Consider the following 110,463-nt stretch of genomic DNA (forward strand, 5'->3'; position numbering starts at 1 on the left):
ATTTTTAGCTGTTATTTCTGTGTGGAGTAGAGAGGAGTCCAAGGATCAACTTACTGCCTAAATTTATCCCCCGGAAACTGAATTCCAGTTTTATCACTTATGACTCAATCTTTTCAGCTGTGTATCTACATTTTATCAATCAAGTATTATTAGTAGCCTGCCTAAACAATGCTTCTAGCATCAAATAAAAATTATACATAAGACTCATTGAAAATGCCATGTTTTGGGGCACGTGGGTGGCTCAGTCGGTTAAGCATCTGACTTCAGCTCAGGTCATGAACTCTCGGTTCTTGAGTTCGAGCCCCACACCGGGCTCTGTGCTGACAGCTCAGAGCCTGGAGCCTGCTTCAGATTCTGTGTCTCCCTCTCTGTTCCTCCCCCGGTCACACACACACAGACACACACACACTCTCTCTCTCTCAAAAATAAATAAAGATTAAAAAAAATTTTTTTAAATGCCTTCTTTTGACACTCCCTCTAAAAGAAAAATTTCTGCAACTATTCACGTAAGTGTAATCTAGTGCTGTCAGTGCTAGATTTGTGGCAAAGTGGTAAGTTTTTTAAAGTTAATTTATGTATTGTGGGAGGAGGGGCAGAGAGAGGGAGAGACAGAGTCCCAAGCAGGCTCTTTGCTGTCAGCACAGAGCCCGACATGGGGTTGCAGTCTACAAACACTGAAAAAAATCAAGGCAGACGCTTAACCCAGTCACCCAAAGCGCCCAAAATGGCAAAGTTTTAAAGAATGGATTTGCCCTTGTAAAGTCCATAGTGAGGGAGATAGAAATTAATATAAGAATCTTAAGTATGTGAGGCACCTGGGTGGCTCAGTCAGTTAAGTGTCCCACTCTTTTTTTTTTTTTTTAACATTTTTTAAATTCATTTCTGAGAGAGAGGGCATGAAATAGGAGGGGCAGAGAGAGGAAGAAGGATCCAAAGGGGCTCTGCCCTGACAGCAGAGAGCCCAATGTGGGGCTTGAACTCATGAGGCATGAGATCATGACCTGAGCTGAAGTCAGAAGCTTAACTGGCTGAGCCACCCAGGCACTGAGCCATCTAGGTACCCTGTTTCTGACTTTTGATTTCAGCTCAGGTCATGATCTCTGCATTCCTGAGTTCAACCTCCATGTCAGGCTCTGCACTGACAGCAAGGAGCCTGCTTGGCATTCTGTCTCCCTTGCTCTCTGCCCTTCCCCCACTCTCTCTCTGTCTCAAGAATAAATAAATTTAAAAAAATCTTAAGTACACACATCATTTGTCAAAGAATCACTTATACCACTGACAAGTACTAGGAAGTTTAATAAATAAACTGCAGAAACCCATAGATAAATGGTTCCTCAGGAATGAGAAAGTATGTGACATAAAATCTTCACATTTCTAATTCTTTTTTTTTTTTTTTAATTTTTTTTTTCAACGTTTATTTGTTTTTGGGACAGAGAGAGACAGAGCATGAACGGGGGAGGGGCAGAGAGAGAGGGAGACACAGAATCAGAAACAGGCTCCAGGCTCTGAGCCATCAGCCCAGAGCCCGACGCGGGGCTCAAACTCACGGACCGCGAGATCGTGACCTGGCTGAAGTCGGACGCCCAACCGACTGCGCCACCCAGGCGCCCCTTCACATTTCTAATTCTTATCTAACTAAAGGGGCCATCATGCATCTAAGGAGACAAATTTTTTATTTGGCTTTCTATAGGCCCTTCTTAAGTGAAAAAAATATTGTCTATCCTAGAATTGTATTTGGTTTCAATTTATCAGAACTATACTTCATTAAGTTCTGCACATTTATTATACTTAACAATTACTTCAGTTTTAGAATTTTTTAAAGACACTATTGGGGACTCAGATATAGGTCTGTACACAAAGGCAGGGGAACCGTTTCTAATGCTTTATAATTATTAACCAGGGCATGTCCTTGGGACTTAGCTTTCATTCCATCAAGGGAGAACATCCGCATTTATTTATATTTTTATTTTTTAATGTTTATTTATTTTTGAGAGAGTGTGAGTGGGGGAGGGGCAAAGAGAGGGGGTGAGCAAGGTTCTACGCTGACAGCACTGAGCCCAATGTGAGGCTTGAACTCTTGAACCGCAAGATCATGACCTGAGCTGAAGTCAGATGCTCAACTAAGCCACCCAGGCACCCCTATTTCTAAACAAACAAACAAACAAACAAATAAATGTTTATTTATTTTGAGAGAGAAAGAGAGTATGGATGCCAGCAGGGGAGGGGCAGAGAGGGACAGAGAGAATCCCAAGCAGGCTTTGCGAAGTGAGCACAGAGCCCAAGGAGGGGGTTCAATCTCCAGAACCATGAGATCACAACTTGAGCTGAAAGCAAGAGTCCTAGGGCACCTGGGTGGCTCAGTTGGTTAAGCCTAGAACTTTGGCTCGGGTCATGATTTTGTGCTTCTTGAGTTTGAGCCCTGTGTTGGGCTCTCTGCTGACAGTTCAAGAGCCTGGAATCTGCTTCAGTTTCCAGTTTCTGTCTCCTTCTTTCTCTTATCTTCCCGGCTTGAGTGCTTGCGCCTTCTCTCAAAAAACAAACAAGCAAACAAAAACCAAAAGAGTCCCATGCTTAACCCACTCAGCTGCCCAAACACCCCCAAAATCCGTGTTTATACCTCAGCTCCTCATGTTATTGAATCCAAAAGATAAATTGTTAGATTTTTTTTTTACACTTTTTTTCTTAAACTTCTTATCTGTTTGGAACAGAGTCAGGTGACTAATGGTTAAATATAGTATTTCATTACTTTCTGTTTAGGGAGGATTTCACCTGCTTCCTAATTTTGACTATGAGTTTGACTCATTCTGGTTTCATTGCAGGGGACCCACTAGATAGCCTCACCCTCTGGAGCCTCAGGTGTGAATCGGCCACAAGGCCCCCTCAGCAAGCGTTGACGGATGATTCGATTCCTTCGTTCTTTTACTCATTCACTTTATCTTTATGATTAACAGCTGCATACCAAATGCAGGGCTGCGTTATGACTTTTGTATGCCCTACACACTTTTCTTTCATGGGCTCCTTCCTCCATACAGGCATTATTAAATCGTATTTTAGGACTGTGTTAGCAAAGGATGACTATAATCCAGGTCAGATTATTATATATTAATTATTATGCTTTTCTTCTGACTTTAAAATAAATTAAAATTAAAACATTTTCTCAGGCTCCTAATACTATTGTGGACCTCAACACTGCTTTAAGGTAAGTGGGCCCCGCTGAGCGCTCACATTGTTCCAGGAGTTGCAGTTGCGAACAATATACAATGCTGGAGCCTACATTCTAGCTGGTGAGAAACAGACATAAACAAAGTAAGTACATTTATCTTGCGAATCGGTTACAAGTGTTAAGAAAAAACAATAAACAGAACGTTATGGAGTGTTGAGAAGGGTGGCAATTTAAACAGAATGGACAGGACAAGCATCACTAGGCAAGCCTTGAAGGAAGATGTGAACAAAGCCTGGAACACGACAGGTATATACTTGGGGAAAAAATACCATTAAGGAGAAAGTCTCAGCCACAAAAACAATTCCTAAAAGCAACTCTCCCCAAAGCGTCGCTCCTCGAGTTACGTATTTCCGTAATCTATAAGCGAGGTCGCAGAAGGTCATTGGAAACAAGTGCCTGCCGCAGCAACCTCCATTTTGCTTTTGGGCAGAAGCCTAAGCTACGTCTGGGCCTCATCTGTATTCCTTTACCTCTCGTTAGTTTGCGGGTTCGCTTTTCTTCAGGTCCTCGTGAAGAGCAGAGAACCTTGTCGACGGAGGAGAGGAACATTGATAGTTAAAACAGGCAGGAGGAACTAGGGCGGCCCACTCTGCCCTCATTCAAAATGGCGGCGCGAGCCTCGCGCTTTGTCCGGTCGGGTGGCGCGCATGCTTAGCCAGCCTCTCCGGCTTGGCGTTCTGGAGGGGCGGGCCTACGGCGGGGGAGGTGGGGTGGGGGGGCTCGCGCCCTGCGGCCTGGCCTGAAGTCATATGCGCTGCTTCTGCTACCTGCAGCACCACCTTCATCCTTCCTTACCTATGGAGGGGGAGATGGAGCCTGTGACCGTAGCGACAGATAGCGGGGACCGGCCGGGGGCTCCAGCGGGCTCAGGCCTGTCGGCTTCCCAGCGTCGGGCCGAGCTGCGGCGGAGGAAGCTGCTTATGAACTCGGAACAGCGCATCAACCGGATCATGGGCTTTCACAGGCCCGGGAGTGGCGCAGGTGAGAACCTCCCATCTCCCTTCAGCTCCCGCCCACCTCTTTGAGTCTTGAGGATCGTTCTTGCTTTCCCTCCAACGCCCCGCTGATCTTCTTGACAAAGCTCTGCTCTCTGACCTCCCCTCTGTCCCTGCTTTTTAGGTGATGTCTCAAGTTCTCACTTCTTAATCTCTGGACGTTTCTAGTACCTGTCTTCAGTTTTCCGTAGGTTTCGCTCTCAGATTTTCCCTGTTCCCGCCCCAGGTTGTGAAACCTTGGCTCCTGAGCCCTATGGCATGGTGCCCTCTGCCCAGTTATGCTAGACAGCCCCTTGTTCCCCTTCTTTCCCCACGCCCTCCCCTCTTTTGAAGGGCGCACATTTTCCGCCCCGGTTACATTGCTCTCTTGTGCCCTTCAGGAAGAATACTTGGCTTTCTTTCCGTTGCAGATGCTTTCCCTTCTAGTGCCTTCCTTAGTATCTATCTTCCTTCTCTTGCTTTTCGCTGTTACTCTGTCGGCACAGGGGAGTTTGTGCTTACTGAACTGCCCCCCTAGTCCTTCCTACGTGGATCTAGGACCCTTACGGTCATATCGTAGTGTCTGTGTTCAGTGCCCTCAACACTGTCATCTGCAGGCTTTCTACAACAGGAGAATAAATTTGGAGCGACCATTCTTTGTACCCTAACAAGTGGGACGTGCCCACCAGAGGTCTTCTCTCTTAGTGTGCTGAGATTGATGTCAGGAACTGCATTTAACCCTAAAGAGAGTTCCTCATTTCTCCCCCAATGCATGTACAATGAGTTCCTAAAAAATTTTTTTCATGTGATTATTTATGGAACACTTAATATGAGCTAGTGTTCTCTAAGTTTCCATTCAGTGCCTGTAGTAATTGACGCTTCGTCACTGTTCGCAAGCTACTTAATCGCAAGCTACTTAAATCTGTGATTTCTGCGGGGCTTTAGATAGACAGCTCTGAACTTTTAGATAGTTCACAGGTTTGCAGCCGGAACTACTAGGAAAGGTAAGAAGCGCTTTTTCAAATTCATCTAGAACAGCAGATAGAAAACACATTTCTCCCTTTAATAATTAAAAGCAGGGTATTTATTCTTTCCCAAGACATGTATTTGTTATCCTTCTCGAGGTACATTCTGTATTTTGTTCTTTTGCTTTGAACATTCTGTCACTAAAGGCTTTATTTTGTATTTAAACCCGAAAAGCATCCTAAAACTGCTTAAGTACCTACTAATGGCTCCAGCACTACAGTGGGAGGATTATGTAAACAGTAGCTGTAGGATATGCCACACCCTATGCTGACAGGACTCTGGATTCAGAATTGTAATATTAAAATACAGGTTTTAAAGAGCTTTAATCATTTTATATTTTTAACCAGATAGGCTAGAGCAGGCAGTGCAGTCATACTTCTGGGATACATTATCCATGAAAACCTGGTCTTTTTGGCTTGCTCCATCCATGACCATCTTTCCCAATTTGTCTGCTAGTCTTCTACTCCCCAAATTTGGATTATGTCCTTTGCAGGAAAACTCTTCTGGAGTGATGTATTTTGAGCGTGTAGAGGAAGGAACTAGTTTATTTTTTCATGCGGAACCAGTATTTAGATTCAGAGACTGCAGAGTTCTACCAGTAGCAGCATATTTTTTAATCTTAACGTGAAAGGTGTTTGCCAGTATACACTACATAAGGCTTCTAAATTTCTCTTCTCAGAAGAAGAAGGTCAAACAAAATCAAAGCAGGACAGTGACAAACTGAACTCTCTCACCATCCCTTCAGTTTCAAAGCGAGTAGTGCTGGGCGATTCGGTTGGTACAGGAACTACTGACCAGCAAAGTGATGTGGCCGAGGTAAAGGGGACTCAGCTGGGAGACAGATTGGACTCTTTCATTAAACCACCTGAGTGCAGTAATGATGTAAACCTTGAGCTCCGGCAGCGGAACAGAGGGGACCTGACAGCAGACACTGTCCAGAGGGGTTCTCGCCATGGCCTCGAACAGTACCTCTCCAGATTTGAAGAAGCAATGAAGCTGCGGAAACAGCTGATTAGTGAGAAACCCAATCAAGAAGATGGAAATACAGCAGAAGAATTTGACTCTTTTCGAATATTTAGATTGGTGGGATGTGCTCTTCTTGCCTTTGGAGTCAGAGCTTTTGTTTGCAAGTACTTGGTAAGAAACATAATGGAAAATGCAAATTGGTTATGTGATGAGGACTATTAATCCGTGGGACTGATTGCCACTATTACTGTTTACCAGATTCATGTGGCTGTTTGGGGATATAGTATAAACTGCTGTTCACCTAGATATAGATGAAATGTCCTGGTTAAATACAGAGCCCAGTAATAATTGCTTAACTCTTTCTGTATTCTAGGCAGCATTCTAAGTGTTTTACATGTATTAATTCATTTAACCTCATCCTCCTGAACTAGGTATCATTGGACTCTGTGTTTTATAGATGAAGGAATGAAGCCTCAGGGGTTAAGTCATTTGCCCAAGGTCACATCGCTAAGTGACAGCTGGGCAGTTGCTTTCCAAAGCCAAAGGGTAAAGTATCTACATGTACTATAGATTAATTACCACTTTTCAAATAATTTGAAACCTTAAAATGCAGTTGTTGTGGTCCTGAACAGGAGCTTTAATTTAATATAATCCTGAACCACATAATTTTCCTGTCGTTCAGAAAGCACCTCAGCATTTTATAATGTGGTGGTATCATCATAATGGCAGTTCGTCTTTATTGTACCAGAACGTGCCGGGAGAATTGAAGAAAGCCATAGCTCATAGTTTAGTGTCTTGTTCTTCGAAGTATTTCCATTCACTAGACATTTAAAGAATATCTACCAGGTACCAGGTACATAAACAAATTTTTCAGATTATTAAAGTTTAGGTTACTCGGCAAAAACCTTTCTTAAAATCAGTTTTATGCATTTTTTCTTAAGTGAGAATCTGTTGTACAGACTTTTTTCTGATGTTAAATTGTCCTGGCTTTCAGCATTTAGTGAGATGTGTAGCTGCTTTCTCTTATTGAGAGGGCTCTGTGTTTTTATGATTTGAAAGTTAGGTCCTATTTTTATGCCTCATTTTTGTGTGAGGTTTTTTTGGTTTTCTGGGGTTTTTTTGCTATGAGATTTTCAGCTGCTATTTCTAAGTACTTCCATCTGGTGATGTTTGTTTGCTCGTTCACTCCATAATATTTTTACGTTTAGGAATAAATGTAAATTAATTATTGTTTTGATCTTTCTGATTATATTGTGTGAGAAGCAAGAAAACCATGCCATTTTATCTATAACAAGAATAGCTTGTCATTTGGATGCCAGAGATAGAGTTAATAAGTCAACTTCTTGCCCCAGAGTCTGGGAATGCATGTTATCTTTTGAGTACTGGGCCTTTATGTGTGCTTCGAAATTGTCAGTTAGTTACTTCTCGGTGAGAGAGATGTTACTGCATAATGTGTTACACATCTATCACCATTGAATACTCTAAATCATTTAAAGAGTAAATTTTTGTGAGAGAAGACATTTTGGGGGACATCAAAATAATGTGACTTGAGAAGCATGTTTTTTAATAAGGACTTAATTATAAGCTTAATTATAAACTTATTTGTAAACGTAATTATAAGTTTTATAATAAGGAAATCTAGTCCCTTTAGTTTTTTCACCCTTCTGCAAAAACAAGACTACTTTCAGCCACTAAAATTAAGTTGTTGGGGTTTTTTTTTTTTTTTTTTTACCATGTTTTTGCTTGGAATTTTACAGCTGCTGTTAGTTTAGTTTGATTTGTTGTGATTTGAATGATAATGTTGGAAATACATAACTTTATCTTCTGTCTTCACAGTCCATATTTGCTCCGTTTCTTACTTTACAACTTGCATACATGGGACTATACAAATACTTTCCTAAGGTAAATTAAAATTTTTTCTAAATTGGGGTGATGTGTTTAGACCGATTAATGATTAGATAATTCTAAGAGCTTAAAAAAAATTAGTCATACTCATGGTCTGAATCAGTGTTACTAAGAATGTCATTGTCCCACCAATGCTGGTCTTAAAACTTTCATTTCTATTTATAATGAGTTAAGTTCAGGAGGGAGTGATTAGAAACTTGTTAGCAATTTGAAATTGCCATAACATTTTTATCATATTTTACAAATATGTCGATCTACCATAGACTGGTGGAAAAACTTAACTACAGAATTTGAATAGTACTTGTCTGAGAAAGTATCGAGTTTAATTACTTAGTGAATGTAGTGATGCATTGTCTGTAATAAAGGAAATTAATTTTAAGAGGGGGCCATTTATCTTACTGTGCTCCTTTCTAGATGCTTAACAGCAGTGCTGTTTATCTTAATGTCAAGGGCTTGGTATTTTCAAGAAATATTTGGCCAAAACTGCATTACAGAATCATGTAGAGTGTTCGTGTTTACCTAGTTGGCTTACTTACAAATGTATACACAGTTTTATGAGACTTGAGTGGTGGAGAAAATAACCTCACTTATGTGATTGAGTTTTGTATGAGTTTTTTACTGAAAAACAGGTACTTAGTCATTTGCTTAGTTATTTGTTATTATTATTTGCATTTATTTTTTGAGAGAGAGAGAGAGAGACAGAACATGAGTGGGGGAGGGGAGGAGAGAGAGACACACACAGAATCCAAAGCAGACTCCAGGCTCTGAGCTGTCAGTACAGAGCCTGACTTGGGGCTGGAACTCAACAAAACGCGAGATCATGCCCTGAGCGGAAGTTGGTAGCTTAACCATCTGAGCCACCTAGGCACCCCCTCATGTGTATTTTGAATGGGGTTTGAAACATTTATATTTATGAAGAGTCAAATAGGCCATATATATAAAGTAAGAGAGAGAAGAAAGAAATGTAATTTTATTTTATTTTAAAATTTATTTAGTTTTTTTGATTATATAGATGTATATTTATGACCTCTCCCCCCCAAGAAAAGTAATTTTAATTAAAGTGTCTGTTTAGAAATTAATTCTTTAAACACTGATTATAGTTTTACAATAGCAAAGTTTGGAAACAACGAAAATGTCTACTAATAAATGACCTATTAGGGGCGCCTGGCTGGCTCTGTCAATAGAGTATATGACTCTTAATCTCTGGGCCGAGAGTTTGACCCTCATGTTGGGTGTGGCGTCTACTTAAAATAAAAATGTTCTTTTAAAAAAAAATTTTTTTTTTAATGTTTATTTCTGAGACAGAGACAGGACATGAGTGGGGGAGGGGCAGAGAGAGAGGGAGGCACAGAATCCCAAGCAGGCTCCAGGCTCTGAGTTGTCAGCACAGAGCCCGACGTGGGGCTTGAACTCACAAACTGTGAGATCATGACCTGAGCTGAAGTCGGTCGCTCAACCGACTGAGCCACCAAAGCACCCCAAAAATGTTTTAAATATTAAAAAAAATTAAAATGACTCACTAAATTATGGCATATCCATTCAGAATGATGAAGCTCTGATGTATAGATAATAGTAAGCTCGCCAAGAAATACTAAGAGAAGAAAACAAAATGCAGCATAGGATCTATAGTATATTGCTTTTTTTATAAAAAGGAGAATAATATATATTTGATTTTGCTTGTGTATGTGTGAAGAAACTGGAAGTTTTGTGATTTTTTTTTTTAAGATTTTAGTTTTAAGTAATCTCTATACCCAACATAGGGCTCAAATCTACAACCCTGATAACAAGATTCGCACAATCTGAGCCAGCCAGGAATCCCATAAACTCTGGAAAAATGTTACATGAAACGATTAACAGCAGTTATTTGTGATAGGAATGTGTGGGGGTTACTAGGTAAATGGGGGAGAGAAAAGGAAGGGAGATTACTGTATACTTTGTACTTTTCTCTCAACAAAACATTTTTTTATGGATGTGTCTTTTTTTTTTTTTAAGTGTATTTATTTTGAGAGAGAGAGAGAAAGAGAATCCCAAGCAGCTCCAAGCTGTCAGTGCAGAGCCCGACTCCAGGCTCAATCTCATAAACCATGAGATCCTGAAATCAAGAGTTGGACACTTAACCAACTGAGCCACCCAGGTGCCCCTGTAACTTTTCTTTTTAAGATAAAAAACAATTTTTTTAAGTAATCTCCACACCTACATGGGGCTTGAACTTAACCACCCTGAGATCTAGAGTCACATGCATTAGCAGCTGAGCCAGCCAGGTACCCCTTTGTTTCATTTTATTTTCTTTCCCTCTCTTCCTTCCTTCCTTCCTTCCTTCTTTCTTTCCTTCCTTCCTTCCTTCTTTCTTTCCTTCCTTCCTTCCTTCCTTCCTTCCTTCCTCCTTCCTTCCTTTCCTTTTCCTTCCTTCCTTTCCTTTTCCTTCCTTCCTTCCTTCCTTCCTTCCTTCCTTCCTTCCTTCCTTCCTTCCTTCCTTCCTTCTTTTTTTTACATGTTTATCACTTGTTTTTGAGAGAGAGAATGCATGTGAACAGAAGTGAGTGGGGGAAGGGCAGAGAGAGAGGGTGACAGAAAATCCCAAGCAAGCTCCATGCTGTCAGCGCAGAGCCTGTCACAGGGCCAAAGCCAGGAACCATGAGGTCATGATGTGAGCTAAAACCAAGAGCTTAACCAACTGAGCCACCCAGGCACTTTTTTTTTTTTTAGAGATTTTAAGTAACCTCTACACCCAGCATGGGGCTTGAATTTACAACCCCGAGATCCAGAATAACATGCTCTACCGACTGAGCCAGCCAGGTGCCCCTTGTAGGAACACTTAAGAAAAAATTCTTTTTTTAATGTTCATTTTTGAGAGAGACAGAGACAGAATGTGAGTGGTTTGGGGCAGAGAGAGAGGGAGACACAGAATCTGAAGCAGGTTCCGGGCTCTGAGCTGTCAGCACAGAGCCCAACGCCGGGCTTGAACTCACAAGCTGTGAGATCATGACCTGAGCCAAAGTCAGATGCTCAACTGACTGAGCCATCCAGGCGCCCCTGGAACAGTTTTTAAACAGACAGAAATGTTTAAAGAATTGTACAGTGAGCGCCCATTTCTACTTATTACCTAAATTCTACAAGTAACATTTTGTTATATTATCATGATTTATGCAATTTATCCATTTTCAGTACATCTTTTTTTTTCCTTGATGAGTTTCAAAGTATGTTGTAGATGTTGACATCAGTATGCTTTACCCCTACATGTTCTGGTCAGGTGTCATTAACTACAATTCAGTGGTTGTTTATGGTTATTCTTGTTTTCATTAAGGTAAAATTTTCACACAGTAAAATGCTCAAATCTTTAGTGAGTTTTGTCAGCCTGTGAGTCCCAAATCCTTTAAAGGTTTAGAACATGTCTTAGGAATTTCCACTGTGTCCCTTTTCAGTCAGCTTTCAGCCCCTTACACCCTGAGGGTCTGATTGTTTTTTTCCCACCATAGATTAGTTTTTGCCTATTTTAGTACTTCTTTCTTTCCTTTTTTTTTTTCAAGATTTCATTTATTAAAAAAATTTTTTGTCGTTTATTTATTTTGAGAGAGAGAGTGCGCACAAGTGGGGAAGGGGCAGAGAGAAGAGAGACACAGAATCCCAAGCAGGCTCTGCCTCATCAGTGCAGAGCCTGATGTGAGGCTCCAGCTTATGAAGTAGGAGATCATGACCTGCACTGAGATCAAGAGTCGGATGCTTAACCGACTGAGCCACCCAGGTGCCCCTAAGTATTTTTAAGTAATCTCTATACCCAGCGTGGGGCTCAAACTCAAAACCCCGAGATCAAGAGCCAGCCCTCTGCTCCTATTTTAGTATTTCATATATGTGGAATCATTCTTGTACATACTTTTTTGTGCAAGGCTTCTTTTATCCTGCATAATTTTGAGTTTCATCCATGTTTTTGAGTGTATCAGGCCATCCACACCCCCTTTTTTTTTCTTAGTAATATTCCATTGTATGACTGTATGCATTTGTTGATCTCATCTCCTCTTGATGGTCATCTTGCTTGTTTCCAATTTTTGGTTATTATGTCTAAAGCAGCTGACAATTTCTATGAATCCTTTTGTAGACATAGGCTCTATTTTCTTTTGGGTAACCTTTGCTTTTTATATTTAAAAAGTTTTTTAATCATGTGACTGGGTTTGTTGATAACCAAATTGATAAATAAAATTTCAGCCTTGGGTCGCCTGGGTAGCTCAGTCGGTTAAGCATCCGACTTCGGCTCATGTCATGATATCATGGTTTGTGAGTTGGAGCCCTGCATCGGGCTTTGTGCTGACAGTGCAGAGCCTGGAGTCTGCTTCAAATTCTATGTCTCCCTCTCTCTCTCTCTCTCTCTCTCTCAAAAATTAAGATTAAAAAAAAAAGATAATAGTACTCTTTAAAAAAAAAAATTCAGCCTTGAACCTGTCTAAAAATTAGATGAGAAAATTTTATCAGGGGATACATGTTCCATGATATCCTACTGCATGCGTAACAAGTGTGAATTCCTTTGCATGGCAGATAGGGCTCTACAGAATGTTGTGATGATTCTGTCACGAATAACTCTGTCCTTTAGTATGGCTGTCACTCTTCAGGCTTTTGTTGTCATGAGACTTACCTTACAATGAGATTTCTCCTCTCATTTTTGTTTTTTTTGTTTTTTTTTGTTTTTGAAGTGTTTATTTATTTTTGAGAGACAGAGAGAGACAGAGCGCAAGCAAGGGAGGGGCAGAGAGAGAGGGAGACACAGAATCCGAAACAGGCTCCAGGCTCTGAGCTGACAGCACAGAGCCTGACGCGGGGCTCGAACTCACGAGCCATGAGATCATGACCTGAGCTGAAGTCAGATGCTTAACCGACTGAGCCACCCAGGCGCCCCTCCTCTCATTTTTATCCAGCTAAATCTTGCTCATTCTTGAAGGCCTGTTGTCAATTTCCAATTCTACTTCCTTTTGAAATAAGATCTTCACTGTGCTTTCTTTATGCATATAACCGTGGACTAATTTCTATCTTCTTTGAGCCACTATGCTATACATTATCCATGCCATTCATTTAGCAGTTATTTATGTCCTGTGTAGTAATGTTTTTCCTGTTTTTGTCTTGCGCGGTTGTATATATCTTAAATTGTTATTTTTGCCTTGCCTCTCAGGCTTTTTTTTTCACTTTTGATAGCATGAATGGTGTCTTTCCCATTATTGCCTAGCGATTTGCTGCTTTACACATTATATGCTTAGTAAATGTTGGTTGATATATTACTGATTGATGTATTGAAACTTCAGTAATAGTTTTAAATCATTTCAGCAAAAATAGCAGCAGTGATCATGTATGTATAGAGCTTAAGTAGTCTTCTGAAAGCTGTAAGATTTATTGAAGTGTTTCTGTGTACAGGGTGAAAAGAAGATAAAGACAACAGTACTAACAGCTGCACTTCTGTTATCTGGAATTCCTGCTGAAGTGATAAATCGATCGATGGATACCTATAGTAAAATGGGAGAAGTTTTCACAGATCTCTGTGTCTACTTTTTCACTTTTATCTTTTGTCATGAACTCCTCAATTACTGGGGCTCTGAAGTACCATGAAGCTTGGAGAACACAGAAGGAGAAGCTTATAAAAAAGCAACTTCTCATCTATATTGCAGTGTCTCTAAAAGAGGCAAATCAGTTTACACCTTTATGTCATTCTTTTACTTTATAGGGTTGTAAAATCATTTGATTAGGAATGGAATGGCAGGTTCCCTGATTTAAAAGTGTTGAGTTTGTATTAATACTGATGTGAAGAATATACTACCATGGTCACTAATTGACTTTTCTTGTTTGATTAGAATCCCTAGTCTGTACCTTTCCCTAACTTCTAAGATTTGTAATTCCTCTTTTGGGAGCTGAGCTACTGCTTTTAGGAGAGCAGATGCACACGGTCTCAGCCAGCCCCAAAGGCTGCGACTTGTATTTGTGTTGTTCTGTCCTGAGAAATGGAGCTGTCTTAAAAAATAAAATGAAAGAAACTGAATTGTCTAATGTTAAGTCTGCACGTTTTAACTTATAAGAGCTGAATAAGGTAGCCAATTTTATCTTGTTGAGTATCTTAATTTTTACTTCAGCCTAAATATGGAGTAATAGATGAAGTGATTAACATTCATACATGTGAACTTAGAAGGTATTTATGAGGATATTTATTTTAATTTTTATTTATGAAAATTTTTTTATTACCAAACTCAGAATTGGAAATTTTCACTTTTGAGTTTTCATTTTCTACAACTAAGGCTTTAAAGCAAACTAGAACAGCATGATTAGTATATATAAAAATGAAATTTGAAAATTGACTGCGGTATGCAACCCACTATCATAGATACCCTTTTAACTAACTTGGTAACTGTCATATTTGGAAGGTTATAAAACATTAGATGTTAATTTTGCTTGTTATCACATTTCCTTAAAGATTTTTGTATGGTCTATTTGATTAATCCTTGTGAAAGGATATATATTAATTAAAAGCATATATATCTTTTTTTTAAAAAAAAAAGATTTATTTATTTAAGTAATCACTATATCCAGTGTGGGGCTTGAGCTCATGACTTCAAGATCAAGAGTTGCACACCCCTCTGACTCAGGCACCGCTAAAAAATACACCTTTTTTTTTTTTTCATTACTCCCAAAGTCTTCATTTTTTGTCATTTTACTTTGAACTAGAATAATAGAGAATAAGTATAGTAATTTAAATGTATCCCCTGACTTAGGATAAGATGATGAGCGCATGTTCTTCCTGATTCCATAATGAATGTAGAATCAAGAAGATTAAAAAGCATCCTCGGATTTGTCATCTTCCTCCCAATCCCTAGGAAGACACTAGTGGTCTTCAATTGTACGTGTTAACTTCTTTTGTGTATTTAAAAAAAAAAAAAAAAAAGCCCCATTCAGTCGGTTGACACATCCCAAGCTTTAATAATTATAGATCATTATCAAATTTATTTCAGAGGGAAGAGTTAGCTATAAGATGTCTGTGTCTGTTAGTGCCATTTTTTTTATTCAGCCAGTTGGCATCTCCCTTACTATTTGCTTAAGTTTGTCGAGTAGTGTCAAACAGAAATGGTAGTTTCTTAGTGTTGGGAATCATGAAGAATTTTTTACTTCAGAAATTTCAAGGACTTGAAATGTATATGAGTAAAAACTAGATGGAAAAGTGACATCTTCGACCGGATTAGTTGTATAAATGGATGTGTGTCACCACCATTGGTCCTAAAAACAATAAGAGGGTTATGAGACACTTAGAGCTGGTTAATTAGGTGTGCCTGGCTGGCTCAGTCAGAGGAACATGTGACTCATGGTCTTGGGGTTGTGAGTTCAAGCCCCATGTTGGGTATAGAGATTACTTAAAACTATTACTTACGATACTTAATGAACTTAGAATCAAAATCTGTTTGGGAAGCCCGGGCATTTTGTTAAAAGTGATGTATTGGAGTCATACTGGACTATAATTACTTCTTTTACCTGTCCTAATAGTTAAAAGAATTTTTTCTGGGACATAGAATTGCTTTGAACTTAATGTAAACATATTGTGAACTTAAAAAGGCCATCAGAATTGTCACATGATTATATTCTCTTAAAGGGGATTTAGAAATGCATTATCTTGAAAAGAGCTCTGGGCTGGGTATCAGATGCATGGGTTCTGGTTCCAGTTTAGATTCCAAAAAGATTAGTGACCTAGGATTAAGTTTGTTTCCTGAGTCTCTGTTTTCTCACTTAAAATCAAGAAATTCAAGTATATGATTTAAAAAATCTGTTCCAGCTGTAACATTAACTTCTGCATGGCCTCATCCAGTTTCATGGCTTCAAATACCCCATTATTAAATGCTTATGACCCCTATCTCTCAGACAACCTCTATTTCTCCCTTGAACTCTACACTCCTGTATCCCCTAATGTGGCCATTACCTCCTGGATGTCTAGTAGGCATCTCCAACAACATGTTACTGTAGCAGATCCACTGATTTCCTCTCCTTCCCCTGCCAAATCTGCTTCCATGCCTTTCTTGTTTCTATAAGTTCACCACGACCCACAGTACTGTTCAAAACCCGAGAGTCCTCTTTTTTGTTAATTTTTATTTTGAGAGAGGAGGGGAGGAGAGAATCCCAAGCAGGTTCCATGTTCATGCAGAGCCCATCATGGGACTCCATCCAAGTGTGAGATCATGACCTGAGCCGGTATCAAGAGTTGGACACTTAACCGACTGAGCCACCTAGGCACCTCCTGAAAGTCCTCTTTATGCCTTCCTTTCCCTCACAGTTCACGTCCACTTTATCAGTTAGTGTTTGGAGAACTGCCTCAAATAAATCCAGGATCTGACCCCTTCTCAGGGTTTCCATGTTTAAGTCACTAGTGGTTTTCTGTTTTTCCTAGACTGAAACCCACACTTGTTACCCACATACAAGCAATGTAGAGTGGCTGGAATACCTGCTGAAACCAAGAGTCGGATGCTTAATGGACTGAGCCACCCAGGTGCACCTAAATATGCGAGTTTAAAGTTTACAGTTCGGGGGTGCTTGGGTGGCTCAGTCGGTCGTGTCTGCTTCTGATCTCACAGTTCATGACTTGGAGCCCCACATCAAGCTCTCTGCTGTCAATGTGGAGCCTGCTTCAGATCCTCTGTCTTCCTCTCTCTGCCCTTCCCCGTGTGTGCTCTCTCTTAAAAATAAATTAAAATAAGGGTGGCTGGGTGGCTCAGTCGGTTAAGCACCTGACTCTTGATTTTGGCTCAAGTCATAATCTCAGGTTCGTGGGACTGAGTCCCCCGTTGGGCTCTGCACTGGCAGTGTGGAGGCTGCTTGGGATTCTCTGTCTCTCTCTGCTCCTCCTGCACTGGCACTGTCTCTGTCTCTCTCAAAATAAATAAACTTTAAAATAAAATAAAAAATAAGGTTTACAGTTCAATGAGTTTTGACAAATGTATACATCCATGCGTCAACAGCCACAGTCACAATCTAGAATTTTTCTGTCATCCTTAGGTATAAGAAAGTAGAAAAGTAAAGAGGCATGTAAACTATAAGAGCCTCTCTCCAACTTTAGCATTACAGCTTTCTGCTAAAACAGTGCTTATGCTAGGTGAGTCATTCTCAACCTTGAGCGTGCTTCAGAATCACTAAAGAAGCTCAAAAATGCACAAGAAGCACTCCAGACCAATTAAATCAGAATTTAGGTATGGTATTCATGCATCCATGTATTTTTTTTTTTTTTTTTAAGATTTTATTTTTAAGTAATCTCTATGCCCAATATGGGCTCCAACTCACAACCTGGAGATCAAGAGCCACATGCTCCACCCAGTGAGCCAGCCAGGTGCCCCATTCATGTATTTTTTTTAAAACTTCCAAGCTCAGGCGATACATTGAGAACCACTATAATCTTACAAATAGATTTTTAGCTCTCATCCTCTTCTCCACCAACTTAACTCCTCAGTCTTCACATCTTACTTCAAAGGTCACATCTTCAGGGATCTCTTTTTGAACCCCTCTCCTTTGCTGTAATCTCTTTCTTATATCTACTTGTGGTTTTAGTTATGTCTGTATCCACTATATTGTAAGCTCCTCGGATCTAAGACATACAGCACGCATAACAATACATACAAATGAATGTATAAATGAATCTGTGAATGGAGATGTTTGTACCATCACTTAGCGCAGGTTAAGGGGGACGGCAGTACAAGTCCTGGGACCACTCGGGGATGCCTATGGCGTCTCGGTGGCCCTTGCAGGAAAGACCCTCCCAGGGCCTGCAAAGCCAAGGAGCCTTCCTTCACCTCACGAACTTTCCGAGGCTTGCAGGGAAAACCCGGCAAAGGACGCGTCTTGCGGCGCGGCCGGCGTTGTGCGGCCTCCAGCCGAAAGGAGTCGCTGTGGAGAGATAGCAGCTTCCGGCCCGCTTTTCCCTTCTCTCGGCCACCGGCGCCAGCACGTCCTGTTTTCGTTGGCTGCTTTCGGATGGCTGCCACCGCTGGAGCTGCTGCTCTCTCTTAGTGCTGCTCCTCGCTCGGCTAGCTGAGGGCGGTGCGGCCTCTTCTTTTGTCCGGTTACCCTGCGCATTGTCCCGAAGGGCGCCGCTTTTCCCGCGGCCGGCAGCATGGGCCGGGAGTCACGGTGAGGCGGCGCGCTGAGAGGGCGAGCGGGCGGGCGGTTTCCTTGAAGTGGGGGAAAGAGGCGGGAGTTGAGGTGCCAGCGGGGCCAGGCCTGACCCCGGGCGGCCCCACGTGCGGCCAGCGCTGACCTCGGCCACTAGAGGGGCTGGGGGACCCCGGCCGAGGGAGTGGCTGTATTTGGGGCGGTGACGGCCACGGGGTTCCCAGCACTGCCTTCGCCGGTTCCAGCCCCTGGAGTGGGACCACCCCTCCAGGGCGTCAGTGATTGGGCACCACATCCCGCCATTTCCATGGAGCCCACCGTGATCGCTCTGGCAGTAGTGATCCCAGTTGAATTTCTTGCAGTTCGCATTTGCCACGTTTGCTTGGCGCCTGTTGCTGCCTATTTTAGTTCTTTGTGTGGTATTTTCCCAAGTCTGTTGAAAGGAGCGTGGAGACCAATATTTTTACATCACCTACAACATTGTACATGACTAGGCTTTTAGTGGGCTACAGTAATTGTTGCATGGAGATTTGTTTTGCAGATAGATTTCATATTTCTTTGTTACGTGTTTTTCTGTCCTTTTAAAGCTGTGCATTGGGAGGTCTTACTAGAATTAGGATATCTCTTCAAAACTTTAGATTGTTACCTGGTTTGGGACCTTGAGGTTTTTATCTCAGCGATGAGTATTTATTTGCTTTGTATTTAGCAGTTACTAAAAGATCCTTTTTATCTGGGATATAAATAATATATAGTTTATTTTTTGTTAAAATTGTTTAATGTTTATTCATTTTTTGAGAGAGAGACAGAGTGCAAGTGGGGGAGGGGCCTAGAGGGAGGGAGACACAGAACTCAAAGCAGGCTCCAGGCTCTGAACTGTCAGCACAGAGCCCAACTGCGTGGCTGGAACTCATGAACTGTGAGATGATGACCTGAACTGAAGTTGGAGGCTTAACTGACTGAGCCACCCAGTTGACCCTTAATAGTTTATTGACATATAATTAACATTCAGGGAAATAGACAAAGCTTAAGGGTAGAGCTTGCTGAAATTTAGCAAATCCATAAACTGTGGAAACATCACCCGAATAAAGATAAAGAATATTTCTACATCTGCACAAAATTCCTGGGGCGTCGTTTAAATCTTCTTGAAGGCATTGGCTGTTCATTTAGCTACCCAGAGCAGAAACCTGCAAGTGTACTTATTTGATTCATTTTTCTCTCTTAACTGTTTCAACCCAATACGATTCTATATCCTCTCTCCATTCCTGCTCTCTATGACTTAATTCAGGCCTAATTATTTAGTGCTCAGACTGCTACACTTGCCTCAAATTGATTATTTTCCTGTGATCTTGCCCTTCTAATAGATTCCTCACACTGCAGCCAGAGTGACACTTCTTAAATAAAGATTATGTCATTCCTCTCTTTTTGTCTGTTTTGGTTCTTTCAAGATGAAGTCACACTCTTCAGCCCGCCTTCAGGGCCCTTCACAATTAAGTCTCTTCCAGCCCTTTAGCCTTCTTCCCTGGCTTGTTTTCTAGGTTAGTTTAGGGACTGATGAAAGGTTCAGAGATGGGAAGATCAAGGTGTTAGAGAAATAAGTGAAGAGCCCAGTTTGCCTGCATATGTAGGTGTCATGAAAGGTTGAAGAAAAGTGGTAGGAGGTAGGTTCTGAAATGGAGTTGGGTCCAGAATGTGGGTGGATTGTAGATTTAGTTTCGAAGTTAAGATTTTAATTGAGAGCCTTTGAAGATTTTAAGTAAGAAATGAGTGTGTATGTTTATAATGTGGTCAGAATTCTGCTTTATGAAGATTACCTTAGCAGCAATGAGTAAAACAGATTTAAGGGAAAAGAGGGTGGAAGCAAGAAGTTTTCTAAAGGTCTTCTAAAATGCCCTAACTACATAACTTTGATATGGAGTCATGACAGAACTCTGAGGAGGTGATAAAATTGAAAAGAATCACAGAGGTGAAATTGGTGATATTTGGTGTTTTATTGGTTGTGTAGAATGAGATATTGAAGATAATTGTACTTTGAGCCTACTGCCTGAAAGTTGGGATGACAAATGGTTTGGGGAGGGAAAGGCAGTAAGTTTGAGCTTCTAGTGGCACCTGGGTGGCTCAGTCAGTTAAGCGTCCAACTTCAGCTCAGGTCATGATGATCTCATGGTCTGTGGGTTCGAGCCCTGCATCGGGTTCTGTGCTGACAGCTCAGAGCCTGGAGCCTACTTACGATTTTGTGTCTCCCTCTCTCTCTGAGCATCCCTTGCTCATGCTGTCTATCTGTCTGTCTCTCTCAAAAATAAATAAACATTGAAAAATAAGCCTGGGTTTCTACACATTTAATTTCACGTGCTTAAAGGATAATGAGGTATACTTATTCCCTAGCCATCTTAGCCACGTTTATCACTTTAAGTAGCCTTTGTACACTAATGACTCCCTTGGTGAACCCTGGACTCATATTTTCAACTACCTCCTGTACATCTCCATGTGAATGCCTAATATCCTGATTTCCCACTCTCCCCCCACATCTACTCCTCCTCAAGCTTCCTATCTTAGTACGCAGCAACTTTGTCTTTCTGCTTGGTCCACGCAAGTATCTCAGCAACACTCATGACTTCTCCCTTGCTGTCCCACTTGACATTGAATTAGTCCTTAAATACAATCAGCTCTAGCTCCACGATATCTACATTTTGACCCTTCCTATGGCAACTCTGAACCTGACATTCTGATCCGTGCCATTACTCTCTTACTTGGGTGATTGCTATAGCATTCTACCTGTTTTCCTTGCTTCTGCACTTGGCTTCTTTCAGTTTGTTCTCCCCTCAGCAGCCAAATTTTTTTTTTTTTAAGTTTATTTATTTTGAGAGGGCATGCACATATGCATTCGTTGGGGAGGGGCAGAGAGAGAGGGAGAGAGCATCCTAAGCAGTCTCCGTGCTATTGGTGCAGAGCCTGATGTGGGGCTCTAACCCAGGAATCATGAAGTCATGACCTGAGCTGAAATCAAGAGTCGGATGCTTAGCCAACTGAGCCACCCAGGTACCTCCAGACTAATGCTTTAAAAACTGAGGTAATGTTGCTCCTGTGCTTAAAATTTTCCAGTAACATCAACTTACTCAGATCTATAAGGCTCAACAAATCTGTGCAGGTTTGGCTGTGCTATGGTATCTCTGACCTCATTTCATGGTACTCTTTCTTGGTCATTCAGCCCTAGCCACATCTGCCTTCCTTGCTGTTCCTTGGACACACCAGTCAAGCTTTGTCTTCAGGGTCTTTGCACTTGTGGTGCCTGAAAAGTTTCTCCCCGATATATCTACACGGTTCTTTTTACTTTTCTCAAACTTCTGAAATGTCTCTTAGCACATTTTTTTCTAGTCACCTAGTGTAAAATAGCAAACCTCCTACCTCCTATCCTCTCTTTCATCTACTCTAATCTGTTTTTCTCCATAGCACCACGTGATAGTGATGTATTGTTTATTTTTTTCTTTAGTTAACTGGTCATCTTTTTTTTTTTTTTTTTTTTTTTACCAGAATGCAAGTTGCTTGGGACCCAGAGGCAGGAGTTTGATCTGTTCTTTTTACTGTCCTTGTTTCCCTTTTAAGATAGTTTTTTTTCTCTCTCTACGTGGACTATAAATGAGGGAATCATTACTTCCCTCTGATTTTAAGAATTGTAGGGGTTCCTGGCTGGCTCAGTGAGAAGAGCATGTGACTCTTGATCTCCGGGTTGTGATTTCAAGCCCCGTGTTGGTTGTGGAGATTACTTAAATAAATAAACTTAAAAAAAAAAGAGTTTATGTGTACAAAGTCCTTTCATTGTTGGCGCGCCTGGGTGGCTCAGTCGGTTGAGCGTCCGACTTCGGCTCACGTCATGATCTCGCGGTCTGTGAGTTCGAGCCCCACGTCGGGCTCTTTGCTGACAGCTTGGAGCCTGGAACCGGCTTCGGATTCTGTGTCTCCCTCTCTCTCTGCCCCTCCCCCACTCATGCTCTGTCTCTCTCTCTCTGTCAAAAATAAATAAACATTAAAAAAATTAAAAAAAAAACAAAGTCCTTTCATTGTTTAATTTGTGTGCTGAGATATTTTGGGAAAATGTGATTAAATAAAATATCATACAAGCTAACTGCGTTTCCTAAACTTAATTTTGACCTTACTTTCTAGCCATTATCGGAAGCGGTCAGCATCAAGGGGGCGCTCTGGAAGTCGATCTAGAAGTCGCTCACCTGACAAAAGAAGTAAACGTGGAGATGACAGGCGGTCTAGAAGCAGAGATAGAGATAGAAGGAGAGAGAGGTCTCGTAGCAGGGATAAAAGAAGATCTCGGTCAAGAGACCGGAAGCGCCTGAGGTAAGAATTTAAAGATTCATGATAAATTGGTCTCTGTCAGCTAAATTCAGCTTCTTCAAAAGTGTGACTTGGACTGGATTTTAGTGGCCCCTTTGTAGGCACTCTGTTTTAACTCCAGCTTGTTTGATTAGGTCAAGAAGTGATTTGCCTGGAACAAAGACTTTTAAACAGTATTTTAAGTTTGGAAACATTTGGCTCTATTTCCTGTAATCCAAAGAGAACCAAATAAATAAAAATTAAGAAAGGGTGGGCAGTGCCCAGCTGGGATTAGTGGGTAGAGCATACAATTCTTGATTGCTGGTTTATGAGTTTTACCCTTATGTTGGGTGTGGAGCCTACTTAAAAACCAAAACCAAAACCAAACCAAAGAGAACCTTCAGAGCCCCCTGAGGGAGGTTTTAAAAGCCAGTAAAAGATAAGGTAATATGCTGTCAAGGTGGGGTCTGTTCTAATTCTGTCCCAAGAACGCTGACCACTATGTTCAGAGCAGCCACTAAAGCTGATAGGAGAAGGAAAAAGGACAGAGCTACCCAAGCCCTACTTGCTGTTTGTCACTTTAAAAAAAAAAAAAATTTAAGGATTTGTATTTTTAAGTAATCCCTACACCCATTGTGGGGCTCAAACTTACCCAAAATCATGAGTTGATTGCTCTACTGACTGAGCCATCCAGGCGCTCCCGTTTGACACAATTTTTTTTTTTTTTTTTAATTTTTTTTTTCAACATTTATTTATTTTTGGGACAGAGAGAGACAGAGCATGAACGGGGGAGGGGCAGAGAGAGAGGGAGACACAGAATCGGAAACAGGCTCCAGGCTCTGAGCCATCAGCCCAGAGCCCGACGCGGGGCTCGAACTCACGGACCGCGAGATCGTGACCTGGCTGAAGTCGGACGCTTAACCGACTGCGCCACCCAGGCGCCCCTTGACACAATTTTTAAAAACCATTTTAGATTTAAACGAAAGAACACCCTAATTTTTATTTTACGTGCTTGCATTTTCCTAGGCACGAATCAAGCAGCTATAACCTTCCTAGAGTTGAAAGACATTGTCTTTAAAATTTTTTTTTTTTTTTTTTCAATGTTTATTTATTTTTGGGACAGAGAGAGACAGAGCATGAACGGGGTAGGGGCAGAGAGAGAGGGAGACACAGAATCGGAAACAGGCTCCAGGCTCTGAGCCATCAGCCCAGAGCCTGACGCGGGGCTCGAACTCCCGGACCGCGAGATCGTGACCTGGCTGAAGTCGGACGCTTAACCGACTGCGCCACCCAGGCGCCCCAAAAGACATTGTCTTTAAATAAAAATCTTCGCCACACCAAAAAAATATTTCTGATAAGTTTTTTATTAAAATAGGAAAGAAGACAGGGTTGTATAGGTGTTATGGACTAATCACAGAAAAAAAACCCTATTTTTTTCCCAAACATTAGAAGGAGAACTAGCAAAGGTACTCAGGGAGAATATTCATCTTTTAGAATGCATATAGTGCAATTTCTTCAGTTTTGTATTATGTGGTCACAGGAACAGTTTCATATAATTTAGTCAAGTATGTGTTAAGTGAAATTGATCACTTAAGATAATGTCTTTAACTTTTGAGAGTGAATCACGAGGTTTTAGGGGCACCTGGGTGGCTCCGTCAGTTAAGCGTCCAACTTTGGCTCGGGTCATGATTTCACAGTTCATGAGTTTGAATCCTGCATAGGGCTCTCTGCTGTCAGCGCCGAGCCTGCTTTGGATCCTCTGTCTCCCTCTCTCTCTGCCCCTCCCTGACTTGTGCTTTTTTTTCTTGCTCTTTCAAAAATAAATAAACTTAAAATAAAAAAAAGAATCATGAGGTTTTAGAGCAAGAAGGATTTTGAGATTATGTAAGGAAAGTCTCCATATCATATAGATAAGGAAACTGAGCCACAGAGTTGATCTGCCATATGTCATGTGACTGCCAGCTCTAGAATAGAAATTTTTGTTTCCTACTCTTCATGTCTGTGATCTTCCCATAGCCCCATTGTGCCTATCCTTATACTTAGGTTTTGGCTGATTTTGGGTTTTAGATTTTCTACTATACGCCGTAGATTTCAAAAAGCTATTATGACAGATTTGCTGTTTTTCAAGAAATATCATTTTGGAATTAGTATCAGTTTTTGTTGACCATTTGTAAGAATTGGCTTTACTTGTTCCCTGCTTATTTACTAAAGTTTATTTATTTATTTTGAGAGAGAGAACCAGCAGGGGAGGGGAAGGGAGAAAGAATTGAAAGCAGGCTCCATGCTGTCATGCTGTCAGTGCAGAGCCCATTGAGGGACTTGAACTCATTAATCCAGATACCATGACCTGAGCCCAAACCAAGAGTCAGACCCTTAACAAACTGAGCTACCTAGGCGCCCTACTTGTTCCCTATCTATCTATTTATTTTTAAAATTTATTTATTTTGAGAGAGAGAAAGAGAGAGCTGGGGAGGGGCAGAGAGAGAGGGAGAGAGAATCCTAAGCACGCTCCACACTGTCAGTGCAGAATCTGATGCGGGGCTTGAACTCACCAACTGTGAGATCATGACCTGAGCCAAAACCAAGAGGCAGACGCTTAACCAGCTGAACCACCTAGGTGCCCCAGTTCCCTATTTATATCTGATTTGATGGTTAATTGAAATCTCAGCCTTTAGTAATGGTAATAATTAAGAAGCTCTTTCAACATGGCACAGAAACATTATCTGAAAGAATCTCTAATTGGTCATAGAATGAATGGAAAGTGTCCTTTCAGGCGTTCCAGAAGTAGAGAGAGAGATCGAAGTCGAGAGCGAAGAAGATCTCGAAGTCGAGACAGGAGACGCTCCAGGAGTAGAAGCCGAGGCCGGCGATCCAGATCCTCAAGTCCTGGCAATAAAAGCAAGAAAGCTGAGAATAGGTAATGTTATCATTGGACTGTATCTGTCTTGCAGGTTGGGAGCTGACTCTTCACTATTCCTTTTCTCTCTTTCTTTTTTTTTTTTCCACTGATTTTGGCTTCTATGATGAACTGTTGGTTGAATTTTAATAGGTTATAAAGCTTGTAAATTATTGGAAAATACTAGATTCGATTGGTTTTAACACTCAATACATTGTTCTCTTTAATATCTACTTTTAATAGTCAGGAATATATTATATAAACCTCTTCCTAGGAACTCTGGTTTTCTTTTGAGGTATGTTTTTAACATTTTTAACATTGATTTGACAGATAACTTTTTTTTAAGATTTATTTTTGAGAGAGAGAGAGAGTGGGAGCAGAAGGGGGGAAGAGAGAGTGGGAGAGAGAGAATCTTAAGCAGGCTCTGTGCTAACAGTTCAGGACCTGATATGGGGCTCAAACTCACGAACCTTGAGATTGTGACCTGAGCTGAAATCAAGAGTCAGATGGTTAACTGAGCCACCCAAGCATCCCATTTGACAGTTTTTAAATCATAAATCATGACATGTATTACTGAATTGCTGTTCAGGATGGGTGTGAACTTTGCTTGTGTTAAGTTAAATATATAGGTTTTCTTAAGATGCCAGTACCATTCAATTTTGAGTTATTGGTTATGTCTTTTAGACATAATATGTTTACTTTTTTATCTGTGTCATTTATGTTTATTCTTTATATTTCTCTTGTCAGTGGTTCATTCTTTTCCTGTTAGTAAAAGTGGTGTCAAAGGATAGTCAATACATGAATTTGTGTCTGTTTTCTGTACCTTCTTCATATTAGTCGTGAGGATTTTTTTCCTGTCATTAATTTTGTTAGTTTTATTTTACTGAGGTCCATATAATAATGTCCATTAGGACTATTTTAAGTTAAAATATAAATTCAGAAAAGTGAATGAAGTATAAATATGCAGTTTATCAAGTAATTATAAAGCAATACTCATGTAAACACCACCAAGGTTTAGGAATACAACATTGTCAAAAAAAAAAAAACAAAACACAACATTGTCAGTATTTCCAGAAGCCATCCATGTCTGTTCTCTAACCTAGCTCTTTACTACCCTAGATAAAACCATTCCTGACTTTTGTACTAGTAACTTCTATTTATTTATCATCTGTGTTTGCATCTGGAAAAAGAATAGTTTAGATTTGTATGTTTTTTAACTTTACCTGAATGAATCACATATTCTTTTGTATCTGTGTTGGTGATTGTTTGAGACTCATCTGTGTTACATATAACAGTAGGTCGTTTTCATTGCTGAATACTATTCTGCGGCATAAATATACCACTATATATCCATTTTACTGAGGTACGTGTTTGGGTTGTTTTAACTTTTAGGTGCTTGTGAATGTTTTTTTTAAAAGTTTATTACATTTATTTTGGGGAGAGAGAGAGAGAAAGAGAGCAAGTGAGGGAGGGGTGGAGAGAGAGGGAGACACAGAAAGAATCTGAAGCAGGCTCCAGGCTCTAAGCTGTCAGCACAGAGCCGGATCTGGGGCTCGAACTTGTGAACTGTGAGATCATGACCTGAGCCGAAGTTAGATGCTCAACTGACTGAACCACCCAGGTGCCCTGTGAACATTTGTATGTATGTTTCCTAGTATACATGTGCATGAGTTTCCCTACTCTGTATATACGAATGAAATTACATGGCCATAGAATTAACATAGCTTCAAAAAAAAAAAAAAAGAATTAACATACCTTCATTTTTACTAGGTGATCCCAAATGCTTTCCAGAGGGGTTATACTAATTATACTCCCACAAACATTATGATAATTGTGTTGTCTTGTACCCTTCCTAGTATTTGGTATTGTCAGTCCTTCTAATTTTTGCTAACTGGTTAGATATGTTATACCAGTATCATTGTGGTTTTAATTTATAATTAATTTATATCTTTTCATATGTTTGCTTGTCATTCGAATTTCTTCTTTTCTGAAGTATGTTAAAAATCTTTTTGCTTATTTTCCTGTTGGGTTGTTTCTTTAAAAATTGATTCATAGGAGGTTTTTGTTGTTATTTTTAAATATCCTGGATGGTTGTTTACTGTCATTTTTATGAATGGCAAATATATTCTCTTACTCTGTAGTTTGTCTTTTCACTCTGCAATGATACTTTTGATGAACAGAGACTTAAGAAAGAAGAAACATTTCTCGATTCATTTTGTGTATTGAGAAGAATGTAGATACTAAAACCTGACAAGGGCAGTGTGAGAAAATTATAGGCTATACTCATTCTAAACATAAAGATTATATCAAATCCAACCATATGTAAAAAAAATAATTATGACTTAGTTGGATTTATTCCAGAAGTGGAAGATTAGTTTAACATTAGAAAATTTATCATTGTAATACTTTATATTAGTAAGAGCCAAAGTGAAAATTCTTAGTATTTAAGTAGATTCAGAAAAGTGTTTTTTGTGTTTTCTTAAAATTTTTAAAAAAATCTTTATTTTTTTAGTTTACATCCACATTAGCATGTAGTGCAACAATGCTTTTAGGAGTAGATTCCTTAATGCCCCTTACCCATTTAGCTCATCCCCTCTCCCATAGCCCCTCCAGTAACCTTTTGTTTGTTCTCCATATTTAAGAGTCTCTTATGTTTTTGCCCCTTATGTTCATCTAAAGTCCTCATATGAGTGAAGTCATATGATAGTTGTCTTTCTCTAATTTCGCTTAGCATAATACCCTCTAGTCCCATCCACGTAGTTGCAAATGGCAAGATGTCATTCTTTTTGGTTGCCGACTAATACTCCATTGTATAGATGTACCACATCTTCTTTATCCATTCATCCTTCCATGGACATTTGGGCTCTTTCCATCCTTTGGCTATTGTCGATAGTGCTGCTATAAACATTGGGGTGCATGTGCCCCTTCGAAACAGCATACCTGTATCTCTTGGATACATACCTAGTCGTGCAATTGCTAGGTTGTAGGGTAGTTCTAATTTTAATTTTTTGAGGAAACTCCATACTGTTTTCCAGAGTGGCTGCATCAGCTTGCATTGCCACCAACAATGCAAAGAGATCCTCTTTCTCCTCATCCTCGCCAACATCTGTTGTTGCCTGAGTTGTTGATGTTAGCCATTCTGACAGGTGTGAGGTGGTATCTCATTGTGGTTTTGATTTGTATTTCCCTAATGATGAGTGATGTTGAGCATTTTTTCACGTGTCGGTTGGCCATCTGGATGTCTTCTTTGGAGAAGTGTCTATTCACGTCTTTTGCCCATTTCTTCACTCGATTATTTGTTTTTTGGGTGTTGAGTTTGAGAAGTTCTTTACGGATTTTGGATACTAACCCTTTATCTAATAATGTTGTTTGCAAGTATCTTTTCCCATTCCGTCGGTTGCCTTTTCGTTTTGCTGATGGTTTCCTTTGTGGTGTAGGAGCTTTTTATTTTGATGAGGTCCCAATAGTTCATGTTTGCTTTTGTTTCCCTTGCCTCCAGAGATGTGTTGAGTAAGAAGTTGCTGAGGCCGAGGTCAAAGAGGTTTTTGCCTGCTTTCTCCTCGAGGATTTTGATGGCTTCCTGCCTTACATCTAGGTCTTTCATCCATTTTGAGTTTATTTTCGTGTATGGTGTAAGAAAGTGGTCCAGGTTCATTTTTCTGCATGTCGCTGTCCAGTTTTCCCAGCACCATTTGCTGAAGAGACTGTCTTTATTCCATTGGATATTCCTTCCTGCTTTGTCAAAGATGAGCCATACATTTGTGGGTCCATTTCTGGGTTCTCTATTCTGTTCCATTGATCTGAGGGTCTGTTTTTGTGCCAGTACCATACTGTCTTGATGATTACAGCTTTCTAATACAGCCTAAAGTCCGGGACTGTGATGCCTCCTGCTTTGGTTTTCTTTTTGAAGATTGTTGTTGCTATTTAGGGTCTTTTCTGGTTCTTAGCATACATGGATAGAAAAGTATTTGACAAACTGATTGAAAAATTAGAAATGCAATGGCATAAACAATCTTTTTTTTTTTAATTTTTATTATTTTTGAGAGACAGAGAGACAGAACATGAATGGGGGAGGAGCAGAGAGGGAGGGGGACACGGAATCCAAAGCAGGCTCCAGGCTCTGTGCTATCAGCACAGAGCCCAACGTGCACAAACTGTGAGATCATGACCTTAGGCAAAGTTGAACGCTCAACTGACTGAGCTACCCAGCTGCCCCTCTAATGTACTTTTTTTTTTTTTTAAACATTTTTTTTTTTTTCAACGTTTATTTATTTTTGGGACAGAGAGAGACAGAGCATGAACGGGGGAGGGGCAGAGAAAGGGAGACACAGAATCGGAAACAGGCTCCAGGCTCTGAGCCATCAGCCCAGAGCCCGACGCGGGGCTCGAACTCACGGACCGCGAGATCGTGACCTGGCTGAAGTCGGACGCTTAACCGACTGCGCCACCCAGGCGCCCCTGTACTTTTTTTTTTTTAACGTTTATTTATTTTTGAGACAGAGAGAGACAGAGCATGAACAGGGGAGGGTCAGAGAGAGGGAGACACAGAATCTGAAACAGGCTCCAGGCTCTGAGCTGTCAGCCCAGAGCCCGACGCGGGGCTGGAACTCACTGACCGCGAAATCATGACCTGAGTCGAAGTCGGCCGCTTAACAGACTGAGCCACCCAGGCACCCCTCTAATGTACTTTTAAAAGCACCAATTATAAGGGGTGTAAAAGTAGACTGAAATGATTGCATTAAAATAAGAAATTTTATTCATTATAAGATATCATACATAGGGGAAAATGCACGTCTATTGGGGTTTTAAACATTATTACATACCAAATTATCTTGTAGAATATTAATGTTTTGGTATATTTCTCTGTGTGTCAAATTTTACCTCCTATTTAAATTTTGTAATTATTTTTATGTGATATGTCCACTTTTTCTTGGGCAAATTGCCAAATATTTAATAATTAATGATATTTAGGGGCGCCTGGGTGGCGCAGTCGGTTAAGCGTCCGACTTCAGCCAGGTCACGATCTCGCGGTCCGTGAGTTCGAGCCCCGCGTCGGGCTCTGGGCTGATGGCTCAGAGCCTGGAGCTTGTTTCCGATTCTGTGTCTCCCTCTCTCTCTGCCCCTCCCCCGTTCATGCTCTGTCTCTCTCTGTCCCAAAAATAAATAAACGTTGAAAAAAAAAAATAATGATATTTGTTGCTACTTATAGGATTAAGTTTTCATTATATTTCCAGGATGTTTATTAACGTAATATGAAAGTGAAATTGACTCTCAGAAGTTTCTTACTTAAAATGTAAAATGCAGGTTGGGGCACCTGGGTGGCTTAGTCATTTCAGCATCTGACTCTTGATTTCAGCTCAGGTCATGATCTCGTGGGTTCGGTTCGTGGGTTTGAGCCCTGCATCAGGCTCCATGCTGTCGGTGTGGATCCTGCTTGGGATTCTCTCTTCCTCTCTCTTTGCTCCTCCCACACTCATGCTGCCTCTGTCTCTCTCAAAATAAAGAAATAAACTTTAAAAAAAAAGTAAAATGCAGGTCTTTACAAATATTTTAAGGGGTGTGTGGGTGGCTCAGTTCGGTTGAGCGTCCCACTTTAGCTCAGGTCATGATATTGCAGTTTGTCAGTTCAAGCCCCGCATCGGGCTTTGTGCTGACAGCACGTGGAGCCTGCTTTAGATTCTGTGTCTTCCTCTCTTTCTGACCCTCCTCTGCTCACACTGTGTCTCTGTTTCTCTCAAAAATAAAAATTTTAAAAAATTAAAAAAAAAATTTTTAAATGTGAATGTTCCTGAATACAAATAGATGATGTTTCTTTTTTTCTTTTTTTTGTAGGTCTAGGTCCAAAGAGAAAACAGATAGTGGGGAAAGTTCTAAAGAGAAGAAAAAAGACAAAGATGACAAGGAGGATGAAAAAGAAAAAGATGCTGGTGTATGTTTACTAACAAATAATTGTATAATATCAAGCTTGTTTCTGTAATCACAGATTGTTGTTTTTTTTATTGCTATGTATTTTGAACTTAAAAAAAAATTATTTATTTATTCATTTTTAAATGTTTATTTTTGAGAGCTAGAGAGAGCACGAACAAGGAAGGGGCATAGAGAAAGGGAGAAACAGAATCCAAAGCAGGCTCCAGGTCCTGAGCTTTCAGTATAGAGCCTGATATGGGGCTTGAACTCACAACTGCCATACCATGACCTGAGGTGAAATCAAGAGTTGGTCGTTTAACTGACTGAGCCACCCAGGTGTCCCTGGATAAAGCCTTTACAAAGGCTGTTTCTAGGAAACTTAAACATAAAGGCTAAACACAAAAGCTGATTGTTTTTTTTGTTTTTAAATATATTTTTAATGTTTTTTGTTTCTTTTGTGGGGTGGGCAGAGGGGCACAGAGAGAGAATGAGTAGAGAATCCCAAACATTCTCTGCATTGTCAGCATGGAGCCTGATGCATGGCTGGATCTCTTGAACCTGTGAAATCATGACCTGAGCCAAAATCATGAGTTGGACACTTAACCAACTGAGTCACCCAGGTGCCCCCTACGACCAAAGCTTTTTAATCATGTTGATACATAGCTTTCCCTTACTCATTAATTTCTAATAGAAAATTTCTTTTTCATGGTGGCAGTTTAAGAGGAGTTTAGAGGATTTGAAGTTGACAATAACTGATAACTAGGGAATTTTGCGTGTTTATTTATCTAGTTTCTCGTTCAGGAAGAAAGTGAATTCCTGTGTGTATTTTGCTGTAATGAAAAAGAGATTAGATTATGGTTTTTGAAGTCTGTCTGCTTTCTTAGTTGAAGATGCTTTTTCTTATGAATTCATTTTGCTGGTGTATTTGTGGATATGTTTAAAAGATGTGTGATCTAAATCTTTTCTAAACTAAGGAGTTTGTAAATACATGTTTTTCCTTTTCCTTTTTTATACTTTGAAAAAGTTATTTGGAATATTGCTGAAATACAGTTGTTAATCTTTGTTTCCTTCTCTCACTGTCTCTCTTGTCCCTCCCCCCCCCCCAAGAACTTTGATCAGAATAAGCTGGAAGAAGAAATGAGGAAGCGAAAAGAACGAGTAGAAAAATGGCGAGAGGAGCAACGTAAAAAGGCCATGGAAAACATAGGGGAACTGAAAAAGGAAATTGAAGAGATGAAACAAGGGAAAAAATGGAGTTTAGAAGATGATGATGGTATATTCATTTGGTATACTAATAGTCTGTATAACAATTCATGTAGAATATTCTAGAAATATGAATAATACTTCATAGTGGAAATTTTTAGGCATTTTTTTCTCTTGTGAAAAAACGTACCATTTTAACCTTTTTTTAAATGTACAATTCCATGGCATTAAGTACATTCATGGTGTTGTGTATCATCCATCATCACCAGCCATTTCCAGAATGTTTTCATCATCCCAAACAGAAACTCTGTGCCCACAAAGATTAATTCCCCATCCTGCCCTACCCTCCACCTACTTATCCCCCCAAATATCTATTCTATGAATTTGCCTTTTGTAGGTACCTCACATAAATGCAGTCATACGGTCTTTGCGCTTTTGTGTCTGGCTTATTTGACTCAGCATAATTTCCTCAAGGTTCTTCCATGTTGTAGCATGTGTCAAAATTTCATTCCTTTTTTATGGCTGAATGATATTCCATTGTATGTGTATACTGCGTTTTGTTTACCTATTGGTCTATTGGATATGTAGGTTGTTTACACCTTTTGACTGTTGTGAATAAAGCTGCTGCAAGTATTGGTGTGCAAATATACATTTGAATCCCTGCTTTTAGTTTTTTAGTTAATATACCTAGGAGTGGAATTGCTGGGTTCATATTGAGATATTAAATCTCTCTAATAATATTTATGTTAAAATGTAAAGTGTAGGATAGTGTTCAGTAAGGATCACTGATTTTACTTCATTTTTGTTATTTTTTATTAAAAAAATTTTTTTTAATGTTTATTTTTGAGAGAGAGAGACAGAGTGTGAGTGGGGGACGGTCAGAGAGAGAGGGGGAGACAGAGTCCGAAGCAGGCTCCAGTCTCAGCGGTCAGCACGGAGCCTGACACCGGGCTCGAACTCAAACCGTGAGCCGAAGTCAGACGCTTAACTTATTGAGCCACCCAGGCGCCCCTCACTGGTTTTACTTGAGAGTGGAGAGTTGAGTTCTTATGGGCACAGTCAGTAAATAGCTCTTTAATTTTTTTAATTACAAATAAGAATATTAGTAATGAAGGTAAGTTAAAGGCATGTTTTCAGGTCCCTCCTGATTTTTCATAACTTACAAGGGAACTATTTCCCTGGCGTATATGATTTTTACTTTTAGATTTTAGTGAAGTAGAAGAGTGTGAAATTTTATAGGGAAATGGAGTTTTGCTCTATTTTTCCGTGAAAATTCTGGTGAATTTTTCATCTTCTATGAAAGTTTCACAGAGTGGTTTAAATAGATGAAGAGAATGTATTTTTAAGGGGTGATGATATCTTTGATATGTGAAAAAAAAGATTATTTTGAATTGAAAATGTGCGATTTTTTTTTGTGATTTAAAAAAAGATAATTGAGGGGCGCCTGGGTGGCGCAGTCGGTTAAGCGTCCGACTTCAGCCAGGTCACGATCTCGCGGTCCGTGAGTTCGAGCCCCGCGTCGGGCTCTGGGCTGATGGCTCAGAGCCTGGAGCCTGTTTCCGATCCTGTGTCTCCCTCTCTCTCTGCCCCTCCCCCGTTCATGCTCTGTCTCTCTCTGTCCCAAAAATAAATAAACGTTGAAAAAAAAAAAATTAAAAAAAAAAAAAAAGATAATTGAAAGAAATGTACTATTTAACAGAAAGTTTTTAGTCCTGTCTCTTTTCAGTGTATCATGTGATTTATATCATTATGTAAAATTGATGCATGCTTGCTAAGTGTAATAACTTGTTAAGTTTGAGTATTTGAACGGCTTCGTGCCTGGGTTGGTTGGAAAGGAGGGTGTGAGGGAAGAGGTCACGGTGAGAGGCATTCTGATTATGAAGTATTTCCTTTTGAAACATATGTACAAAAGAGTGATTCTGCTCTTTTAGATGATGAAGATGATCCTGCAGAAGCTGAAAAGGAAGGAAATGAAATGGAGGGTGAGGAGTTAGATCCATTAGATGCTTACATGGAAGAAGTGAAAGAGGAAGTAAAAAAGTTTAATATGCGAAGTGTGAAGGGTGGTGGAGGGAATGAAAAGGTATGCCATTTTCTCTTATTTTTTAAAGATTTTTCCAGTATTTCTAATTGGATAACGAATTCTTGTCACATTGACCTACCACTGACTTGCCTGAGTTTATAAATTTGATTATTCCCCTCTCTCAGAATTGCTAGTGCTTTTTCTCAGTCCCACAGATACTACGGAATTTTAGCTGTAAGCGTTCTTTCAAAAAGTTGCTCTTACTGCCGCCATCTGTATTTAGTGTCTTTCCTTACTGCTGACTTCTCATTAGGTCCTCTCCAGACTTCATTGGCACCTTCAGCTTTCATATCTCTGATCCCCTGTACCAGTGTATTTTTCTTCTTTTTAATAGCATTTGTTGTCTTCTGGCAAATTATCTGATTTAGTTTTTACTGTGTTTATTGTTTCTCTCTTGTAAAATGAGAGCTCTCTAATGGTAGTGACCTTTACCTGCTTTATTGATTTATCCTAAGCTCTTTCAACAGTGTCTGGCTTGTCCAATGAGTAAAAAGTACCATTTAGAAGTATTTTTAAGTGAATTATATTACATTTTTATATGTTCTATAACATTATATATTACATAAAATGATATAAAATTACATTATACAGTATTATATAAAATATATAGTAAACTTTATATTGTATAATCCAGTTAATGTTACATTTTAAAATTTAAACAAATTCATTAGGAGAAAGCAGACTCCTTTTGTCATTTGAATTATAAATTGTGACAGTTATCATTGTGCTTCATTTGCATACAATTTCTTCTCAATTTTATAACATACTTTATATTCCTTTTTTATTTTAGAAGTCTGGGCCAACAGTCACAAAAGTTGTCACTGTAGTGACAACCAAAAAAGCAGTGGTAGATTCTGATAAGAAGAAAGGTGAGCTAATGGAGAATGACCAGGATGCCATGGAGGTAATTCTTTGTTAATTTTGACTTTGTTCATTATCCTATCCTAGAAGTGTTTATTTGGTGGAGATGTGCTCTTTAGTTCTAGAAACTACTGTTAGGAGGAGTTCTTGCTTTTCTCAACAGTGCTGTTGCTGAATATCCAGTCTGTAGAACATTTTGACATCTTTGACTTTTTTCTGCATGCCCCACTTGTTGATTTCCCCTTTGCCCCTCATCACTGACCTCAGACATATAAGGCAAGAGAAGAAATAAAGTGACAGAATGAACATGCATTGTAAAGATTTGTGTAGAGAGAACTATATCAAAACTTCTTTAAAGCCTTATTAGAATTGTTTTGTTATTTTAGCTTTATATTGTCATTATAACTTTCTGTAAGGGCAAAGAAAAAAGAAACTAAGTTGAAAAATTCAGAATGTGAAAAAGTAAAAGCCAAGGAATATTTTCTAGGAGAAGAGGATTTTAAAAGCTAGGAATAGTGTTTTCTGTAAGGAGAAAATAATAAAGGATTTAGCTTTTTCCTTATTTATTTATTTTTTTTAATTGTAGTATTCTTCAGAGGAGGAAGAAGTTGATCTTCAGACGGCCCTTACAGGCTACCAGACAAAACAGAGAAAGCTTCTAGAACCAGTGGATCATGGAAAAATTGAATATGAACCATTCAGAAAAAACTTTTATGTTGAAGTTCCAGAATTAGCAAAAATGTCTCAAGAGGGTAAAATTCTTTTATTCATTTATTGGTTATTGAACAGAGGAGGATATGCTTCGCTTTGCCTAGGAGGAATGTGGGTAGGTTGTAAGTTGGTGCATGAGTAGGAGGAGTTTTCATGGCTTACCTGGAGAAGTGAGAGAAGAAACAAGAAGGCAAGAAGTCATTCTAGTGAGTATGAACTTCATCTGCAAAGATTCAGAGCAGTGAGGAATCAGTGTAGTTTTGGAAGTATTTTTAAAAATGAGCAAAAATTAGTTTGGGTCATGTAGTTGAGATTTTTTGGGTTGAGAATAGTCTTCATGTGAAGTTAGCAAATAAAGTATTGTTAGCCTTTCCCTTTCTGGGATTTGAGGGTTAGGAACCAGTGTGAATCTGTGTAATTATTGGTAGAATAAGGATAATCTAGGCAACTCTTGCTTGGAGAACAAGTGTTTGTATTACCTGTCAATCATTGTTCTTTTATTGATGTTTCAGTGTAAGACATAATAAAAGACAGATTATAGAAATGGGGTATTTCTTTTAATCCCCTATTAGGTCACAGCAGTAATTGTATTAAGTGTCCTATAGATTTTGTGTGGAATTATCTTTAGTAGTACAAAAAAAAGATTTTTTTAAAAACTTTTCTCCTTTACTTTTTCAACATTTTTTTCAATTTTGAGAGACAGAGTGTGAGCAGGGGAAGGGCAGAGAGAGAGGGAGACACAGAATCTGAAGCAGGCTCCAGCTTCTGAGCTGTCAGCACAGAGCTCAATGCAGGGTTCGAACCCATGAACAGTGAGATCATGAGATCATGACCTGTGCTGAAGTCAGATGCTTAACCGACTGAGCTACCCAGGTGCCCTTCTTTTCTTTTCTTTTTTTATGTTACTTATTTTTGAGAGAGAGACAGAGCTTGAGTAGGGGAGGGGCAGAGGGAGAGGGCGTTCACAGAAAATGAAGCAGGCTCTAGGCTCTGATCTGTCAACACAAAGCCTAATGTGGGGCTCGAACTCACAAGCCGTGAGACCATGACCTGAGCTGAAGTTGGACACTTAACTGACTGAGCCACCCAGGTGCCCCTGAAGATTTTTTTTTTTTTAGGTTTCTTTATTTTGAGAGAGAGAGTATGCAGGAGGGGCAGAGAGAGAGAGGGAGAGAGAATTCCAAGCAGGCTCTGGACCGTCAGTACACAGAGCCCAGTGCGGGGCTTGAACTCATGAACTGTGAGATCATGACCTGAGGTGAAATCAAGAGTTGGATGCTTAACTGACTGAGCCACCCAGGTGCCCCAAGAATTGAAGATTCTTAGTTTTACCATGCTTGATTGAAAAGTAGAAGGCATTAATGAAACAATATTTAATAGCTTTTAATCTGGATTTTGTTTTGTAGAGGTAAATGTTTTTCGGTTGGAAATGGAAGGCATTACTGTCAAGGGAAAAGGTTGCCCCAAACCAATTAAATCTTGGGTCCAGTGTGGAATTTCTATGAAGATCCTAAATTCTCTCAAAAAGTGAGTAGTTAGTGATTCTCATTTTTCAGTGTCTTCCTATTCAGAATGGCCCTTTTACCCAATTAATTCCATTGGTTACATTTTTACTCTAATAGAAAAATTTACTATTTTTTTCTTAAACAGCTGAGTGTTTTCAGATATAATTTACATATCATAAACCTTACTCTTTGTACAGTTCAATAATTTTTGGTATATTTATGGAGTTAGGCAGTCATCACCATAATTTAATTTTAGAACATATTCATTATCCCAAAAAGAGACCTGTATCCCTTAGTAGTCATTCTTCTCCCTTCTTTGTCCTAGGCATCCACTAATTTACTGTGTCTACAGATTTGTCTCTTCTGGACGTTTCCTATAAGTGGGATCGTACTAACATAGTCTTTTGTGATTCACTTCTTTCACTTAACATAATATTTTCAATGCTCATTCAGATGTAGAATGCCTCAGTCCTTCATTCCCTTTTGGCAAATAATATTCGTTGTACAGCCATTCTACGTTTTGGAAAACCTTACTATGGGACTTGGAGAGACCCAGAGATGCCAGTTCTTACCTTGTCTTTCTTTGGTTTGCTTTTTAAGGCATGGCTATGAAAAACCCACGCCAATCCAGACCCAGGCGATTCCTGCTATAATGTCTGGACGAGATTTGATTGGTATTGCCAAGACAGGAAGCGGAAAGACTATTGCTTTTCTGTTGCCCATGTTTAGACACATCATGGATCAGAGGTCATTAGAAGAAGGAGAGGGGCCAATAGGTACAATTCCTTTCATTAAACTATTTATTCAGGTAACAACTTTGTTGTCAGTTAATCAGAAAGACCTGATATTTTATAATGTTCTGTTATAACAATAAAGATGTCTTTATGTACATTTCCTTTATAAATTTGGCACTTTGGGGCTGATTTCCCCTTACCAGCAGGTGGAGTGAGAATCTTCAGAGCTCTGGAGTGACACCTCAGAAGTACAAAAACAGCCTCTCCTGGCACAGCTCAATTTTTAAACTCTGACTCGGCAGGTAGACTCCTCGTGCATCTATCTGTTTATTTATATTGAGGTTTGTGCTTAGTGAGTGTCAGTGGATCTATAAACTCAACATAGAAGATTGTAAGGAAATATATTTTCCATTTTTTGTTTTTCGCCTTAAAAGGCTATATATATAGTGCCAGCATCTCCTTCAGGATTAGGTCTTCAGGTTCATTTGTTGATTCATTTGGCAGAGATCTGTTTTGCAAGTGTGAGTAGGGTTTTGAAAATTTGCTCAGCTCCTCTCTTGGAAACAGGGGGCACAATATATTCCTACTTTTTCTGTGCCCTTCACACCAAGGTTGTTTCCGGAAGCCTCGGTATGGCTCTGCAGCACAGTGAGTCACTTGATTATCTTTGCTCTGTGATTTGCAGTTGAGAATGATTTGCGTTCTTTTCACCCCAGTATTTTCCTGATGTTTGAGTGAGACATTTAACTCTCATTTATCTTTCTGTAGCATGTTCTTAAAATCTACTTAAAATTAGCAATCGCCACAATCTCTACTATTACAAACCTTTTGAAAGAGGGTTTCAAAGGTGCATAAAACAAATGAAAACAAAAACAAAAAATTATACTAAGAAATCTGAACATTATTTCAGAGGTTAAATATAACACGTTACAGGATAGCCTTTCAAGAATTTTGGTGGTTAGGCTTTTGACATATTTATCTTTTCAGCTGTCATCATGACTCCAACTCGAGAACTGGCTTTACAAATTACTAAAGAATGTAAGAAGTTTTCAAAGACCCTGGGACTTAGAGTGGTCTGTGTTTATGGAGGAACAGGAATCAGTGAGCAGGTAACTATAAAAGGAGCATTCAGTTTTTCCATTCTTTTTTTTCTTTCAGTGTTCCCATTCTTAAATTATTTAATGATCTAAAAGTGATTTGTTTTAGTGATTTGTATAGTGATTGCTTTTAAAGTCTTAGCCACTGGGGCACCTGGGTGGCTCAGTCGGTTAAGCGTCTGACTTTGGCTCAGGTCATGATCTTGCAGTCCATGAGTTCGAGCCCTGCTCGTGCTCTGTGCTGACAGCTCAGAGCCTGGAGCCTGTTTCAGATTCTGTGTCTCCCTCTCTCTCTGACCCTCCCCCGTTCATGCTCTCTCTCTGTCTCAAAAATAAATAAACATTTAAAAAAATTTTTTAAATCTTAAAAAAGAGGTTTAAAAATAATAGGATGAATTATGTTAATTTTATATTTTAAGATTTTTAGTCATTTTTATACCTTGGCTTTCCTGATATTCCTCTTTGTCTTTCTCTGCTCAAGGAAGGCAGATATTTTTTCCATTTTATAGATAAAGAAATGGCGAGAAAGGTTAAGTAAGTTGATCAAAGTGTTTAGGCTAATAAGACTTAATTTGTCCCAGAACCAGGTCGTCTGATTTCCCAACTGGCTCTAATTCATGTGACATCTTTAAAAGGTGGTGATGACTGTTTTGCATTAATAGCTGTTTCACTGGTATCTTTAAATGTTTTTGGCAAGAGTTATTTATTTATTAAAAAAATTTTTTTTAATGTTTGTATATTTTTGAGAGAGAGAGAGACATAGCATGAGCAGGGGAGGGACAGAGAGAGAGGGAGACACCGAATACAAAGCAGGCTCCAGGCTCTGAGCTATCAGCACAGAGCCTGATGCAGGACTCAAACTCACAAACCTTGAGATTATGACTTGAGCAGAAGTTAGATGCTTCAACCGACTGAGCCACCCAGGCGCCCTGCAGCAAGAGTTATTTAAACATAATTTCATTTACTCTCTTTACTTTGACATTTTTCCAAATGTCTTCTTAAAAATGATGGTTATTAGATAATTTTGCTTTAACTAGAAGAAGGAAAAAAACCAGGTTATGTGATCAAATAAGTTTTGGAAAGGTCATGTTGTACAATGTTAAAATCGACTTTTTTTCTTAAAAGACTTCTTAGGCTTTGATAACGAATATGTCTTCTGATACTAGAAAAATAAATAAATTAAGTGGCATTATCTCAATTTATTTAACCACATTCCTTTTTAAGGAATATTTGCTGTTGTTAAATGCTTTATGTTTTCTCAGCTTATCTTGCCTCAGTTGTTCTGATGACAGTTTATTGTAAGAAATAACATTTACAAAAAATAACTTTACACATGCATGCATGTTATATTTATATAGAAGTGAAATGAAAGTTTACTGATCTCTAACACATTCTGGTTTTTCCATTCTATTTCATTTTAAAAATACTGATTGTTGAGGCACCTGGGTAGCCCAGTCGGTTAAGTGTCTGACTCTTGGTTTCTGCTCAGGTCATGATCTCAGGGTTCATGGGTTTGAGCCCCACATCGTGCTCTGTGCTGACCACACAGGGATTTCTCTCTCTGCCCCTCCCCCTGCCCATACTTTTTCTTTCTCAAAATAAATAAATCTTTAAAAAATAAAAAATAGGGGCACCTGGGTGACTCACTTGGTAAAGTACCAGACTTCGGCTCAGGTCAAGATTTCTCAGTTCGTGAGTTCGAGCCCTGTATTGGTGAGCTCGAGCCCCCTTTGGGCTCCGCACTGTCAGCTCAGGGGGATTCTCTCTCTCCCTCTCTCTTTCCCTTTCTCTCTGCTCCTCGTGGGATTCTCTCTCTCTCTCCCTCTTTGCCCCTCACTCACTCCCTCTCTCAAAAAACAAAAGAAACAACAAAAAAAATCAAATCAAATTAAAAGAAAACATAACAAGTGAACAGGTAAATAAAATTAGAAAATGAGAATACTGGTTGTGGATACTCAGGATTCTCTAATGGAAACAATTCTCGACTTGAAAAACATTGGTGTATATAATTGCTTTAATTACTGCTTTCTAATGTTCCTTTCTTTTAAGGGATCATGTGAAATTAAAATTGGTAAAATTCTTTGGTTTTCATTGAGTTCAAAGTTACAATACCATGTCGTCATGTTGCTGCTTCCTTTTCCTTTGTCTTGCTCCAGCATTCCAAAGAATTAAGCAGGAAGCTTTGGAGTCTTCTAATCAGACTTCACTGTGTTACCTTATGGAGCTATATGGTGACCCTGGACATTATTTTCAGATCTGTTTAAATAAGTATTAGTGATAAATAGACTGTAAAATTTCATCTTTTTTATTAGATTGCTGAGCTGAAAAGAGGTGCTGAAATTATTGTTTGCACACCTGGTCGAATGATTGACATGTTAGCAGCTAACAGTGGTAAGTCAGGGATATTTTTTGTTGTTGTTCTCATTTCTCGTTTTTGAATTCTATACATTTTTGTTAAATCAAAGCAGATACAAGAAACCACCATTTTTTTTTATATTTCTTCTTAAAGCTGTAATATCTTAAAATTTACATTGCAACCAGCTAACTGTTGCAAGCATTCATAATATTACTGCAATTTAACTTTCAATTTTTTTTTGAAACTAACTCCATATGATGTTTTTAGTTCTTAACATGGATTCTTAATCAAATTTTGGTCTAGCTTTGCTTTTAACGGGGTTGGGGGGGCTATCTTTTATTTTTATTATTCTAAACTTCAGACTTTTTCCTCCACAGAAGCTAATGTTTTATTACAATACTGGATAAATTAAGGTATTGCAGCTTCAAGAAATTTTATCTTTTGTAAATATTGCATGTTTTTTAGCTCTTATGTTGTGCTTTGTTAAATTATTCCCTATCAAAACTGTTACTAAACTGTTGACATTATTTAACTTCTGTGGAGAAAGGCCCTTCGAGATTTATAGAACTGGGCTTCCGAGACTTAAGCCATCCAAGGTAGGTAATTTAATGCTGTTCCCAACCTTGCAAAACTAATGGGGGCTGCAAATGTTAGTATGGAGTACTTAAATATTGGAGAGCATTTACTTTGGCTCATTTCTTATTTTTTGAAGAAAATGCTTTCAAAGGTTTCCATTGCAGTGTTCAATATATACATAATAAAGTATTAAAAACTGTGAGTAATGCATGTTTCTTGTAGCATTCGGCTTGAATTTCTGTATACACTTAATTCTAATTCTATATGATGTTGACGAAGTGACAACGAAATTGTTTGATAAATCATTGTGCTTGTACAGCCTACAAAAAGTTTTGGGTTGAATGCTGATGAAATAATCCCTTGTTTTTTCTCAATGCTGCATTGATTAAGTCTCCTGAAATTCATCTTGATTAATTTTACCTTTTTCCCTTATCTGTCCTTTTGGTTTATATTTAATAACTATTTTATACATGTTTTTGCCAGGTGATTGATTCATCACTTGATAGAAAGGCTTGTGTTAATCCTTTAGAAAAACTTTCCTGTGTATGTTTTTAGTTTTCCACTGCCTAAGAAACCACTTGCATCTGTTTAAACCATTGGGAGCATTTAATAACATTGAACTTATGATATCTTTGTGTAGAAAAATGTATGTATGCAATACATTTGGTATTTGAAGTTTTTGTTTAATAATTCAGTTACCTAATGATGTTGAATAGCTTCTCATTAATATTTTGATATGCCCAGTAGAAGCTTCTAACTATATGAAAGTAGTTTATAAAGTAATATTAAAAGAAGGTTTTCTGCGTCTAAAATAGTTAGCACTGGAACTTGCTTTCCACACATACGCTGTAATCTCTAATATGTTTTTTTCTAGGTGATGCTGTCAGATAATGGCTGATGTGGCTCGATGCTTCATCTCAGTCTTAGTTTTATGATGTGTTTTGGAGAGGGCTGTTTTCTGAATTTTACAGGTCCTTCAGGCCCTATGATGGTATGCAAGAGACGAGTTTGACAAAATAAAGGGCCTCATATACCCATTGTCAGAAAGTATTTGCCATTAGATTAAGATCTTGTAGACCAAAATTTCTGTTCACTCCTTAAAGATACCTAACTTACCCCTCTGGTTAAGTCAGGCATTTTAGTTCCCTTTACAGTTTTTTAAAGTTCTTGGTAGTCATAAAATGAATTGTGACTGATTTTTAGTTTTCGTTTTGTCTTTATTTTTTTTCCTCATCTTAGGTCGGGTCACAAATCTTCGAAGAGTAACATATGTTGTTTTAGACGAAGCAGACAGAATGTTTGACATGGGTTTTGAACCACAGGTAATCATTACGTGTCTTAGTGTTTTGAACTAGAAAATCTTGTACCTGCCATGAGAATAACATGTTAATATGGTGTCTGAACTTCTCACACGTTTTTGTTGTGTTGTAATATAGTAGGTTGGGGACATAGGGAATTCAAATAGATAATTATGCTCTGAATTCCTCATAAAACTGGTTCAGAAGGTATTTCTAAAACCATTGTTGGTTAAATTAGAATTGGAATGCTGATAATAGAAGCTTAAGCTTCTCTATTTTATAGTTTTTATTGTATTTTGAAATAAATTCTTTTAATTCATGCTTTTAATTGCCTTAACGATCAATATAGCACATTTTGTTTACATTCTGCAAATGTAAAAACTAAGGGCCAGAGCATTTGTCTACCTTAGATTTTAATATTCCTCATGCACACTGTTTGCTCAGATACAAAATTTCAGTGTTATAAACTTAGAGGGACACATGTTAAGGAACTTTAAGGTCTTAGGAATTTTTGTTAATGAGATAAGGAATGTGAGTTATCAATGTGCTATGGATGCCAAAAAAAATTAGTTTTGATCATAAACTGCATTAATAGAAACGGGGTATTAGCTTTCCCAATAGGTGGAGCACGTGACTCTTGATCTCTTGTCTGTGGGCTTGAGCTCCACGTTGGATGTAGAGATTGCTTAAGAAATTCTTTAAAGACACCTGGGTGGCTCAGTTGGTGAGCGTCTAACTCTTGATTTCTGCTCAGATCATGATCCCGGGTCATGGGATCAGGCCCCCTGTTGGGCTCTCTCTGAGCATGGAGCCTGCTTAAGATTCTCTCTCTCCCCCTCTGCTCCTCTCTCCCACTTGTACTCTCTCTCTCTGAAATTTTTTTAAAATTAAAAAAAGGGGATACAGTTAAGGTGGCCTTTGGTTTTTTTCAGTTTATTCATGTGTTCTCCAGAAATGTATTGCCTGTTATATACTTGTATGTGTTGTGTTTAGATTTAGGGATCACAATCTAAATGGGATATACAAGAGCACATAACAGTAAACAGGATTATGGTGACACCCGAACCATGTGAGAAATAGTTAAAGGAATAAGTGACATTTAGCTTGGAGTAGAGGATTTGATAGCATCCTTTAACCGTTTGAAAAAAGTCTGTCACATGAAAGAATCATTGAGGAGTAGACCTGGGACCCAGTTGGGAAGCTATAGGGAGCTGGATCTAAGCATAATGTGAGAAAGAACTGGATAAACATTATTTGGAGATGAAACAATTTACATTGTGGGAGGAGGGCAGATACTGAATATGTTTTTCGTCCATGTGTTCGGTTAGAGGTAGGGGGTCCATTTGAGGGAGGAGAGCAGAAGGAATTGATGAACAGATGGAAGATGGAATTAGATCCCTTTCAAATGTCTTTCCCAATCCTGGGAAATCTTAGATTTTATGGTAATGTTTAAGGTAGGTGTGGTGTGATTGGGCCTTTCTGGTAAATCAATTAAGTGTTGCCAGAAAGAGGCCAAAATAACTTTTCCCAATTGTATGCAGTGTGTGAATCATTTCTTGCCGTTAGTGCTTACATCTACATTAAGTACGTGAGGGAGAAATGCTGAGTAACAGTGTATGTGTTAAGCACTATACTGTTGAAAAGAAGAAATTTTAGATTAATGATTATTTTGTGAGCTGTTGTGTAGATTAAAAATGCTTGGTTCAGGTTCAGTGCCATAGAGCACTATTTGGATGTTAAAGCAAGTAAAGGCATCCCCATTTGAATCAAAGCTGGTGCTAGTCAGTGCACATCTGCACAGTGACTTCTATCTAGAGCAGAGTTGGCAGGCAGTGTGCCTCCAGACATGATTCTGTATTGAAAAAAATCATGAAAATTGGGAACTAAATCAAATAATGCTTAATGTATATTTTTCTGAGTGTAATGCATAGTAAATGTATATGCTATACAGTGACATTGGCAGAACGTACAGGAGTCTCCTTTTTCACATTAGCATATACAGGCTGGCAGGTTGAAAGGCACTTGGGCAGATCTTTGTGAATTGTTTTATTTATTTACTTATAATTTTAGAGAGAGGACAAGCAGGGGAGAGTGGTGGTGGGTGGGGAGGGGGGAGAGAATCTTAAGCAGGCTCCACATTCAGCACTGAGCCTGATATGGGGTTTAATCCCACAACCCTGGAATCATGAACTGAGCTGAAATCAAGAGTTAGATGCTCAACCGACTGAGTCACCCAAGTGTCCCTAACAGAATATTAAAAAGTGGTTTTCCATGACAAATTTTTCCACAGTTTCTAGGTTCTTTTTAATTTAGTAAAATTAAAGAGTAAGAGAAGAAATTGATTAGATATAGACCTTGATCTTTAGCTCTAGTTAGCCATTATGGAGCTGGATATACATACTTTGTGAAAATATGTTAAGTAATACTCCTATTAGTTATAAAAAAAATGGTTATTTACAAAAAAAAATACCAAATGATTATTTACATGTTTTACTTTTTATTTTTATTAAGAAAATCAGGAATGTTTTAATTGACAAATTTATTCATACGTGTGACTAGTACAAAATGAAGTGATCTAAAGATCACTAAATCTAAAGATTCTAAAGATGTTTACTCCGAGTTTTTACTTTCTTGAAAATACTGATCACGTAGTAAAGTGAGACAGTAAATGTGCTTGTTACTTGTACAGTGCAAAGCAGCATGCTTGCCTCAGTCATCAAGGAGCTCACTGTCTAGTGAGAGATTATTGTAACTTTGAAGGCTGTCTTCAAATTGGCATAAAAAATAGGTCACTGAAGGGGCACCTGGGTGGCTCCATCAGCTAAGCATCCAACTTTTGATTTTGGCTCAGGTCATGATCTCAGAGTCATAAGAACCCACATCGGTTTCTGCACTGGGCATGGAATCTGCTTACTTAAGATTCTCTCTCCCTGTACCACTTGTGCTCTCTTAAAAAAAAAAAAAAAAAAAAAAAAAGTAGGGGGCACCTGGGTGGCTCAGTTGGTTGAGTGTCTAACTTCAGCTCAGGTTGTGATCTCGCAGCTCATGAGTTTGAGCCCCACGTCAGGCTCTGTGCTGACAGCTCAGCCTGGAGCCTGCTTCAGATTCTGTGTCTCCCTCTCTCTCTGCCCCTCCCTCACTCATGCTCTGTCTCTCAAATAAATAAATAAGTAAACATTAAAAAAAAAAAATAGGTCACTAGATTGATGATTAGACACTTCAGCACCTCTCGGTCCTGTGTTCAGGCCACTGGTGAAGGGTTTGGTGCATAAGCAGCTCCTATTGAATAATATGGATGCTACTTAAGGAGATAGAGGTACTGAAAAAAGAGCATTTTTCAAAAACTTATTTTTAAGTCTAATGTAATCCTTTACATTAGAGGAAACAGAATCAGGGATGTAATGACAGTTGAGACCTCTCCCCGCACCCCCAAGTTTTATTCCTGTTTCACAATAATGCTCTAGTCCAGAGTAATTTTGTTTTTTATGTAGTGTTTATTTTTTAGAGAGAGAGTGAGCAGGGGAGGAGCAGAGAGAGAGAGAGAGGGAGACACAGAATCTGAGCTGTCAGCACAGAGCCTGATGCAGGCTCGAACCCGCGAACTGTGAGATTATGACCTGAACTCAAGTCGGAGACTTACCTGACTGATCCACCCAGGCGCCTGTAGTCCAGGGTAATTTTTACCAACATACATATCAACATCTCAAGGACCCTATTTGTGACTTAAAGATTGAGATAGTGATATTTACTTTGATAAGTAAATAAATCATTAAGTTGGTAGCAAATTATTTTCTTGAGGGTAAAGGAAAGCATTGCACATTGTCAAGAGAAGTGTAAGAGAGAATGTACTAAACTTTTAGAACTTCTTCAAAAGGAGCGTATGCCAATGATCAAGACTTGAAATCAGTGAAAAGTGGGGGAAATTGCTACCTTTGTAAACATTAGTGACCAGCTGGACTGATGAATTGAGTTTTAGCCTATAGGTATGAAAGGAGAAGTTTAAGGACTTAGTACTTGGCAGCCCATGGCTGACTTTAATTATCTGTGTACTGTGAGAGAGGGAACATACTGAAAAGTTTCAGGAACAGCTTTTAATCAGTAGCCCCCAGTGTGATAGCCAAGTGAGCATAAGAAGGCAATTGAAACCCAGGCCAGTCATCCCTGAAAACGTGTGTCATCATTAGCGTCATACTATGGGCATCTTCACGACTCTAAGCAGTAATAGGTATTCATAAGGAAAATCTAAGCTCCCATGTGTGATAGTTAGTACGCCGTTCCATGAAGCACAGGATTTATAGCTTATTCATGAAGATTTCTCTTAGCACTTGGGCAAGAGAGGGAGTTAGTTGTGGTTTTCAAGAAAACTTTCCTCCTTTGCTACTATCTTTGTGCATTTGCTAAAAAGGAAGGGTTATTTGTGAACGAATTAGGAAGGTAGAATATGTATTACTCTTTGAAGAGATTTTCAAAGCCACAACAGGCTTTGGTATGAATTGTGTATTTTGATCCTTGTTTCTATATCTCTGAAAGTTGAGACTAAGTGATCAGTCCTTAGACTCGTTTAGATGATCATATATCTGAAAGTCCTGATGATTTTTATTTAGTATCTTAAAAGATTGACACATTAAATACCATTGTATGAACTTGCACTGATACTACTACCAAATTCATGTTATCAAACCAAGTGTGGTTAGTGATTCCTAATTTTTCATTTATGTACTTCAGTCATTCCAAAAGATATCATTTGATGCAGGAAATTAAAGAAAGGCCTTGCTATTAAGATGACCTTTGAATTGGGAACTGAATAAAGTGAGAAATTGAGACATGGGGAATATTTGGGTGAAAAGTGTTACAAAGAGCCAGACAAATGCCCCGGCTTGGGAACTCACTTGGCCAGTGTCCCTGGAGCAGAGCATAGGAGAGGGAATATAGTAGGAGAGAGTACAGGATGAGGGTGGTGTGGTGAATATGTACACCTGGGCTAGGAATTTGGATTTTAATTTGATGTGATTAATGAGTTGCTGTATTGGAGGGTTTTGAGGAGAGGAATCCCTGATCTAATTTTTTTACATTTTTTATTTTTATCAATTACATGTGCGTGTGGGTTTAACAGTACTTCTCTTCCATCACTTAGCTGAGTATTTTGATATTTAATTCTATTTATCTAAATAGTGTGCTTTTATTTCTTTTTGTTTTTCTGTTTTTGGTATTATTGATTTCCTACAGGGGAACATAATCTTCTCTGTTTTCTTTCTCCTCTCACATTCTTGCATCATTTTCATCCCTTATTTTTCCGGTAGATTTATGTTGCTATTTTAATTGAGTCAGTATACAAGCTTATGACAATCTAAATGCTATGCAGAGCTGGGCAGTATAGTAAACTGATTATTTTTAAATTTCCTCTGTAACATCTTGTCTTCTTTAGAGATAACCGTCTTCTTTTCTCTAGGGATACCTGTCTTTTTAGGTTTGTTGGCTGGTTTTCTTAGGTCTCTATATATTTAAAACTAATAAAATACCAAACTCTGTATATAAACCTATCAAATAGTTGAAACACATTAACTTACCCATTTGTTTTATCTTCCTTAAGGTTTCTTCAGAGCCTCTTGATGTGTTCCAGTAATGGTTTGTTGTTCTCTGTCTGACATATAGCTGCTGTCCTGGGATATCCATCATTCTGAGGGTCCCCTTTATTTCTCATCTTGTTAGGATCCCCAAAGTTCTATAACTCAAGAGTAAATCTTTTCTTAAAAAAATTTTTTTTGGGGCGCCTGGGTGGCTCAATTGGTTAAGTGGACGACTTCGGCTCAGGTCATGATCTCGCGGTCCGTGAGTCCGAGCCCCGCGTCGGGCTCTGTGCTGACAGCTCAGAGCCTGGAGCCTGTTTCGGATTCTGTGTCTCCCTCTCTCTGACCCTCCTCCGTTCATGCTCTGTCTCTCTCTCTATATCAAAAATAAATAAACATTAAAAAAAAACATTAAAAAAAATTTTTTAATGGAACTCTTCATGCATTTCCTCCTTGCACGGGAACCATGCTAATCTCTGTATCATTCCAATTTGTTTTAGTATGTGTGCTGCTAAAGTGAGCACTTAAATGATTTTTTTTTAATGTTTCTTTATTTTTGAGAGCGTTTATTTATTTTTGGAAGAGCGTGAGCGGTGGAGGGGCAGAGAGAGGGGGAGATGCAGAATCAGAAGCTGGCTCTAGGCCCTGAGCTGTCAGCACGGAGCCCAGCGTGAGGCTTGAACTCACAAACTGCGAGGTCATGATCCGAGCTGAAGTCAGACGCTTAACCGACTGAACCACCGAGGCGCCCCTTAAATGATTTTTTTTTTAATGTTTATTTATTTATTTTTTTATTTTATTTTTTTTTCAACGTTTATTTATTTTTTGGGGGACAGAGAGAGACAGAGCATGAACGGGGGAGGGGCAGAGAGAGAGGGAGACACAGAATCGGAAACAGGCTCCAGGCTCTGAGCCATCAGCCCAGAGCCTGACGCGGGGCTCGAACTCACGGACCGCGAGATCGTGACCTGGCTGAAGTCGGACGCTTAACCGACTGCGCCACCCAGGCGCCCCAATGTTTATTTATTTTTGAGACAGAGAGCATGTGAGTGTGGGAGGCAGAAAGAGAGGGAGACAGAGAATCCCAAGCAGGCTCCGTGCTGTCAGCACAGAGCCCAGTTCAGGGCTTGAACTCACGAGTCGTGAGATCATGACCTGGGCCAAAATTAAGAGTCGGTCCCTTGACCAACTGAGTCACCCGGTGCCCCTTCAGTGATTTATTTTTATGTTCTAAATTTACTTTTATTCAAGTATAATTAGCATACAGTGCTATTAGTTTCAGGTGTATGTTATTAGCGGTTCTATATATTACTCAGTGCTCATCATGATAAGTGTACTCTTAATCCCCTTCACCTGTTGCACTTATCCCCTCTCACCTCCCCTCTGGTAACCACCATTTTGTTCTCTGTATTTAAGAGTGTGCTTTTTTCTTCTTTTGTCTGTTTTTATTCTTTATTCATTTTTTTTTAAGTTTATTTATTTTGAGAGACGCGGTTAGAGATAATACCAAACAGGCTCCATGCTGTTAGCACAGAGTCTAGCATGTTCCTCATGAACCATGAGGTCATGTCCTGAGCCAAGATCAAGAGTTGGATTCTTAACTAATGGAACCACCTAGGCACACCTGTTCATTTGCTTCTTAAATTCCATACATAAATGAGATCATATGGTATTTGTCTTTCTCTGACTGACTTATTTCACTTAGCATTATACCCTCTGGGTTCATCCATGTTGTTGCAAATGGCAAGATTTCATTTAAATGACTCATTTTTAAAGATTGCCTTCTGTCTGCGTAGGATTTATGTCCTCTGAGTTGATTTTCTATTTGCTTTGATTTCTGCATTCAGATTAGAAACATTCTGTAGAGGTCTGGGAACCTGTAGTTAACTACTTACATTTAAGGGACAGAGAAAAGGCAGCTTAAAATTCAGAGTTCTTTGTGCCAGAGCAGTACCTAGTGATCCTGAGTTTCACTGTTGTAATCTGGCTGGGACTTTCATTTAGATGAGGACTGTCTTCTGCCTGACTTTTTGGACTGGGCAGACCGTCCCTGGAAAAATATTGGCCAGTCTCCAGCCTGGACTGTAAAGGCCTGTCTCTTGTTCTAGGTCGGGAAAGAGGCTTGAGGGAGAGAGGGAGCCTCAGTATTGAACATCATGCATTTACTTAATGCTTTTCTTCTTAGGATGTTATCCTTGCCTTATCCAGTCATGTTCTTGTTTTATATTCTGCAGCAGCTAAACCTTTGGGTCTTTGGCTAGGGTGAGAGAAGGGCCTGACAGTAGGAGATAGGTGGAGGTTGAGGGATTTGATTGCTTCTTTAAAAAAATTTTTACTTTTGAGAGAGAGACAGAGAGAGCACGAGTGGGGGAGGAATAGAGAGAGAGGGAGACACAGAATCTGAAGCAGGCTCCAGACTCTGAGCTTCAGCACAGCCTGATGTGGGGCTCAAACCCACAAACTGTGAAAATGACCTGAGCTGAAGTTGGACTCTTAACTGACTGAACCCCCTAGGTGCCCTGGGATTTGATTGCTTCTTAAACAGACTTTGCATCAATTCTCTTCATTTTGGAATCCCACCTTTCGTCTCCATATAGGGAGAATAGCTTCATTCTCAACTTTTTCTTACTGCCAGCTTCCTTGAGTTTGATTAATCTTTTACCATCTTGAAACATTTTGTTGCTTTTTGTTTTGTTTTGTTGACAAATAAAATTTACATACCGTAAAACTCATGCTTTTTTAAAATTTATTTTTCTAATTTACATCCAAGTTAGTTAGCATATAGTGCAACAGTGATTTCAGGAGTAGATGCCTTAATGCCCCTTACCCATTTAGCCCATCCCTCCTCCCATAATCCCTCCAGTAATCCTGTTTGTTCTCCATATTTAATAGTCTGTTCTGTTTTTGTCCCTCTCCCTGTTTTTATATTATTTTTGTTTCCCTTCCCTTATGTTTATCTGTTTTATGTCTTAAAGTCCTCATATGAGTGAAGTCATATGATATTTGTCTTTCTCCAAATGGCTAATTTCGCTTAGCATAATACCCTCTAGTTCCACCCACGTAGTTGCAAATGACAAGATGCCATTCTTTTTTAATTTTTTTTTTTTTTTTCAACGTTTATTTATTTTTGGGACAGAGAGAGACAGAGCATGAACGGGGGAGGGGCAGAGAGAGAGGGAGACACAGAATCGGAAACAGGCTCCAGGCTCTGAGCCATCAGCCCAGAGCCCGACGCGGGGCTCGAACTCACGGACCGCGAGATCGTGACCTGGCTGAAGTCGGACGCTCAACCCGACTGCGCTACCCAGGCGCCCCAAGATGCCATTCTTTTTGATTGCCGAGTAACACTCCATTGTATAGATATACCACACCTTCTTTATCCGTTCATCTGTCGTTGGACATTTGGGCTCTTTCCATACTTGGGCTATTGTTGATGGTGCTGCTATAAACATTGGGGTGCATGTGCCCCTTGGAAACAGCACACCTGTATCCCTCAGATAAATACCCAGTAGTGCAATTTGCTGGGTCGTAGGGTAGTTCTATTTTTAATTTTTTGAAGAACCTCCATACTCTTTTCCAGAATGGCTGCATCAGTTTGCATTCCCGCTAGCAGTGCAAAAGAGATCCTTTTTCTCCTCATCCTCACTACCATTTGTGTTTGCCTACCACATCTTTCTTAAAATTTATTTTGTAAAAACTCTTACTGTTTGTTTATTTTTGAGAGAGAAAGAGACAGAGAGTGAGTGGGGGAGGGCCAGAGAGAGGGAGACACAAAATCGGAAGCAGGCTCCAGGCTCTGAGCTGTCAGTACAGAGCCCGACGTGGGGCTTGAACCCATAAACTGCAAGATCATGACCCAATCTAAAGTCGGATGCATCACTGACTGAGCCACCCAGTCACTCCTCTACCACATTCTTTATCCATTCATCATTTAATGGACATTTGGACTCTTTCCATAGTTTTGCTATTGTTGATAATGGTGCTGTAAAGGTCAGAGTGTATGTACCCCTTCAAATCTGTATATTTGTATCCCTTAGGTAAATGTGGAGTGGTACAATTGTTGGATTATAGGGTAGTTCTATTTTTAACTTGTTGAGAAACCTCCATACTGTTCTCCAGAGTGGATGCACCAGTTTGCATTCCCACCAACAGTGCGAGAGAGTTCCCCTGTCTCCACATCCTCGCCAACACTGTTGTTTCCTGAGTTAATTTTAGCCATTCTGACACCTGTGAGGTGGTATTTCATCATGGTTTTGATTTGTATTTCCCTGATGATGAGTGATACTGAACATATTTTCATGTATCTGTTAGTCGTCTGGATGTCTTCTTTGGAAGAATACCTTTCCCGGTTTCCAGTCACTCATCACCATCTACCTTTAAACCATCATCAGTAATATTACTCATTATTACTTTTTTTCTTGTTTTACCAATCATCACAAGAATCCTAGGAGTCTTTATTTTCTCCAGGGCTCTATAGACACTGAGGCAATTGGTGCCTGTATCTTACTCCCTCAACAGTATGTTCACCTTCATTGTTCTCTTTCTGTAGCTCTTTCAACCTTTGATACATAATATATTTATGTGTCCACTCTCCTTAGAATAGAAGTTCCATGGAGACAAGTTTTTGTCTGTTTTTATTGCATATTTCCAAATAGAGCAGTGCTTGGCACATAATAGTTCAGTAAAATTGTGTTTACTAAGTGAAGGAAAACAGTGGTACAAGGGAGAATAGTTTCATCCCAGATGTAGTTTGAAGACTGAGAATACTGTATTTATTGGTGAATTAGGTGTGAGATGAGAGAAAGAGAGAGAGAGTAGTTACAGATGGCTCCTCCATCTTTGGCCTAAACATGTAGATAACTACAGTTGCCATTTCTTAACGGGGGGGGAAACTGAGAGGAGCAAATTATGGGGTAAAATCAATTATAATATTCTAAGGTAACAGGTTTAGAAGTCACTGAATGGATGTTCTCAAAATTTCTTTCTACTTGATTTTAACATCATTGACTTTTAGAGGCTACACTCAACCGTATTTATTTGCATTGTGTCCTTAGGTCATGCGCATTGTGGATAATGTCCGTCCCGATCGACAGACAGTTATGTTTTCAGCTACTTTCCCCAGAGCTATGGAGGCTTTGGCTCGCAGAATCCTCAGTAAACCCATTGAAGTGCAGGTTGGAGGCAGAAGCGTGGTTTGCTCAGATGTGGAACAACAAGTGGTGGGTACAGCCTTTAAGAAACCCTCAGTTCCCTGGATGTTCAGGATGTGATTCTTGTGGGATCATTGTGATGTAGGAAGGTAATTTCTAAAATTAAATAGGATACAACTGCAGCCATTAATATTTTATATGATGCACTTGAATATGCCTTTCTGTGGAACTGCATGTTTAAAATCCTCTTAAAAAATGCCCTTTTTAGTTCGTCCCACCAGAAGAGGTGGGCTTGTTAATAGAAATGTCACATCTTGTTTTTTAGTTAATAGGGTGTGAGATCAAGAGGCAGAGAGAACCAGGTGATTGCCCACATTTACAAGCCCCCTCTCTGAAAGTTACAGATTTGGTTTTGGTCTTACTGGTTTATCAATTAAAATCAATATTTTCCTGCCCGGTCCTAAAATACAGCAAGATATTGTCATTTCGCCATCTGCCACAAATGAAATGAGTATTTTTGTTCACAAGATGTATTTGCAGTTTTACTCCATTAACTTGGTGCGATTTGCTGTTTCCAGATTGTGATTGAAGAAGAAAAGAAGTTCTTGAAGTTACTTGAGCTTCTCGGCCATTATCAAGAATCGGGATCTGTCATTATATTTGTGGATAAGCAGGAACATGCAGATGGTCTTCTGAAAGATTTAATGAGAGCATCTTATCCTTGCATGTCTCTTCATGGAGGTAATGTTTACTGAAATATCTGTTGAGTATTTAATTTGACCAAGCACTGCAGTGTACTGTGTACTGTGTACTGAGTGTACTGAGTTTAGAACCAGAGTTTGTATCTTCTATCTCCTCTTTTATTCAGAACTCTGGGGGCTAATAAGCATTATTATTATTCCATCTTTGAGGTAAAGAAAATAAGACAAGGAGTATATTGGTTTGACCAAACTGTATAGCCATTAATCAGCTAAGGAGAAATAGAACTTAAAATTCTCCATTTTGTGTTATATTCTTTCCATTGTGCCATGCAACCTGGAGGTTTTCATGATTCACATTAGAGCTTTAATTGAAAGTAACATTTTATTTTCTGTCTCCATTGTTATGTTATGGAGTGATGTCTCCATTGTTATATATATGTAAGACTTAGAACCCTGAACATGTGCAACAGAGACAGTTTGAATTACCCTCATTAAGGATGTGTTCTGGCAGTCTGTGACTTTGTAATGAACCACCCCAAAATGTAGTGGCAGCTATCATTTATTTTCTTTATAAATCTTTGCTTTAGCTAGAGTTCAGCACTTAACCTAGTTTCTGTTTCATGCTGTATCTGCTGACATGGCTTAATTGGGACTGGGGATCCATTTCCATATTTGCCTTACTTAATGTGGCTGGGAAGTTGGTACTGGCTCTTGACCGAGCTCAGTCAGGTTATTGGCCAGGGATCCTGGCCCTTCCCTTTGTGGATCTCTCTGTGGGACTACTTGGCGAGAAGGCAAGTTAAGGCTACTTGCCAGGCCAGTTAGGGATGATACTGGGAATTGGCAGAACTTTCATTTCCATCATATTCTGTAGGTCAAAATAGTCCCATGACTGGCCCAGATTCAAGGGGATGGAGGTATAGACTCCACTTTTTTTTTTTTTTTTTTTAATTTTTTTTTTTTCAACGTTTATTTATTTTTGGGACAGAGAGAGACAGAGCATGAACGGGGAAGGGGCAGAGAGAGAGGGAGACACAGAATCGGAAACAGGCTCCAGGCTCTGAGCCATCAGCCCAGAGCCCGATGCGGGGCTCGAACTCACGGACCGCGAGATCGTGACCTGGCTGAAGTCGGACGCTTAACCGACTGCACCACCCAGGCGCCCCTAGACTCCACTTCTTGATAGGAGGGTCATTCCCTATGCAGAAGAGCATGTAGAATAAGCCATGCTTTTGCTGTCATCTTTGGAATATACAGTCTGTGACACCAAGTTTCATTGTGGATGCAATTAAAAGGGCTCTAAGGGTATGTATTTGGTTAACTTTTAATGTTTTGGGTTTTTTTTTTTTTTTTTAAGTTTATTTATTTGTTTTGAGAGAGAGAGAGAGAACCAGTGAGTGAGGGGCAAAGAGAGGTGGACAGAGGATCCATCAGTGCTGACAGCAGAGAGACCAACATGGGGCTCTAACTCACAAACCATGAGATCATGACCTGAGCTGAAGTTGGACGCTTAACCAGATGAGCCACCCAGGCTCTCCTAATGCTTGAAAATCACTCATGTTTTCCCTTTTGTTTTGTTAATTGGGATGAAATATATATTACATAAAATTTACCATTTTAACTATTTTAAGTGTATGATTCACTGGTGTTAAGTATATTAACAGTGCTGTGTAACAACACCATTATCTATTTCCAGAAGTTTTTCATTGTTCCAAACAGAAACTCTACCTGTTAAATAATAACTTCATCCCCATCCCCACCTTCTGGCCCCTGGGAACGTGTATTCTACTTTTTGTACCTATGAATTTGCCTGTTTTAGGTACTTCACATGAGTGGAATCATACAGTGTTTGTATTTCTGTGCCTGGTTTATTTCAGTTAGCATAATTGTCATTGAGGCTTATCCGTGTTTTATCATGTGTCAGAATTTCCTCTTTTTTAAAGTATTTTAATTCCAGTGTAGGTAACATAAAGTGCTGTATTAGTTTCAGGTGTACACTGTACACCTGATTTAACATTTCCATACGTTAGTGCTCATCCCAAGTGTGTTCTTTAATCCCTGTCCCCTGTTCCACCCACCCACCTCCCCTCTGGTAACTGTTTGCTCTCTATAGCTAAAAGTGTGGTTCTTGGTTTTCCTACCTTTTTTTCCCCCTTTGTTCATTTGTTTTGTTTCTTGAATTCCACTTATGAGTGAAGTCGTGTGGTATTTGTCTTTCTCTGACTGACTTCCTTCACTTAGCATTATGTTTTCTGGCTCCGTCCATGTTGTTGCATATTCCTGTGTGTGTGTGTGTGTGTGTGTGTGTGTGTGAGAGAGAGAGAGAGAGAGAGAGAGAGAGATGTCTTCTTTATCCATTCATCTGTCCCTGGGTACTTGGGCTGCTTCCATAATTTGGCTAATTTAAATAATGCTGCGGTAAACATAGGGGTTCATATGTCCTTGTGTCCTTTTTTTTTGAGTAAGTTTTTTTGTATTCTTTTGATAAGTGCCCAGTAGTGGGATTACTGGATCATAGGGTAGTTCCGTTTTATTTATTTGTTTGTTTATTTATTTTTGAGAGAGAGAGAGAGAGAGCGAAAGCACGTGAGTGGGGAAGAGGGTGAATCTCAAACAGGCTTTAGGTTCAGCATGGAGCCTAATGTGGGGCTTGATTCCATGGGATCATTACCTGAGCCAAAATCAAGAGTCACATGCTCAACTGACTCAGCCGCCCAGAAGCCCCTGGATAGTTCTATTTTTAATTTTTTTTTTTTTAATTTTTTTAACGTTTATTTATTTTTGAGACAGAGAGAGACAGAGCATGAACAGGGGAGGGGCAGAGAGAGAGGGAGACACAGAATCTGAAGCAGGCTCCAGGCTCTGAGCCATCAGCCCAGAGCCCGACGCGGGGCTTGAACTCACGGACCGCGAGATCTTGACCTGAGCTGAAGTCGGACGCTTAACCGACTGAGCCACCCAGGCGCCCCTATTTTTAATTTTTTGTGGAGCCTCCATACTCTTTTCCATGGTGGCTGCACCAGTTTGCATTCCCACCAACAGTGGGTACAAGGTCTTTTTGCTCCACATCCTTGCCAACAGTCGTCTCTTGTGTTGTTGATTTTAGCCATTCTGACAGGTGTGAGGTGATATCTCATTGTTGTTTTGATTTGCATTTTCCTGATGATTAGTGATGTTGAACATCTTTTCATGTGTGTTGACCATCAGGATGTCTTCTTTGGAGAAATGTCTGTTCACATCTTCTGCCCAGTTTTTAATTGGATTATTTGTTTTTTGGGTGTTGAGTTTTATAAGGTGTTTATATATTTTGGATACTACCCCTTTGTCAGATATGTCATTTGCAAATATGTTCTCCCATTCAGTAGGTTGTCCTTTAGTTTTGTTGATTATTTCCTTTGCTGTGCAGAAGCTTTTTTTTTTTTTTTTTTTTTTTAAGGATAAATGAACATTTATTTATTTATATTGATTTATTTTTATTTTTTTTGTAATTTACATCCAGGTTAGTTAGCATCTGGTGCAACAATGATTTCAGGAATAGATTTCTTAAGCCCCTTACCCATTTAGCCCATCCTCTCTCCCACAACCCCTCCAGCAACCCTCTGTTTGTTTTCTATATTTAAGAGTCTTTTACGTTTTGTCCCCCTCCCTGTGTTTATATTATTTTTGAGAAGCTTTCTTTTCTGATGTAGTCCCGGTAGTTTATTTTTGTTTGTTTTGCTTTTTTCTTTGTTTTTTGTTTTTTAAGATTTTACTTTTAAGTAATTACACCAAATGTGCAGCTTGAGCTCACAACCTTGAGGTCAAAAGTTACACTTCCACCGATTGAGCCAGCCAGGCACCCCTGTTTTTCTTTGCCTCACGAGAGGCAAAGAACTGTCCTCTCTTCTAGGATTTTTATGGTTTCAGGTCTTACATTTAGGTTTTTAATTCATTTTGAATTTGTTTTTGTGTATGGTAAGAAGAATTTCCTTTTTAAAAAGCGAAATAATTTTTCATTGTATGTATATACCACATTTCCTTTATTCATTTACCTGTTGATGGACATTTGGGTTGTTCCTACCTTTTGGCTCTTGTGAGTAATGCTACTTAACCACTGGTGTACAAGTATCTGTTTGAGTCCTGTTGGCCATAGGGCCATATGGCTATTTTTAACTTTTTATAGAAGCTGCAAACTACTTTTTGTAAAAATTGCACCATTTTGGAATTCCAGTAGTGCATTAGGGTTCCAGTTTATCCACAGCCTGGCCAGCACTTGTCTCCTATTTTTTTTTTATAATAGCTATGCTAGTAGATGTGAAGTGACATTGTGGTTTTGATTTGCATTTCCCTAATGACTAAGATTGAACATCTTTTTATGTGCTTATTGGGTATTTGTATATCTGTTTTTGAAGAATTGTCTATTTTAGGCTTCTGCCCATTTTTAATTAGGTCATTCGCATCTTTTTTTCATTGCTGAGTTGTAGGATTTCTTTATATATTCTTGATAGCAATCCCTTATCAGATGTACAGTTTACATATATTTTCTCCCATTCTTTGGGTTGTCCTTTCACCCTCTTGGTAGTGTTCTTTGATGCGCAGACGTTTTAAATTTTGAAGTCCATTTTATTTTTTCTTTTTTTGCCTTTTCTTTTTCTGTTAATTCAAGAAACCATTGCCAAGTCCAGGGTTATGAAAAATTTCCCTCTTGTTTCCTCAGAGTTCTAAAATTATAGCTTTTACGTTTAGGTAATTCATTTTGAGGTGATTTTTATATATGATGCAAGATATGGATCCAGCTGCATTTTTTTGCATGTGGTTTTTCAGTTTCCCTGACCCATGTGGTAAAAAGACTGTCCTTTTCCCATTGAAGAGTCTTGGCACCTTTGTCAAAATCTATTGACCATTTATTTATCTGAGGGTTTCTGAGCTCTTTATTTAATTTCATTTATCTGTATGTTTAATCTTATGCCAAAATTTTTTTTTTTTTTTTTTTTTAAGTAAACTCTATCCCCAGTGTTGGGCTTGAACTCATGACCCAGAGATCAAGAGTTGAATGCTCTACTAACTGAGCCAGCCAGGCACCCCTTTACTTTTTTTTTTTCCCCAACTTTTTTTAATTCTGAGAGAGAGAAAAAGCATGAGTGGGGGAGGGGCAAAGAGCTAGAGACGGAGAATCCAATTCCATCAAGGTCCACGCTGTCAGTGCAGAGCCTGACTCAGGGCTTCACCCTCTCGATCCATGGCACTTAACTGACTTGAGCCACCCAGGTGCCCCAACATTTCTTTTTTTAGTAGACTGTTTTTTAGAGCAGTTTTAGATACACAGCAAAACGGCAGAAATTACAAAGTTCCCATATATCCCTTGCCCCCAAGTACAACCTCCTCCCCTATCAATATCCCGTACCACAGAGGTACATTTGTTACAATCATTGAACCTGTATTGACATATCATTGTCACCCAGAGTCCCTGGTTTACATTAGGGTTCGCTCTTGGTGTTATACGGTCTATGGATTTGGACAAGTTTATAATGACATATTCACCAGTATAGTACCATACTATATCACTCATAGAAAATACTACCATAAGAATCCTCTTTGCCTATTCATCCCTCCCTCCCCCATCCCTATACTGCTGCTAATCTTTTTTTTTTTTTTTTTAAGTAGGCTCCCCCAAGATGCAGGGCTTGAACTCCCTGCCCTGAGATCAAGACCTGAAACGAGATCAAGAATCAAACACTTAGGCCACTAAGCCACCCAAGATGCCCCAGCCACTAATCTTTTTACTCTCTCTACATTTTTACCTTTCTAGCATGTCCATGTCTACTTTTAATCATTAGGATAAACAGGCAATAATGACTTATCATAGACGTTTTATTTTGGCCCTGTTAGTGTCATCATTCCTGAAAATGTTTTGGTTGCCATTAGCTACAAAGTTTCTAGTGTAGAACTTTAGTTTTTCTCCACATGTGAAACATGGGACTCAGCTTTCTTTCTTTCCCTAGATGATTTCTTTTCTCTCCTGTTTGTTGTTTTGTACTTTTAAGTTAAATTAAAATGTTTTTAATGTTTATTTTGAGAGTGAATGCGATTGGGGAAGGGGCAGAGAGAGAAGGACAAAGAGAATCCTAAGCAGGCTCTGGGTTGTCTGCACAGAGCTTGTCGTACAGCTCCACCTCATGAACTGTGAGATCATGACCTGAGCTGAAATCGAGTCAGACAAAGCCACCCAGGTGTCCCAGTACTTTCTAATTTTAAATATTTTGATTAAAACAGGTGTGTCCATGTAAAATCTTGTGTCTCAAAGCAAATAAACAAAATTTATTGTAAGATTTATTTATTAGCTTAGACATTTTTTAAGTAATTTTGTAGTAGAGCAATGTGCTGAATTTCTTTTACCTTTTTTTTTTTTTAATGTTTATTTTTGAGAGGCAGAGTGTGAGCGCGGGAGGAGCAGAGAGAGAGGGAGACACAGAATCCAAAGTAGACTCCAGGCTCTGAGCTGTCAGCACAGAGCCCAGTGTAGGGCTTAAACCCATGAACTGTGACATCATGACCTGAGCCAAAGTCGGACACTTAACCAACTGAGCTACCCTGGCTCCTCCAGTGTGGTAAATTTCTGAAGGAAAACTAGGGAGAAGTTTTGATTATGAGTCTTGTTGTTAAGCTCTTTTAATGTGTAAATGAATAAAAGCCAATTTGCTATATAAGTATAAAAATGTAGAAATTATTTAGGGCTTTTTAAGAAATAAAAGGTGTAATCATAAAATTCCTAATTTGCATATGAAATTAATGTGCATTTTATACCTAACACATAGTGTAATGATATAGTGAGAAGGATGCTTGGAGATGCCCCATATGCTGTGTCTTCTATAGAGCCACCTGTAGTTCTTCGTGTCTTCAGGTCTAGAAGGGGAAGAGCAATGGCTGGAAGTAAGAGAGTGGATTATATGTTCTGCCCACTCCTGGTCTTAACTTGAAACAATTTTCTCAGTACAGCAATCAAAACATTCTACTGTGGCTTAACTTTTTTGTTAGATGTTTGTCAGCATTATTATGAACATAATAAATGGAGAACATGTTCTTAGTACTCCTTTTTGACCTATCACATAACCTGCAGTAACCTTAAAGTAGGTTACAAATGAAAGAAATACGAAAATACTTTCTTTGAACCATGGCTGCAGTTTCTGGTTTGTCAGCCATCCATTTTTTAGCTTTTGCATTAACAATGAATAATTTAAAAATTTCTTAAAAACACAGTGCATCTTGGGTACCTGGGTAGCTCAGTTGGTTGGGCATCCAGCTCTTGATCTCAGCTGGAGTCATGATCTCATGGGTTCATGGGATTGAACCTTGTGAGCAAGTGGCTTTGAATTCTGTCCCTCTCTCCCTGTGCCCCTCCCCCCACTTGCATGTGCTCATGCTCCCTCTCAAAATAAATAAGTTAAAAAAAAAACCAATGCATCTAATAGGGTAAATAATGAAATTAGAAAAGCAGCACACAGGTTTCTCTTTACGAGAAATTATGGTATATGAGAACATATACTTTTTTTTATAGGGCAGACTGTTTCGTTGAGGCCTTCAACTTGTACTATTAATATCAGTTACATTTTTCTTTTTTCTGCAAGTGACAAAAAACTAATCCAACTGCCTTAAATCATGAGACATTTTTATTATTTTGTAAAAATGAAATCTAATGGTGAAGTGACTCCAGATTGTTTCATTTAGTGGCTCACTGTCACTATATTGTATTTTCTGTACTGCCATCCTGAGCATGTTAACTTAATTGTTTTTTTTTTTTTAAGTTTATTTATTTATTTTGAGGTGGGGGAGGGGCTGAGAGAGAATGCCAAACAGACTCCATACTGTCTGTGCAGAGCCTCATGCTGGGTGTGTTCTCACCAACGGTGAGATTATGACCTGAGCCAAAATCAGGGGTTCAGTGCTTAACTGGCTGAGCCACCTAGGCACCCCAAGTTAGTTTTTAAAGTAGTTTTTTTTCATGGCACCACAAAGGCTTCTGCAGTTTTAAACCGTCACTTTTTTTTTTAATTAATTAGTTTATTTTTTAACATTTATTTATTTTTGAGACAGAGAGATACAGAGCATGAACGGGGGAGGGTCGGAGAGAGGGAGACACAGAATCCGAAACAGGCTCCGGGCTCTGAGCTGTCAGCACAGAGCCCGACACAGGGCTTAAACTCACTGACCTCGAGATCATGACCTGAGCCGAAGTCAGCCGCTTAACCAACTTAGCCACCCAGGTGCCCCTAACCATCACTTTTGTATCAGACACATTACAGAGGAAGAAGACTATTTCCCATATGTCTAGGTGCCTTTTTCCCCTCTTATTTTTATAACCACAATTTGTAAACACAGAAAAAATCTGAGAAAATCATATGGTGAAGAGCCTTGAACATCCAGTACTGGATTCTACAACTAACATTTTGTTGTATTTCTCTTTCACATCTTTAGCCATCTGTCTATTCTACCTACTCATCATATTTCTTAGTTTTTTGATATGTTTTAAAGAAAGTTGTAGCATCAGCATATTTCACTTCAATATGCAGATGGTTAACACTAGTTCAAAAATTTTTTATTTTATTTTTTAGAATAACTATGTTTTTTGTTTTTTTTTTTTCAACGTTTATTTATTTTTGGGACAGAGAGAGACAGAACATGAACGGGGGAGGGTCAGAGAGAGAGACACAGAATCGGAAACAGGCTCCAGGCTCTGAGCCATCTGCCCAGAGCCTGACGCGGGGCTCGAACTCACGGACCGCGAGATCGTGACCTGGCTGAAGTCAGACGCTTAACCCACTGCGCCACCCAGGCGCCCCAAGAATAACTATGTTTTTTAAGTAAACTCTGTCCCTATCGTCAGGCTCAAACTCAAGACCCCAAGATCAAGAATTGTATACCGAGCCAGTCAAGCGCCGCCCAAACTTTTTATTTATTTATTTATTTATTTATTTATTTATTTATTTATTAAAAAAAATTTTTTTTTTAATGTTTATTTTTGAGACGGAGACAGAGCATGAATGGGGGAGGAGCAGAGAGAGAGGGAGACACAGAATCAGAAGCAGGCTCCATGCTCTGAGCCATCAGCCCAGAGCCCGACGCAGGGCTCGAACTCACGGACCGCGAGATCGTGACCTGGGCTGAAGTCGGATGTCTAACCGACTGAGCCACCCAGGCGCCCCGTCCCCCCAAATTTAAAAAAAAAAAACAAACTATAGGTAAACTGTAGTAAAATGTACAGATCATAAGTGTGCTCTTTGATGAGTTTTGACAAATATATATAAGCTGTGAAACCCAAACCTCTATGCATATACAACCTCAGAACTTCCCCCCAGTTAATGCCTGTTCTCATCCCCACAGGCAACCACTTTTTACATTTTTTTCCAACATATATTTGTTGTATTTTTAGAATTTCAGATAAATGAAACCGTACTGTCTCAACATTTTTGTGTCAAGTTATCTTTTACTCGGCCTTTTTTTTTCTTTTTTTTAGCTTCAGAAAATGTTTTTTTAATAGTAGGAAAGCTCTCTTTATAGAGAGGGGACTTTCGAAAGTGAATGCCCGTGGACTATAGGCAAGGGCCTTTGTTTTATGAGGTTTTGGTCGCCGCCTCTTCCCTTCCCCCTTGTTCCTTCTCAGCTTCTACTCTTACTGGCTTGATAGCTCTAGGTGCTGGGTTGTCCATTCTTCATTGGCTTGTTTCCGTCATATGGTGGGTGGTCCTTGGCCTCATTCGGCATGTTTTTGGGATTCTTCCACGTTGTTGCATTACCAGTAGTTCTTCCCTTATTGTTAATATTCTTTTGTATAAATCTACCCCCATTCGTTCAGTTCATTTCTCTTGACACCTGGGCTGTTCCTTGTTTTTCTGCTGCTTCAGCCATCCCACAGGGAACAATATAATTGGGATACAGAACAGTTCCATCATGCCCCAAAACTCCCTTGTCCTATACCTGCAAAAGTAACTGAAAAGTTAACTCTCCTCCTGTTTATAACTCCCGTCAACCACTGATGTGTTTTTATAAGAATATTTGTAAATATAGGTCATACATTATGCAGTTGACTCTTTTCACTCAGCCTAATGATTTTCAGATCCACTGAAGTTGTTGCACAATTCATCTCTTTTTATTGCCCAGAGATATTTATTTTATGGATGTACCACGGTTTGTGTATCTTCATCTGTTGAAGGATGTTTGGGTTGTTTCCAGTTTTAGACAAAAATGAATAGAGCTGCTGTTAAATGTTTGAATATGGGTTGTATGTGAAAATTTTTCTAGAATAGATAACCAGGAATGGGATTGCTGGGTCATATGGTTAGTGTATCCATATGGTTTTCTTTGTGTTTATTGTACTCATGGTTCACTGAACTTGTAGAATCTGTAAATTTATGTTTTTCAGATGTAATTTGGGACAAATTTGGGAAATTCTTGACCTTTGTATCTTAATTTTTTTTTTTTTCCAGAGCTATTTTTCTTCTCTCTTTGGGATTGCAATTATGTGTATGTTCAGCCCTTTAGTACCATCTCCCATGTCTTTGATCCTTTGTTCACTTTTGTTTTTCAACCTTTTTTTCTCCTCTATAATTAATACTGGGTCATTTCTTTAACTGTCTTCAAGTACACAGATTTCTTTTTGCCCTCTTTTATTTGCTGTTAAGTCTATCCAGTGAATTTGTAATTCAGATTTTTTTCTTTAGTTCTAGAATTTCTAGTTGGCTCTCTCTTATATTTTCTTCTTGTTTGTCTCATAAGATTTCCTGCCATTCATTATGAGCATTTAAAAATTTTTCCTTGATCACAGTTACAGCAGTTGCTTTAAAAATCTTGGACTATTAGGGCATCTGGGTGGCTCAGTAGGTTGGGCTTCTGACTGTTAGTTTCAGCTCAGGTTGTGATCTCACACTTTGTAGGATCAGGCCCTATGTCGGGCTCTGCGCTGACAGCACAGAGCATGCTTGGATTCTCTTTCTCCCTCTTTGCCTTTCTCCCACGGGTGCATGTGTATGCTTGCTCTCTCTCTCTCTCTCTCTCTCTCTCTCTCAAAAATAAATAAATAATAAAAATCTTTGACTATTAATCATAACATCTTGGTCACCTTGTCAGTTTCTGTTGATTATCTTTTTATTTTGTTTTATATATTTCTATATTTTTATCTAATAATTTTGATTTGTATACTGCCCTTTATGAATAATCCATTGTAGGGTCTGAATTCTCATATTTTCCTTAAGACTTTTATTTTGTTTTAATAAGACATTAACTTGGTTGGACCCTTATTTTATTTTATTTATTTATTTATTTATTTTAAACGTTTTTATTTATTTTTGAGACAGAGAGAGACAGAGCATGAATGGGGGAGGGTCACAGAGAGAGGGAGGCACAGAATCTGAAACAGGCTCCAGGCTCTGAGCTGTCAGCACAGAGCCTGACGCGGGGCTCGAACCCACAGGCCGCGAGATCATGACCTGAGCCGAAGTCGGACGCTTAACCGACCAAGCCACCCAGGCGCCCCTGTTGGACCCTTATTTTAAACTCAGCCCTTCTTTTAACGGGCAACATCTGAAATCTGTTAATTTCTTTTATTTTTTTAGTAAAAATAATTTTAACATTCATTTTTGAGAGACTGAGAGAAACAGAGTGTGAGCGGGGGAAGGGGCAAAGAGAGAGGGAGACACAGAATCTGAAGCAGGCTTCAGGCTCTGAGCTGTCAGCACAGAGCCTGACAAGGGGCTCAAACTCTGGGACCAGGACTTCATGACCTGAGCTGAAGTCAGATGCTTAACCAGCTTAGCCACCCAGGCACCCCTGTTTTAATTTCTTTTAGCCATACCTAGGTTGCTTGGATTCTGTCCCATGCATGCATAGTTTAGGGTCCACATGTTTGTGCTTGCCTACTCTGTTTCATCTTCTGTTTTCTGGTCCTCAGCTAGTATATTATTCCAAATGTCAAAAATTCCAGTTTCTATTCAAGTTTGACTTGTCCCCCTTGGCTTCCCAAGGCTTTTCCCCAAACAGAAAGTTTAAAGTAAATAAATTGAATCCTGTAATTGCAACTACTGCTAGTGTATTATTCCAAATGTCAAAAATTCCAGTTTCTGCTTGTTTTTAGTCATACTCTTGTGCCTTCAGGTAGGTTTTTTGTGTTGTTTTTTTTTTTCTCCCAATATTTTGCCCAGAGTTTATAGTTGCTATCTGCAAGAGGGTTGGTCCAATAAGAGCTTTTCCTACATTGAGGGATATTGTGTGTTTTTTATATAAGTAATAAGGATATTCCCCCCACCCCCACCCCCCATAATCCCTTGTCTGTACTTCTCTTATCTCTTTGGTAAAAATTGCATCACATGCTTATGCCTAAATCATTTGTAAGCAAGCAGAATGACTAATGATTCCTAAAGTTTTGCCCTGGCACCCTTGAGGTTCTCAGAGACTTTAAGGGGTTCATGAGATCAAAAGTATTTGTGTAATAACCTGACTACGTGATTTGCCTTTTTACTTTCATTCTGTATGGAGTGTATAGTGTAGTTTTCTGAAGGCATCATGGCATGTTATATTGCACCAGATGGGATGCAGAAGATATGAGACTCCAACTATCTTCTGTTACACGAGATGCCCCTAAATTTTAATATGTAATTGCTTTTAAGTTGTTTTTAAACAAGTTCGTAAGTATTCAAAAATTTTCTGTTTCTAATACATTGAGTATTGATAGAGATGACCTGTGTAAAGTATAGCTCTCTGGGTCTCATCCTCATTAATTTTTACAAAGGAGGCCTTAAGCACAGAAAGTGAATGGGATTGATTCACCTAAAAGTGAGAATTAGGCTCATCTCTGGTTTGATATATGTGATCATATGTTGGGTGGATAGGTGAACAAATTTGGAGTTCTGTTAAAAAGGAAGAGGGTGGGGCGCCTGGGTGGCGCAGTCGGTTAAGCGTCCGACTTCAGCCAGGTCACGATCTCGCGGTCCGGGAGTTCGAGCCCCGCATCAGGCTCTGGGCTGATGGCTCAGAGCCTGGAGCCTGTTTCTGATTCTGTGTCTCCCTCTCTCTCTGCCCCTCCCCTGTTCATGCTCTGTCTCTCTCTGTCCCAAAAATAAATAAACGTTGAAAAAAAAAATTTAAAAAAAAAAAGGAAGAGGGTTGGGGCACTTGGGTGGCTCAGTTGGTTAAGCATCCGACTTCAGCTCAGGTCATGATCTCACAGTTTGTGAGTTCAAGCCCCACATCAGGCTCTGTGCTTACAGCTCAGAGCCTGAAGCCTGCTTCAGATTCTGTTGTCATCTCTCTCTGCCCCTCCTCTGCTCCCACACCATCCCTCCTTCCCTCCCTCTTTCCCTTTGTTTCTCAAATATAAATAAACATGAAAAAAAAAAAAAAAAGGAAGAGGGTTAATTGCTGCTGGGCAGGTATCCCATATACTGTGTTTAGCATATTATATTCACTTCATGGAATAAAGTATGTGTAGCTGAGTTAGGTAGTCAGGATACCTCAGTCTAAAGTAAAAGTTTAGTACATTTTAATTTTAAATTTAATTTATATTGGTATTGACTTCATTAATTTTTCTTAAGAGACTTTTGGGTTTGGTGTTGGATTCCAGTTATTTTGACATTAGATCCAAATAATTTCTTTAATTCAGTCATTGAAGAGTACACTTTTTTTTTTTTTTTTTTTTTTTTTGCTGAGAGAGCAAGGGAGAGACAGAGTGCAAGCAGGGGAGGAGCAGAGAGAGATAGGAAGGCATGGAATCTGAAGTAGGCTCCAGGCTCTTAGCTGTCAGTACAAAGCCCAGTGCGGGGCTTGAACCCATAAACCGTGAAATCATGACCTGAGCCGAAGTCAGACACTTAACTGACTGAGCCACCCAGGCAGGTGTCCTGAGGAGTATGTTTAAATTTTAGGTAATAGTATTAATTAGCATTGATATATATTTAGATACTAAGTATTCTGTGTATTTTAAACTCAGATTTTATATGAAGCCTTAGAATATCTCCTGCTGCCAAAATGAGTTTTTCATGGTTTGAGAATTTACCCCATTCCCTTCTCTAATTACTAGAGGTTCTCCATCATTAAATCAATTTTCGGTCTGAGTATTTTGTAATAGAACATTTTGGCATTTTATACCCTCCATTGTCACTCACCCTGAGGCTCTTTGGGAAACATATTTAAGAGAGACCCAGTTCACTGCTTTTTAACCAGTGCATTTCAAACTTTAATAGTAATGTGTAATCAGTCACCTAAGTATCTTGTTAAAATGCAAAATCTGAATCAGTAGTTTGGAGTAGGATCTGGCCTGCCTTTCTTTCCTTTCCTTTTCTTTTCTCTTTTCTTTCCTCTTTTCTTTTTTCTTTTCTTTTCTTCTCTTTTCTTTTCTTTTATTTTCTTTATCTCTTTTTCTTTCTCTCTCTCTTTCTCTTTTTTTTCTGAGATTCTGCATTTCTGACAACATCCCATGTGATGTTGCTTCTGGTCCTCGGACAAAACTGAGTAGCAAGGCTCTAATAACCTATAGGAGAAGGAGAAAGATCTGAAGAATCCTGTTACTGTAGGCTGAATGTACCTGCCTTTTCTTGTTTTACCCCATAAATAGGTTAAGTATAGGTTAATGAATCTGAGATGGGGTTTCTGCTGTTATAATCCATATTCACAAGAAAGGAGGCAAAACAAGAACATGTTTGGAATATTCATCAATGAGTTAATAGCAGTAGCTTTTGATCTGGCCATTAAATTTCCTTAGTGTTTTATTTCAGTATTGTAGTTGGTAGATGTTTGGTCATTGTAAGTTGTGTTTATTCTTTACTCTGCATTTAACTTATTTCTGTGTCAGATGAAGTGAACAATTTAAATGCAGTATGTGGTTTTACATTTTTTGTTTGTTTACTTGCAGGCATTGATCAATATGACAGAGATAGCATCATAAATGACTTCAAGAATGGGACCTGCAAACTTCTCGTAGCCACTTCTGTTGCTGCCCGAGGTTTAGATGTGAAACATCTGATTCTTGTAGTAAATTACAGCTGCCCCAACCATTATGAGGATTATGTGCACAGAGCGGGAAGGACTGGAAGAGCAGGCAATAAAGTAAAAAGAACTTTTTAAAGTTGATTTCCATTGTATTAATAAAATACAGGTTTTTTTGTTTGTTTGTCTGGGTTATAAGGAGTAGATAATAGGAGTTAACATAAACATTTTGAAAATCTTCAATCATCGGAGTATGAGGATTAGTTGATGTTCATCATTTCTATACACAGTATTATTAAAGTTATTGATAATTAGCTGTTCTCTTTAGGCAGATAGTGTTATTTATGTCCCCTTTTAGTTTTTTTTTTTCCCGTAAAAATTTCTGTATACGTTTTTATATGCATGTATATAGTTTGAGATTTTTCATTGCTATTTTTAAAATGTGGGATTATAAAATGTACTCCTACCGAAATTGTTACCCTTTTTCTCATTATTCCCCTGTCCTACTTCATACACTATGTATATTTCTTGGTTTTTTGACTCACTTATAGTCTGGTAACTATATAGGTCTAACTCATTCTTTTTTTTTTTTTTTTTTTAACGTTTATTTATTTTTGAGACAGGGAGAGACAGAGCATGAACGGGGGAGGGTCAGAGAGAGAGGGAGACACAGAATCTGAAACAGGCTCCAGGCTCCGAGCTGGCAGCACAGAGCCCGACGCGGGGCTCGAACTCACGGACCGTGAGATCATGACCTGAGCCGAAGTCAGACACTTAACCGACTGAGCCACCCAGGCGCCCCTAACTCATTCTTTTTGAAGGCAGCAAGCAGAATATTCTGTTGTTGGAAACCTTGATGGTGATTGGGGCGCCTGGGTGGCTCGTTCGGTTGGGTGTCTGACTTTGGCTCAGGTCATGATCTCACTGTTCCTGAGTTTGGGCCTCATGTTGGGCTCTGTGCTAACAGCTCAGAGCCTGGAGCCTCTTTCAGATTCTGTGTCTTTCTCCCTCTGTCTCTGCCCCACTGCCACTCGTGCTCTTTCCTCCCTCTCAAAAATAAATAAATATTAAAAAAAAGAAAAAGAAACACTGATGATGATCTATTTGATTTTCCATTCCTGGACATTTCTACATACTGAGGCAATAATAATAATAATAATAATAATAATAATAATAATAATAATGTATTTATGGAATACTTATTGAATGCCAGGCACTATTTTCATTGCTTTACATAAATCATCTCACTTCATCCTCACAATTTCCCTTTGAGGTGAGTAATACCATTTAATAGATAAGAAAAGTTAAGGTACATGGAAGTTAACTTACTTGCCCAGCTTACACAGCTAATACATAGTGATGGCTTTTATTGATTTAACCTGAGTTATTCTGTGGTTATGGGAAACTTTGTGTAAAATTATGTGCACGTACAAAGCTTAAAATAATGTGATACTATTCTTAGCACATGGACAGCACAAAAGCAGGCCATGGGTCATGTGGTGACTAGATATTCCTGAAATACAGTGTTAAACCATGTTTTACAATTCATAACAGTTTTCTGGTAGGGACACAGTGTATGTGAAGACAGTCTGATTGTGGTGTGCCATTCTACTCCCAACTCTCTTGCCTGAACCAAAAAGCTGCTAGGGAAATGTGAAATCTTAGGCTTTAGAAAACCCCAGGGAGGCTATATAGCTGACTTCATTTTTGTATATAAAAACACATTACACATACACAAACAAATGTTTTTATATCTCTTACTGGTCTTAAAAAATACGCAGAGGAAGAAATTTGTGGGAAGCTGCGTCCTAGCAAGTGAATACAAGTTAGTTGGGGGTAGAGAGGTGCAGTAGGTAGTGTAGGAAGGGAATGCAAGCGAAAGGGGGAAAAATAATGTATTATATTAAAATTAATGTGTATGACAATGCAATTACATACACGTTTATATAAAATTGAATTTCTGTTTATGCATCAAGAAATGAGTTTCTGGTATGCTTATTTTTATTTGTTTTTAATTTTTTTAAAAAAATATTTATTAATTTGTGAGAGAGAGGGTGACGGAACATGAGCAGGGGAGGAACAGAGAGAGAGGGAGACACAGAATCTGAAGCAGGCTCCAGGCTCTGAGCTGTCAGCACAGATCCCGACTTGGGACTTGAGCTCACCAACTATGAAATTATGATCTGAGCTAAAGTCGGACGCTTAACTGACTGAGCCACCCAGGAGCCCCTAATTTTTTTTTAGATGTTTATTTATTTTTGAGAGAGAGAGTGTGTGTGAGGGGAGGAGGGGCAGAGAGAGACACACAGAATCTGAAGCAGGATGCAGGCTCTGAGCTTTTAACACAGAGCCCCACAGGAGCTCGCACTCATGGACTGAGAGATCAGGACCTGGGCTGAAGTCGGACTTTTAACCGACTGAGCTACCCTGGTGCCCCATGAAGTCACTCTTAAGAAGATCTATTATTAGATGATTCTACTTTTATGTTGTGATCTGAGTAAGAGTCATCTTGTTAGTGTCTAATAGTTCTCTTTTTTTTCATCATTCATTAGGGTTATGCGTATACTTTTATCACAGAAGATCAAGCTCGCTATGCTGGTGACATAATCAAAGCTCTTGAATTGTCAGGAACTGCGGTGCCTTCTGATCTGGAGAAACTTTGGAGTGATTTCAAAGATCAGCAGAAAGCTGTGAGTTTTTTCCAATTCCCATTATCTTTATGCAGGTCATTATTGTGTTGTAAACCTTGAATATTTTATACTTGTAAACCTTGATGAGATAACTTTATCTCTTTAGAGAGGGAAAAGGAATGACAACAAAATCCTCCCTTTTGCTTCAACTCCATGTTTTGTATCATATTGAAGAGTTCTTTTTTTGTTCTCATGCTAGATGAAATGTTTTTGATACATTGGTATGTGCTACCTTGAAAAATACTTAATTACTCCTAAATTCCTAAACATTAAAGTTTTTTTTAGTATGAAATTAACTGTTTTGTTTTTCCTTGAAAGGAAGGGAAAATAATTAAAAAGAGTAGTGGGTTCTCTGGTAAGGGATTCAAGTTTGATGAAACAGAACAAGCTTTGGCCAATGAGAGGAAGAAGTTGCAAAAAGCAGCTCTCGGTTTGCAAGATTCAGATGATGAGGATGCTGCAGTCGATGTAAGTGCCATTTTTCTGAGCCCCCTTCTTGCTGATTGAAACATTGTTGCTTCCCCCCCACCCCAGGTTTATTTGTTGAGATAGCCAGTTGTTGGAAACCTTTCTGATATGTGCCCTTCCCAGCCTTTACTCTTTCTCTCCCTCTCTCCCTTTCTCCCTTTCTCTCCCTCTCTCCCTTTCTCTCCCTCCCTCCTTCTCTTTCTCCTTTTCTCCCTCTCTCTTTTCACATATGCCCTGCCCATATTATGTATATTCATAAAAATGAGGTCATACTGCTTTATAACCACCTTTACAACAACAGTCTTATGTTGAAATCTTCTCATTTTAGTAAATTCATTCTCATTATTCTTAATTTTGAATATGTGGGTTTCTGTATGTTCATATTTGGAATATACTTTACTGTCATAAACTGTACTTCACTGCTTGTCCTTGTACATTTAATTTTGTACATTCTTAATATTAAGTTTTGAGGTTGAGTGTGTACATGGAATTGCTCTCCCAAAGGGTGTATCTAATTGGGTTCTGAAACATTTTCAGACTGTCCTCCTGCAAAGTGAATACCAGTTTGGCATTCGCTGTGGTGGTGTATAAGAGTGCCTGGCTCCCCACATCTTTAACAACATCAGTGCTAATATTTTTATTTTTAAAAATTTAATCATTATAGGTTATCCTCATTAACAATAATAGTTAGCAGGGTGCTTGGCTGGCTCATTTGGCAGAGAGTACATGACTCTTGATCTTGGGGTCATGAGTTCAGTCCCCACATTGGGTTTAGAGATTACTTTAAAAAAATAAAATAAAATAATACAGGGCACCTGGGTGGCTCAGTCAGTTGAGCATCTGACTCTTGATTTCAGCCCAGGTCATGATCTCACATTTCATAGGTTCGAGCCCTGTGTTGGGCTCTGTGCTGACAGGGTGGAACCTGCTTGGGATTTTGTCTCGCTCTGCCCCTCCCCTGCTCTCTCAAGCTCTCTCTGTCTCTGTCTCTCTCAAAATAAATAAATAAACTTAAAAAAATCAGTAATAGCATTTTTTGAGTATTACTAAGTGCTATGCACGGTGTCAAGTGCTTTACAGGGATTGTTTCATTTACTTCACAGTAGCCAGACAAGGTAGATACTCAAGAATATTCCCATTTTATAATTGAGGAGACTGAGGCTTAGAAAGAAACCATAATCTTTTGAGATTTATATAACCATAATGGGAACAAACTGGGACCTAGACCCATTCCATTCTTATTTCAGAGACCATGGTCCTAGCTTGTGTTATTATTTGTGACCCAGTGAGTAAAGAGGACCCTAAGGACTCAGCAAGGTCAGGATTTCACAGAGTATTGTTTGGAACCCAAATCCCAGGAGCTTGAGCTTTAGAAGAAGATGTTTTCATTATAAAGTGATTTTGGGGGCGCCTGGGTGGCGCAGTCGGTTAAGCGTCCGACTTCAGCCAGGTCACGATCTCGCGGTCCGTGAGTTCGAGCCCCGCGTCAGGCTCTGGGCTGATGGCTCAGAGCCTGGAGCCTGTTTCCGATTCTGTGTCTCCCTCTCTCTCTGCCCCTCCCCCGTTCATGCTCTGTCTCTGTCCCAAAAATAAATAAACGTTGAAAAAAAATTTAAAAAAAATAAAAAAATAAATAAATAAATAAATAAATAAAGTGATTTTGGAAAATCTTAGTGTGTACCACTAAGTAGGATTAGCATATCGAAGTATGTGTAAAGTCCTCAAGTCAAGAAGCTTATTTAACTTCGTTTAACAAATCCTCCATGATATTTGATCTTTGATCTTAGAACTTTTTTTTTTTTACTCTATTAAACCTTAGCTCAGTCAATTTCAGAAATCAGGAATTCATTTTTATCTTATCATTTGAGGAAGTGGAAGCCCAGAAAATTATTTGGCCCACAACCACATTGACTGTTAAGCATAGCCAGGACCAGACCCTAGATCTCTCATTAATCCTAGGCCATTTCTTTCTAGGATACCATACTGGCTTAAAACTTAATTAAATCAGTGTTTTAGTTACTTATTGGTTATGCTGTAGCAAGTTGATCCACAGCCTAGTAGTTTCAAACAACATTTATTCTCTCACATTTCCTTTGAGTTAGCAAATCAGGAGCAGTTACACTGGTAGTTTTGGCTTAGGGTCTCATTGCCATTGCAGTAATGCTTTTGTCCTGGGCTGTAGTCATTTGAAGGCTTGACTGACAGAGGACCGTTTTCTTTCAGAAGGCAGAGTCACTGTGATGTTGGCAGGGTACCTCTGTTCTTTACTCTGCCTATGTGTCCTCACAATATGGCCCCTGGCTTCTCCCAAAGTGAGTGATCTGAGATGGCAAAGAGGAAGCCTTAGGCCTTTTATGATTAATCTCTAAAGCTCTTCTCTGGCACTACTACTTGTATTCTGTCTGTTGAAAATAAGTTACTAAGTCCAGCCCACATTCAAGGAGAGCATCTCCTTTTGAAGGGGAAGAGTATTAAAGAATTTATGGACTTGTTTTATTATTTTTTTTTTTAGTGTTTATTTTTGAGAGCAAGAAAGACAAGGGTGTGAATAGGGGAGGGGCAGAGAGGGAGACACAGAATCTGAAGCGGGATCCAGGCCCTGAGCTGTCAACACAGAGCCCAACTCGGGGCTCGAACTCAAAGAACCGCAAGATCATGACCTGAAGAATTTATGGCCTTGTTTTAAACTCACCTCAGGTTTTTTTATGATACTTTGAACATTTTTTTTTTAATCTCATATGAAATATGTCGATTGATTCCTTGGTTAATTTTTATAAACAAAGTACTAAAGTGAATAAAAGCTAGCATCATACACAGTACTCATTGTTGATTTTGTGTGTTTTGGAATTTAATGCCATGTATCTTTTTTTTTAAAGTTTATTTATTTATTTTGAGAGAGAGAGAGAGAGAGAGAGAGAGAGAGAGAGAGAGAGAGAATGAGTCCCAAGCAGGCTCTGCACTGTCAGCACAGAGCCTGATATGGAGCTCAAACTCATGAACTGTGAGATCATGATCTGAGCTAAAACCCAAGAGCCGGATGCTTAACCGACTGAGCCCCCCTGGGCTCCCTATCCTATTTAATTTAAAAGTTTTGTGTTTTTTTTTTAATTTTTTTTTTCAACGTTTATTTTTTTGGGGGACAGAGAGAGACAGAGCATGAATGGGGGAGGGGCAGAGAGAGAGGGAGACACAGAATCGGAAACAGGCTCCAGGCTCTGAGCCATCAGCCCAGAGCCCGATGCGGGGCTCGAACTCATGGACCGCGAGATCGTGACCTGGCTGAAGTCGGACGCTTAACTGACTGCGCCACCCAGGCGCCCCTAATTTAAACGTTTTATTCTTTTGGGGTGCCTAGGTGGCTCAGTTGGTTAAGCGTCTGACTTGCTCAGGTCATGATCTCACAGTTTGTGAGTTAAAGCCCCGTGTTGGGCTCTGTGCTGATGGTTTGGAGCCTGGAGCCTGTTTTAGATTCTGTGTCTCCCCCTGTCTCTGCCCCTCCCCAGCTCATACTCCTTCTCTCTCTCAAAAATAAACATTAAAAAAAAAAAAAAAAGATATTCACTTGAATGTTAAGTTTATATTAGTTGATAACTAAAACTCCTTGTTAGATAACAAGTATTGTAAAAGGAAGTTAAGTTGATTGTTTTGATTTCAAAGAACTTTGTAAGTTAACCCAGTTAATTTTTAAAACCCTAAACAAGTTCTGCTCTCCATTTGAGTTTTACCAGATAAGGCCTTATTAGCCTACCTTAAGTATATAAAGGGATTTACATCTCTGTAGTTGGCATAGTCAGTAGTCATTGTTGGGCAGAAGGCATTATTAAAAGGAAATGCAAATAGCTTATGAAGTAGATATGTCAAGCTTCAGTATGACACAGTGGCAGTTGGACTCATGTGGCTCCTGGAGAGCTGAGGTGTTCACCCATTGTTCTTGCTTTGATAGGGAAACCAACCTTCCTTTTTTCCTTTTTTTTTAGTTCAAAAGGAATAAACCAATAAAACCTTCTTTTCTGATTCTTTTAACCAGAGGTTTTTTTGTTTTTCCTAAATGTTTACTTATTTTTGAAAGAGAGAGAGGGCACAAACAGGGGAGTAGAAAGAGAGGGAGACACAGAGTGCGAAGCATTCTCCAGGCTCTGAGCTGTCAGTGCAGAGCCTGACTTTGGGCTCGAACCCACAAACCTTGAGATCATGACCTAAACCAAAGTCGGTTGCTCAACCAACTGAGACACCCAGGCATCCCTGTTAACCAGTTTTTAAGGCAGAACCATTTACATTTTAGAATTTGGGGAGGATTTTGGGAGCCCCACCATAGGAACATGTACCATTCTCCCTGAGAACTATTAACTGTATTTTTAGTGGCCCACTGACCTGGAGTTAACTGCCCTTTTTCCAACCTATCACTGCAATTTAATTTGGCCTCAAGGCCTGAGCCTTGAAGCATCTCAGCTACATCCTGTTGGATGCTCTGTCTTGACACCACATGTTTCTCACTTGCTGAACTAGGATGTATTTTCTGGACCGCTTGGGAGTCTGCTTAACTGGTTCACATAGTGTTGTATTTCTGTTTTCTTTCCCTCCCCTCCCCTCTCCTCCCTTTCCCATTCTATTTTTTTTTTTTTTCCTGCCATAGATAACAATTTTTAAAATGAAATATGCCACTCTTAACAAATAGCTGATATATTTTCCTGTTGATCTGTGTGGTTGAATTAACATAAATACAACTGTCTTATTCTAGTCATTTGATGGAAATATTCTTTATTAGTTTCTGTAGATATATCTGAATTTGTATTTTTAATCTAATTTTTATTAATCCCTTTTTTCTTATTTAGATTGATGAACAGATTGAAAGTATGTTTAATTCAAAGAAGAGAGTAAAAGATATGGCTGCTCCTGGAACATCTAGTGTTCCTGCTCCAACTGCGGGAAATGCTGAGAAATTAGAAATAGCTAAGAGACTGGCTCTTAGAATCAATGCTCAGAAGAATTTGGGCATTGAGTCTCAGGTATTAAGTAATTTGTTCCGAGTTTTACTGAGTACTTTTTATGTCAGCACCAGTGAACAGATTGTCCTAGACATTGAGTTAGTGGGAATTTAACATTAATCTAAATACAGAATTCTTTAAATATTGCATTTGGATGATTCCTCTAGTATGGTTAACTGAGGTCTTAATGCCTATTTTGAAAGCCCTAACTGAAGCATGTTAGCTGTAGATAGTTTTTCTAAAGTAATATTCCGATTGATCTTACCAAAATGTTACAGAAATAACTCACTTTTTATTTCTTGATCCACTTTTATTGGGTGGGGTGTTGGGCACACAAACAATTCCTTGGAAATATAAATACGTAGTTACATAACTCATAATAACATGAGCTTAAAACTGGAAAATGTGTTAAATATTTCACATGCCATCTTTCTCTTTTTTATTAATTTTATTTAATTTAAAAATTAAATTAAATTTTATTAATTTTATTTAATTTAAAAATTATTTATTAATTTTTAAAAATTATTAATTTTTAATTAAGAGTAAATTTTCATAGTATTCCCAAAGAATAGTCTGTTAATTATAAAACTGTTTTGAAGATTTTGAGGTTTTGGATCAGCAGGGCCCTCTGTCCAGCAGGCTGGATTGGTTCAGGACTGTAGCACCCTGTAAGTTGGGAGGACCAAGCCAGAGAGAGGCTAGTGGACCGACTCAGTGAGACAGCCAGGATCAAGGCTTACAGCCTCAGGTTTCTGTATTTGTTTTGTTGAGCCAGCGAGTTACCATGAAATGTCTACTACACTGAAGCCTGTACTTCCTCTGAAAACAGGGGTTGTAGCACCTAATCTAATATTCTCTGGAATTCTTACTGCTAATAACTCGTTACTGCTGAAACCAAATAGCTGCACCTTCTTACTGTTAGAAAAGTGTGAGGTATGAGTCATGTATTACCCACAGAATTCTGTCCACATTAGACACATAGTAAAATTAGGTTCAAATTAAAAAGATTTAAGTGCAAAATAAAATTAAAAAGTAAGTCAATCACTTACTATAATTTATTGAATTTTGGGTTTGCTATGATGGCAGGAAGGAGCTCAGTGGTGGTAGTAGACAAAGATTCTAATTTAGAGGAATATCTTAGGAGCCACAAAATATATAAATGATTTTAGAATATTGTACTATATTTGATATCAACAGTTATATAATTCTCTATGATCCAGTAGAATTTTTAATAAAGAGTTGAATGTTCTTTATTTTTTTTCATGAAAATAAGGGATATAGATATATTAAACTATTGGTTATAAATATGTGCTGTTAATTGCACATGAGTAGGACTCTGTATTAGAAACATGCTTCTGGAGACACCTGTGTGGCTCAGTCGGTTAAGTGTCCAGCTCTTGATCTTGGGGTCATGAATTGAAGCCCTGTGTTGGACTCCTTGCTATGTGTAGAGCCTACTTAAAGAAAGAGAGAGAGAGAGAGAAAGGAAGGAAGGAAGGAAGGAAGAAAGAAAGGGGGGGGGGGGAGAGGAAGGAAGGAAGAAAAAAAAGAAAAGAAAAAAGAGAATGGGAAAAGGAAAAGAAAGATTAGTTAGTGGCTTTTCAGAGAAAAATTTGTGGTAGGATCCCAGATCTTGTCTCTGCCCTCATTTGAGATTTGACTGTAGGTCTTTTACTGCAGGATGTGATGCAACAGGCCACCAATGCAATTCTCAGAGGCGGCACCATCCTGGCTCCCACTGTGTCTGCAAAAACCATTGCAGAGCAACTTGCTGAAAAGATCAATGCTAAGCTCAATTATGTGCCTTTGGAGAAACAAGAAGAGGAGAGGCAAGATGGTGGACAGAATGAATCTTTTAAAAGATATGAAGAAGAATTAGAGATCAATGACTTCCCACAGGCAAGTAACAGTTTAAACATCGTTTATATATTGCGGAGTAAAATTTCTTGCTTCTTAAGGAGCAAAAATACCTTGTTTAAAACCCTTGAACGTTTTAATAGCTACTTTACTTTTTTATCTTGATGAGGGAGGGAGACAACAGTAGAAATTTTATTTTTATGAACATATTCTAGGTACATTAGGATCTAAATGAATTGATGTGAAGGAGTTAATTATAATCTTAATATTGACCTTAATATTATTTAGCCAACCTATTCTTTGTCAGTACACCAGGTTTTTATCCTGTTGTGATTTTTTTCCCCCCCACTTTTTCTTTCTTAGACTGCTAGGTGGAAAGTTACCTCTAAGGAAGCTCTGCAGAGAATCAGTGAATATTCTGAAGCTGCAATTACAATCAGAGGAACATATTTCCCACCTGGCAAAGAACCTAAGGAAGGAGAGCGGAAAATTTACTTGGCAATTGAAAGTATGTATCTTTGGTTCTTGAAATTTCAGTCTTGAGTTAGGTCAGAGTTGATTATAGATGTAAAGGCACGGAGTGAATGTTAGGTCAGTTCTAAAGAAGATAAAAATAAGGAATACCTATAGAAAAAAATAATTTCAGGGCACCTGGGTGGCTTAGTTGGTTAAGCGTCTAGCTCTTGATTTTGGTTGTAATTTCATGGTTTGTGAGTTCAAGCCCAACATCCAGCTCTGTGCTAACCGTGTGGAGCCTGCTTAGGATTCTCTCTCTCTCTCCCCCTCTTCAGCTTGTTTTCTTTGTCTCTCTCTCTTTTTCTCCCCAGAATAAATTAATAAAAACATTAAAAAAAAAAAAAAAGAAAACATAGTTTCATATATCATTTAAGGTCTTTATTTAAAAATTCAGTACATAAAGGGGTGCCTGGGTGACTTGTTAAGCCTCTGACTTTGGCTCAGTTCGGCTCAGGTCATGATCTCATGGATCATGAGTTTGAGCCCCACATTGGGCTCTGCAATGACAACATGGAGCCTGCTTCCAATCCTCTGTTTTCCTCTCTCTGCCTCTTCTCTGCTCGTGCACATTCTCTCTTTCTCAGAATAAATAAACATTAAAAAACACTAAATACATTACATACAGAAAGGTGACTGATCTGTGTTTGGAGCTCTTTCATTTTTGACGATTCGGTCAGATTTGAAAATCACTCTAAAAGAAAACAAATATTTTAAGGACTGCTCTGTTCATACTTCTAATAAAGTAGAACATTCCTGGGCAGAGTTTAGGTTAGAAAGTAAATCCATATATTAGTCTACTTAATGAATGTTTATTCAAGCAAATGTTCCCTCTGAAATTATGCCTGTAGAAGTTTTTGCATATCTTTAAAAAAATTAGAAGAGGACAGTTAATACCATAACACAAAGTATGTAAGTAATGCATTATCTCAGAGCAGTCGGATTTGCTTTTAAACTTTATTTCATACATTCATGAGTGAGTTCAAAACATAGTTTCCATTTTGATTTTTTCCTTTAGTGTATTACTCCACTGCATACTAGGACAACTTGTTTCCCTTCATTTATATTTAATCTGAACATCTTTGTGACAGACTTATAAGTATAGACAAGGCAGATCCACTTCATCTATTTAAGGAACTAAATATTTGTTGAATACTATTGTTGGAGCTGTGGAGAGGTTTATTCCAGGTGTTGTGTAAGCTGAAAGTCTGTGTACCTTGTGCTTTACATGGCTTTGATTGCTGCAGAGGAGCCGCTCTCCCGCACGGTGTATAATCTCAGGCACCACCCTGGTACTTTGAGGCATGCATGTCCCTTCTGACGAAGAAGCCTTACCTCATCCCACTTCTCCCCTCTGTAGCTCTTTACCTGTTGTTTTTATTCACAGTACTCCTCACATGGAAATTGTAGTATGTTTTTACTTGTTTGTGTCTCCCCTACTAGAGTTCTGTGAATGTAATGACTTTGTCATCTGCTCTATTCTCAGAGCACATGGTAAACACTTAATAAATTTTCTGAGTTATGCATCTGATTAAGCCCTATAGCCACTTGTCTTCATGGTACAAGTATTATTTGACAGGCTTATTCTCTATTTGATCTCTTTAAAGCTGTACTGTCTGGGGGCACCTGGGTGGCTCAGTCGGTTAAGCTCTGACTTTGACTCAGGTCATGATCTCACGGTTCGTGGGTTCGAGCCCTGCATCGGGCTCTGTGCTGACAGCTCAGAGCCTGGAGCCTGTTTCAGATTTTGTGTCTCCCTCTCTCTCTGCCCCTCCCCTGTTCACACTCTGTCTCTGTCTCAAAAATAAACATTAAAAAAAAAATAAAAAAATAAAAAAGCTGTACTGTCTGATAGAACTCTCTGTGATGAGTATGGAGTGCTTGAAATGTGGCCAGTGTGACTGAAATTTGTAAATTTTACTTAATTTTTATTAAAAATTTTTAAAGGAATTCATGTTTGATTTTTTTTTTTTGTTTTTTTTTTTTTTAATTTTTTTTTTTTTCAACGTTTATTTATTTTTTTGGGGACAGAGAGAGACAGAGCATGAACGGGGGAGGGGCAGAGAGAGAGGGAGACACAGAATCGCAAACAGGCTCCAGGCTCTGAGCCATCAGCCCAGAGCCTGACGCGGGGCTCGAACTCACGGACCGCGAGGTCGTGACCTGGCTGAAGTCGGACGCTTAACCGACTGCGCCACCCAGGCGCCCCTTAATTTAGTTTTTTAGTAATCTCTATGCCCAGCATGAGGCTCAAACTCATGACCCTGATATCAAGAGTCAAACGCTCTACCTACTGAGCCAGCCAGGTTTATATAAAATGTAAATAGCCACATACATGGCTGGTACGTACTGTAATGGATAGCTCAGCTCTCAAGTTTGTTGTTGGAAAGATCAATGGAAGGTATTTAGATCCACTGAAAGTATATTGTAAATAAGGTTTGTAACTAGTTTGTTCTTGTTATATTTTGCCATTTCTTTGATTTTGTGAAGACTTTATAATTTTAGGTAAGTTCTTTACTGAATTTAATGTACAGATGATTTACTTATATATTAGGATTTGATTCTTTCCTGGCTGAAACAAAGAATTCTACAAATGTGACCGAAAGTTAATTAGTGCTGTGCCTGTTTAGTCACTTTCCTTTGAATTGGTGACCTCAGTTGTTTTTATGTGGCATCTTAGCATAAAGACCACAAGAACAGAAACACATGTGCAGTGTGTATCCCATCTACCCTAAGTAGAAATTGTTTCCTGGCCAGAGGTATGAGATGGGGTCAGAGTAAGTAAAAGCACTGAAAAGTGCTCTTGCCACGATTCTGCTGATCTATTTTTTTTTTTTTTTCTTTAGTAAGGGATTGCCTGGTCCCTGTAAACTTTTGATTAGTTTCCAAAGTTCTGATACAATTGATTTCAAGTTTTTTCAAGTTTATTCACTTTTTGTGGAAGGACAGGCTTTTGGAGTTCCAGCCTCTGCCATTTTCACTGCTGCACTCTCACTTTTGGGCTTTTTTTTTTTTTTTTTTAAATGTTTATTTATTTTTGAGGGCAGGGGAGTGGCAGAGAGAGAAGACAGGATCAGAAGTGGGCTCTGCACTGACAGTAGAAAGCCCGATGTGGAGCTAGAACTCAGGAACGCTGAGATCATGACCTGAGCCGAAGTTGGACACTTTAACCAACTGAGCCACCCAGGTGTCCCTCACTATTGGACTAAAAAAAAAAAAATTTTTTTTTTTAGTGTTTGTTTATTTTCGAGAGAGAGAAAGAGAAAGAGTGCAAGTGGGGGAGGAGCAAGAGAGAGGGAAACACAGAATCCTAACCAGGCTTCAGACTCCACACTCAGACCTGTCAGCACAGAGCTTGGCACAGCACTCCAACCCATGAACCATGAGATCATGACCTGAGCCGAAGTCGGATGCTTAACCGACTGAGTCACCCAGGTGCCCCTCGGACTTGTTAAAGTTAATGATAAATTGTGGCAAATGTGAAATAATTGCATTTTTTTGTTTGTGATTGTGACTTCGATTAAGTCAGGTTTTAGATGGCATCCTTTTATGTGTCCTGAAAGACTTTTGGTCTGCCAGTGACTGTGTGTTTGTAAATCATGTGACACTCTTCCTTATTTGTGTAGTAATATGGGGGTGCTGACATCTTTCTGCACTTGGAACTGGATGGGTCTCCTACCACAGTATTCATTAGGCCATACGGGATGGAGACACAGTGTCCTCCAGTGGAATCTGATGATAAAACTTTTGGTATACATGGAATTAGCCTTTTATTCTAAGCTTGAATATCATGGGTGTCATTTAAAGCAAAATCAATACTTTTAAATGCCTGCCTTATAAAGAGGTAAATCAGACATATGACTGTTTTGAAAAAGGATCCTCTATGTAATTTTTTTAATTAAAAGGTAATTATGTTTGTTTAGCATAATTTATATATCAAGATTCATTTCACATGTAACTTTATCAGAACATACCTTCTCTACTGCCAAGTGAAGTGAGAAGCCCACAGCTTCTTCTTGACTTTTCCATCCACCTAGAATGGTTCTAGGCATTTCCCCCCACTGTCATCTTATACTTAGGAAGTAACATCTAATTTTTATTATCTAACCTAGCTTCTTTTTCTCTGTAAAAAAGATAATCTTACCAAAAATGAATCTTTAGGATTCTAGAGCCATAGTGGTGTTAAGAGCTCGATATTAGTCATTAAAATGATCCAAAGGTTTGAGATTTTCATAGATGATTAGTTTTTTAAAGGATATTTTAGTTTTTGAAACTCCAGCCAAATCAACTGAACTCTAATAGGATGAAAACAGGTGTTGGAAGGAGCCTAGTGTCATCTGTTTCTAGTTCTGTAATTGGAGGGACCATACTGCCTGGCTCCTTGGGGGCTCTGTGTGGCTCAGCAGTTCCAGGCCTCCCACTAGGCAGTGGGAAGGAGAACAGGAAGGACTTATGTGCCTAGCCATCCTGTATAATTTATAGCCTGTTTTGTGACCCTCTCTTTTTACTAGTGGAGAATCCCTTAAAAGCAGCCAGAGTTGTTTTAGGACCAATGAAAGGAAATGCCCTTTTTCCATGGCAGCTTATAAACATATGTAACCTATTACCTAAAGAAGCTTTGTAAGTCAAAACTTTAAACTGGTCAAAATGGTCAGGCTCTAACAAAAGGAGGGAAATTACTCTTCTTGGATTTAGGTGATAGTGTCATTTTCTTTCTTTTTAAAACAGCGTAGACTATTAACAAGCTTCACACTAACCATGTCAAGTAGCATACATTCCTCCTGAATTTCATTTTATTGTAATGTTCAGTCTGGCTTCACTCTTGATTCTACCTTTTGTTCACTTTCATCCACCTCTCTTCTTTTCAAGCACCCACAGCTTTAAAATGTGTGGTTGCTGGGACACCTGGGTGGCTCAGTTAGTTAAGTTTCCAACTCTTAACTTTGGCTCAGGTCATGATCTCACCGTTTGTGATTTGAAGCCCCACATCGGGCTCTGCGCTAACAGCAGAGCCTGCCTGAGATTGTCCCTCTTTGTCTGCCCTTCCCCTGGTCACACTCTCTCTGTCTCTCAAAAAAAAAAAAAAAACTGTGGTTGCTGGCTGGTGAAGGTGTAGGATTTAGATTAGATATGTTGCTGTGACTTCACAGCCATACTCCTGGCTCTTTCCTTCGTGTTGTTAACCTGTTTCTTCTTGCTTCTCCTCTTCTTCTTTCTTCTCCTCTCTTCCTCCCCTCCTCCCCTTCCTTTTCTTCCTCAGTCGCCTGACCTCCTCCCTGTGCTCTCTCTGGGGTCAAAAAGGTCCTTCATGGAACACCTGGGTGGCTAAGTTGGTTAGCCATCTGAGTTCGACTCAGGTCATGATCTCATGGTTCATGAGTTTGAGCCCACATTGGGCTCTCTGCTTTCAGCATAAAGCCTGCTTCAGATGTTCTGTCTCCCTCTCTCTCTCTGCACCCCCCCCAACCTCTCTCCCCAAAATAAATAAACATTTAAAAAAAAAAAAAAAAGATCATTGCCATCTAATAAGGGAACTGTTTCCTCATTTGGTTTTCTTTTTTCTTTTTTAATGTTGATTTTGAAAGAGAGTGCGTGCGTGCACACATGTGAGCAGGGAAGGGGCACAGAGGAAGAGAGAATTCCAAGCAGATTCCACGTTCTCAGTGGAGCTCGATGTGGGGCTTGATCCCTCCACCATGAGATCACAACCTGAGCCCATATCAAGGGTTGGACACTTAACCTATGGCATCCAGGCGCCCCAGAAAACTGTTTTTCTTACATAGAATGATAAACATATAGTCCTCTACATTGCAACCCTAGTTCTCCTTATATTCTTTAATATTTCACTCCTAGTTCTTAATTTCTTGTCTATTTCTTTCGTCTAGCTCTTTTTTTTATTAAAAATGTTTTTAATGTTTATTTTTGAGAAAGGGAGTGCTAGCAGGGAAGGGACAGAGAGAGGGGGAGACACAGAATCCAAAACAGGCTCCAGACTCCAAACTGTCAGCATGGAGTCCGACGTGGGGCTTGAACTCACAAACCATGAGATCATGACCTGAGCCTAAGTCAGATGCTTAACCCACTGAGCCACCAAGGTGCCCCTGGCCCAGCTCTTTCATTTTTATCGTTGTGCACTGTGCTACCTATCTAGATTTACTTGTTCCCTGGCATTGTCCTTTGGCTGCAGATCCCTTAATACTACCTTTGATGGCTCTCTCGTCTCTGTCTCTCCTTTACTTCTCATCCATATTTCCACTGGCCTTATTGACACTTGCAGTAAGATGTCACATGAGCACCTCACCTACAGCAATCCTCAAAATTGAATTTCATCCAGTCACTGCTGATAATACCTGTTTTTCCTTGAATTCAGTATCTTGTTTACTGTTTCGTACTTTATTTGCTCCTCAACTCTTAACCACTTAACTCTGCTTAGAGAAGTGAGGGAAAGGTTTTTGTAAGGATTGATACTTAGAAGTCATTTTGATGAGAGTATTTCCGACCTTCTTGTTCTGTTGTACTGTCTCTACAAGTTTGTTTTTCTAATAGTCTACAAGTTCATGAAGAGCATGAATGAGTTCTTTATATAGTGTATCTCTCACGCTATATCATACGTGGCAGTTGCTTAATATTTCTTGAATTGAAGTAACTATATGAATGAGTGTCTCCAGATTGCCTCATCCTCTTGGCTATGTTGCTGTGTTCTTTTACACTCTTTTCCAATTGTACTGTACTTCTTACTCTTCAGTAATTAAGCATGCCTTTCTTAATCTATATCATTGCCCATGTGATTCCCTTTGCAAAATAATCCATGTCATCACTTCTCCTTCAATGTGGCCAGTCCTCCGCCAAGGAATATAATAAGTGCCCATTAAGTGTTTGTTAAATAAATAAACCATGGAGATTTTGTTTCTCTGACTTTAAAAAAAAAAAACATTTTTTTTTTTAACGTTTATTCATTTTTGAGAGACAGAGACAGAGCATGAGCGGGGAAGGGGTAGAGAGAGGGAAACACAGAATCTGAAGCAGGCTCCAGGCTCTGAGCTGTCAGCACAGAGCCCAGCACGGGGCTTGAACTCATGAACTGCAAGATCATGACCTGAGCTGAAGTTGGACGCTCAACAGACTGAGCCACACAGGCACCCCTCTGACTTTAAAAAAAAAAAAAAAAAAAAAAAAAAAAAAGTTTGTCTCTTTTGGACAAACTGCTAATCATCTTTTCTTTGCCCTTTTTTTTTTTTATTTATTTATTATTAAAAAAAAATTTTTTTTTTTGGTATTTATTTATTTTTGAAGGAGAGAGAGACAGAGCGTGAGGAGGGAGGGGCAGAGAAAGAGGGAGACACAGAATCCGAAGCCAGCTCCAGGCTCTGAGCTGTCAGCACAGAGCCTGACACAGGGCTCAAACCTGTAAACCATGAGATCATGACCTGAGCCGAAGTCGGAGGCTTAACCGACTGAGCCACCAGGCGCCCCTTCTCTGCTCTTTTTAATCATAGCAAGAACTCTTAACACTACTTGCAATGTGATCCCAGTGGTTACATTTGAAACTCTAAAAGTGATCTGAATAATAAGCAGCCATTGTATAAATTGGATGACCTTCCCCCAGGTATTGAAAGACTATCTTGGCAAGCAGTACAATGTTTCTGAAAGTCACTTACAGTATTTCCTACTGGATCTCCATGACATGGATAAACGTCTAGTGTAATTCTAGTAACATGAATAATGTTTTCCACTTATTACTAGGTGCCAATGAACTGGCTGTGCAGAAAGCAAAGGCAGAAATCACCAGACTTATAAAAGAAGAACTGATCCGGCTGGTGAGTGAAAACCTCAAGGACTTGTTCAAATAAGTATTTTATTGAACTATTATATGAATACAGAAAAAAAAGCACACAAATTGTAAACATAAAGTTTGATGAATTTTCACAAAGGAAGCATATTGATATGATCACTATCCAGATCAAGGAACACAGTACAATGCCAACATTCCAGAAGCCCCCTGCATGCTCCTCCTGTCACTATCCCTCTCCCCCAAACATAACAGTATTCTGACTTTCACCATGATAGATTAGTTGCGCCTACATTTGAACTCTATGTAAGTGGGATCAACTGCTGTGTACATTTTTGTATCCAATTTCTTTCCACTCATCATTACTTTGAGGAAATCCATGTTGCATGTAGCAGTAATTCATTCCCTTTCATGGCTATGTGGTATTTAATTTGTGAATATACCCACAATTTATATATTGGACTTTGAGGTTATTTACTTTTTTGTTGTTAGGGATAACTTCTGTGAACATTCTTTCATGTCTCTTTTGTACATAGTAGTATACTTTTCTCTTGGGTATATAACTTGGAGTAGAATTGCTGATTATAGTGTTGTGTAATTTAGCTTTAAGTGTTGCTAAATAATTTTCCAAAGTAGTTATGCCTTGTAAAAGGCATCCTTTTATGGACCACCTTCCCAAAGGAGGCAAACACATCCCTGTGTTGTAGTGCCAGTTGAAGCTTATAAACTCCCTATAACGTGTACATTGAGCAAGGGCCCTTTGACAGGAAACTTTATCCTTTTTCTATGAATGTGTTTTTGAGAGCTTTTCTAAAATTCCCCTTACAGAACTTTCTTTAGGGGAATAAAAAGTTTAAAGAGTAGAAGATAGATAAAACAAGAGGAAAGAAGGAAAACAACCTTTAAATCAAATGCTTTTAAGACTATTTCACCAAGGAGTGATAGAAAAAGAACCTTGATGCCACCACCATTAAGTTGGTTCAAAACAGTTGTCAAAGAGCAGTGAACACAGACAAATGATTAGTTATTGAAGAGTTATTTTCTTCCTCAGTATAAGAATATTAATAATTTCTGTTCTAAATATCTGATAATTTTGTAAGTTTGTGAAGGAAATTTTTTTGACCTGTTTCTTTTTCCTTTTTTTTATCCTTTGCTCTTTCTGACCCTGTATCTTTTGTTTTCTTTTGTAGCAAAATTCATACCAACCAACAAATAAAGGAAGATACAAAGTCTTATAAAATATTTCGAAAAAACTTTTTACCTGTGCTGGTGTGTGATACATGTGGCAGTTGTCTGCAGTTTACAATGTATTGTAAATTAAGATTTTTAAAATTCTGTCTTGCTGATTTTTTTAAATACATGAAACCAGTATTTGCTAAAGAAATCTTCTTTCAGTAAGTACCACCAGAATTATCAAACTATATTTAAAGCAGGCCTGTTTTCAGAGTATGATGCCCTTTAATGTAAAGTTTAAATACCAATATTTTAAAAGTCTGGATAAAATTCCAGAAGTTTAAAAAAATGGAAATATTTGGACTTTCTATCAACGGTAATAAAGTACACAAGTCACTAGGGGCCTACTCACCATATCCTTTTGAAATGAAATTGTGATCTCCTCAGAAAAGGTAAAATTCTCTTAATATTTTGTCCCCCACCCCCACCCCCACCCCCCCTTGAGCTTAAATCTTACTTGATTCATTGGAACAGTGTGAACTGGATTTAAGAATGTTATAATAGAATTTTTACAAAATGTTTCAGAGTTTTTGTTTCAGTTTTTATCATCATAAATGGGCAATAGTTGGACTGCTTTTCAGTTTTGTAAAATTAAAGATTTGTAGTATAAGAGTTTTTTGCATTTCTTTACACTGCAAAGAGTTTTAGTATTTATCACTTTTAAGTTCTCCTCACAGCTTCTAGTTCTATGACTAGCTACTAACTCTTTTTTAATCTTCCTTAAAAGAAAGTGATTTGTAGCCTATAAATATTGTTTCCTTTTGCCCCCGAAAGTGTTTGTTTATACATTTGTACATATAAACATGCTACTAATTTTAATCCACATTTTCTTCAAGGTTGTTGAAAAGGTTGTGAATTTTCTTCCTTAAAAATTTTCAAGCATGATGGTACCTGTGTTACAGACTTAGATTTAAGCATCTCTCAGTGAAAAATAGTTCACAAGAAGTCATAAATTATATTTTTGACCCCTCATATATTTCCTGAACATTCTAATTTAAATTGTTATAATTGGATCACACAATATTCTTTTCAAGACTCCTGGTATATTAGAACTTTGTATTGTTGTCACTTCTTGGAAAAAAAAAAAAATTCCAGGAATTAAATAGATAGCTATATTTCTTAAACGAAGAGACAGCGAAGTTTCTGAATATTCTTAGAGTTTTTAAAAAAGAAAAAAAAATCAAAGCATACTAAAACAAATCATTTTTAATAGTATGTTAACTGGTTAAAATGAGAAGAAGTATCAATCATTATTTCTTCAATATAAAGTTTTTTCTTACTGAAAAATTAACATAGATATAACTGGGAAATATTCTTGGGTCCCTTGCATATCTACCTTTCTTTCTTAGAAGAAGAAAACAGACAAAACACATGTAACAAGAGAATCAAATAAACCATTTACTCTAAAATGCAGGCATCTTGGGCTCCTTTTTTCCCCTCAGTTTATTTATTTGCTTATTTTGATTACCTAGTGATAGTGTGTTTCTTTTGATAGAATATGTGGCATTCTCACATTGGTGACAATTGGTGCTCCCTTCAGGCTGCTGGATCACTTTGAGATTCAGAGTTTTACATCGTTGTAGCATTACTACCTTTATGTTTGTATATCTAGTTGTAACAAACCACTGATAGTATATTGTCCTGAAGTGAAACCCATTTCTCTGTTATTACAGTTTTAGTGTCACACTGACTCTTTGATTTTTAAAATTTGAATGATGTATAGACTAATTTGTTTTTTTAACTGCAATATCAATATTTGCTCATGTTTTCTAAATTCCTTATAAAATAAAGTTAATTCAACTTGCACTTTCCTAAAATTATCTCTGCTGAGATGTTTTATGCTGTTTTTCTAATTTTGTTTACATTGGTAGGCATGTGAGAGAAGTATTATACTCTCTGTACCTAGCAACTCACTACCCAAAATACACAGTTCTATCCAAAAATACCTTTCTGAAGAAGTCTCTTACTCTTAGATTGTGTTTGTATTTGGCATAAGACACATAGGGTATAGGTGAAATGATAGTTCATGTCGCAGTTGGCATTTTGCCACAGTGACACTCGCTTTTACCAAATGGAAGTATGGAATGAAACAATGATGGTTAAGTTCTCTCCAAGTCTGTCTAGACAGCTTATTGTTCGATATAGCCTGTCTTACCAGCCTTGTTGGTGTACAAATGGTGTTCAGCTGGCAGTCACAGTGCGCCGGAGACTGCAATCCTTCTTTTGAGGCAGGCAACCCTACATGTGAGGAGGTTTTTGTTTGAGCAGAACCAGCTTTTGAGTACCTGGGACATATAAATCCTATAAAGCCAGCTATGGGATCTGCTTCTAAATAGTATACCAGCGCCTGAAGAATCACAAGCTAGAAAACCAAGCCTCCAGAGTTGTAACTTAGCTGAGTGTGAACTCTTTTCCCTGTGTGCCCTCCTTTCCTTTATAAAACCATCAGCTAAGGTCCTTTAGTGGCAGAGAAAATAATGCTTAAGTTAGGAGCTAGGGGGAAAATGGTAATTGAATTCTAGGGTAAAAAGCTACACTTCGTTTTGTAAAATTATTACTGTTTTAGCACTTTATAGATGGTGGATGCTAATAAGGTTTTTTATAATGTTTGTTTAGTTTTGAGAGAATGCAACTGTGGGAAGGGCAGGGGCGGGGGGGAGAGAGGATCCAAAGTGGGCTCTGCACTGACAGGCTGACTGCAGCGAGCCCATTGTGGGGCTCAAACTCAGAAACCCTGAGATCATGACCTGAGCTGAAGTTGGGACGCTCAGGTAAGCCACCCAGATGCTCCTGTATGCTAATAAGCTCTTGTAGCAGGCAAGAATTGTAAGTAGCTTAGCCCAGTGTGATCCTTGAGATCTTATGCTTCCTCTTAGATTTGAATCTGGAGCTCCCATTTCTTCACAGTTTGGTACATAGTTTTATGTCAGAATTGGAATCTACTGGCATTTTCTCATGCCTTCTGCTTCTGGCATTGAAAAGCTGAAGTTAAGCTTTAAAAAAGATGGGTGTGTTGGGGCACCTGGGTGGGTCAATCAGTTAAGCCCTAGTCAGACTTTGGCTCTGGTCGTTATCTCACTGCTCATGAGTTCAAGCTCCGCATCGGGCTCTGTGCTGACAGCTCGGAGCCTGGAGCCTGCTTCAGATTCTTTCTCCATCTCTTTGCCCCTCCCCTATTTGCATTGCACTCTGTTTCTCTCTCAAATATAAAAAAAAAAAACAAAAAAAACAAAAAAAAAACCTTAAAAAAAGAGATGAATGTGTAAATATATAGAGAAAGAGAGTGAATATATGTGGAGAAGTAGAGGGGTGTCTTAGCTTTTTATTCAGTTTAGGTGATGAAATCATCAGAAAACCTTAATAAAATCTCACTGGAGTTGGACGTTTAGCTTGGGAATATAATCACCATCTTAATATTTTCCATATGTTCTGTTCTTAGGTGAGCTCTCCAGAGCTAAAGATGGTACAGTTCCCTCACTAGGTAAAGATTTTCTAGTGTTACCAATTGCAGGTATTTGAAGGTCTTCCCCTCCTCCCTGTCTTTCCCCATACCAACTTACAATTTCCTCAGGCAGGAATTCAGGTAGAAATGTGAAGAAAAATTGTAAACAAACATTTTCTTGCAAAATCCCTACAATATCAGTGGTCTCACTTTTAAAGTACCTTCTGGCTTAGCTGGATGTATAGGTAAGTGCATACTATCAAATCACATGACTGGCAAGGAATTTCCTTTTTTTTCTTTTTTCTTTTTTTTTTTTTTAAATTTTTTTTTTTTTTTTCAACGTTTATTTATTTTTGGGACAGAGAGAGACAGAACATGAACGGGGGAGGGGCAGAGAGAGAGGGAGACACAGAATCGGAAACAGGCTCCAGGCTCTGAGCCATCAGCCCAGAGCCCGACGCGGGGCTCGAACTCACGGACCGCGAGATCGCGACCTGGCTGAAGTCGGACGCCCAACCGACTGCGCCACCCAGGCGCCCCTAAGATTTGATTTTTAAGTAATCTACACCCAATGCGGAGCTTGAGCTCACAGTTCTTAGATCAAGAGTTGCATGCTCCACTGACTGAGCCAGCCAGGCGCCCTGAGGAATTTACTTTTGATTATTTTTCTTGACCTTATTCTCTTCCAAATATGGCTTCAGGTTATAGGACTTCATGATTTTGAAGCTGTATCCTTTAAAAAGAAATTCTAATTTTGCATTAACCTTGGCGGGGGAGGAGGGTGAATTTGAAAGAAAAAATAATAAAAGTTTTAACCCCTTTAGGGAACTGGAGCTCAGTTACCCTCTGAGATATTATGAGGACTACTGTAAAAGCTAGAGTTTCAGAAGGAAGAAGTTCCTAAACATTTTTAATATGTGGATAACTGATAGTCCATGTTTTGAATATTAGACTCTTTTCAATTTTGCCTATTATGGAAAAAAGACTATGTGAAGATTTACTATGGAAAAATGGCTCTTTGTCCACAGAAAAAGCATATCATTTTAACTTGGCACTTAATAATAGATGGGTTTTTAGCAGCTTGTCAACTTCAGGCACTTTTTAGCAGCCTTGCATATTAAAGTGTCCATGGCCTTTATTTCTGAATTCCTAGCAGGCTCTCAGCTATGGGGGTCCAGCAAGTCCAGAATACTTGAAGGCAGCATTTTCTCTCCTTGCCTTTGCCTGAGAGAGTCTTCTGTGAGCTGAGACTCCCAGAACTGTATTGTAGACTTTTGCAAAATGAGTCTTCCCTATCCCCTAAGCCAGCCCAGGGCCCAAGTCTCCAGTTTGGAAAGCTCAGTGAAAGAGCAGGTGAGTGAATGCCTGGGAGCTTCAAAAAGAGCACAAGTTCTAAATATTTAGGGGTCTAGTGCTGCTATTTAAGTGTGTCTGGGGTGGTAGGATTCTGTGATACACATTCAAGTTTGAAAACTACTGAAAATCTTCACTTTGTTTTGCTCTTGGATTTTCACTCCGATCTCCAAAGTGGGACATGTATTTGGAAAGCAGGAAGAAAATACTAAAGCTATTTGTGTTTCTTCTTAAAAAAATTTTAGTAGCTTTTATAATATATTGTTTCATGGGGTGCCTGGGTGGCTCATTCATTTGAGCATCTGACTCTTGATTTTGGCTCGGGTCTTGATCTCATGGCTTGTGGGATCAAGCCCCGTGTCGGGCTCTGTGCTAACAATGTGGAGCCTGTTTGGGATTCTCCCTTTTCTTCTCTCTGTGCCCCTCTTCCACTAGGGCTCTCTATGAAAAATAATAAAATTTAAAAAAAAGTTTCATGACATATTGTGTTTAAATATACTGGTTACACTATTGGTACAACTGTACATAGACATAATTATACATAAATTTACTGTATTGGGGGTACTTGAACAGCCATTGGCCATGGTTGCTTAAATGTTTTAAAATGTCTGCTTTTTCATATGTAAATGGGATGTGAAAATACCTATCTTAGAGTTGTAAGCATGAGGTGAAATAGAACATTTAAATTTTTTAAACAATGTTTATTTTAGAGAGAGAGGAAAAGTGTGTGCGTGCGTGTGTGTGCACGTGCGTGCGGGAGAGGGGCAGAGAGAGAGGAGGCATAGAATTTGAAGCAGGCTCCAGGACCCAGGCTCTGAGCTGTCAAGAGAGAGCCCGATGCCAGGCTCAAACCCACAAACTGAGCATGACCTGAGCAGAAGATAGACCCTTAACTGACTGAGCCACCCAGGCACTCCTCTCTAAATAGAACATTTAAAACATACAAAGATAGTGCCTGGCATATGGTAAGCATCCAATAAATGTTAGTACTATTGTCTAACGTGGGTGAATTAGTGTGGGTTTTCTTATGCTCTCTTTCAATATTGCTATTACTTTGAATACTGCTGTAAGCCATATAGCTAGCAAGGACAGTCCATGGCTACCGATAAACTAAAATCTATGAAGTGAGATTCATTTTTCTATGTGTATCTTTCAGTTTAAGTGAAAGTATTTAGGAACCCTTGTTGCCCCAGTTCAGTGGTCTCTAGAGGCAGCTAGTTCCCAGCTCTAAACAAATACTCCTTTTATGGCTTTCCTTATGTATGTGTACAGCTACCATTTATCATTCGAAAATCTTATAAGTTGGTGGTTTGTTTATATGATGTGGCCTACCCTGCGTCAGGCTGAATGAAGGAATGAAGAATGTTGGGTTGCGTCCAAATTGTATTTCAAGGGTATATACTTTTGAAGAAGAAATGTTGGGAGATAAGTTAAAGAGTGTGACATTTAAAGGTATGATTTTCTTGAATGTGAAGTGATGATAAATGGCTCTGCTCTTGAAAAAGCCTCTACGTTCAGGACCATGTTTTATCTGTGTGTACTGCGGCACCTCATAATTTCTGAGATGATTCTCAAAATGACAGATCAGCAGTTAACATATTTTGATTATCTGCTTGTATTTTTGTCTACCTCACCAGAATGTAAACTCCCTGAGGTCAGAGACCATATTAGTCCTATATCCCCAGGACCTTGCATTCAGTAAGTACATGTTGAGTTGACTAGTTGCTTGTTCAGAGTCATACAGCTAATAAGTGGCAGACCTGGGATTTGAATCCACATCTATCAGGGTGCCTGAGTGGCTCACTCAGTTAAATGGCAGACTCTTGATTTGAGCTTAGGATATGATTGCAGGGTCGTGGGATTGAGCCACACATCTTGCTCCAAGCTGAGTGTGGAGCCTGGTTAAGATTCTCCCCCTCTGTTTCTCTCCCTGGCTCGCTGTCTCTCTTAAAAAACACAAAAAGTTAAAAAAAAAAAAACAAACATAAATCCACATCTATCTTTACCCATTAGCTACCTTCATTCCTTATCCCTGTAAGGAGGACATTGTTTTCATTTCACATAAATGGCAACTTCTGAGAAGAGCAGTGACTTGCCCAAGGTACTATAGGACACAAGTAGCAGAAAGGCACTGATACCCAGGAATGACTTCATCTGTTATTCCAGCTATCTGTCCTTTGGGTCTGCAAATCATCTGACCTTTTTTGTATGAGAATTTGATTGTTTTCTTTGTTTTTTAAAGAGAGAGTAGGATCCAGGAAGAGGGGCAGACAGAATCTTAAGCAGGCTCCACACACGCTCCGTGTGAAGCTTGATCCCGTGACTCTGGGACCAGTGCCCAAGGGGAAATCGAGGGTCAGACACTTAACCAACTGAGCCACCCAGGCACCCCCTGAAAGTTTGTTTTTTAAGTGGTTTTATGTACAAATGCCATTCCACACACAAATGTAATTAGGGATCTGGAATGGTCATGATATGGCATGGAAGTGCTACAATGCATTATGAAATTCCACTTCAAGTAAAAAAAGAAGACTTGAGTAGAGAAGACTTGCCTAATGTTTTCTGGAAAGTTACTTAATATGTCCTCAAATCTGTGTACATTTTTTTTTTTTTTTTTTTAAGTAGGCTTTATCCGGAGCGCAGAACCCAACACGGAGCTTGAACTCTGACGGTGAGATCAAGACCTGAGCTGAAATCAAGAGTGGGAGGTTTGGGGTGCCTGGGTGGCTTAGTCGGTTAATCCTCTGACTTCAGCTCAGGTCATGATCCCACGGCTGGTGGTTCAAGTCCTGCATCGGACTCTGTGCTGACAGCTTAGAGCCTGGATCCTGCTTTGGATTCTGTGTCTCCCTCTCTCTCTTGGCCACTTCTCTCTCTCATGCTCTTTCTCAAAAACAAATAAACATTTTAAAAAATTTTTAAAAAAAAGAGTGGGAGAGGTTTAACTGACTGAACAACCCAGGCACCCTTCATATTTTCCTTTTTATATATGAGCAATATATAATCAGTATATTATACTGATATTATACCGGTATAATCAGTTTTGTTTTCTAGTATTTTATAGAAGTAATGAGAATATTTAGAATCTTGTTACATAACTATGCCTGCTAGAAAATGAATGGGCTTGCCTGTTTTATGTATTATATTTGGTTTTCCTCCTGGTTTGTGTGTTCACCCAGGAAAGTTTTCCTCCTTTCCTACTGGCAACAGCACCTGGCCAAGTACTGTGCTCAAGGTAAAATTCCGTGCAGAGAATTACCTCCTCAAACAGTCTTCGTTGCATAGTCCAAAAGGAAAGGCACCACCTCTAGTCTCTTTGCACTACTAAATAAAATGTCTTCTCAGCAGCCTTTGTTTCTGGATCCTCTCCTTTCTGAATTCACAGCAGGAAGAACTGGGGAAATTAATCCCTTTTGCTTATTGTCCTGTATAGGGGGGACTGATCTATCAGAAATTTCATAAAGGGGGGGAGGATTTTGAAAGCAAACTACTTGTCCCATCCCTTCCTGTGATAGTGGAATGAAGAATATGGCAATTCTGGTCTTGAGTGTAAAAAACTTTTTTAAAAGTATAGGATGTCCCACAAAATGCTTTTCATGATCACATGGCCCTAGGTCTGAGGCCCCAAACTCCTCTTATTTGAATATTCCCCATTTTGTTAGGTGGTCTCATTCTATCCATCCATAAGCAGCTAAAGGGCAGAAGCTGAGCCCTTGTAACATGCTTTAGACAGCACCTAACACAATTAGGCATTCATCTTTTTGCCACCATTAATTAAAGGCACGCTTTTTGGAACAAGGCAGCAGGGTTCAAATCATGACTCCATCACTTAGTAGTCCTTTAATCTGAGAAATGGGGTCAAGTAGTAGTTCCAACATCTACTTGGAATCGCTATGAAAATCCTGTAAGGAAGCTGCATCCCTTCCGGTGGGTCTCCAGCTCATCTACAGCTCTGGGCCTGAACCACAGCCAGACCTGCGCGCTCCTAAGCACCGCCTCCTGTTCGGCCCCACGGCGCGCAAGCGCAGCCTGGCTCTGCCGGCTACCCTCCCCGAGCCTGCGTGCTGGTTGTCGGCGGGAGACTGGGTCTCGCGATGTGCGTGTGCGTGTGCGTGTGCGTGTGCGTGTGCGTGCGCGATTCTTGCGAGCTCGCGCACGCCTCCCTTCGCAGTACTGGGCTGTGGCGGCCTCTTCCTCCTGCGTTTGGGGCAGGATCCGGAGTGGTGGCTGCGGCGGGAGCTGGAAGCCAGTGTCCACTTCGCCGCCACCGCCCTAGCTGCCTGCCCCTCTTACTTGGGCTTTTCGCGTAGTGCAGAGGCGGCGGGCTAGGAAGGGAGCGGCGCGGACGTGAGGTTCCCAGCTGATGGGCAACCCCTGGGCGCGCTGAGGGGCCGGGCTACCAGCGACTGAGGTAGGTGGGCGCGCGGGGTTTGTCAGTCTGGCTCGGAGCAGAGTCTGGGCGGCGGGAGCTCGTGTAGACGGCAAGGAGGCGGCCAGAACAGGGGCCTCGCCAGCTGGTGCGAAGAGGTCTCCGACCCACGTCTGAGGAGGGGCTCTGGCCTAGCCCGAAGCGAGAGGAGGGGCCCCGGACGTAGTCTGTTCGTCCCTCGGCGTGGAGCCATTATTGGGGGAAATGCCTCCTGCGGCAGGGGGGAGGGGTCACCTTTTCTTTTCTTTGAGAGGTCGGAATTAGCGGTCCTTCCTGAGCCCCTTTAAATTGAAGTCGGCCGGCTTCGAGATGGAGACATCTAGATGCAGTGGCCTGTGGACTTCAGCTTGCGGAACTCCCAAGTGCACGGAGAGCGGGCTATGAATTTTGATTATTGGAGTGTTCAGGACTCTTTCTCTAGTGTGAACATGTGTCTTGCAAAGTTGTTCTTGCTAATGCATTAATAATCGCTTTTGAGCACAACTGCTAATACATTTCTAAACACTTCCAAGTCAGATAAGGATTCTGACACCGGGGAAACTGCGCCGTGGGGCACAACTAAGGGGTAGAAAGAAGACAAAGAATGCTGTTATTTATGATCTGTCCTAATAACAAAACTTTCCGTGGTGGGACAGGATGCATGGCTTTGGCATTTGTTTTGGTTTTAGCTGAATAGACATTCTGAGTGACGCGGGTCACAAATGGACTTCAATTTATAATTATAAAAACATATATGATTCTATATAATTGTTACAACCCCAATGACGTGAAAGAGATCTCTGAGAATTATGTGATGTTTGATCTTTGGAAGAGAGCAGAACTTGGATTTCTTGAAAGGAAGATTTTTCTCCATGTTTAGAAAGCTTCACTAAAGCTTTGTGAAGCTACTAAAAATAGTTAGAGTTCTTTATGTTGGCAGTAATGACTGCCACATTCAAGAGAAGGGAAAGGAATTCTTTCATAAAGAACTGCTCACCCAAGGACTTTCGGGTTTAAACATGATAAAACAACTTAAAGATAGCAAGTTTTAGCGTGTGCTTTAAAAATTCTAATTTAGGTACAGTTAAAATATATAGAAGCTCTTAGTTGACTCCCATATATTCAGTGAACCATTTTAAAAGGCAGTTAACCTTTGATAGTCTACTCATTCCATTCTGTTATTCTTGGCTTTCGTTCAGTCCAAACTTTGTATTGAACTTTCTAGAAATGTATTCATTCTGGCTCTTTTTAAGAAATATGCCCTGCATACTTCCATTGAACTCTGTACCATAGTATGGGAAGAACCTTACAAGAAAGAACAATATGGTGACAAGTCCTGAAGTCAAAGTAGGAGACATTATTAAGTGTAGGATTAATTAACGCCTGTATACGTAAATACTGCATAAAAACATGTATGTTCTTTGTGTGTATGTGTGTAGATGATTATGCACACAAAGATCTAATGCTGTTGATTCCCATCTTAAAAGGCTGAAATCAAAAGTAGAAAGGATTGATTTTAACTTTTTCCTTTTTAACTATTTACATCAGTAACTGTCATAGTAAATTTCTTGTCCAACTTCCTAATCAGTTATTGATTAAGCAGAATACTGTACTGATTGCTTGACAGTAGCAGGAATGGCAAGAACATATAGAAGACTTGCCTTTAGAAATGTTCTTTAAGGGGAGCCTCGGTGGCTCAGTAAGTTAAGCATCCGACTTTGGCTCAGGTCATGGTATCTGAGGTTGGTGAGTTTGGGCCCCCTATCCAGCTCTGTGCTGACAGCTCAGAGCTTGGAGCCTGCTTCAGATTCTATGTCTCCCTCTCTCTTTGCCCCTCCCCTGCTCGTGCGCACACATCTCTCTCTCTCTCTCTCTCTCTCTCTCTCTCTCTCTCTCTCTCTCTTAAAAATAAATAAACAAAGGGGCGCCTGGGTGGCTCAGTCGGTTGGGCGGCCGACTTCGGCTTAGGTCATGATCTCGCGGTCTGTGAGTTCGAGCCCCGCGTCGGGCTCTGTGCTGATGGCTCAGAGCCTGGAGCCTGTTTCAGATTCTGTGTCTCCCTCTCTCTGACCCTCCCCTGTTCATGCTCTCTCTCTGTCTCAGAAATAAACTAAAAAAAATAAAATAAATAAATAAATAAATAAATAAATAAACAAACATGAAAAAAAATGTTACTTAAGTCAGTGTCTCATTGTCTTTCCATTGGGATAAACAGCTTCACTCCTGTTTGTATCCTAGCACTTAGAATAGTGTTTTGCATTGAGTTGGCTCTCAGTAAATGTGAGCTGTGTCAGAAGTACAAATGCCTAAATTCCCCAAGAAGATTAAAGGAATTGTAGAAGGTTGCTTTATTTTTTTAACTTTATTTACTTATTTTGAGAGAGAGTGTGCACGCACGGTCAGGGCAGAGAGACAGAATCCCAAGCAGGCTGGCACACTGACAGTGTGGAGTCCGGTGTAGGGCTGGATCCCACAAACTGTGAGATCACAACCCGAGCCTAAATCAAGAGTCAGATGCTTCATGGACTGAGCCATCCAGACGACCACATTATTTAAAAAAATTTTTTCTAATGTTTACTTTGAGAGACAGAGAGAGAGAGAGAGAGACTGACTGTTGGAGTGTGCGAGGGGCTGAGAGAGAGGAAGACACAAAATGTGAAGTAGGCTTCAGGCTCTGAGCTGTCAGCACAGAGCCTGACTCTGGGCTGGAACCTACGAATCGTGAGATCATGACCTGAGCCACAGTCGGATGCGCAACTGACTGAGCCACCCAGGAGCCCCTACAGGTCTACTTTTTAAATAGTGTATTTTGCTTCCATGTTGATTGATATCTGAGTAGAAGATAGATGGTAGCATCTTGCCGTTGAAAGCCTAATGTAATGTAAACTGAGACTCTATATCCTGAATGTTAATATATAGCGACTGTTCTGATACATTAAGAAAAGGTAAAGTTAAGGGAAGTAAGATCCAGAGGAAAGGTTTTGGTAAATTAATGATTAGGAACTTAAAAGGTATGAACTGTAAAGCATTGGAATGGACTGTAGGAAAGAAAACATTTTCTTCCTTTACTGGCAGTGCTACTTGTGTAAGAGAACTTATACCTTTCTACCTCTTTTTACTAGGGCTTTCTTTCCAGCAGGGTGATTTCTGGATAATAAAATTGAAAAGGGGGTCACTTTTCCTCTTAAAATCTTCTGCTGAGAGGTCTGTGTTTCTCTTTGTATTTGCCTGTGGTCTCTAGTCCAACTTTATTGGCAGTAAACTAGTACTTCGATTCCTATCTAATTCCTGTTTATATTTCTCAATTAGTTTATAACTTGAAGGGGAAAGGAATGGGGTTAGTCCCTTCACATCTGCCAGCATTAGCTTTTTTTCAATTTGGAAAACAAATGTTTGACTTTGTAAATGTTCTTAACAGAAAGATTTTGTGGATTTTTGCAGAGGTATAAGCTAAAGAGGTGAATAAGAACTTAAACAGGAATATTGTAAAATGGGTCTTCTGTTTTCATTTTAATATAGCTGGGTGATGCTCATGGTAGGGGGTGGGTTTTGCCCCCCCCCCCCAGAGAATATTGGCACGGTATGGAGAAACTTTGGATTGTCAAATTGTTAGGAAGAAGAGGGTATAGTTACTGACATCTAGTGGGTAGAGACCAGGGATGCTGCTAATAAGTATCTTAAAATACACAGGACACCCTTCTCCCCCGCAAGAATTATCTGACCCAAATGATAGTGCTGTTACTGAGATACCTGGATATAGTTGTATATTATGCTGAAATTGTTGGTTCTCATGTCAGATTATCTGAATTCCTGTTTGACTTTACCATTTCCTAATGTGTGACCTTGGCAAGTAGCTAAAAATTTCTCATTTTCTGTAAAATAGAACTAATAATAGTATGTTCCTCAGAGTTGTGGTGAGGATTAAATCAGATGATGTGCCAAGTGCCATACTTACCACCTGCCACCTAGAAAATGTTCAGAAACTGTTAACTTTCACCTAATATTACTACATTTGGAACACATCTTGATGATCTCCCTTTATTTCTGACCTGAACTTAGAATTTGAGCTGGTGAGGTGATAATTAATAACCTCTTTTTGATTATATCCTTGGGATTGAGTGAAGAATTGTTTCTTCTTATATTTGTGTTTAACTCAATCTTGATTTATGATCTCAAGTCCGTAAGGCTTCTGTCATAAAAAACTAGCTTGTCACTGTAGACACTCTTTCTTTCTAGTTAAGGCTTTAAGCCAGCTGCCCAGTAGCTCTGTTATCTGTTGACTTTCAGCAGATATTTTGTAATATAACAGAATTCACTTCTGTGACTTGATTCCCATTTCTTTCTGCCTTCATAACTGAACTTTTGGTCCGCTTTTACATGTATGGTACAGGCTAACATCTAACAACTTGGGGGCTAGACCTTACTATACACCTGTGATTCTTTTTCTAAATCTGAATGGAACCCATAGATTTATTTTCTTACCTTATTGAAATATAATACTTTAGTCTCTATAAACTCATTTTCTGTGTGTCTAAATGATATGGCTGTTAAGGGCTGGTTTGTTACAGTGGTGGTTATAATCTATCCTTTTTAAAGAGAAAAAAATCGCAGGGATGTCCTCAAGACAAAACAGAGATTAGACTGTTAATTGGTCACAGGGCTCTTGTAAGGGAAGAAGACCCATGCATATTTATGATCAGAGAGAAAGCAGTGTTTACACTTTGAACTTTTGGTCTTGATAACTATACCTTCAAAATAGGAAGTATTTTATTATGATTGTTACCCATATTTTTGTAGTATAAGTCCCAGTTGTATAAATGTTGACTGAGTTTAGCTAATGGAAACCTTTATTCACCTTTTATATTGGTACTGCCTCCTGTTTGGATAGATTAGTTTTTTTGGTTGGTTGGTTTTTTGGGGGTGGGAGGATAGATTAGTTTAAAGGGAGTCAGTACCTCGAGAGATTCTTTTCTTTGCTTGACACATTTCTGTGTTTTGTAAAGTGTAGCACACACTCAGGATTATATATCAGTAATAAATTATAATGAGGAAGTGTCTTGTGGAAATTGTAGCCAGATCAGAAGTGTATATGTGAGAAATAAAAGGCCAATAAGAGACATTCTAAAAATGTTAGGCAAATGAGAAAAAGAATCATGTTAATAAAAGTTCTTGTGTTTGTTGTTATCCTTTTAGGGTTTCATAATCTAGAAGCAAAAAGCCAATAAAATATAACACATTTATTCTTTGCTTGCCATTTTTCCATTTCCTAACCAGAGAAACATATGGCTACTAATGTATTATATTTGAGTTGAGTATTAGAGTTCAGTTACCTTATATGACATATCTCCATACCCTTGATTAAATTGAGGAAAACAAGTTTATCTTTGAATCTGCTGATGTGTGTTTGTTTATAAGTGGTCTGGAGTCCTGCCTGTCAGCCTAATTTTAGGGAGCCTGCATAGCTCTTGGAAGACAGACTATTTTCAATACCACTGAATGCTGTCATATAGGTATATATTTATATATGTGTATTTATGCATATTTGTCTTGTTTTTGCTAGAAAATGATGCATCCTGTTGCCAGCAGTAATCCGGCTTTCTGTGGGCCTGGCAAGCCTTCCTGCCTCAGTGAAGATGCCATGAGAGCTGCCGATCAGTTTGACATATATTCCTCCCAGCAAAGCAAATATAGCCACACAGTCAGCCACAAGCCAATGGCTTGTCAGAGGCAAGACCCATTAAATGAAACACACTTGCAGACTACAAGTGGCAGAAGTCTAGAGATAAAAGATGAACTAAAGAAAAAGAAAAATCTCAACCGATCCGGTAAACGTGGCAGACCTTCAGGAACCACCAAATCCGCAGGATACCGTACCAGCACAGGCAGACCCCTGGGAACCACCAAAGCAGCTGGATTTAAGACAAGTCCAGGCAGACCTTTGGGTACAACTAAAGCTGCAGGATACAAAGTCAGCCCAGGGAGACCTCCAGGTAGCATTAAAGCTCTATCCCGTCTTGCCGATCTTGGTTATGGCTGTGGCACAGCAGCTTTTCCTTACCCTATGATGCACGGCAGAGCAGTTCATGGGGTAGAGGAAACTAGCAGTGAAGTCAAGCCACCCAACGAGTGAATGAAGGAGGAAAGGAGGGCCAGGTTTAGAAGGAAGGTTGTGAATAATCCCAAAGCTTCTTGGTTTTATTTTGACATACATGATTTTGTAGCCTGGGCTTTCCCAATTTGTTTTCCCATTTGATTTGTTTTCCTGCTTTTGCTCAGAAACTGCCAGTTGCTCACAGATGCCCTCAGGGCATGAGCAGTGGCGTTGTGTTTGTATATAGGTTCAAGTGTAATACTTAACTGTCATTTTTGCTTTTCCTTTAGAGTTATGGTTATGGTTGTGTCTCATACGTCATTACTACTTTTAGGCCATTCTGCATCGATGTTTTATGTGCTAAACAACTAAAACAATTTTTCATATTAGTTCGTGAAGTAAGCCTACAATATATTAAAAATAATATCTAAGGTATTTTTAACTGATGGAACAAAGCAAACTAATGATTCAGGATTACTTGAGGTAATGGCTGTGAGTTTTTGTAACATTTCTTTTCATGAGACAGGACACAGATATTTGTATGCTTTGGCATTTACACAGACTTCAGATGTTTTAAAAATCTTACTTTAATGTTCTAGGTTTAAACAGCAGAAACTTATTTATTTTGTTTTATTGATTTACATGGTATTGATTGATTTAACCATTATTCCTAAAAGAACTCTTTAGTGTTTGCCTTCCAGCAGTGATATGTTGTGTATTTTTTAATTGCCTAAGAGTATATATACCAAACACTACAAACAATTCATATTTACCGAAAAATTAAACTTTTTAATAAAAACTGCACATTACATTTCTGGTGAAATATAATGCATTCTGAGAATAGCATATTTAATATAATAGAGAAAGAATCATTCTTAAGGTGTGCATGTAGCCGTAGTCACTACATTTTGCCTTTCATTATTATATTTAGTTTTAAAGCATTATACTTAAAACATTTATTAATGTTGTTCATTTATTCAAAATGTTTTGTAGTTTTGTTTTTTTTTTTACCAAGAAATTGTCCCATTGCATTAGCACTTACTGTGGTTTCAGGTTTCTATCTACCAAAGGACACAAATTGAAGGTAGAGTCTAAAACTGGTAAAAACAAAATGCAGTTTTCTGACTGTCAGAACCCAAATATTAAGAAATCTGTCGGAATCCATCTATGCACGAAACGTGTAAAAATATGTTGGTTAGTTTAATTAAAAATCTTAACAGTGGCTTCGGTAAGACCACTTCATCCAAAAGAAAATTTTTTCCAACAATGTTTGCTTTAGAACAAGATAGAAAAGAAAAAAATACTGGGTAGGTGTGTATGGTAGGGATAGAAGAAAATCTCTCCTCTCCCCTTGCTGAAAGTAACATTCTTTGTTAATATACATTTTATTTATTCTGAGTTTGTTCTAAATAAAATAAACTATTATAAACTTCAGATTTGGAAAAAAAAATCCAATGAACTTTAAAGTTACAATGTATGTATTTGTGATTTTAAATGCCTTTGAGATTATAATGTAGATTTGCAGGACCCAAAAACTTTTAAAATAATGACAACTTTAAAAGGGCACATCTTGTGTTGTTTGGGCTTGCTCTCAGTTAATGCAAACTCTGATTGCAAATGGATGTCATGTTTCATACCTTTTTTATCAGGAAAAAAGCAGCAAGCCTTCAGGTGTTCCAGTGATGCCTGACACAATGAGCTGGACTTATGCTGCTCTTTACAGTAAGAGGTGTTGCATTGTATGTGGGGACTTTGTGTGCACTGGCATCTAAGACAGTGACCTCATCAATTTTAGCTTTGCACAAACCCTAGAGAACAATAGTGGATGACTATATAATCAGTTCTAACATTCTGGCAGCTAAATTGCTACAAGAGTTTCTCCTTACAGAAGCTTAAAATAGAAAACTTTTTAATAATTTACTCAGAACAGTATACCTTCTGACACACACAAATGCTTACATCTTTATTCCTGTGTTCATCTATCCACTTTTGTGATATGTATCTGTCATTTAGCTCTTTCTCAAGATGATGTTCAGCAGTTGGCTGCTTAGAAATCCTCTTTTGAGTTCCTGAAAACAGTTGTTTAAATGTTCTACCTATATATCACTATCAAGGATTTGGTTACATGTTGTTTTATACTGTGTCCATTTGACATTTCCCTTTCAGTTTATTTTTATCCCTGATTTGTTGTACATACCCTTCCCTTTCTCTCTGCCCTTTGCTTCGTTGATTCCCCTGCCTTTTGCCCCATTCTCCAGCACATCTACTCAGTGGTGCTGTGCTGTGTGTCAGAAGATAAAGCAGGTGTATTATTGTATAATGAATTTTGTATACATGTTAATGAAATGGTGAAAACAACTAAAGGAATTCTGTTCATAACAGTGTTTATTAATATCAGGAGTTATGTCCCAGGAAAAAAAGAGGCGAATGGCTACAGTTGTGAATGGTTAACATTGTTTAGGATGCTGGATTTTTCTGTTCAGGTAACCGTTTACCTGGAGTATTAGAGCTGTATGGTGGTGAGCATCTCCTGATTACACTTCCTTTTCTCCTTGTGAACAGTTTATTGGTACCATGCTGAAGAGAATGGACATAGAGTGATAACATGAATGAAGTCTTAAAATACACAATATTTTTACTTCTCTATAAAGACTACATCGTGCATCTTTTGTAACACTGTCTCGTCATGATAAACACTGAAATAGCATGTTAAACAATTGCCTATACTTTAATATAATCAGTTGGGGAAAACTGGCCTTTTCTTCCAACTGTGTGATTGTTTCTTGAAAGGTAAATTGCTAATTTTATATTGTATAATTCTCTCTTCACAAAATAGGTTTCACTATTCTATATTAAAACTGTTGATCAGAAAATGATCTGCTATTCAAGTAAGTTTGCTTTCCTTTTTTCTTTGAAAAATATTTTAACATGCCTTATTTATTATCATATTAACAAATAAGCAGCTAATACAGATGAAGTTTTCATTTTTTTCACAGATAAACCTTGCATAACTGATCTTTAGTATGGGATGATTTTGATACTATCTTTGGAGTTTTGCACTGGATATTTTAAAAATACTGGCACAATGTATTGGAAGAAAATAAGCATCTGATTAGTTTTTAATATTTGGGGACATTTTTTAAATCAGTGTTCATTTAGACTAAAATATTCTTGATATTTTTTATTTACTTTTTAAGGAAATCTCTGTTAAAGTAATAAAAGTAATACTCATTCCAAACTGATGTTTGTGTGAATTTACATGTAATAGTTTCTTGAAGTAATAGAGTTTCTTTGAGTTAAGGAGGAAAAAACAGTTATCTGGATCCTTTATTAGGTTAAAGGTGATCCAGCCAGTGTAAGAAAAACCAGTGTATGAGCTAAAGAAAAAAAAAACAAAAAAACTTTCTATTCTAAGAAGCTTTAAAAGAAGAATTCAGGGGATGTTGACAATAACTGCTGCTCTGTCAGTCATTGTCTCTATATGCAGTAAAATTTTATGGTCCCTTTATAATATAAACATTCACAACAGTTGTTCAAAACATTTTTTTCCTTGGACATAAAATATTTTGATGCTATTATATTTTTGTTTTTATTATAGCTTAACTATATGCTCTGAACTCTAGGATGTATCTAAATCTTTCCTTTGCTTTTCCCTCCTCCTCCCCCCAAATAGATAAATCTGTGCTCTCACATACATTGTATTTAATTTTGGGAAAATTTAATGCTATAGTAAATCAAGTGTGTGATTTATAGTAATCAGACCACTTTGATTCTTTAAGTTTCACAGTTTCCTTTTTCCACATATAATTACAGAGAAAATAATTACCAATTAACTGATATAAGCACGTTGTCCTCTGCTGTAAAAAGTCTGAATAGATACTGTGTATGTTTTTATGTCCATGAACTTGAGCTACTCGTGTGCAATTATGTGTATGGGAATGGAGTAGTGTTCATGATTCGTATCTACATCATCATATGGATGTATATTTATTAATAAAGTCATTACTTTAAAACCAACTACGTTTACTGCTTTATTAGCACAGTATTTATCAAGTAAAAGAATGGTAAATCATACACCTTTATCATGGCTGTGATCTTGTATTTTCTTAGGTGTGCTTTCTGAAATGTTACCTCTGTGCTTTTGTTTTTCTCAAAATAGAAGTATTTATATTTTTGTAATTTAAAATCCTGATTTTTTTTGTTTTTTTTTTTTCAACGTTTATTTATTTTTGGAACAGAGAGAGACAGAGCATGAACGGGGGAGGGGCAGAGAGAGGGAGACACAGAATCGGAAACAGGCTCCAGGCTCTGAGCCATCAGCCCAGAGCCCGATGCGGGGCTCGAACTCACGGACCGCGAGATCGTGACCTGGCTGAAGTCGGACGCTTAACCGACTGCGCCACCCAGGCGCCCCTTAAAATCCTGATTTCTAAATGGATCTCAATATTCTTTGCTTTTTCTTCCCATTGTTAAGATACAGCAGGCTGTTATACCAAAGGCTTGTATCTACATTTGAGTATTGTTGATCTTTTTAGTTTAAAAAATTTCAGGTATTAAACATGGCTAATTTATTGTTTTAATGTTCAACTTAGGGAGAACAGCATTTGCATATTTTGTAAATATTGGAGATATAAAAGGAAAACACTTTCCCCTGATTTTTTTTTTTTTTTAATTTTTTTTTTTCAACGTTTATTTATTTTTGGGACAGAGAGAGACAGAGCATGAATGGGGGAGGGGCAGAGAGAGAGGGAGACACAGAATCGGAAGCAGGCTCCAGGCTCTGAGCCATCAGCCCAGAGCCCGACGCGGGGCTCGAACTCAAGGACCGCGAGATCGTGACCTGGCTGAAGTCGGACGCTTAACTGACTGCGCCACCCAGGCGCCCCTCCCCTGATTTTTTGAACATATAATTACCTTTTTTAGTTTCTTCAAAGCCTGCAGATCATCTAGAACACAAGTTGGCAAACTAAGGCCTACTGCCTGTTCTTGTAAATAAAGTTTTACTGGAATAGCCATTGTTTGTTTACAGATTGTCTAGGTCTGCTTTTGTAATAGAGTGGCGGAGCTGAGTAGTTATGACATAAGGCCAACAAAGCCTAAAATATTTCTGATTATTCCTTACAGGAAAATTTGCTGACCCTTCATTTAGAAGGATAAATTGGAATAGGAAACAACAGATGAAATTTGAAGTTGAATTTCAAAACCTGAATAAATAATGGCTGTTTTGTGCTTTTGAATTGTATTAGATATTCTTCAAATCATACTTGAAAGCATTTTTTGGTGTGTGCTTTTCCTCACATTGTTGAAGCACTCTGACATCTACATGAGAGTGTGCTGGTGATTAGGTGTACGGGTCCTAATCTAGGAAGAGATCTACACCATCGTACTGGACCATTTCAATGGCTCAAAGGATTACTTAGTTATTCACTGTGTCTTTACCATGTTTTCTGTAGATCTTTATGAGAGTTTTACAGTAAAAACTCATTTGTTCATTGTAATTATACTTGTCAAAATTC

The 110,463-nt window shown here is 39.0% G+C and overlaps 3 protein-coding genes and 1 non-coding gene across 7 annotated transcripts; 3 read left to right on the forward strand and 1 right to left on the reverse strand.

Moving 5' to 3' along the window:
- Positions 1–3,897: 3,897 nt before the first annotated feature.
- Positions 3,898–14,107, forward strand: CAMLG (calcium modulating ligand). Its single transcript, XM_045489294.1, has 4 exons — positions 3,898–4,204; positions 5,903–6,360; positions 8,026–8,091; positions 13,489–14,107. The coding sequence occupies exons 1-4, from the start codon at positions 3,973–3,975 to the stop codon at positions 13,678–13,680; spliced, it is 948 nt and encodes a 315-aa protein (XP_045345250.1). The 5' UTR covers positions 3,898–3,972; the 3' UTR covers positions 13,681–14,107.
- A 3,924-nt stretch (positions 14,108–18,031) lies between these two features.
- On the forward strand, positions 18,032–91,473 carry DDX46 (DEAD-box helicase 46). Of its 2 annotated transcripts, none has more exons than XM_045489309.1 (23): positions 18,032–18,222; positions 22,363–22,548; positions 25,298–25,441; positions 31,253–31,349; positions 32,435–32,600; positions 34,462–34,613; positions 35,404–35,517; positions 36,061–36,226; positions 37,592–37,712; positions 38,291–38,466; positions 39,412–39,533; positions 41,834–41,912; positions 43,693–43,775; positions 54,373–54,537; positions 55,047–55,209; positions 70,045–70,238; positions 72,671–72,808; positions 73,127–73,276; positions 78,109–78,285; positions 79,942–80,160; positions 80,482–80,626; positions 88,375–88,448; positions 89,611–91,473. In XM_045489309.1, exons 1-23 carry the CDS (start codon positions 18,206–18,208, stop codon positions 89,656–89,658), a joined length of 3,096 nt encoding a protein of 1,031 aa, XP_045345265.1. In that variant the 5' UTR covers positions 18,032–18,205; the 3' UTR covers positions 89,659–91,473. The 2 variants fall into 2 exon arrangements, with proteins under 2 accessions (XP_045345265.1, XP_045345274.1); XM_045489318.1 differs by having other exon boundaries at positions 78,109–78,282.
- LOC123581975 lies at positions 49,734–49,842 on the reverse strand. Its single transcript, XR_006704122.1, has one exon. It is a non-coding gene; the product is annotated as a U6 spliceosomal RNA (small nuclear RNA).
- A 7,024-nt stretch (positions 91,474–98,497) lies between the features above and the next one.
- CA1H5orf24 (chromosome A1 C5orf24 homolog) lies at positions 98,498–110,184 on the forward strand. 3 transcript variants are annotated; one of them, XR_006715097.1, is made up of 3 exons: positions 98,498–98,859; positions 104,417–107,835; positions 110,072–110,184. XR_006715097.1 is itself a non-coding variant. In XM_045489341.1 (3 exons), the coding sequence occupies exons 2-3, from the start codon at positions 104,420–104,422 to the stop codon at positions 106,635–106,637; spliced, it is 468 nt and encodes a 155-aa protein (XP_045345297.1). In that variant the 5' UTR covers positions 98,584–98,859; positions 104,417–104,419; the 3' UTR covers positions 106,638–108,964. The 3 variants fall into 3 exon arrangements, 2 of the variants coding, with proteins under 2 accessions (XP_045345283.1, XP_045345297.1); XM_045489341.1 differs by lacking the exon at positions 110,072–110,184 and having other exon boundaries at positions 98,584–98,859; positions 104,417–104,846; positions 106,597–108,964; XM_045489327.1 differs by lacking the exon at positions 110,072–110,184 and having other exon boundaries at positions 104,417–108,964.
- Positions 110,185–110,463: the final 279 nt, after the last annotated feature.

This window comes from Leopardus geoffroyi, chromosome A1, assembly GCF_018350155.1.
Source record: "Leopardus geoffroyi isolate Oge1 chromosome A1, O.geoffroyi_Oge1_pat1.0, whole genome shotgun sequence".
Lineage (NCBI taxonomy): Eukaryota > Metazoa > Chordata > Mammalia > Carnivora > Felidae > Leopardus > Leopardus geoffroyi.

Excerpts from the sequence above, each read along its gene's own strand:
- CAMLG (XM_045489294.1), top strand. The coding sequence starts at position 3,973 with ATGCGCTGCTTCTGCTACCTGCAGCACCACCTTCATCCTTCCTTACCT. Across the intron at positions 4,205-5,902 it reads CAGGCCCGGGAGTGGCGCAG|AAGAAGAAGGTCAAACAAAA; the intron begins GTGAGAACCTCC and ends TTCTCTTCTCAG. Across the intron at positions 6,361-8,025 it reads CTTTTGTTTGCAAGTACTTG|TCCATATTTGCTCCGTTTCT; the intron begins GTAAGAAACATA and ends CTGTCTTCACAG.
- CA1H5orf24 (XM_045489327.1), top strand. The coding sequence starts at position 104,420 with ATGATGCATCCTGTTGCCAGCAGTAATCCGGCTTTCTGTGGGCCTGGC.
- DDX46 (XM_045489309.1), top strand. Across the intron at positions 25,442-31,252 it reads AGCAAGAAAGCTGAGAATAG|GTCTAGGTCCAAAGAGAAAA; the intron begins GTAATGTTATCA and ends TTTTTTTTGTAG. Across the intron at positions 35,518-36,060 it reads ATGACCAGGATGCCATGGAG|TATTCTTCAGAGGAGGAAGA; the intron begins GTAATTCTTTGT and ends TTTTAATTGTAG.